This window comes from Dromiciops gliroides, chromosome 2, assembly GCF_019393635.1.
Source record: "Dromiciops gliroides isolate mDroGli1 chromosome 2, mDroGli1.pri, whole genome shotgun sequence".
Lineage (NCBI taxonomy): Eukaryota > Metazoa > Chordata > Mammalia > Microbiotheria > Microbiotheriidae > Dromiciops > Dromiciops gliroides.
The window spans coordinates 393,030,826-393,150,684 of NC_057862.1; the positions used below are offsets into that span (position 1 = coordinate 393,030,826).

The 119,859-nt window shown below is 44.5% G+C and overlaps 1 protein-coding gene across 2 annotated transcripts; it reads left to right on the forward strand.

Moving 5' to 3' along the window:
* The first annotated feature begins 7,081 nt into the window (after positions 1-7,081).
* On the forward strand, positions 7,082-118,377 carry NIBAN2 (niban apoptosis regulator 2). 2 transcript variants are annotated; one of them, XM_043989521.1, is made up of 14 exons: positions 7,082-7,358; positions 70,056-70,186; positions 79,522-79,650; positions 81,074-81,179; positions 83,397-83,567; positions 98,701-98,816; positions 101,648-101,752; positions 102,258-102,420; positions 103,687-103,874; positions 104,671-104,826; positions 106,321-106,437; positions 106,528-106,635; positions 107,769-107,880; positions 114,476-118,377. In XM_043989521.1, exons 1-14 carry the CDS (start codon positions 7,304-7,306, stop codon positions 115,150-115,152), a joined length of 2,334 nt encoding a protein of 777 aa, XP_043845456.1. In that variant the 5' UTR covers positions 7,082-7,303; the 3' UTR covers positions 115,153-118,377. The 2 variants fall into 2 exon arrangements, with proteins under 2 accessions (XP_043845456.1, XP_043845457.1); XM_043989522.1 differs by having other exon boundaries at positions 83,400-83,567.
* The last annotated feature ends 1,482 nt before the right edge of the window (positions 118,378-119,859 follow it).

Sequence of the window (119,859 nt, forward strand, 5' to 3'; positions counted from 1 at the left end):
GGAGAAAGGCATCATAATTTTAACAGTGTTTTGGACTGTCCCCTGCAATATTTTCACCTATGGCAGGACTTATTAACCTAGGGTCCATGAACTTCTTTTTTGTTTTGTATTTGCAGGGCAATGAGGGTTAAGTGACTTGCCCAGGATCCACAGTTAGTGTCAAGTGTCCTGAGGCTGGATTTGAACTCAGGTCCATCCTGAATCCAGGGCCCAGTGCTTTATCCACTGTGCCACCTAGCTGCCCCATAATGAGATTTTCACAATGATGAGCTTTGTGGGGAAGGAAGGAAGGATGGAATGGGCCAAAGAAGACCCAAAGCATTGTGAGTATTGGGAACAGGAGGTGCACTCAGTGATTTCCAAGATCCCTTCCTCTTTCAGCCTTGAGTCTTATGACCCTCCAAGGACCCCCATAACTCCAGAACAGACAGTCCATGAGCTGTCCTAGATTATTAGTCACTCAGACCCACTTTAAGGAGGAAAGAGGCCTGGACGGGGGTAATTCCCTTTGTGACTCTGAATCACCGTTCTATGAGGGCAGTGACCATAGGATGTCCCAGCAGGAACCATGTGGTTGGTCTTGAAACCAGAGGACTTGGCAGAAGACAAAAATACCCCCAATGAGCACTGAGCTAGCTCACTACTGTGAGTGAATGTGTGCACATGTGTGTATACTTGCATCAGTGAATTCAGATTAGAGAATAAGCCTGGGAATATTCAGCTTCACATTTAAGTTCAAGGCATGGTGCTTTATGCCTAGTAGACTAGCAAGTGATTTTGGTTAAAAATAAAAAGGTAGCCTGGGTTGTGTCAGGGAGAGAACACTGGGCCTGGGTACAGGAAGACCTGAGTCAAAATCCAGCCTCAGATACTTAATGGCTGTGTGACCCTAGAGCAAGTTAAGTCACTTAACCTGTTTGCCTCAGTTTCTTGATGTAAAATGGCACAATAATAGCCACCGACCTCACAGGGCTGTTGTGAGGTTGAAATGTGATATTTATAAGCTCTTTACACAGTGCCTGGCACATAGTAGGCACGTAATCAATCTTTCTTTCCTTTCCTTCCCTTTTCATTTATGTAACCTGAATTCATATTTTTCATTTCTTTCCTTTTTTTTTTCCCCTCGGGGCAATGAGGGGTTAAGCGACTTGCCCAGGGTCACACAACTAGTAAGTGTCAAGTGTCTGAAGCCTGATTTGAACTCACGTCCTCCTGAATCCAGGGCCAGTGCTTTATTTACTGCACCACCTAACTGCTCTTGAGTTCATCTTTTCTATGGAAACCTTGATTACTGTAGCCTTTAGTTCCTCATCTGAACTCCTAAAACATTTATCTGCATCACTCATTTGGCAAGTAATCGCACACCATCTTGTTGTTTCACATCTCCACATGTTTTGTCCCACCTCCCTCTGCCCCTAGAATGCAAGTTCCCTGAGGACAGGGACTTTGCTGTTCATCTCTGTATTTCTCAAAGCTGCTGGTATGAGCCTTTTGAAGAATAGCATGGTATGGTGGGGAGGGAAGGGGTCAAGAGACCTGGGCTTGGTCCCCTGATCTGTCACTCCTTGCTGAATACTTTGTGGAGGCACAAAAGCTGCTTCTTTCTGGGTCTCACCTTCCTACTCTGTAAAGGGACAAGGGTTTGAACTAGAGGGGTTCTCTAAGGTTCCTTCCAGTTCTAACACTCTATGACTCTATAATTAGTGTTTAATAATATTTGTTGAAATGAACAACTGAAAGAGTGTTAAAAATCAAGAGGCTGTGCCAGGAATGAAAGTATATCAAACTAGAGCTCCTTCAGTCATCATCATGGGGGTTGATAAATAGGCAGTGAGTTCTGGCTGTGAGCCAGATACTCTTTGAGGTCCTGGGCAAAATGTCCTGAAAACACATTTTTTCCACCCTGACTGGGTGTTGGGGAGGGGGGAACACTTTTTACCCAGCTGCCCAGCTGTTGATGACACTAGGAAGATGCCAGTCCCATGAGTGACACAAAACAGGCAGGCTAGCACAGAATCTTCTTTTTAAAAAAACTCTCACATGTTTTGCTGTTGATTCTATTTTGCTCTTTTTGACAATTTCAGGTCTGACAGGTTTGTGGGGGCTGAGAGCCAACAGGGAGGGGAATGGGGAAAGAATTGGGGGAGGGACTCCTCCCAGCTCCTGCCCCTAACCCTGTCTCCTTATTGCTGCACATTGAGCTCCCTTGTTTCAGGGTACCCCAGCTGCTTTGCTCCTGGGGGTAGGGGGTGGGGTAGAGGCTGGACTAGGCACAAGGAGGAGGAGGAAGGCTGGCAGAGGACACTTCCTGTTAGGGAAAATGAGTGACTCAGGGACGGTAGGTGGCATTTCACAGGTGGGGGGGGCGGTGAAGGAGAGGAAAAAACGAGCTCTGGTGGTCAGGCCATTCTCTCCTCTCCTTCCTGGGAGGGGGACCTTTGTTTGTCCAGACACAATCTGTAAACATATTTTCCTTCTTCCTACTTCTCTGGGCACCTTGATCACTCTACCCAAAAAAAATCCTCACTCCCCTGACATAAAGGAACAAGAGAGGAAGGGAGAGCACTGGGGGGTAAAAAGGGAGAAGCTACTTATCATAGAAACCTAGGAGCTAGGACAAATTTTTCCCCATCTCCTGGAATAGAGATCCTCTCTATGCTTCATTTCCTGAGTGCCTCCCATTCTAAAAGTGCTGTATGACATTTTTTTTTTAAGAGAAGAACAGTGAGAAGTGGGGTGGTTTTTTTTTGCTTGTTTTTGAGAGATTCACAACCTTCCCCATTGCCTACTGAATAGTGTCCAAACTTCTTGGCCTGGTATTCAAGGCTCTTCACATACGGGCCTTTTTCAATCTTCCCTCTCAGCAATTCTGACACTGGGGTCAAACTGATTTGTTTACTCATCATCCCTGACTTGAAAATGCCCTTTTCTTGCTCCTTTCACCATCTCTTCCACCTACAATCCCCCCCCCTTTATTTCTGCCCTCCATTTACCTCTCCCCCTCCTCGAAAGCTTCCTCCCAACCAACTACCACCTGCCTTCAGTGGTCTCCTCTCCCCTACAGCAGGGTAGTAAAGTGGAAAGCATGCTGGATCTGAGGAGACTGAAGCTTGAAGGTTAGTTATAATACTTACTTGCTATGTGACAAGAGGCAAATCATATCCTCTTTCTGAGCCTCACTTTCCCTATCTACAAAAAGAGTATATTAATTTAATTCTATTTAATTCCTATGTGATATTTCTCAAAGGGTTGCTGTGAGAAAAGCATTTTGTAAAATGTACATCACTGGGGCAGCTAGGTGGTGCAGTGGATAGAGCACCGGCCCTGGATTCAGGAGTACTTGAGTTCAAATCCGACCTCAGACACTTAACACTTACTGTGTGACCTTGGGCAAGTCACTTAACCCCAATTGCCTCACTAAAAAAAAAATGTACATCACTGTAAAAACATGAATTGTTGTTATTCCTCCTTTCTCTGAATTCCTATAGTGTTCATATGACCTATACTCATGTGATACCCAGAATATCCTGCCTGGTGTTGGGGTGGGTCGTTGGTGTTTTTTTGGGGGGGGGGGCAACCAATTCCTATCCCTTCTACTAGCTTATAAACTTCTTGAGGGCAGAGATTGTATCTTATATCCCCAAAGTGCCTTTCTAGCACAAAGTATGCTCAATAAATATGGAATGAATGAATGAATGAATGAATTTTCAGCCTCCCTAGATATCACAGGGCTGGGGATGAAGGAGTCAGCTGCTATCTCTGATGGATGGGTAGAAATACTCCATCCCAAGGCTAACCTTGCATCTAACAGCCATTTAATGCTGGTAAAGATAACCTCATTAAAAAACAAAATAAAGGAGAATAGTATGAGCTCTTTTCCATCTTCAGTTTCCCTTGTTGATGACATTTTGTATTGAATCAGGTCAAGGTCTGGTTAGATGCATGGAAATAGAAAATTTATTTAGATTGATGGTAGCTGAACCATGGAGCCTGAGAAAGGATGAAGAGTCTCTTGGACCTCCATAGTTTGCTGTTGGGTTTTTTTGGTGAGGCAATTGGGGTTAAGCGACTTGCCCAGGGTCACACAGCTAGTAAGTGTCAAATGTCTGAGGCCGGATTTGAACTCAGGTACTCCTGACTCCAGGGCCAGTGCTCTATCCACTGTGCTACCTACCTGCCCCAGACCTCCATAGTTAATAATAAAATATTCCATCTTTTACATATAAAGATAACAATAACCCTTCCTTTGTACAGCATGTATATCCAATTATTGTTCTATTGTTTTTCAGTTGTTTCTGATTCTTCATGACCCCATTGGAGGTTTTCTTGTCAAAGATACTAGAGTGGTTTGCCATTTCCTTCTCCAGCTCATTTTATAGATGAGGAAACTGAGACAAACAGGGTTAAGTGACTTGTCCAGGTCACCCAGTTAGGAAGTGTCTGAGGCCAGATTTGAACTTGGGAAGATGAACCTTCCTGACTCCAGGTCCAGTGCTCTATCCACATTGTCACCCAGCTGCCCCAACTCTAACTTACAAGAGAGGGAAACTGGGAGTAACAAAGGTTATGACTTGTTTAACATTATGCTAGGAATAACTAGCAAAGCCAGAACTTAACCCCAGGTCTGGTGACTCTCCAGAGTCCAGAGCTCATTCCACCATAGCTCTATTCCCTACATCTAACTCTGCAGGCTCCCATCCCTTTTGTGTATATGTGTGTGTATTTTTTTTTCTGGGGCAATGGGGGTTAAGTGACTTGCCCAGAGTCACACAGCTAGTGTCAAGTGTCTGAGGCCGGACTTGAACTCAGGTCCTCCTGAATCCAGGGACAGTGCTTTATCCACTGTGCCACCTAGCTGCTCTACTCCCATCACTTTTGACCAGTAGCCTGGTCTACCTGGTGCAAATTCATTTTCTTGCAGGGCCAACCCAGAACTGCCACACCTGAGAACCACTATTGTAAATTTTATAAAGAATGCTTCCTTCCTTCTTAGAAACCCTGTGCCAAGTTAGTTAGCCCTCTGACTAGACTTGCTGGGGAAAGGATGAATATTTATGAAACTAACACTCAGGGCTAGGAGCTTTATAATTATGGGGAAAGATTTATTATTCTAAGTCCTCAATTTTAAATTTTTAATTCCGGGGCAGCTATGTGGCGCAGTTGATAGAGCACCGGCCCTGGATTCAGGAGGACCTGAGTTCAAATCTGACCTCAGACACTTGACAATTACTAGCTGTGTGACCCTGGGCAAGTCACTTAACCCCAATTGCCTCATCAAATAAATAAATAAATAGTCAATGAAGTTTGGTTCTGAAACTAAACTCACAAAACAGATAAATTGGGGCACTCACTAAAATTTAAATTCCCTAAGCCCCCCAAGTAGGGGAACTTAGTTCTGGAGAGAAGAGGGGCAGACAGAGAAGGTAAAGCTCTGAAATACCCTGGCCTGAGGAGGGCCAAGCTTCTTTAAAGGTGATCTTATGAGAACAATATTGGACTAGGATTTGAAAGGCCTGGGTTTGAATCCTACCTCTGCCAAGAAAACTTCTAAACAATTTGAGATGTTCCAAAGTATAGTGGGTTCTCTGGGAGACAGTAGGTTCCCTGTCCCTGACCTGGGCTGGATGGTCAGATGTTATCAATGCTTCAGATGCTTGTTAGAGTGGATGACCTTGAGGGCCTTTCCCATTCTATGGCTTGTGACCTTGGGCAAGTTATTTTTCTCTTCCTGAGCCTCAGTTTCCTCATTTGTAAAATAATAGCACCGTCAACCCTTCCTACTTCACCAAGCTGGGTGAGATTCAAGTAAGATAATGTATGTGAAGGTACTTTGAAGACCGGAAATCAGTATACACACCTACCTGGAAACATTAGATTATTCCAATAGCTTAATGATCTCATCAAGGTGTGTACTCTCCCCAGGAAAAGGTCACAATCCATCCACCCCTCCTTATATTGGAAGAAGAAAAGTACTCTGAGCCAGGACCCACCAGGTTACCCCTCTTTTCCCTAATAAACTGCCATTTCAAACTGAATCTTCATTGTCATTTCTTTGTTTCTTTGTTTCTTCTTTTTTTAAAAATTATTATTTATTTTGTTAATTATTTCCCAGTTACATGCAAGAAAAATTTAACAACCTTTTTTTAAAAAATGTGATTTCCAAGTTCTCTCTCCCTCTCTTCCCTTCCCCCTCCCTGAGAAGGCAAATTGATTTCAATTATACATGTGAAGTCATCTTCATGGCCATTTCACCTCTATTCCAGATCCTCCCTCCCACACGAACTACCCAAATCAGCCCCGTAAGAGATGGTTTACCTTGAGCCCAGACAAAGGTGGCAGCTTGGTGCCAGATTTCTACAACCTGCTGGGTGTTCTGGCCACACCTTCCTTCTGGGCGTTCCCCATTCTCTCTGATACCCCCTGGAGAGTTTTGTAAGACAGACACACCTTGGGAATCTGGGAGGATAAAGGCCGAGGTGCTTCTGAACAGTGGGTGAGGCACAGGCAGGCTCAGAGGGAGGATGTCGTATGTTCAGGTGAAGAGAAGGCTATACAACATTTTTAAAATAAATTTGACAAATCTGCTTCTCCCCCTCCTCAACCCTGACTCTGTTGGGGATGGGAAAATCTCACCCAACGGAGTGACTTTGACAGGCCGGGTGGGCAGATGTCCTCCCAGAATCCTCGCTGTTAGGGTTGGCAGTTCTCTCGGTCCCCCATCCCTCCACCCCAATCTGACAATAACCAGGGTGATATCCGTGTCAGCTGGTGGTGTTGGTATTGTTAAGGATAAACAATACTGCGGGGATATGGAGTTGGGGCCCAGGCCCGCCCCCTACCCCGAGGACTTGAATATCCTTCACCCTCCAGCACCACCGCCCCGCTTTCCACAACTTGGGGAATGCGGGAAATACCAGACTGTGGGGTGGAGGAATTGGCCTTGCTCAGTAGCTCTCGCCCTCTCTTCTCCCCTCCTTCCCAACCCAGTCTGTCTCAAAGAAAAAGGCAAGGCCCCGCCCCCGGGGCGCAAGGGGTGGGCCGGCCCGGCCGAGGGCGTGTCGGCTGCGGGGCGGGGTCCGACCCGAGCGAGCTTCTTTCGGCCGAGGCGCCTCCGGCTTCCCTGGGTTAGCAGGAGGCGGCGGAGGCGGACGCTGGACACTGGACACTGCCCAGTCTATGGAGAGAGCCAGAGGACTCTGAGACCGCGGCGCGCAGGAGGCGAGTTCGGCCCCGGGCTTGGTTGGCTGGGGTCAGCGTCCGGGGGCTGCACCAGGAGGCTGCGCGAGTCCCCTCCGTCTCCGCCATGGGGGACGTGCTGTCCACACACCTGGACGACAGCCGGCGCCAATACATCGCAGGTGAGCGCCCTGCGCGGTCAGCCTGGGCTTCCATCGGGGGCGGGGGGTCCCCGGGACTGCAGAGTGGCCGGATTCCCCTCCTGCGTTCTCGCTTCCCCGCCCGAGGGGGCCCGCAGCCCTAACCGGGTTTCCGCTCCGCGTCCCTTCCCGTCCTCCCCTCCCCACTCTCCCGCCCTGTGGCTCCCCCCCGCCCCCCGGCCCCCCGCCCCCTGCCTCCGCTCGGCTCCCGGGCTCGGGAAAGGAGGGGAGGCTTGCTTCGGGAGCGGGGAGCAGGGCGCTACCTCTGGCATGAGCGCCGAGCCCCGAGTGGGGCAGAGGAGAGGCTAGCCCCATCCCACGGGTGCCCAGTGCTGCTATTTGATCTCCGGGTGTGTGCCTTCTGGGCCGGTGGCTGGGATTCAGGCCCAGCTTCGACTCCAGCTCTTCCCTTCTTGGAGGCTCCAGAAGCTTGCTGGGTCGTGGGAGGAGATTGGTGATCCCTACCAGCCTTTACTCGCCCTGTCTGAGTGCCACCTCCTCCCTCCTGCAGCGTTCCTCTCTTGCCCAGTTACTCTTAGAGAATGCCTTCTGCTCTTTGCCCCGTGTCTTTGAAGCTGCCGGGGATTTGGGAACCTCTCTGGCAAACTTTTTGCAGTCACGCACTATGGAAGGGTCCCAGAGCAGCGCTGTTGAGGTTTAGAGTAACATACTTTTTAAATAACGGTCAGGAGGGCTGGACAGTCATCCTGGTCTCACAGTTCCATTTAATTCTGCCATGCTTCTTAGCGGCAAGTCCCGTCTCCTTCCTTGACCACTTCCAGCCCTCAATCCTGGGAGCTATCGTCTTATAAATCTGTGTCCCTTTCAGTGCCTAGCACCGTACAGGACATTTATCCTAGATAGATGCTCAGTAAATGTTGGTACAGTGAGCTTACGGGTCACACCTCTTAGACGGGTGCTGGGCTTCACAAATACTCCTGACTTCCCCAGCTAAGTCTCCTAGAAGACGAGGGTGGGGAAATACTGTAAATGAATGTTAGCTGCTGTGTCTTTGTTCCCAAAAATTAGTTTTCTCCAACCCCAGAAGCATTAAAGAGGAATGGGGGTGTGGTGACGCATAGGGCAGGGTGCTTTGGGGTGCCACTGTGGGGTGGAAGCTGGTTTGGGGCTTTTGGAGGACCCTGCTAGCATTCCAGTCCCCAGCTTTTCTGAGAGTCTAGAACACAGACTCAGGGGACAGGAATGTGGGACAGACACCATCCAAGCAGAACCCCGAAGAAATTCCAGTGTAGGTGCTTTTTGCTAATCTCCAGGAGATACTTTTTGCTAATTTAATATAGATACTTTTCCTGGTACCCTGGCCCATAATATTTAACATTTTTTCAGTAAATATATACAAAATGCCTACCATGTATTCGTACAGTGCTAAGATCTCACAAGGTATGATACCAGTCAGAAAAAAAAGGAGGTATGAACAAGTCTCTAGGAACCAGAAAACAGAGGTGTCATTCCCAAGGCACTACTTCTGTCCAGGCTGAAGGGACTTTTGTTGAGGTCCAGCTCTATTGAGATCTGTTTATGCAGAGCCTGCCCTGGGGAGGTGTAGAGGGAAGAGAGGGTTGATCTCAAGTTCTTACTCTCTATCCTTCTACCCCGGGGTCTTAACCTCCCCCCTGTTCCCCTTCCACCCCATGACACCAGTTGAATATGCTTTGCTGAAACCAGCGTGGAGTGTAGGGAGACCTTCTCCAAGGATCTGCTTTTCTTCAGCACTGTTAATAACCCCCCTTCAAATGCCTTAAATTCCTGGTCCAGCCCCACCTGGGGCCTAAGTCCGAAAGGGGATAGGGGAATGTAGGACCTAATGCCTTACCTCCCACTGACTTGAGCAAGCTTGGAAATGCTGCTTTCCCAGACAAGGGATCATTTCATCCCCTTAGGGTCCCATAGGCTGTGCCTCTCTCCTTACTTCTCCTTTGGGGACACTTTCATTTCAACTATGAAATTTCCAGGGCCCCCTGTAGGGCCGCCTTTTCCAGTCCCTTTAAAAAGTCACCTTTAGGAGCATCCCTTCCCACAGGTGCCAGGACAATATTTGTTATCCTGAAGTTTGGTTTCCTAGGGTAGGTTTTCCCCCACCATAAACCCCAGAGCAGGTGAAAGCTGGGCTGCAAGTCCTGGCAAAGGTCAGGAGCTTTCAAACTGTTGATAATGTTTTGTTTATTCAGTCCCTTTCATCCAAGGATTTCAAAGCTTTTTGCAAGCATCAACTTGCTTACCCATCAGTATCCATGTGGGGTAAATGGCAGACCTGATCCCTCTTTAAGTAAGGATCCTGGACCCAGGCAATGAGGACACTCCTTCTCCAAAGTATGGGTGTCCCAAGCTCCCTCTAGCTCTCCAGCCTCTCCCTTCCCCTTAAAAACGCTGACTTTCCAGCTTCCATAGCAACATGAGACTCTGGATGTCTGGATTCTCAACACTTTTCTACAGGGACAGCAGCCCAGCTTTTAACTTGTATTATGCTATAGAATCTGAGAATGGCCACTTGTCTGTATTGACTTGGACAGTCCAGCATAGGGAGTCTGTAGCTGATACCAAAATAATAATCATAATCATAATCTTCATCATCATCTCAGGACAAGTTTATAAAGTGGGGGCTTTATACTCCAGTAACTTCTAGACCAAGCAAGCTGTCTACATATTGGTGTTAGCGAGGACTGCTACTCAAGGCAGTCTTCTATAAAAGAAAATAGACTTATTCTGTGTAGCATTAGAAGACAGAACTAGTGCCAATGAATGAAAGGAACAGAGAAACATATTTTGGCTCAATATAAGGAAGGACTTTCTAACAGAACTATCTAAAATAGGATATGAGCCACCTTGCAAGGTAATGAGTTCCCCATTACTGGAAGATACAGCAGAAGGTTGGGCTACAGAGCTTCCATTGTACTTTCTGACTCTGAGATTGTATGATTGTACCTTAGGATGCCTTCAAGTCAATTGAGCCATAGTTACGTAGATAAGGACAGTGACGTGAATGATTTAAATAAGTGCTAGATGCTGATGCAGCTTTGCTATCTCAAAACATAAAAAGTTTTACATATATATATATATCTATATCTATATCTTTTTTTTTTTTGCGGGACAATGGGGGTTAAGTAACTTGCCCAGGGTCACACAGCCAGTATATGTCAAGTATCTGAGGTCAGATTTGAACTCAGGTACTCCTGAATCCAGGGCTGGTGCTTTATCCACTGTGCCACCTAGCTGCCCCCAATATATATATATATATCTTAGAAATAGTTTGCAGTGGAATTGTCCACAGAACTCTCATGAGATAAGGAGGGGGGGCGTGGGGGGAAGAGGCCTGTGGTTTTTAGCTTCATGTTCATACTGCCCCAGATGGATGTCTGACTATCAACTCATTTATGACCAGGAAACCACAGTGCACAGGAAGTGATACCCAGTGGACTGTTCAATGGGTGCAGTTGGGACAGAAGAATGTGGTTTGGGCATTGGAAGCATCACCATCTATCCCCAGATGTTGATACCATCTTAGTTTTCTGTGGTATTGTGTCTACCACATAGTATTGTCACATTGTACAGGTGGGTTTGATTGGTAATCTGGGCATGGGTATAGGCTAGTATAGAAAAACCTCCTATGTGCTAAGTGTTGGGGATACAAAGTACAAAAGTGAGAGAGTTCCTGCCTTCAGGGAGCTTACATTCTATTGGGAAAGTTTTGGTATTTGTTTTCCAAGTACATGGGAGCCACAAATTTCTGTACTATTTTGTATTCTATAAAAGATTGGGGGGGGGGCGGGCAGGGCAATGAGGTCTAAGTGACTTGCCCAGGGTCACACAGCTAGTGTCAAGTGTCTGAGGCTAGATTTGAACTCGGGTCCTCCTGAATATACTGGAGTATAAAGCCCCCACTTTATAAACTTGTCCTTATCCACTGCGCCACCTAGCTGCCCCTATAAAAGAGATTCTTAACCTGGGGTCCATGAACTTTAAAAAAAAATACTTTGATAACCATTCTTCAATATAACTGGTTTCATTTATAATCCTCAGTGTTTTATTTTATGTATTTAAAAACATTCTTCTGAGAAGGGATCCACTGGCTTCCCCGGATTGCTAAAGGGGTCCGTGTTTATAAAAAAGGTTTAAAACCCCTACTTTATAGAATGATAATTCCCCCCACAAAACCATGGAGTTGTAATACCTGCCTTATTGGATATGAGAGCTGGGATGTGTGTGGTTTGCCTAAGACAGAGTTAAGAACGAAAGGCTCCAAATCATCATTGAGCCTTGCACATAGTAGGTGCTCATTAAATGTGAAATTCAGTTGAAATCTACCTCTTAATAATACCTTTTTCAGAAGGAAATCTTTAATTAGTCAGATGTTTTAGGGCTATAATCGTCTTTTAATTTTTTTGTCTAGTCAATTTAATTGCCAGACACACTATCTTTCTCATTCCCACATCCCCTCCTGTACCCAAACTCAGAAAAACTTAATTCAACTTTACTTCAGCACCCTGCTCAGGGAGCAGAATTGACTTTGGAGCCAAGCCAAATGAGACTGTTGTACTGAAGGAAGAGGAGAGTATTAAGGGATTTGTCCTTGAGCAAGGAATTGCTAAAGTTGACTGACTTTGACCTCTCAAATGTGTACAGCTGCTTTTAGGAACACATTGAAGGATTTGTAATCATTCAGTCCCTCCCCTCAACAACTCTAGCCTTGACCAGCACAGAATATCTTTGGGGACCTTCATGTGATAACTCAGGGACCCTGAATATGGAGAAAGGGGCAATTTCATCTCCTAACTGATGCCTACTCTATTGGGTGCTATGCTTGGGTAGATGCCAGGCCCAAGACAGTCTGTGGAAGATAAAAAGACAGGCCTGCAGGGGCTGAGTGAGAAGGGGAGAGGGAACAGAACGTCATGTGTCAAAAGCTCTTGTATAGGTTGCACAAATACATCACTCCCCTTATTACTCATGTCTGAAACTCATGAACAATCTCCCTTTGACCAGTGCTATTCTCCTTCTGAACAGCCTCCTCCCCTTCCCCCTCCAGTGTAGCTCATGACTCATTTAACCTCGGATCTCCTCATAGCATCATCCTGTGGTTTCAGAAATGCCTGAGTAACATTTTAGATGCTCCCCCCACCCACCCCCAACTATTCCACTTCCCTGATTAGAGGAAGAAGGGTTTCTGTAGAATGGGGTGGGCACAGCTTTAGGGAAGGATTAGGGCAGATGCCAGGGGTTTAATACCATGCAGGTGTGGCCAGTCAAGTAGTAAGTACTCATGGAATCCTAGAATTAGAGCCATAGATCTTAGAGGAGGGTGGAGATAATAGAGGTAATGGAATGGTTTTGGCTCAAGACCATTGGGGAGGAAGACAAGAAACATAGGCAACACTCTGGTCAATCAATGTTACCCATAAGTGTGTATGTCTGGAAATCCCAGATGGCCTAGGGCTAGCATGCTCCATGAATGATGTTAAATCTTGGGATACTCAGAAAGAAGGGAGGAGTGATTGCTGATTAGAAAGTGTGAACCTCTTTCTTAAGCAAGTAGGCTGCTTGGAGGCCTGGTTGGAGGTGATACAGTGAATGGAAAGAATCCGTAGCTCCACAGGCAGAGGTGAGGATAGCAAAAGGGTTTTCACCTGTGATTTCACATAGGTATAGGGAACTCCTTGATGAAAGAACTTCTTCTAGCTGTGCAGGTTGGCATCTCCTCTGCAACTTAGAGTCTTAGAGAATTGTCCAAAGCAGTTTGAAGCTACATGACTTGCTCAGGGTCACAAATCCTATATGTGTCAGGACTAGAACCCACAACCTTTGGATTCTAAAGCCTCTTAGGGAATGAGTTGAAAGAGCACTGACTTCAGAGCCAAAGAACCTAGGTTCCAACCCCACCTTTGACACTATGGGACATTGGACAAGTTCCATAAACCTCCCTAGGCCTCAGTTTTCTGAAGCACTTATTGTGTGCTAAATGATTGGACTAGATAGTCCTTGGGGTCTCTTCCAACTCCTCATCTGTGAACCTGGAATCCTAACAACTCCTACGGTGGCTCAGAATTCTTGTGTTGTGGTCAATGACTGGGTATTGTCTCGAACAGGAGAACTTTTACAGGAAGGAAACATACCCAGATTTGTTCTTTGGAAGGTAAATGTATATCCTCAATCTAATTGGCTGCTGGTGATGCTTGGTGCTAGCTGGGTTAGCAGGACAAATAAGAGTTGAATGCCCAAAACATGCCCAATGTGATACAGAAAATCCAGCCTATTGTGTAATTATAATGCTCTAACTTGGCTCCCATGAAGGTATTTAGTTTTTTTCCCCCAAATTACATGTAAAAACAAATTTTGACATCAATTTTTTAAAACTTTATGTTCCAACTTCTCTTCCTCCCTCCCTCCCTAGTCCCCCCCACCAAGAACTCAAGCAATTCAATATAAATTATACATGAGCAGTCATGCAAAACATTTCCACATTAGCCAGGTTGTGAAAGAAAACAGACAAAAACAAAACTTCAGATTAAAGAACTATAAAAAAAAGTATGTTTCAGTCTGTTTTCAGATACTATCAGTTCTTTCTCTGTAGATGGATTGCAGTTTTCATAAGTCTTTCAGAGTTATCTTGGATCATTGCATTGCTGAAAATAGTATGAAGAGATTTATAAGAATGCTTCTCCCTCCCTTCTTTTCAGAGGTAGGGCGTGATGGGTTTGGAACACTGCATAAACTGTCAGACTTGAATTGTGCTTAACTGACTTCTCTTTCTCTCTCCCATTGATGGTGGGTAGAGGAAGAGGAAGGGATATATTGATAAATGAAGGTGTTGTAAACAAGAAAAGATCAATAAAGAGGACAAAAAAGAAGGCGTAGTCACTTCCACTAGCTGGCATTCTACATATAAAATACAGCCACATGTGGAATTGATCTGCTTGCCTTCAGCAGGATCTATGGATTGCCTTTTTTTTTTTTTTTTTGGTGAGGCAATTGGGGTTAAGTGACTTGCCCAGGGTCACACAGCTAGTATTAAGTGTCTGAGGCCGGACTTGAACTTGGGTCCTCCTGACTCCAGGGCCAGTGCTCTATCCACTGTGCCACCTAGCTGCCCCTGGATTGCTTTTTAAGTAAGGTTGGGGTTAGGGTTCTTCCCATTCTTTTTTCCCCCAAGATCTCGTTTTGTGTGACCTTGGGCAAGTCACTAAGTTGTATAAACTGTGAGGGAGTCTGTAGGGTAGACAGATGGCTGCACTGATCTAAAACATGTCCTCCCTCCTGTCAGGCGGGAATCTTGGGAGAAGAAGGACAAAAAGAATGCCTGACTGGAGCTCATCTGCCGGCAGTCTGCTTGGTGGGGAGGTCAGTGGGCTGAACACCTTCCTACTATGTATGAGCTAGATGGTATTAAAGAGTGAAGCAGTCTGCTCTTGTAAAAGAAGCACTAGGCAGGGAACTAGGAAGATCGAATAGCTAGTCCTGACGTTATTAACTTAGTTGTGCTCATTTATATGAGAGCTTAGGCTTTGTTTTCCTCTTCTGTAAAATGATTAGATGAAGGGGCAGCATGAAACATGTCGTTGATCTGGAGGCTGGAGAGAACAGTGAATCCCACCTCTGGTAGTTAGTCAGCAGGCATGTATTAATCCCTTCCTATGTGCCAGGCATTGTGCTAAGCCTTGGGAATACAAAGAAAGCCCCAAATAGCTCCTTTCCTCAAGGAGCTTACATTCTTTTTTTTTTTTTACATATAAGGTATTTTATTTTTTCCATTACATGTAAAGATAGTTCTCAACTTTTGTTTATACAAGCTTTACAATTTCAGATTTTTCTCCCTACCTCCCCTCCCTCCCTCCTCCCCTAGACAGCAGGTAATCTGATATAGGTTATATCTATATATCTATATACATATATATATACACACACATATATATATCCATAATAACATTAATCCTATTTCTGCATTAATCCTGTTATAAGAGAAAAAATCAGGGCAGTAATGCAAAACCTCAAAATAGAAAAAAAAAACCAACAGCACCCAAAACAAAAGAAATAGTATGGTTCAATCAGCGTCTATACTCCACAGTTATTTTTTTTTTCTTGGATTTGGAGATCCTCTTCTATCATGAGTTCCCTGGAACTCTTCTGTACCATTGCATTGGTGAGAAGAATATAGTCCATCACAGTAGGTCAACACTCAATGTTGATGATACTGTGTACAATGTTCTTCTGGTTCTGTTCATCTCACTCATCATCAGCTCACGTAAGACCCTCCAGGTTTCTCTGAACTCCTCCTGCTCATCATTTCTTACAGCACAATAGTATTCCATTGTATTCATATACCACAACTTGTCCAGCCATTCCCCAATTGATGGGCACCCCCTCAACTTCCAATAAGGAGCTTACATTCTAAGAGCAGTTACCACATGTAAATAACAAGATACACACCAGAGAGTCGAGGGAAGAATAGTTACTAACTGTGCGACCCTGGGTAACTCACTTAGCTTCTCCAAACCTCAGTTTCCTCATCTGTAAATGGGGATAATACCACTCACAAACTTATAATGAGGATCTATTTAGATAATGCCTATAGAGGCTCATAAACCTTAGAGTCATACATGAGTGTCAGCTATTATTATTAAATAGATACAGTGTCTGTAATCATGGAGCTTATAGTTGTATTGGAGAGAAAATATGTAGATTATAAAAAAGACAACTAACAATAGGAAACATTTTATGATCCATGCTCATTTGTGTATAGGGCAGCGTTCTTAAGCCTGGGAGTTTAGAGGATGATCTCCCTGTGGGCTGAGGTTGTCAGGAAAGATTTCCCTGAGGAGATGAGAATTGAGCTGGGCCTTGAAGGATGGATGACCCTCCTAGAGGTTGGAGGAAAGGACATTCCAAGTAGAGGAAACTGCTAGAGCAAAGGGAAGGGAAACAGTGTAAGAGGCATTAAGAGGGCCATGAGCAGACAGTAAGTCTGGAAAAGAAGTTTCTCATAGAGTTGCAGCAGGAGCTAAGTCTGGAAAGGTAAATTGGAGCCAGATAATGGAGGGCCTTGAATGCTAGGATAAGGAGCTGAGATTTAAGGATCAAGCAGGCAACAGAGAGCCACAGAAGGTTTTTTAGAAAGGGCCATCTCCGCCCCCTCCCCCTGCCCCCCAGGTTCTGTTCTGGGCTCTGTGGCTTGGCTATGGGTTCTTTCTTTGGAATGTCCTAGCTTGTCTTTTCCTGCCTGAACAGTCCCTGTCTGTGTCCGGCCCACTACTGGTACGGGAGATGTGTATGGAGGAGGGAGGCTGGGGGGTGGGAAGGTGGGATAATGGTGGTGGGGAGGGATCTAAACAGAGGTGTTCCTTTACCAGCACAGTCGCCTTTCCCAGATGGAACTGGTTTTAACCTGCCTGGTGCTTAGCACAGTGCCTGGCACTTTGTAAAGCGCTTAAGAAGTGCTTGTTGACTGACTTGACAGTCTTTGGGCCCTGCTCTCTCCTCTAGTACAGCAGCCACTCTGGTGCAGTGGCCCTGACATCCCCTATAATTCTCCTAGAAGCACTGACCCCATCCATTTCAGACCTTAGGCATTCTGGTGATCTCCACCCCCATCTGGGGGCTCACCCTGATTGATGCTGGGCTTAATGAAGATGCTTCATCACCTTTAGCCCTGCTGTAGCTCAGAACTTTCCAGATCAAATGATACCAGCCTCAGCCTCCCGATAACAGGAATGTCAGGGGTGTGCAGCCACACCAGGAAGGGCTTGCTTTTGGATACTTTCTTCCTTTCCTCCTTTCGTGCCCTTCCTCTACCTTCTCCTCTCCCCCTCATCCCCTTCAGCCTGCAGGCCCCTTTTACAAGACAGAAGGGAGAATGGTAGTGGGGCATGTGAGTTGTCTTCTCTACCCCTGCCATACTGACCAATTCATTGCCGCCACCAACACACTCCAGATTCCCTCCTTTAGGTTTTTGCTTTAGTCACGGGGAACCCACGCTGCTAGGTCCTTCCTCAAGGACTTATAAAATGTTAGTGTTAGAAGTGACCTCATCTAATAATAGGATCATAGATTTAGAGCTAAAAGAGACACAATTGGCCAGTGACTCCAGCCCCATGATTTTACAGATGAGGAAACTGAAGGAAGATTTGATGATGTTAGATAACTTGCTCCATCACAGCCCTGCTAAGTATGTCAGGTGAGATTTGAACTCAGATTCTTTCTGACTCCAAGACTATTGCTCTATCCAAATACCCCATTATTTTTAAAGCGAAGACACAGAATCAAAGTTTCAGGGAAAGTGGTTTTCCCAGAGTCACACAGGAAGTTAGCTGCACGATGGTGACTGGATGAGAACTTAAGGCCTTTGATTTGTGCCACTTCTTTTTTTTTCCTGTTATATTCTCCATTCCTTAAAGGTAGTTTAAAGGCACCATAAAGGTACCTTAAAGTTATCGAAAGTCCTTAACGTTATTGAACCCAGTCTTGGTAAGTCCTCTAATGTAATGTCTCTTCTAGCTCTGCCTTGTGTTCTGTGATTCTTTTGATTCTGATGTTCTATAAGTTTCTGATAAAGTTATTTAAAAGACTTGGGGAGGGGGGAGCTAAGTGGCGCAGTGGATAGAGCACCGGGTCTGGAGTCGGGAGGACCTGAGTTCAAATCCAGCCTCAGACACTTGACACTTACTAGCTGTGTGACCTTGGGCAAGTCACTTAACCCCAGTTGCCTTACCCCAAAATAAATAAATTAATTAAATTAAAAGACTTGGGGAGCCTGGCCACCCTGGGGCTGGAATGCCCCTTGTGTTCAGAGATGTGTATGTTGATACTCAGATCTCAGACATTCAGTTTATTCTAAAATTGCTGCTTAGTTTGCCGTCTTGGGAAACGGTAGAAGAACTAAAAATCAGGATGATGTGGCCAGCAAGCAGAGGGGGGGAGGGGGGAAGGGAGTGATTAGTTCTCTAGGCCCAGAGGTGGGGGCCTATGGAAGGGTATAATTAAAAACCGAATAAACATACAAAACACCCACAGAGCTAGGCTCTGTGGTTGGGCATAAAGATCAGCCCTGTGTCTGCCCCTAGAGGAACTCACAATTTTGCTGAACCAGAACCGAGAGACCTGGGCGCACTACTTATAGTAAGGCATTTTGACAAGTTAAGTATAGTAGACAGGACCTCTATGGTGAGGATGGGATTCTGTGTTCCAGTGCTTTGGGCTACTTGTAGAAGAAGCATAAGGAAAGGAAGGGAGGAGTGCGGGGAGAGGGGAAGGAGTGCTGGCTTAAAACTGGTGGCTGGGTTCTCTTTTCAGAGCTTTACTGGATAAAGAAACATTCTCTGGCTCCTGAGAAATTCACCTTGGGTTTTGCCTTCTGTTCCTGGCATTCTGTCCTGATTCAGGGTGTGATGCCTCCCTCAAGGTCCCGTCAGCCTATAAAGGTACATTCTTTTAGGCTGGGTCACTAGCAACTCAATTGCATCATCTGCTAACAGTGTGCCTTGCAGTAGATGAGTACGACTCATTCCAGAGAGATTCAAACATTCTATTTTGATCTGCCTTGTTGCCCCCCAACTTGGAACGGAGCAGCTAGCTATTCCCTGTAAAATTTCCTGGACCCTAGAGATGATTCAACAATATTCAGTAAACATTTATTGAACATTTACTATGTTCAAGGCACACATTACATCACAAATCTGGGTCCTGGTCCTGGCTGTGCCATTAGCTAACTAGATAGGTGATGTGGAACAAATTACTTAACTTCTCTGGATCTCAGAGTCCTCATCTGTAAAGCAAAGGGGTTGGCAAGATCTCTCTGAGGTCCTCTTACAGCCCCAATATTTTATAAGTCTATATATCACAGTCCAGACCTTTCTAATCAGAAACCATCTGAAAGGACCGAGATCAGAGACCCATAGAATGTTAGAGCTGGAAAGGACCTTTAGAGATCACCCAGTACAGTGATTCTCATACTTCTTTTGCTCACAGTGTTACTCTTTTACATGCTACTGGAGGGTAATGTGTAATTGAAAGTGTGAACAACATATGATGAGGCTGAAACTTGTGGGCCACTCATGTGCCTGAAGACCTTTTGAGTCATGTTAAGTCAAGCATTTATTAAGCATCTCTTATGGGCCAAGCACTGAGTTGAGTTCTGGGAATACAAAGAAAGGCCATATTCTTTTTTTTTTTTTTTTTAACGGGGCAATGGGGTTAAGTGACTTGCCCAGGGTCACACAGCTAGTAAGTGTCAAGTGTCTGAGGCTGGATTTGAACTCAGGAACTCCTGAATCCAGGGCTGGTGCTTTATCCACTGCGCCACCTAGCTGCCCCAAAAAGCCATATTCTTAAGGAGCTTATACTCTATTGGAGGAGAAAGGGGTAATTTCATCTATAAGGTGTGTTGTGGGTCGTGTATGTAACTGGGACAAAAATGGGGGAGATAATCGTGACAACCACCCATCTAGCTAGCCATCATTACAAGCACCTACTGTGTGCCCACACTGTGGGCTTACAAAGAGGTATAAAGACATGTTAGGGTTTTTTTGCCTTCCTGGAGTTGACGAGTTGGCCTTGGAGACAAACACTTATCCAGCCCAAAGCCCACCTTCTTCGAGAGGCCTTTTCTGGTCCCCTCCATTGCTAATGCTTTCTGTTTGAGATGACTTTCCATTTACACCGTATGTATCCCATGTGTGTATAATTTTGGGGGTATATTCTCCCCCCATATTGGAGGGCACAGACTGGTTTTTGCCAATGCTTGGCTCAGGGTCAGCACTTAATGATTCTGATTACCTGGTTCTTCATCTGTAAAAAAAGGGCATTGCTCTAGATGAAATCCCTTCCAGCTTTAAAGGAAGTAGAACAGAGCTGAGGTAGATCTTATTTTGGGCTCAGGGGACCCTTCTCTCCTAAACCTAGGATTCTTTTCCAGGCAGTAGGGTGAAAGGGGAGCAGAAACTTGGTCACCACTGAGCAATGGCAAGGATCTTTGAGAACACTCCTTTGGCTTCCTAGCTTTAAAAAAAAAAAAAAGCCTGCTATCTGCCATTAAGTATGTTAAGAAAAAGATTCTGATCCTGCTGACCCTGCTTGGGCTGGGAAAAGAAGAGTTTTCTATCTCTGAGTGTTTGGGGGACAGGGGACTAGCTTTCCTATATACATACCCCAAGCAGGTTGGGAAGAGGGGACCACCAGTTCTTTATTAAAATTCCTGTTAAAAGAAAAAATCTGTATTGCCGTCTAACCTTGACAATGGTGTCTTTCTCCTTCCTTGAAAATTATGCTAAGAGACCAAGTGTTACCTCCCAGAGTTTTGTAGGGAGAAATAGGCCCTTTCAACCATGTGCAGGGGATTAATGGCTGGAGGGAGAAAATTTCCTCAGTCATAAAATTCTGGGTGGGGGCCTACTAAGCAAATTCAAGGGTTCCCTGCTCTTCTTCCCTCCTTTCCTGTTTCCCTGGCAGAGTTGCAGCAGCAAAAGAAAAAAAACTTGTTCTAGTTTAGGTCTCAAAGTGGAATCTTGCTCCCCACCCCTACCCCCATTCCCTCCATCTTCCTATTCTTGCCTTTCTCTGTCCTACCCCACAGACACCCCTCTCTCTCTTCTTATTCCCTCCCTTCCCCCTCTCTTCTTTTTTTATTCCCCTCATCTTTTTCTTCTTGGCCTTCCCCCTCTCTTCTTCTCTCACCCTGTCCCCCCCACACCCAGCTCTTAAGGGTTTTCAAGTGACCCTCCTTGGCTGTACCATGAAGTCTGTCTAGACTGCCTTCTCTGCTACTCCCCAGAGAGGCAGACGAAGAAGGAGCAGACGACAGACAGAAGGCTTCTTTGGTGTGTCTGCTTTGTTTGCAAGTGCCTGTATCCACTTCAGAAGTTGGTTTTTGTACAGATGCAGTCCTGGTTCCCTAGGATGTATAAGAACTGGAAGGGACTATAGATTATCTCTCCAGTCTAACCCTTTATATTATAGGAAAACTCTGGGAAACTAGAGTCCCAGGAAGATTCTCAGGGACTGAAACCTGAATCTCTTGTCCCTGGGATGAATTACATTAGTAAGCATTTTGTGGCATGTCCCTTACATGCCCAGGTCCCCTGTTAAGTGCTGGGGTTACCAAGGCAAAAAAAACCCCCCAAAAACCTGGGAAACAGGATCAAGTGGAAATGTTTAGGTGCAGTGCGTGGGATAGACGTGAGGATTTGGATGGGTCTAATAATGATTTTTGACATCTGCTCACATCTGGAGGGTGGAACAATCCAGACTGTGTGTGGCCCATCTAGCTTGAAAAGCATTAGTGTCTTTGTCACACTCTTTTTCTCATATATGTTTGTGTGTATATGTATATATGCATGTATATATGTGTGTATATGTGTGCATATATACGTCCCCTTATATATGATTTTGCCTTAAGAGACACTGACAGTCAAGTATATGTGTGTACAGTGTGTGTGTGTGTGTGTGTGTGTGTGTGTGTGTGTGTGTGTGTGTGTGTACACAGCTAGGTGGTACAGTGGATGGAGTGAAGGGCTTGGAGTCAGGAAGGCCTGAATTCAAATATGCCCTCAGACACTTACTAGCTGTGTGACCCTGGGCAAGTCACTTAACCTTGTTTAACTCAGTTTCTCCATCTGTCAAATGAGCTGGAGAAGAAAATGGCAAACCACTCTAGTATCTTTGCCAGGAAAACCCCAGATGGGGTCACAAAGAGTCAGATACGACTGAAATGACTGAACAGCAAAATCATATATGTGTGTGTGTCTCTATATGTATATAGAGGCACACATATATGTATTTTTACACATATATATGAATATGTGTGTGTGAGATAGAAGGGGGGGGGAGAGAGAGAGAGAGAAGAGAAGAGAAGAGCCAGTGATTGCAAGCACTCTGGCACCACCAGCCCCTCCTTCCCATGGCATACCACCTCACACAATGGCTTTCCTCCCTTCCTCTGAATACTGGATAATCTCAATGTGACTGAAAGGTTTCAGGTTTAAGGGTGATAAGGATTTGTAGTCCCATGAAGTATGGGCCCTTCCTTCTCCCAGGCCTCCCTTCAAACTTGGCTTCTGAGTTGGAGCTTTTGAAATCTGTAACAAAAGGGAGCTGGTGTCCTAGCAGAAGGGGCGCTGTACTGAATGAGAGTTAGGAGATTCAGATTCTAGCTTCTCCCAGCTCTGCCATTAAATTACTGTGTGACCTTGGGTAAGGTGCTTCCTGTACCTCTGTTTCCTCACCTGCAATAGGAAATAAGAATAAAAATTCCTACCTTGCCTACCTTGAAAGGTTATCGTGAGTTTCCAGAGACAAACGAATGTGATAACACTTTGGAAACTTTCTAGCAATATGTAAGTGCAAGGTGATTTAAGTAAAATCTATGCTCTCGGTCCTAAATGTGCCTATTTCTTTACTTTAGATGGTTCGGTCAGTTGGACGATTCTGAAAGCTCACACACAGGGTTGGTTATTAACATTGTGACCCCTGGTTTTATTGTAGCCTTTGCAAAAGTTACAGTTTCTTTTTTCCTCTCCTAAACTCGGATAAGGAGACTAGACTGAGTACCAGGGTTGGCCAAGAGGAAGCTATAAACCTTTTCAATCCAATAAGCAAAGCACTGTGCTAGGACCCAGGGACAAAAATCCCACCACCCCAAGGAGGGAGTGAACACTAACTGATAATGGGACTAGGAAAAGTATCCTGTAGGAAATGGCACATTAGCTGAACCTTAAAAGGAAGGAACTAAAAGGCAGAGGGGAAGAGGGGGTACATTCCAGGCATGGGGGACAACTGCTTGTGCAAAGGCAAGACACTAGCTGCTAGATTGAATGCCAAAACAGAACTCATTATCTTTCTCCCTAAATCTCCTCCCCTCCTCCCAGTTCCTCAGGCTCCCAGTCTAGGAGTGATCCTGGATTCCTCATTATCTCTCACCCCCCACCTCCAAGCTGTCCCCAAGGCCTATCAATTTCACCTTTGCCACATCTCTCTAATATACCTCCTCCTCTCCTTCGACACTGCCTTGCTCTGGTGTGGGGCCTCATCACTTCACAGCTGGATTATTGAACTAGTCTGCTGGTGGGTTGGCCTGCCTCAAGTCTCTCCCCACTCCAGTCCCCCGTTGTTTGATGAACAAGACACTCCATCTCTTGGCTCTGGGCATTTTCTCTGTCCCCGTTCCCTGGAATGATCTCCTTGGCATCTCTGCCTACTGGCTTCCTTTAAATCCCCATCTTCTACAGGAAGCCTTTCCCAACCCCTCTTAATCCCAGTGCCTTTCCTCTGTTAATTATTTCCTATTTAGCCTGTGGATAGCTTATTTGTACATATTTGCTTTCTTCTTGTCTCCTTAATTAGATCTCTAGCTTCTTGTCTTTTGCCCTTCTTTGTACCGTCAATGCTTTGCACACAGTAGGCACTAAATAAACGTTCATTGACTGACTGACCAAGTCTAAAGGACAACGTTAAGTCAGTTTGGTTGGAATGTAGGGTGTACGCAAGGGAAAAAGGCGCGATAAATTTGAAATGGTAGAATGAAGAAGTGAGATTTTGAAGAACTTTAAATGCCTAGCTGAGGAGTTTTGTATTTTATCCTAGAGGAAACAGAAAGCCATTGAAGCTTCTTGAGTAGCAAAGTGACATAGTTAAACTAGAAGATTTTTTTTTTTTTGGCAGCCATGTGGAAGATGGATTGAAGAAGGGAGAGGCATGGAAAACATGGAACTAATTAAGAGGCTCTTTCAATAGAGTAGGTAAAAATAATGAAGGCCAGAACTAGGGGTGGGATGGAGAAAAGGGGGCAGATAAAAGACACACTGGGAAAGTGGTAGAATCAATATAACTTGGCAAGTGATTGAATAGAGTGAGGGACAGGGAAGAGTCCAGGGTTATGAACCAGGGGGATTAGAGCTAAGTGAAGGGTGGTGCCCCTCCTCAGTAGAAATGGAAAGATTTGTGAGGGGTGGATTGGAGGGAAGGAGAGAGTGAGTTTCATTTTGGACAAGCTGAGCATAAAATGCCCATGGGGTGGGGTGTGTGTGGCTAGGTGGCGCAGTGGATAAAGCACCGGCCCTGGATTCAGGAGGACCTGAGTTCAAATCCGGCCTCAGACACTTGACATTTGCAAGCTGTGTGACCCTGGGCAGGTCACTTACCCCTCATTGCCCTGCAAAACAAAAACAAACAAACAAAATTGAATGACCCTCCCTCCTCTTGTGAGAAAAGTGGTGGAATATGGATGCAGAATGAAGCATAATTGTTGGACATGGCCAGTGGGTTGCTTGTTTTGCCTAGCTACCCTTTTTTTTTTTTTTTAGTGAGGCAATTGGGGTTAAGTGACTTGCCCAGGGTCACACAGCTAATAAGTGTTAAGTGTCTGAGGCTGGATTTGAACTCAGGTCCTCCTGACTCCAGGGCTGGTGCTCTATCCACTGCACCACCTAGCTGCCCCTAGCTACCCTTTTTTAATAAGGGAGAATTCTATTGGGAATGAAGGGGTGGAAATAATTATTGGGAAGTGTCAGTGATGTTTTTTTAAAGCAACAACAAAATATTGATTTAAAGGATTCTGAAGTTCGCTGGGGCAACTCAGTACTTTCTGTGGCCTTTTACCAATCCCTGGCTTCTTGCCTCTAAACTTACCTCACCCTTCCAGTTCTTTTGCATGTCTCTGTTATTTATCTCTGAACTTGGATACCTGGTTTTGTTCCCCGGATAGATCACCAACTGACCAAACAACCTTCACGCACAAAGAGTTTCTGTGACTCTCATTCCATCATATGCAATTTAGGGATTGCAATAATGACACATGCTTTACTGGGGATAATTGTAAAGCTGGTAACCTGGCCCTGGGCAGCATCTCTGCAAGGCTAATGAGCAGCTTACACCATAGGCCCCTGAAGTCACCAGTTTGTTCATGTTGTCCAGGAAGCCACAGTAACTCCTGCCTTAGAGGCAATGGGAAGAGCTCTGGGTTTGCATTCAGACCCAAATTTGAGTCCTGCTTCTACACTTAGTAGTCATCTGACTCTGGGGCAGATCACTTAATCTCTCTGGGGTCTAGCTTCCTATTCTGGTAAAACAGAGATAATGAGACTTACCTGAACCGAGGATCAAAATGAAGTCTTTTGTAGCCATAAAATTCTATGTTGTTGTAAATTGGTGTTACCATTCAGTAAGGAAAGTTCCCTTCATTGAGTGGGGAGGCTGGAATAGATGATCTCCAAGGTCCTTTCTGGTTTTCAAAAATCGATCTTCCCAAAGCACAGGTCTGACCATGTCCCATCCCCTACCCCATTCCTTATTCAGTAGGTGCCAGTGGCTCATCACCTCCAGGATCAAATAGAAAACCCTCTGGCTATTAAAACCCTTTATGAGGGGGCAGCTGGGTGGCGCAGTGGATAAAGCACCAGCCCTGGATTCAGGAGGACCTGAGTTCAAATCCGGCCTCAGACACTTGACCCTTACTAACTGTGTGACCCTGGGCAAGTCACTTAACTCCCATTGCCCCGCAAAACAAAACAAAACAAAAACAAAAAACCTTTATGAGCAGGCCCTTCCTACCTTTCCAGCCTCCTTCTATCTTCCTGTCCTCCCTCCATGTATTCTTGCATCCAGTGACACTGGCCTTCTTGCTGCTTCTGGAACAAGACATTCCATCTCCCAACTCTGCATTTTTATTGCCTGTCCCCCATGCCTAGAATTTGCTCCTTCTTCATCTTCATCTTTTGGTTTCCCTGACTTGCATCTTATTTTTTTTTTCTTTTTTCCTTTTCCTTTTTTTTTTTGGGGGGGGTAGGGCAATGAGAGTTAAGTGACTTGCCCAGGGTCACATAGCTAGTAAGTGTCAAGTGTCTAAGGCCGGATTTGAACTCAGGTCCTCCTGAATCCAGGGCTGGTGCTTTATCCACTGTGCCACCTAGCTGCCCCAGGCTTGCATCTTCTTCAAGAAGCCTTTCCCAGTCCTCTGTAATGCTACAGTCTTCCCTCTGAGATCGTCTCCAATTTATCTTGTCTGTAGCTTCTTTGTACATAGTTGTTTGAGGGGAGGAAGTGTTTTTCACCTTTTTTGTATCCCCAGCACTTAGCATAATGCCTGGCGCATGGTGGGTGCTTAATAAATGCTTGCCGACTTGTTGCCTTGATTGACTCTGAAGTTCTGTGATTCACTGTGGCAGGTTGCCTTTGCGCAGGCTGGCCCAATATGTGAGATGCAGTCCCTCCTCATTTCTACTCCATAGAATCTGGAATCTGTACCTTTATCTTCCCTTTCTACTCCCCTTTGGTAGGTATGCATCTGTGAGTTTTCTCTGAACCAGGAAGCCTGGCTGACATTCTGATTTCATTGATAGAAGGGAGGGGTGGGGTGGGAGAACAAGATGCTTTCTTGGGTATTAGGATTTGACTGATTGAATGACATTCAGGATTTCACAACAATCCCTTACCTTTAACATCCCAAGGAAGTGCTTGACTTGAGCCGCTGCAGGACATGTCATAACTTAAAAATATTAAAAGAATGTATTATACTGGACTTAATAGTTAAGTTAAAAATAATGAGGGTGAATGTTATTCTTCTTTCTACCCTCTTCCTCTCCCCAGGTAAACATCTCTTTCCCCCTGTGTTATCATAGAATCTCAGAAATTTAGGCAGAGGTTAAGTGATTTACCCAGGCTCACACAGCTAACTGTCTGAGGCTACATTTGAGCTCTGGTCTTCCTGAATCCAGGTCCAGAGCTCTGTCCACTGGGTCACCTAGCTCATCCCCAATGTTCATCCAGTCACAGCTTGAATACCTTTTAGTGACAGAGAGGGAGGCAGATCTAGGTTTGATGTTAGGGATAAACAAACTTCTTAACAGAACTTTCTCCAAATGAAATGGTTTGCCATAGGAGCTCACTGGAGGCCTTCAAGCAGAGACAAGATCAATCTTTGGGGATGTCCTAGAAAGGATTCCTGCATTCCCTGGTGGGACTAGATGGTTCCTGGGGACCCTCCGGTCTCTTGAGATTCACCATGAAGCAGCTTTGTTGCTTTATTGGACAGCTCTAGTTCTTAGAATTCTTCCTCAGACAGAACCAAAATATGCCTTCCTGTGATTTCTGCCCATTGGTTAGTGCTGTTGTGCTCTCTGGATCTGTGCAGAACAAGTGTATTGCTTCCTCCATATAGGGGATAGGAATATGGCATAAGGGCACTGGACCAATGACAGAGAGCTCCCAAGTGAGAAAACTCCCTCTACCAATAGAGGTTTGTACCTCCTCTTTCAATTATGGTCTTAGAGAGTTGCTTAGAGCACTAAGAAAGTTAAGTGACTTGCCCAGAGTCACACAGCCAGTATATTTGAGGTGAGATTGGAATTTAGGGATATTTGAGGTGGGATGGGAATTTGTCTTATTGACTCCCAGGCCAGCTTTCTTACTCTAAGAACATGGGTCAGGGGGCAGCTAGGTGGTGCAGTGGATAGAGCACCGGCCCTGGAGTCAGGAGGACCTGAGTTCACATCCGATCTCAGACACTTAACACTTACTAGCTGTGTGACCCTGGGCAAGTCACTTAACCCCAATTGCCTCATCAAAAAAAAAAAAAAAAAAACATGGGTCAGGCTCCTTCAAATAGTCCAGGGAGGTTAACTCACCTCCTGCCAGGTGAGAGGTGAGATATGGTAACTCAAGGTATCAAGTGGCTTTGGGAAGAAAGACTAAGAGTTGATGAAGAAGTAAAAAAGCAAGAGAAGTGAGCGATATCTAGTGCTTTGGTGAGGAGGAGGGATGTAAAAGATACATTTCTCAAATGCTAGTGGGGATGGTTTCATATTTCATTTAGCCCTTCACCTGGCAGAGTGCTTTAAAATTGAATACCCCATTTGTGCTAATCTTTTGGAGGAGGATACTGAGGAATGATGGGGTTAAGTGACCACTGTGGATCAGATGACGAGGCGATGAACCTTTAGCTGCCTTAGATTCCAGGGCTCCTTATTTCTAGGTACTTGAAAAAGTTTCTCATGGACCCTCAGTGCTTTGGGAGATCTTTGTATCATTCCTGTGGGGGGGAAAAATGCCATCTTTCCTCTACATTTTTAAAACTTGCAAATGGATCAGAAGATTATCAGAGCAAGGCGCTCTGGGAGAGGGATTTTCTGAAGGCCTATGCCCAACGTTCATCCTGTCTTTTGATCTGAGCCCTACAGCAAATAAAGTATCCTGCTCCTCCACCCCGCTCCCTCTGTCAATGAGCAATGGTGCAGTAGTTCTTTTACTTGCCTGAAGGGAAAAAAATCCTCTGACCCCCCCAGACATCAGGAAAAAAGGGTCCCAGACAGCCTAAGAATGAGCTCTGGCTTTATCTTAGACCAAGGTGTCACTCTTACAGGGGAAGGAATCTGTCCCAGGAGGTAGAGGTAAGCCTTCCTCTGGATTCCCTCCATTGACTCCATCCATTCAGAACTGACCCTTAGGGCATTTTAGCGCCTCACTTGGCCCTGTACCGAGCTTGGAGTTATGGTCATTGGTCTTCACTGAAGCAGGGACCAGATAATATATAATAGGATCATAAATGACCTTAGAAACCATCTAGCCCAACCCCTTTATTTTACAAATGGGAAACTGAGGCCCAGAGAAGTAAAGTGACTTGCCCAGGGTCACACACCAAGCTGTGTGACCAAGTAAAATCAAATTATGGTTTCCATATTTTTCTGAAGAGGAAACTGAAGGGAAAACAGGTTGTGACTTATCTGTGTCACAGAAGTAGGATTCAAACCCAAGTCTCGCCTGGTTCTGAGTTCAGTAATCTTTGTACTCCACTAAAGTGATATTTCTGGTGGTCTCTGGGCCATATTAGCTTATATAACTCTAAAAACCCCCAACAAACAGCTTATAAAATAGCAGTTGTCAGAGGAAAGACAATATTGGGGCATAGGGATTTGTTTGGTAGACTTTACATAAATCTCAGCTCATTCATTAGAAGATGTGCCTCATTGAGGTGGGTACAGTAGAGTGATACCCAAGTGCCAGGGTAAGACATGACTGCCTTCTAGGAAGCCCTGGCAAAGTCTCAGCCATTTTCCTCAGCTATGAGAGTTGGAGTTCTGGTGTAGGCCAATGACTTGGGCATCGTCTGCCACAAGACTTCTCAGTACAATGACATCTTCTCTGTCACATCAAGCTGAGGTTTAACAAATGCCCTTCCTTGTGGAGGGAGAGGCATGTCCGCCAGATGGGGTGGTGGATGCAACAGGAGGGTTTGCCCAGCAAGTTCCCCATTGGACTTAGAAAGGACAGGCTACTAGCTGTGTGACCCTGGGCAAGTCATTTAACCCTCATTGCTTTGCAAAGAAGGAAGGAAGGAAGGAAGGAAGGAAGGAAGGAAGGAAGGAAGGAAGGAAGGAAGGAAGGAAGGAAAGGAGGAAGGAAGGAAGGAAGGAAAGGAGGAAGGAAGGAAGGAAGGAAAGGAGGAAGGAAGGAAGGAAGGAAGGAAAGGAGGAAGGAAGGAAGGAAGGAAAGGAGGAAGGAAGGAAGGAAGGAAGGAAAGGAGGAAGGAAGGAAGGAAGGAAAGGAGGAAGGAAGGAAAGAAGGAAAGAAAGGAGGAAGGGAGGGAGGAAGGAAGGGAGGAAGGAAAGAAGGAAGAAAAGAAAGGAGGAAGAAAAGAAAGGAGGAAGGAAGGGAGGAAGGAAGGAAGGAAGGAAGGAAGGAAGGAAGGAAGGAAGGAAGGAAGGAAGGAAGGAAGGAAGGAAGGAAAGGAGGAAGGAAGGAAGGAAGAAAGAAAGGAAGGACAGGCTGGCTTACAGTGGGAGAGAGCAGGACTCCTCAGAATCACAGACTGATCTTGACCTATGAGGAAGATCATCTAATCCAGCATACCCATTTCATGGGAGAGGAAGCAGGCTCCAAGTGAAGGGACTTGCCCAGAATCACTCATCTAAGTAGCAGTAGATCTGGAACTAAAAATCTAAGTCTTCTAACAATCAGTCCAGGGCCTCTTCAGTTCCACCACATTGCCTCTTGGTGTCTAATAGAAAGAGGTTTGGGGTTTTTTTAGTTTGTTTTTTTTAAGTTATATGAGGATTTATTATATATCCTTCCCATTGAACAATTTTTTTTTTAAGTGAGGCAATTGGGGTTAAGTGACTTGCCCAGGGTCACACAGCTAAGTAAGTGTTAAGTGTCTGAGGCCGGATTTTAACTCAGGTCCTCCTGACTCCAGGGCCGGTGCTCTATCCACTGCACCACCTGGCCGCCCTGAACAATTTTTTTTTTTTTAATTTTGTTTTGTTTTGTTTTTGTAGGGCAATGGGGGTTAAGTGACTTGCCCAGGGTCACACAGCTAGTAAGTGTCAAGTGTCTGGGGCCGGATTTGAACTCAGGTACTCCTGACTCCAGAGCCAGTGCTTTATCCACTGCACCATCTAGCCACCCCCCGAACAATTTTTTAAAAGAGAAAATTTTTTAAACTATGTAGGCCTTTATGTCGGGGGGCAGGGCAGGGAGCAGGATACAAGAAGATGGAGTCTCTGTCCTCAGTGGGGGTACAGTCTGGGCATTTCCGTTAAGCCCACACATGAAATAATGTGCTAACACTTCAGAACTAGAGAATGATACAGGACAGATTATGATTAGGAATCAACTGCATAGCATAGGCTATGTGGGAGATTGGGAAGAGGTTGGCATGGGTCCAGAATAGTCAGGGAAGGTTTCCTGAAAGTGGTGGGACTTGAAACTGAGAGGAAAAACAGGAATACCATTGAGGCACTGGTGAGACCCCACCCTGCTCTCCATCCCAAAGTGAATCATTTTTTTTTTTTTGTGGGGCAATGGGGGTTAAGTGACTTGCCCAGGGTCACACAGCTAGTAAGGGTCAAGTGTCTGAGGCCGGATTTGAACTCAGGTCCTCCTGAATCCAGGGTTGGTGCTTTATCCACTGCACCACCTAGCTGCCCTCCCAAAGTGAATCTTGATATTGCTGGGCTCTGTGCAATAAATCCAACCCAATGACTCTCAGCAAGGGGGAAGGGAGGAGGTGGGAGGCGGCCAGCAGCCAGCTTGACTGAGGGTGAGGGCCCAAGACCTCTTGCACAGCTTGGAAGGATAGGCTGGAGGGAGTTTTGTTATTTGAATAAACTTTCCTTCCCATATGCATAAAGTCACTCTGTTTGTGCCCGCATTCCAGAACTGAGGATTGGGTTTCCTGCTGGCAAAACAACCCAGAAGCTGGAGTTAGTATTCAGGCAGGCCAGGCATAGATGGAGAAGTGCAGACTTTGGGGTTTGAGGGTGGGGGAGATAACATCTGATCACAACTGCTAGGCCTTTCTTTTTTTTTCTTTCTTTTTTTTTTTTTAAAGATTATTTTTTTTTTAAGTGAGGCAATTGGGGTTAAGTAACTTGCCCAGGGTCACACAGCTAGTAAGTGTTAAGTGTCTGAGGCCAGATTTGAACTCAGGTACTCCTGACTCCAGGGCCGGTGCTCTATCCATTGCGCCACCTAGCTGCCCCTGCTAGGCCTTTCTAACCCCAAAGAGGATAGGGAGCATGGGTGCTTTCTAGCAGCCAGCGCTTGAAACTTCCATCAGGAAAAACTAGGGTACCAAGAATATTATTCAAACTCAAGGAAGAGCCAGGGTTGTGTCAGACTTTGTGGGAAAAATGGGAGAGAGAAGCTTGACCTTAAATCCTCAAGAGAGAATGTTGGGAAGAATACTGGTTCTGGGCCCAGAGAATGTGGCTGGGCCTGCTGCTTTCCTCTCAGCATGAGAGAGGCTAACCTGCCGGTGACATCAGGGATGCCCAGAGGGAGATGGATGGGACTCAGATAATGAAGCTCAGGTGGCTTGGGTAACTTTATGAGAGAGAGAGAGAGAGAGAGAGAGAGAGAGAGAGAGAGAGAGAGAGAAAGAACCATTAAAAACTCTTTAGTGGGGCAGCTGGGTGGTGCAGTGGATAGAGCACCAGCCCTGGAGTCAGGAGTACCTGAGTTCAAATCCAGCTTCAGACACTTAACATGTACTAGCTGTGTGACCCTGGGCAAGTCACTTAACCCTGTTGGCCTGTTTCCTCATCTGTGAAATGAGCTGGAGAAGGACAAGGCAAAACCACTCCAGTGTCTCTGCCAGGAAAGGGCGGGGGGCGTGTCACGAAGAGTCAGACATGACAGAAACAAACAACAAGAAAGCTAGATAGTGGCATTGAAGGGGAAGTCCCTAGTAGCTGGGGGAACCTAGAAAGGCCTCATTGTGTAGGAAGTCTTGAAAGGAGTCTTAAAGGAAGCCAGAGATTGTTAGAGATGGAGGGCAGGAGGATGAGTTTTCTAAGTATAGGAGACAGCCAGTACAAAGACACAGAGATGGGGGATGAAGTATTGTGTGTGAGGAACAGCACGTAGGCCCATGTGGATAGTGGGGAAAACTGTTCAAATCCTGAAAAGACAGTAAGAGGTCAGGTAATAAAGAGCTTTAAATAGTGAAGAGAGAAATCTATATTTGGTCCTTGAGCTAATAGAAAGCCTTTGGAGTCTGTAGTAATAGGGGGAGGGGTATTCCGTTGATTAGGGGTCCCTTGTGGCAGGACCTCACACCCAGAGCTTTCTCCAGGGTTGGGTGAATTAAGATGAGAAGTTCAGGTGCCAAACTCCAGAGAGCTTCCCCACTGCCATGGTGCCCAAACAGTACTCAAGACCATGGCAGGTAGTAGAAGAAGGAGGTGGCGCCAGCCAGCAATGTGTAAAAACCAACGGAAAAAAGGACCTGGGAGAGGCACAAATAGATTCGATCAGCACACAGAATCCCCTGTATTGGCAGCATCGTTTCCCTGGTACCAGTGCCTTCTCCCTATTTCACCCAAGGTGCCCACCCCCCACCCCTGCCTCTTTGTGGCTTTTCTCTTCAAGGCTGCCTTAGATGTGCACAATAACCTTATTTCATCTGGGTACAAATATTATTTGGTTTAGCCGCACAGCCTCCCCAAATGGCCTTGCATAAGAGGGGTGGGGGAAGGGGCTTAAAGGTCTGCCTGTCTATTTGAAATCACTGGAAACTTGGCTTCTTTTTTCCCCCTGTTCCCACAGTGTGAAGCAGCTAGGTATGAGCAGTCACCTGGTTCCTCCCTTCCCCTCCCAACCCAGGTATGGTATCCAGGTATCCACTTGTTTTTTTTTTTTTTTTTTCCCAAGCTTCCTTGCAAGAAGGGAGTGACAATGGTCTGAACCCCTGGAGGTTCCACCGGAGATTTGTCCATTTGTCTTTAGGACAGGGGTGGAGGAGGGAAAAGGTCCCATCCTACCAAGCCTCATCTCCTCCTCCTTAGTCACTGGTTCCCCTTCTCTCCCTCTCAGTTATTTTTTTTGTTTGTTTTGTTTTGTTTTGTTTTTGGGTTTTTTTTGCAGGGAAAAATGGGTCAAGTGACTTGCCCAAGCTCACACAGTTAGTAAGTGTCAAGTGTCTGAGGCCGGATTTGAGCTCAGGTTCTCTTGAATCCAGGACAGGTGCTTTATCCACTGCACCACCTAGCTGCCCTCCCTCTCAGTTGGTAATGAGAAAGAAGGAGGTGGTGGTGACTAATGGACGGGGGACCTGGCTAATCCACATGCTGGCTCATTGGCCCCTGAATAATTGAGAGGTGGCCACGTGGATAATTTTGGGAGCTTTTTTAACGTTTTGCTTGATCTCTCTCCATTTCCTCTTTCTGTTTAACCTTTGAGAAAAAGGGGAAAAGTAGTATGTGAGCACATGGGAAGGGTGCGAAAGACACCAAGCTCTCTGGTCACCAGGTGACACCTTTCATGATATATTGTGCTGGCTGAGAGTTCTTATGTCCCTCACTGAGTGACGGGAAATCTGATTCTCAAAGCTGTCTTTGTTCAGCCCCCTTTCTGGTCCGTATCTTCAGATACTAAATGCATCACCAGGAACAGCAGTGAACACCTGCACAGCACAGGGAGACACTCACCATCCGACCCCTGGGTAATGTAAAAGTCACAGGACTTATCACTAACGGCATCCCCTTATTTGTCATGGAGATTAGGTTACAGCTTGGGTGGGGATGTCCTGGGGAAAGTGTTTGGAAACTTTCTTGGACATCAAGGGGATTGTTCTATGGGAAAAGGTCCGTTGCCTGGTGTTCTTTGCTATGCCACTGGTTTCTCAGCCTCAACCCTTTTGGTCTTTCCTGAACTCTGGAGGTTGAGGGTTCAAATTCCAAATGAAGTATTGCACTTAGCATGTTGCACCTACCTCTGCCTGCAGTGCAGGTGAGTGAGCAGTGGGGGAGGGATGAGGAGGCTGTCATTGGCCCGCCCTGCTGTATAATTGTTCTGTGGAAGTTAACCAGGTAGTAATTGGAGATTCCTGTGGGAATCAACAAGAAATAAAACAAGTATTTTATTTGAGTGTCCAATCTCAGAGGCTCTGGCATTGTGTTAGGCATAATGGGGCATGCTAGACTAGTACATGATTTATAAAATACAAGAATAGCTAGCATTTGTATAGAACTTAAAGGTTTGCAAAATTATTTACAAATATTATCTTGATTGATTCTCACAACAACCCTGGGAGCTAGGTGCTGCTATTTTACAGATGAGGAAACAGGCAGGGAGTGAAGTAACTCCCCCAGGGTCACACAGCTAGCAAGAAGCCGGATCTTAACTCAGATCTTCCTGACTCCTTGTTCAGCACTCTATCCACTGAGCCATCAGGCTGCCCAAGCCTTGAAGTAATTGAGATGAAGAAACTGAGGCCCACAGAAGTTAAATGCCTTGGCCAAGGTCAGCCAGCTAACCCATGGCAGAATTGCATAGCGCCTGGCACAGAGTAGGTGCTTAATAAATGTTGGCTGATTGAAATGCATCCAGGTTTCTTGTTTTCTGGTTCATTGTCTATTCTTTCCATTATGATAGCTGGCTTTTATCTGATGCTTTAGGGTTCGTAGAACACTTTCTATCTGTTCTCATTATAGTAATGCTGCCTTCGTTGGAATCCATTCCCTCTATGATCCTAAGTTGTTGATCTAAGCTCCTAGTTGTAAGGAGGTGAGGAGAAGGCTGGACAGAGGCTCAGGCAGACCTGCGTGGCGGCGATAGGTGCACGTTCCATTGGAGAAGGCAGCCACAGCCGGGCTGAAACCAGTGGGGGTGCAGCAACATTTTGTATATTCAGGCCATTCTATTGCCTCCAAATAGGGGGGCTGCTCATAGTAGCAGAGAGACCTACTGTTTCCCAGTCACCAGGGCGCTATTTAGCTCCTCTTTTTTTCTCTCTAGTTTTCTTTTCTTTTTTTTTTTTTTCTGGGCCTGGAAGATAAGAGTTTCCACATGAAAGAATGAGACTGACCTTTTTCATGCTAACATCACCTCCACTATTCCTTTGGTTTCTAGCCCTAGATCCTCCTGGTGGGGCAGTGTCCTCTGGTCAGAATGCAGAGTTGGTGAATAGCAGGGTTGGGAGGAGGGGAAGGGAGTTTCCAGTATTGTGGCCATCCTGAGATTCCCAAACAGGTGCTCCCAGGGCCTGGCTCCTAAGAGGCTGAATGCCCCTAGGTTTGAGTCCCAGTGGCAGTGTGGGAGGTGGAGCTGCTTGGGAAATGCTGCAGAGATAGAAGCCTGTTAGGCTGGTCCATTGCCTATAGGCTCACATACTACACCATTTGCTCTATACCCTCAAGCATCTCTTAGTCTAGTTGTGAGGAGCAGAATGGATTGGGCAGGGTGGTGGTACACTAAAGACATTGATCGGCCTGGGGGTTAGCAGATCTGCATTGTAGTCCTGGCTTTTTCATTCACTTACTGTGTGACTTCAGTTAAGTATTTTTCCTTTTTTAGCATCAGGTTCTGTTCTGTTCTGTTCTCTGTTCTCTGCTCTACTCTGTTCTCTCTTTCCCCTCTCCCTCCTTTCTCTTTCTCTCCCCCTCCCCACCCTCCTTCCCTCCCTTCCTTCTGTCACCCTCCACTTTTGTGATCCCATCATATTGGTTTCAGACCTATTATGTACACACCCAATAAACTTTAGCCCTACTGCTGCTCAGAACTCCTGAACTCAAGCAATCCACCAATCTCAGCAGTGTTTAGAGACATACATCACTATACCTGGCCAGTTTCTTCATCTTTAAAATAAACTACATGATCTAAAGTTTTCCTTCCAGCACTAACATCCTATAGGTCTGTGACTGGTTAATGTCTCTGGTGAGGTGAGAGGCAAGAAGTAGCTTAGAGGGGCAGCTAGGTATCAAAGTAGATAATGCACTGGCCCTGGATTCAGGACGACCTGAGTTCAGATCTGGCCTCAGACACTTGGCACTAGCTGTGTGACCCTGGGCAAGTCACTTAACCCTCATTGCCCCACCAAAAAAAAAAAAGAAAGAAAGAAAGAAAGAAAGAAAGAGAAAAAAAAAGTAGCTTAGAGCAAAGCTTCTTAAACTGTGGGTTATGGCCCCATAGGGGTCTAGAAAAATTTGGCAACACTAAAAGGTTATTTTAAGTACCTGGAGTCCTGTAAATATTTCTCAGTGGAAAAGGGGTTGAAAGTGACAAAGTTCAAGAAGCCCCAGCTTAGAGGATCCAGGTTTGAATGCTGCCTGTTTAAATTACTTCCTGTGTGACCTTGAAAAAGGCTCCTCTCTTCTTCCTGTGAAACAGAATTATCATATGCTAGGATTCATTCATTCATTGGACTTAAGGCACAGTGTTTAGTGGTAGGGTCATGGTGTAGTGTGGGAAGGTGGAATGAGCACTGATTCTGGGGTCAAAGCACCTGGGTTCCTAACGCAGCTCTGAGTATTACCTGTGTGACCTCAGGCAGGTCACTTAACTACCCTTGGCCCCAGTTTCCTCATCTATCAAATGAGGGAGTTGAACTCGATGGCCTTTGAGGTCCCTTCCAATTCTAGAGCTGTGATCCAGAGACAAAAATGAAAAAGTCTGCCCTCAAGGAGCTTACATTCTGTTGCAATGTAATTTAGATTTTTAAGTGACCCGAGAGGTAACCTATAGCTCAACCTGTCCAAGTACTAGCCTGATTTAGAGTAAGGGAGACAGAGAAGAATAGCAGAAAGCACAAGTACGAGCTCATTTACTCCCCTGATCACAAAGAGGAATTCCTTCTAAAGCAGCAAAGACTCAAAATTCCTTCTGACCTACAAAGAGCAGGGTAGGCATCTCAGCTCTTGTGATGGGGATGGTTTGGGTAAATCCTTTAGGTGGCAGCAGGTGGTAAAGGTTCAGGCTGGGTCAGTGTGCCTGGGAGGCCTTAGCCCGAGCTGGGAGTTGACCCCCTCTTGGCCCCGGCCCATCTGGGGGTCTGCCCATCTCTTCTTCAGTGTCATGGTGCTTGTGAGTGATGGGGAGGCCACAGAGGGCAGAAAAAGATAACCCTTTGGCTCCAGAGCAGAGGCATGCTTAGCCGGGTTTCTGGGGGGAGTCGGCTGGGAACTGGGGAGGGGGCCCAGAGGAATGGACCGAAGTGGAGAGAACGAGAGAGCTTTTGTTTCACTGTTTGTTTTAAGATGGGAATCAACTTCCTCCCATTCAAGAGTCCTCAGAGGTGTAAGCTGAACGGGCAGGATGTGGGGCAGCAGCAGCCTGTCCTCTCTCAGTTTTGCCAGCCCCACTTGTTTATGCCTTTTTTGGCATTTTCCCTGGATCTTCTACTTCAGTTGCTTCCCTTCCCCTTCCCTCCTACCTCTAGGCACACTCACTTAGGGGACCTGTTGTTGCTGGGTGAGCCTTAGTTAAATATTTACCCAACAAGAATAGCAGTAACAGCTTCAAGAAATCCCTACAACTTCCACCTGTGGAGGTGGGTGGGGGTAGAATCTGAGTTTTGTCCCTCCCACCCCCCAAAAAACCCACCCTGCTTAGAGAAGGATCAGCCCCAGACATGGTTGCTCTCCTTCTCCTCTAGGCATGAGCAGACACATTGTTGACTGGGGGAGGTGACCCAGAAACATATTGGGTGGCCAACCTGGAATTTTAAATCTTACTCAGTTCATCAAGAACAGACTCTAGTTTTCCAGTTTTCATAGAATTTACATTGAAATTCCATCACATTTGCAGTGGTCTCATCCATGTTCCCCCAATGTTTCCCATCTCCCAGTTTTCCTTTCTCTGGTTTCCCCTCTCTCTGCCCAACCTCCTCCCTCCCCAACTCAGTCTAAACCAGAACCAAGAGAACCAAGGCAAAAGCAAATAACAGGGTGTAGAAAACGTCAAAAAGAAAGAGATCCAGACTGAAGGAATCTAAAGAGGCCAAACATCAAGCTGAAAGAGTGGGTCAAAGTAAGGTAAGCAGCTAGGGCAACAGCAATGGATATAGTCATTTTTTTTTTTTGGTGAGGCAATTGGGGTTAAGTGACTTGCCCAGGGTCACACAACTAGTAAGTGCCAAGTGTCTGAGGCCAGATTTGAACTCAGGTTTTCCTGACTCCAGGGCCAGTGCTCTATCCACTGCACCACCTAGCTGCCCAGCAATGGATATTATGGATCAGAAACCAGAGGCCCTTGAAGAAACTATGGCAAAGTCAGCCTCAGACAGGAAGCCTCTTGAATTCTTCCTCCTGGAACAGGAACCAACGTCCAAGGTGTGACCAGCCTAAGGCTTAGACGTTCCCATGAAAATTAAGCAGAGAGGCAGAGAAAAGATCCTAAGTTGACTTGAAGCCCTAATGTCTAATTTTCATGGCTGAATATATCTATCTCTGAAGTGTTGAGTTACTTGTTGGTAAATGCTGGAAAAGTTCCTCATGTGGAAAGCGTGGGGGAGTGGAGGGGGTGGGGGGGCTTATTCCACAACATCAGCATTGGTTATCTGAGTGTTTATTAACAATCAGCTCTTTAGTTCCACATATTTTTAGGCTTGTTACTGTGAGATTGGGTTTCTCAAGTTGGGCTCTTATAGCTTATCATAAGATACTTAAAAAACATCACCTTCAATTGCAGGGGTGTTTACTTGTCAGAGTTCCCACAGGTAAATGATCTGAAGCCCTGGCAGCTGAGCCTGAGTCAGTAAGCTTAAGAAATGTGTGTGCACAGATTACTTCCCAGGGAGCATTTTCTGCTGCTTCCCCTTAGATCCTGAGTTTGCCGGCTCCTGGAGGATTCTTGGTTCTTGCCTTGCATGTGTAGCAGAGAGCCCATTGGCCTAGGAGCTGAGGACCTGGGTTCCATTCTGGGCTCTGCCCCTAACTGGTTCTGTGACCCTTCTGAACTGTGGATTTTGGTGTCCTCATCTATAAAGCGAGAGACTGGCAGATCCCTACATTTCCGTTCAGCTCTGAAGTCTTTGTTCTTAGCTCCTGCCTGGTGCTATTATTATTTTCTTAGCTCCTGTATTGTTTGACTGGAGGGCTCAGTTCTGCTTTGAAGGAAGTCTGCTTTGACAAGTCCCCTCTCTCCAATTTCTCCCTGCCCCTTTGCACTCCCAGGAAGAAAAGTCCTTCATAGACTGAAACCTACAATGCTGCATGGGGATTAGCAGAAGAGTCATGTCAGGCCTCCCACTTGTTTATCTCTTGAATGCTCACACCTGGGTATGAGTGAGATAAAGCCCAGGCTGCCCTTTCAGGAAGCTCTGAGGAGCCATTCTAGACCTTGTGAACAGAGAAGTCCATGAATGCTGATATTTATACACGGGGTGTACTGAAGCTAACTCATATGGTCTCTGGGGAACCCATTGTTAAATTTTCAGTGTGAGCATTTACCATTTGGAAATTGGCAAAGGATACAGGGGCTTGATCTATTGTTTTGCTGATTGTCTAGACTTGAGAAAGTGGTAGAAAAAATGTTAATAATGCAAATTAAATTTATTTAATTAAAAATTTTTTTTTTTGTAGTGAGGCAATGGGGGTTAAGTGACTTGCCCAGGGTCACACAGCTAGTAAGTGTTAAGGGTCTGAGGCCAGATTTGAACTCAGGTACTCCTGACTCCAAGGGCCGGTGCTCTATCCACTGCGCCACCTAGCTGCCCCACAAATTAAATTTAAAAGTGAGATGGTTGTTAAATATTTACCAGGATACCATAAGCCTGTGGTTCTCAAACTTTTGGCAAGGGAAGAGAATACTTCTGCACATAGTGAACCAGGGAAGGCTGCTTCACTGAGATAGCATTTGAACTGATCCTTAAAGAATAGGTAGGTTTTCAGCAGACAGACTTTGGGGCGGGGGAGGATGGGGAATGGAGGAAGGGAAGGCATTTCCACTAGAGCCAGAGGCAGGAGCCCAAGAAAAGGCCCAGAGGGAGGAGAATGCTGGGAAAAGTTCTGATGAGAGGGAATAATTTAGTTTGGTTAGGTTTTTTAAATTGTATTTTATTTTTCTCAATTACATTTAAAATGTTTTTTATATATTTTTTAAAAATTTGAGTTCCACATTATTTCCCTCTACTCCCCTCCCCCACCTTGAGAAGGCAAGCAATTCTATATAGGTTATAAGCGGGAAGTCATACAAAATGTATTGCCATATTAGCCATGTTACAAAAGAAATACAAACAAAACAAGAAAAATAAAGAAAGTTTAAAAGTATGCTTTCATCTGCATTCAGACTCCATCAGTTATTTTTTCATGGAGGTAGATAGCATATTTCATCATAAATCTTTCAGAATTGTCTTGGATTATTGTTTTGCTCAAAATAGCTGTCATTTGCAGTTGATCATTGACAATATTGCTGTTACTATGTACAATGTTCTCCTGGTTCTGCTTCACTTTGCATCAGTCCATATAAATCTTCCCAGGTTTTTCTGAAACCTTCTTGATTGTCATTTCTTATAGCACGATAGTATTTCATCACAAACATATACTATAACTTGTTCAGCCATTCCCCAATTAATGAGCATCCTCCCAATTTCTAGTTCTTTGCCACTACAAAAAGAACTGCTATAAATATTTTTGTTACACATAGATCCTTTTCCTTTGATCTCTTTGGGATACAGAACTAGTAGTGGTATTACTGGGTCAAAGGATATGTACAGATGCCTTTTGGGCATAGTTCCAAATTGCTTTCCAGAATGGGTTGAATCAGTTCACAATTCCACCAATGGTGCCATTAGTGTCCCAGTTTTCCCATATCTCTTCCGACATTTATCATTTTCCATTTTTGTCATATTAGTCAACCTAATAAGTATGAAGTGGTAATTCAGAGTTGTTTTAATTGGCATTTCTATAGTGATTTAGAGCATTTTTTCATATGACTATAGATAGCTTTGATTTCTTCGTCTGAAAATTGACTGTTCTTATCCTTTGACCATTTATCATTTGGGGAATGATTTGTGTTCTTGTAAATTTAACTCAGTTCTCTATATGTGTGAGAAATGAGGCTTTTATCAGAGATACTTGCTATAAAATTTTATCTAACTTTCTGCTTTCCTTCTAATCTTGGCTGCCTTTTTGTTTTGTTTTGCTTGCCTTTTTAATTTAATATAATCAAAAGCATTCATTTCACATCTTGTAATGCTCTCTATCTCTTATTTGGCCATAAATTCTTCCCTTACCCACAGATCTGACAGGCAAATTATTCCATGCTTTCCCAATTTGTATATGGCATCACCCTTTATGTCTAAATCATATACCCATTTTGACTTTATCTTGGTGTATGGTGTGAAATGTTGGTTTTTACCTAGTTTCTGTCAAACCGTTTTCCAATTTTCCTAATAGTTTTTGTCAAATAGTGTTTTTGTCCCAAAAGCTTTGATCTTTGGGTTTATTAAACACTAGATTACTATGGTCATTTGCTACTGTGTATTGTGTACCTAATCTATTCCACTGATCCACTACTCCATTTCTTAGCCAGTTATAAGATTGTTTTGATGATTACTGCTTTATAATACAGTTTGAGATCTGGTGTGGATAGGTCACCTTCCTTCACATTTGTTTTTCATTAGTTCCCTTGATATTCTTGACCTTTTGTTCTTCCAGATGAATTTTGTCATTTTTTCTAGCTTTATAAAATATTTTTTGGTAGTCTGATTTGTATGGCAGTGAATAAGTAAATTAATTTAGGTAGAATTGTCATTTTTATTACATTGGCTTGACCTTCACATGAGTGATTAATAGTCTTCCAATTGTTCAGATCTGACTTGATTTGTATGAAAAATGTTTTATAATTGTGTTCATATAATCCCTGAATTTGTCTTGGTAGGTAGACTTCCAAGTATTTTATATTGTCTACAGCTATTTTAAGTGGAAGTTCTCTTAATGTCTCTTGTGGCTGAAATTTGTTGGCAATATATAGGAGCTAATGATGTATGTGGGTTTATTTAATATCCTACAACTTTGCTGAAGTTGTTAATTATTTCAACCAGTTTTTTTTAGTTGATTCTCTAAGTATACTATAATGTCTGTGAAGAGTGATAGTTCTATCTCCTCATTGCATATATAATTCCTTCAATTTCTTTTCTTCTCTTATTGCTATAGCTAAAATTTCTAGTACAATATTGAATTAAAATGATGATAATGGATATCCTTGCCTCACCCCAATCTTATTGGGAAGACTTTTAGTTTATCCCTGTTTTAGATAATGCTTGCTGATGGTTTTAGATGGTACTACTTATCATTTTGAGGAAAACTCCATTTATTTCTATGCTTTCTAGTGTTTTTAAGAAGAAGGAATGTTGTATTTTGTCAAAAATCTTTTCTGCAGTTTTTGAGATAATCACATGATTTTTTTAGTTTTGTTCTTGATATGGTCAATCATGATAACAGTTTTACTAATATTAACCAGTACTGTATTCCTGATGTAAATCCCACCTGGTCATAAAGTATGACCTTTATGATGTTGCTGTAATCCCTTTTCTGGTATTTTATTTAAAATTTTTACATCAATATTCATTAGGGAAATTGGTCTATAGCTTTTTTTTCTTTATGTTTTTGCTCTCCCTAATTTAGGTATCAGCTCCATATTTGTGTCATAAAAGGAATTTTGCAGAACTCCTTTGCTTATTTTTCCAAGTTATAATATTGGAATTAATTGTCCTTTAAATGTTTGGTAGGATTCACTTTTTTGGGTTTTTTTGGTAGGATTCACTTGTGAATCTATCTGGTCCTGAGGAGTTTTTTATTAGGGAGTTCATTGATGGTTTGTTCAATTGCTTTTTCTAAGATTAGGTTATTTAAGTATTCTATTTCCTCTTCTTCCGTTAGTGTGGGCAATTTATATTTTTATAAATAGTCATCCATTTAACTTACCTTGTCAGATTTACTGGCATATACTTGGGCAAAATACCTCCTAATAATTGCTTTAATTTCATCTTCATTGGTGGTGAATATACCCTTTTCATTTTTGATACTGGTAATTTGATTTTTCTTCTTCTTCTTCTTCTTTTTTTTTAGTGAGGCAATTGGGGTTAAGTGACTTGCCCAGGGTCACACAGCTAGTAAGTGTTAAGTGTCTGAGGCTGGATTTGAACTCAGGTACTCCTGACTCCAGGGCCAGTGCTCTATCCACTGTGCCACCTAGCTGCCCCTTGGTTTTCTTCTTTTAATCAAATTAACCAAGGGTTTATCTGTTTCATTGTTGTTGTTGTTTTTTTTTTCATAAAACCACATCATGGTTTTATCTATTCAATGGTTTTTTATTTTCAATTTTATTAGTTTCCTCTTTGACTTTGCAGGATTTCCAATTTGGTTTTTAATTAGGGATTTTTAATTTGTTCTCGTTCTCGTTTTTTTTTTTTTAGTTGTACACCTAATTCATTGATTTGCTCTTTCTCTATGTTATTGATATAAGTTTTTAGGGGCATAAAATTTCCCCTATGTACTGGTTTTGGCTGCATCCCATAAATTCTGGTATGTTGTCTCATTCTTAATGAAATTATTGATTTTCTGTGATTTGTTCTTTGACCCATTTACTCTTTTTTTCTTTTTTCTTTCTTTTTTTTGGGGGGGGGTGAGGCAATTGGGGTTAAGTGACTTGCCCAGGGTCACACAGCTAGTAAGTGTCAAGTGTCTGAGGTTGGATTTGAACTCAGGTCCTCCTGAATCCAGGGCCAGTTCTCTATCCGCTGCGCCACCTAGCTGCCCCTCCAATTAATTTTTAATCTACGTTTCCATGATCCTTTATTGAATGTAATTTTATTGCATTATGATCTGAAAAAGATGCATTTCATATTTCTGCTTTTCTGCATTTGGTTGTCAAGTTTTCCTCACTGCCCTGGGCTTGTTCCCTGTGCTTGCTCCAGGTGCTGGGATGGCCAGGCCCAGTTGCGCCTGTACAGTGGGTGACTGGCAACCTGCCTTCAGCTGGTGCTAGTGGATCTCACAACTGGCCCGCTGTGCCACCAGCTTGCTGAGCCAGGATCAAGGGGCCTCAGTTGCTCTGCTGTGGCTAAGAGCTTCCTGTTGGCTTGCCTAGACCCTCTCCATGCTGTGCTACTCTGTACTGAACTGCACTGTGCTCCCCTTTTGCCTGAGTGAAACCGACCTTTCCTGAAGTCTTCTAAATTATCTCAAGTTGGAAGATTGTGTCTCTCTATCTTTTTGTAGGTTCTGTAGTTTCAGGATCCATTTAGAGGCTTGATTTAATGTTCTTTTAGAGGGAACCACAGGAGAGCTCAGGCAATTTGTTGGCTTATCTCCGCCATCTTGGCTCTGCCCCTTGGTTGTGAGGTTTTTATGCCTTAATGGTTAGTTTTTGTGTAGGTGCCATGTACAGCTGAGAAAAAGGAATACTCCTTTCCATTCCTATTCAGTTTTCTCCAGAGGTCTATCATATCTAACCTTTCTAAAATTTTATTCATCTCCTTAACTTCTTCCTTGTTTATTTTATGATTAGATTTATCTAGATCTGAAAAGGGAAAGATGAAATCTCTCACAGGTTTACTATGCATTTCCTCCTGTAACTCATTTCTTTTCCTCTAAGAATTTGGCTACTGTGCTATTGTGTATGCGCATGTGCATGCACACACACATATATGTGTTTAATGATACTACTTCATTGTCTGTGGTACCTTTTAGCAAAATGTAGTTTCCCTGCTTTTTAAATTAAATCTACTTTTTCTTTTGTTTTGTCTAAGATCATGATTGCTACCCCTGCTTTTTTTTTTAAACCTCAGCTGAAGCATAATAGATTTTGTTCCAACCCCTTATTTTTTACTCTGTGTGTGTGTGTGTGTGTGTGTGTGTGTGTGTATGTTTCAAGTGTGTTTCTTGTAAACAACATATTATTGAATTTTGGTTTCTAATCCAATCTGTTAGTTGCTTTTAATGGGTGCATTCATCCCATTCACATTCATAGTTATGATTACTAACTTTCTCTCTCTCTCTCTTTCTCTCTCCTGTCCATGCTCAAAAGTGTTTTCCTTCTGACCACTGTTTCTCTTTATCTGTCCTCCTATCTGCCCCACCCCCTTCTCTTATCTCCTTCCCCTCCTACTTCCCTGGACAGTAAAATAGATTTCTATATCCAACTGAATGTGTATGTTATTCCCTTTTTGAACCAGTTCCCATGAGAGTAAAGTTCAAGCATTGGCCGCTAACTCCCCCACCCCCAATTTTCCCCTCCACTGTAAAAGCTCTTCCCTTTGTGCCTCTTTTATGTGAGATAATTTTCCCCATTCTTTCTCTCCCTTTCTCCTTCTCCTAGTGTATCCCTCTTTCTCACCCTTTAAATTTTTTTATATTATCGCATTACAGGCATCTCACACCCATATCCTCTGTCTATGTATACTTCTTCTAACTGCCCTTATAATGATAAAGTTCTTAGAAGTTACGAGTATAATCTTCCCATATAGGAATGTAAACAGTTTAACCTTATTGAATCTCTTATTTCTTTTCCATGTTTACTTTTTTATGCTTCTTTTGAGTCTTGTATTTGAAAGGCAAATTTTCTATTAACCTTTGGTTTTTTCATCAGCAATGCTTGAAAGTTCTCTGTTTCATTAAATATCTATTTTTCTCCTTGAAGGATTATGCAATTTTTCTGGGAAGTTTATTTTTAGTTGTAATCCTAGCTCCTTTGCCTCCTGGAATATCATATTCCAAGTCCTCTGATTTTTTAAAGTAGAATCTACTAGATCTTTTGTTATCCTGACTGTGGCGCCACAATATTTGAATTGTTTCTTTCTGCCTGCTTGTAAAATTTACTCCTTAACCTGAGAGCTCTGGAGTTTGGCTATAATATTCCTGGGATATTTCATTTTGGGATCTCTTTCAGGATGTGATTAGTGCATTCTTTTGAGGTCTATTTTACCCTCTGATTCTAGGATATTAGGGCACTTTCCATGATAATTTCTTGAAATATGATGTCTTGGGGGCCAGCTAGGTGGTGCAGTAGATAGAGCACTGGCCCTGGAGTCTGGAGAACCTGAGTTCAAATCCAGCCTCAGACACTTGAAACTTACTAGCTGTGTGACCCTGGGCAAGTCACTTAACCCTCATTGCCCTGCTGAAAAAAAGAAAGAAAGGAAGGAAGGAAGAAAGATGATATCTTCTCTTTTTTTTTTATCATGGCTTTTAAGTAGTCCAATAACTTTTTTTTGGTTTGTGTTTTGGGGGCTTTGGGGAGGCAATTGGAGTAAAGTGACTTGCCTAGTAGGGTCACATAGCTAGTAAGTGTCTGTGACTGAATTTGAACTCGGTCATCCCGACTCTGGGACTGATGCTTTATCCACTGTACCACCTAGCTACCCCCATATAATAACTCTTAAATTATCACTATCTATCTATTTCCAGGTGAGTTGTTTTTATAATATTTCACATTTTCTTCTATTTTTTTTCATTCTTTTGATTTTGTTTGATTGTTTCTCGATGTCTCATGGAGTCATTAGTTTCCACTTGCCCAATTCTAATTTTTAAGGAATTATTTTCTTCAGTGAGCTTTTGTACCTCTTTTCCCATTTGTCCAATTCTACTTTTTAAGGAGTTCTTTTCTTCAGTGAATTTTTTTTCTTTTCTTTTTTTTTTTTTTTGAGGGGCAATGAGGGCTAAGTGACTTGCCCAGGGTCACACAGCTAGTAAGTGTCAAGTGTCTGAAGCTGGATTTGAACTCAGGTACTCCTGAATCCAAGGTCAGTGCTTTATCCACTGCGCCACCTAGCTGCCCCCTTCAGTGAATTTTTGTGTCTTTTTTACAATTTGGTCAATTCTGCTTTTTAAGGTATTATCTCCTTTATTGTGTGTGTGTGTGTGTGTGTGTGTGTGCTTCTTTTACCAAACTTTTTCATAATTTTCTTGCATCACTCTCATTTCTTTTCCCAATTTTTCTTCTGCCTCTCTTATTTGAGTTTGAAAATCTTTTTTGAGCTCTTCTAAAAATTCTTGTTGCACTTTTGTCCAATTCACTCTTTTTCTTTGAGGCTTTAATTGTAGCTATTTTGACATTATTGTCTTCTTCAGAGTTTGTCTTGATCTTCCCTGTCACCATAGTAACTTGTTAGGGTTGGGTTCCTTTTTTTATTGTTTGCTCATTTTCCAGCCTATTTCTTGACCTTTAACTATATGTTAAAGTTGGATCCTGTTCCCTGGGTGGAATGGACCTGTCCCAAGCTTTAGATTTGGAGTGTGGCTGTTTTCAAAGCTAGTTCTGGGGGGTCTGTAAGCTTTCAGTGCTTCCAAGGTGGTAAAATCTAAGGAAAGGTGTGTTCACTGCTTTCTTGGCCTGTGTTCTTGTCTTTACCTAGGTCTTTACCCTGTAACCACAGGTACTTGCACTCCTCTTGGCCCTGAAACTATGACCAGGGTCCTGGCACCCTTGTAGCTCTAAGTGTTAATGTTTCTTTTTGTCTTGGTACTGAACCAGGGTCCCTATTCCCCTGTGCCTGAGCACAAGCACTCTTCTCCACCTTGGAACTGTGACCAGGGTCCCTGTACCCCTGCATCCGACAGTATTAATGCTCTTCTTTACCCTGAACTGGGGCCCACAACTGTGTATGGACAATGCAACAGCATCCTGAACCCAGTGGCAGCAAGGAGTCTCCTGTAATCTCTTTCTGAGCAGTTCTCCAACCCCCTTACCATCTGTTGGCTGAGAACTCCCAAGCCTGCTGTTGCCATTGATGCATACCTCCAAGGCCTGCTGTTGGCATTTCAGCAGCTGAGCTCAGTGCTCCAGGCCTGACCTCCATCCTGGTAAGATAGACCTTTCCTCCTGACTTTCTGACTTATGTTGCGCTAGAAAATTGTTTCACCTTGACCTTTTATTGGCTTTGCTGCTCCAGAATTTGATTTGAGGCATTATTTTAAAGTTACTTGGAGGGTAATTTGGTTTATTTTGTTTTTTGTTTTTTGGGGGCAGTGGGGGTTAAGTGACTTGCCCAAGATCACACAGCTACTAAGTATCAAGTGTCTGAGGCTGGATTTGAACTCAGGTATTCCTGAATCTAGGGCTGGTGCTTTATCCACTGCACCGCCTAGCTACCCCATTGGAGGGTAATTTGGGAAAGTTCAGGTGAGTTCTTGTTTCTGTTCCACCATCTTGGCTCTACTTTGGTTAGAACTTTTGAACTTGATAGTAGTGGAGGACGTGGGGTAGCTGGAGAGGAAGGATAACTGATGCTTGTGGAATAGGAGGCCATGCTGCAAGAGGGCATGGTCATGGGAGTATATGTATCTTCCGTGTGAGATGACTCATGATTTGTTTTCCTTAATCCAAGACCAAAATGAGATCTTTGTGGGTTGTCCATAAGTATACCTTTCTGTTGTGAGAGTCCACTGAGGTTTGTGTCTCACGGATTATAGACCTTTTAGGAGTATGTTCAAATCAGCACCAGTGAGCCTCCTCCCGGGATTGGAACACTTTGGGGCCAAACTTGTGGGTACCATTTATCAAGATGGTGAATGTTCCCCTATTTAACTTCAGCTCCCCAAAGCATTTGAAAAGGTGAAGCAAAGTCTTGCCATTGAAAAGCATGTCAGGGAAAATGGCTGAGGCCCCTCCTCCTTGGTGTCTGCAGTGCATGCAGGTCAGAACTGTATACAGTACAGGGGTCAGGTACAAAGTAGAGACCACAGAGCATAGAGACCAGGATCTGAGAAGAGACAAGGGAAAAGGGAGAGAACAGCAAATGAGGTAGGCTAGACCAAGGAGCAGCCTGGAGAAGAGCCTAAGTTCCTGGGCATCTTGTTAGTTAATGAACTAGAACTCAGGACTCAGACCCTAGTACGATGGTGTTTCTACAGTGCTGCTTCCTACACTGAGTTCTCTTTTTTCTTTCTAAATTAGGTGGTTCAGTACTTGCAGTGCTGGATTTGGAGTCAGGAAGACCTGAGTTCCATTTCTTCCTCAGACCCTTACTAGCTATATGACCATGGGCAAGTCATTTAACCATTTCTTAGCCTCAGTTTCTTCATTTGTAAAATGAGGGTAATAGGGGGTGGCTAGGTGGTGCAGTGGATAAAGCGCCGGCCCTGGATTCAGGAGTACCTGAGTTCAAATCCAGCCTCAGACACTTGATACTTACCAGCTGTGTGACCCTGGGCAAGTCATTTAACCCCCATTGCCCTGAAAAAAAAAATGAGGGTAATAACAGCACCTGCTTCCCAGGGTCGTTGTGAGATTTAAATGAGCTAACATATGGAATAGGCTAGCTATCATCATCCTTATAACCAGGACATCCTGGGTGCTCATTCAATTTAGCCCTTTTCCTCTCTAGCTCAAGAGGGTGGGACTCTGATCACACTCATTGTTCCTGTTCCTAGAACCTCCTTGTGCCTCAGGAACCCCATACTTGAGGTATCCTTGGGCACTGCCCCACCTAATACCTTTTTGGTTATAAAAAATGCCAGCCAAACTCAGTCTCTCTTCAGGCTCCTTCTCCCAACCCACCTAGATAACTCAGCTTGTTAGGACACACACAAGTCCTTGCTTCTCCAGAATAAAAATCCTGAATGAAAATCATCTTGACCAGATTGAGGAGGACCCCACAAGAGACAAGAACCACTAGGTGCTACAGGGCTGTGGGGTGGAGATTGTCAAATCAAATAACAGCAATAACAACAACAATAATTTCTAGCATTTGTAAGGTTTGCACACTACTTTATGTTCTCATTTGATCCTCATAACAGTCCTGGTGAGAGAGGGTAATCATTGTGGTCTCCCTTTGACTGTTGGGGAAACTGAGGCATACAGAGATTATGTACAGCTAGTGCCTGAGACAGGATTTGGACTCAGGTCTTTATAACTTCCAGGCCCAGCACTTTGACACCAAACATAATACAGCATAATGTAACACCAATATAACAATAATTATAGTTGAAATTTTTATGGCCCTTTAAGTTTTACAGAGTAATTTCCATACATTAGTGGTCAAGTGATCACGGAGACGAGGGGCCTTTTCTTCTGCTGTTCTGCTTGTTGAGACCCTGATTCTTTGGGGCCAACCTCGTGTAGTCAAGGTCAGAGTTGCTTTGTTCCTGGAGGCAGGAAGGAAAGGCAGCTGAGTGTTGTCCAGTGGAGAGAGGTGGAAGACCTACTTTGGGATCTCACCTCTGCAATTTAGTATTTTTGGGGGGCATGTGGCTTCACCTCTCTGAGCCTCGGTATCTACATCTGAAAAAATGTGATTGGACTAGAGGACTTCCAGGGTCCCTTCCAGCTCTCAGTCAATGACCCCTTGGGTTTAAGGGCCTCTGTTGTCCTTCACTCTGGAGGACCATGACTGTCACTAGAATTGATGCAAGGGTTGGAGTTTGAGGCTCAAGGAGAAGGCTAATGCCCGGTTCAGCCACACCCTGGAAGAGTGAAGAGTAGGGGTGGAAAGCAAGAGATCCTCCGTGACAGAGGGAAGCTATTTTGAAATGAGTAATCCATAAGTCATACTGTAGCAGAAAGAACTCTGTCACCAACTCTGCATGACCTCAGGCAGATTGCTTAACTTCCTTGGGCCTCAGTTTCCATATCTGTCCAATTTAGGGTATTGATCTCTAAGGTCCCTTCTCACTGAAGTCTTTGACTGTATGGGGAATAGAAAGCCAATTGTTCTCACGCCCTAACCGAGCAAGTTGAGTGTGAGTCCCAAGAAGGTAATTCATTTTCTTCCCTGGCTCTGGGTTGCCCGCTCCTTGTACCACGGGAGAGAATGGTCTGGGCTTCTCTCTTCTCTGTGTAATAGTGAACAGCTCTCCTGGGCTCTGAGCAGACCCTGGCTCTCTGCCTTCCATTTTCTGGGGGTCAGGTTCGGTCTGTTCCCAAAGAACTCTTAAAACCAGCTAGTCCAGTTGCTGGGGCAGCCACTCCCCTGGGGTGTGCCCACCTGGTTTCAGTCAGCAAACCTCTTAGGCCTGAAACTGGTCCCAAAGGACTGGGTGAGGGCCTCTTGGGGTTGTCTTTGTTTGGTTAGGTGTGTTTAGGGAGTATAGGAATGGGAGGATGGGGCATAACTGTGGCTCTGGGCTCTGGCTGAACCGGGTCCATAAACCTGTCTCTCCAACCACTCCTATAAAAAGAAGGCAAATTGCTTCCCAGGCTCACTCTTCCAGCTTGTCTAAATTATTCCAGGAGCTTGTCAATAATCCCAACCTACTGTATAATAACGGGGTATTTGTTCTCAGCTCAATCTCAATTGTACATTCTACAGTTAGGAATGGTGCAAAAGAAGTGCCTGACCAAGGGAATTTGGAAGAGAGTTTAAAAGTCTGTCTGTCTGCCTCTCCTCCCTCTCCCTCTCCCTCTCCCTCTCTCTCTCCCCCTTCCCCTTCCCCTCCCTCCCCTCTGTCTTTGTCTGCCTCTATCTCTCTTCCCTTCCCCCCAATCCCTCCTATTGGCTTCTGAAGAACTCTAGCTTAACTCTCTTTTCTCAGAACATGAGCTACCAGGAGGAAGTAGCATGATCTTCCATTTTGTCAGTTTGGAGAATCAGAGATTACTGTTTTTTCCGTTGGTTAACTTGGCCCCTGATCTGGGAGCCTCCTTCTGCCTAAGAAGGGGTGGAGGGGGTCTTAGATTTGCAAATTTAAATAGTCTCTCCCCATCTTCTTTAAAAGAATGTTAGCTTCTTCCAATGATTAAGCGAACTACCCACTTTCTGAGAGAGAGGTGATAGACATAGAATACGACATATTTTTTGGACATGGCCAGGGCAGGAATTTTTTTGTTTGACTATGCATATTTGTTACAAGGGTTTTGTTTTTCTTTTTTCACTGGGGGAAGGGAGAGAGAGAAAATGTTTGTTCATTAAAAAAAATAAATTTAAAAAATGTTTAACTTTTGCCTTTGTTTCTCCAGGGCTTAGTACAGTATTAACACATAGTAGGTGCATGGGGCAGCTCGGTGGCTCAGTGGATAGAGCACCGACCCTGGATTCAGGAGGACCTGAGTTCAAATCCAGCCTCAGACATTTGACACTAGCTGTGTGACCCTGGGCAAGTCACTTAACCCTAATTGCCTCACCAAAAAAAAAAAATAGAATAAGAATATGACACATAGTAGGTACTTAATATATGCTTGTAAATGGATTTTTAAAAATAGTAATGTAGTATGGTAAGAAGAACACCAGATTAGGACTCAAAAAATTTAGACTCTGGTCCCAGTTTGCTATTAATTGTACCCTGGGTTAGACACTTCATCTGGGTGGAGCTCAATCAGGGAGATGGGGCAGGAGATGAGAAACACTGAGTTGGAGGGTTCTTTCCAGCCTTGAATATATCTGTAATTATTGTTCATCCCCATGATGGACAAGACAGACTCCTGCTGTCCTTTCAGTCCTCCCTCACGCTGCTCTCTCTTGTCTCCTTTTGGATATGGCCTCCTTGGTGTGGAACTATCATTCAGACCCTGCTTCAGAATGGGCTCCAGGTTGTTATGGGGTTGGAACACAGCAAGGAATTTGGGACTATTAAAGTTTAAACTGGCCAGATAAACTGAAGGACAGACACACCTTGAGAAACAAGAGAGATAAGCCCATTGGGTGTGGCTGCTGTCTGAGTGGTGCCAAGGGGACAGGTAACTCCAGAAGTCAGGACCACCTCCCCTCGTTACAGCTTCTCCCACCCTCAAAGGGAACTTTCCACAGTCAGATGGTCAACCAATCTGTCTACCCCATCTACCATGTATAAAATCTTTGGCCTTTCTTCTGTTTGAGGAGAAATGTGTTTCTGAGAATCACGTGATCTCTAAGCCATTTTCCCCCCTCAAGAGTCTATCTCTCTTGGTCTCCTTTTTCCAGTGCCTAAATAAAAGATTATTTGACTCTAATTGGATTTGTGTGTGAGAGGGTATAATTCTTTAAAGAGGCATACCTAAGGACCCCCACCACCAATTTCCCCCATGACAAGGTGATGGGGCATGCCCAGAAGGGAAGGGAATGAGGCCTGAGGTTAGGAAAGGGCAAAGTCTTTGCTCCCGAAGCATGTACAGGAGTCATATTTGAGGGGGTTGACTAAGCTATAAAGTGGAGATGATGAGGGTTATCTTGTCAGGTAGCCCTGGAAGCCCTAGGGTGCAGCTAGGATCCAAAGTTACTGTCACAAATGAGTGCTTTTGTAGGAATGCCTCATGGGCTCTAGCCAGGCTAGCTTTGTCTTGGGGAGCCCTGGGGCAATGGGTGTGGAAACCTCTCTTACACTGACCTTTAATTCCTTGACACTTCATCCTACATTTACCAGCACTTCCACCACCTCTTTGTGCCTGAATGGACCAACAGCACCTCAAAAACCAAACAAGATTCCTCCCTCCCCAAACCAGTTCCTCAACTGTCTTCCCCTGTTTCTGTTAATGGTACCACCATCCTTCCTCAAAATCAGAATTATCTGTGACTCTAACGCTTATCTCCTTCCATCTACCTAGCTCTTACTGACTTCTTTCATTGTTGTTCCCATCCCTTCTTCCTTTCTGTTTCCTCTACTCCCTCCCTTCCTCTGTCCAGTTCAGGCCCCTTACTGCATCTCACCTGGACTATTGTATTAGCTTTCTAACTGATCTCCTTACCTGCATTCTCTCCTTGCTTTGAATCTATCCCATACCTCATTGCCCAACCAATTCACCTTAAACACGCAGTGTTCTTGTTGCTTCTCCACCAAGCTTACTTACACTGGTGTGTGCCCTACTTTGTGCACTAGTACATTCCTTGAATGTATTGACTGCTTACTTACCTTCATCTTGGAATGCCCCTTGATACCTCTATTTCTACCTTTCCAAATCTTACTTTTCCTGCAAGGTCCAGCTCACATTCTGCCCTCCAGCTGGAAAACTGCTGTAAGCCCCACCAACCAAAATGGGTTTCTGGGCAGCTTTTGATGCTTATCCTACTTCCTGAATATTCTGCCCTTCCTTGGCTTCACTCAGAAAGACCATTCTTGCTCTTTCCTGGTTGTCCTCTTACCTGTCAGACAATATCTTCTCTGTCTCCTTTGCTGGATCATCACCCATCACCTGCATCTTTGTGTGGGTGTCCCCCCAGGGATAAGAACTGGACTCATGGGTTTGGTTTTTTTTGACACTCTCCTTTGATGATCTCATCAACGCCATGGGTTCAATTATCTTTATATGAGGGACTCCCAAATACCTGTATCCATCTATTTGTATCTTATCTGTATCTATCTATATGTAAACATATACATGCACACATATCTTCCTGACACAAAGAAAACTACAGTCCCATGTTGTCAGCTACCTACTGGACACCTCAGCCCTTGTGTCACTTAATATGCCTCATAGAAAACTCATTATCTTCCTCCCCTTGATCTGCCTCTTTTCAAAGCTTTGGCATTCCTAGTGAGGGTACAGCCAGACAAGTCACCCACGTTTGTGACTTTGAAGTCAGCTGTGATTGCCTAGCTTGCCCTTCCCCCACCCCCATCCAACTAGTTATCCACTCCCCCTCCACCACAGCTTTCTCACTTCCATCCTCTTCTTTCCTCTCAGCCACTATTTTAGTTCAGATTCTCCTACTTCCACCTCCCTCTTAATTACCACCTAATTGGCCTTCCTACTTCTAGTAATTTAGCAATCCAGTAAAAAAAGTATCATTTCCCTAACGTGTAGAAAGCATTCTGCTAGACCCCTGATTTGACAGACAAGCACAAAGGAGTCCCTGCCTTCAGGAACCTTAAATTATAGGTAGGGTGGGAAGAGGATATATAAAAGTACACTGATAAGTAAATATGAGATAATCTGAAGAGGGACACTAAGAACTGAACAGGTCAAGGAAGGTTTCAAGGAGAGATAGCAACTAAACTAAGCCTTTTTTCAAGGTAAGGATTCTGACAATTGAAAATAAAGGAGGCGGCTAGGTGGTGCAGTGGGGTGGCTAGGTGGCTCAGTGGATAAAGCACAGGCCCTGGATTCAGGAGTTCCTGAGTTCAAATCCGGCCTCAGACACTTGACACTTACTAGCTGTGTGACCCTGGGCAAGTCACTTAACCCCATTGCCCTGTAAAAAAAAAAAAAAAGAAAAGAAAGAGGTGGGGCAGCTAGATGGCGTAGTGGATGGAGCACCAGCCCTGGATTCAGGAGTATCTGAGTTCAAATCCGGCCTCAGACACTTAACAATTACTAGCTGTGTGACCCTGGGCAAGTCGCTTAACCCCAATTGCCTCACTAAAAAAAAAAAAAGAAAAGAAAGAGGGAGTATGTTTCAGGCTGCTGGGCAAATTCCAGAGGTAGGAGATACAACATCCAGTTTGGGTGGAATGAAGTGGTGGTAAGGGGGCGGGGGGGGGGGGGGAGGGAGAGAGTGAGTGAGTGAGAGAGAGAGAGAGAGAGAGAGAGAGAGAGAGAAAGAGTAATGTGAAATAAAGGTGGAAAGGGCCTTAAATGCCAGTCCATTAAAATAATTTTCCTAAGGCATAGGTCTGACCACATCATTCTGGTCAAGAATCTTCAGTGGCTCCCCATTACCTTCAGGATAAAATACAAATTCCTCAACCTGCCATCTAAATCAGGGCTTCTTAAACTTTTTCTACTTTGCACATTCAGTTATGAGACCCCTATAGGGTTGCCAGCTACCGTTTAAGAAGTTTTTATCTAAATAAGCTCTTTGAGGACAGTTGCTATTTTATTTTCACCTTTGTGTTCCCAGTGCCTTTGCACAGTGCTTTCCACAACATAGGTGCCCAGTAAATGTTGACTTGAATTCCTCTTTCTGAACCTCCTTTTAGGATATTTATCTACCTTTGTATTATAGCTATTTGTGAGATTGTGTTGTCTACCCTATTAGATTAAAAACCCCTTGAGATCAGGGATTATCTTGTTAATTTTTTTTTAAAAGAATCCTTATAAGATCTAGCAGAAAGCTAGCATTTTAGAAATTAACTAGTCCAGTTCTTTATGGATGAGGAAACCCAGAGAGGTTAAGTGCTTTGCCCAGGATCACATAGTTAGTAAGTGACAGAGCCAGGATTTGAACCCAGTTCCTGTGCCTCAGCATATGGTGTTCTTTCTACTCCACCACAATGCTCAATAAGTGTTTTTGAAGGAATGAATTACAAATTCTCTGGGCAAGACATTGTGAACTATACAGAAAAGTATAAGACACAGTCCCTGGTATCACATGATTTATAAATTTGCAGGGGGAGAGTTATATGTTTAAACACCTGACCAAACACTTTCTGATGTAGGTGAACATGGCTGTCTGGGTGCTACATGGGCTGTTCCACCAGAATGTGGGTCAGACTTTTTGTTTATTTTAAGATGCTCCCGGCATTTTAGCAGAACCGGATCAATCCACCTTATGTCCCCTGAAATAGCTTCTGATGTTTATTTGCTAGTGTGCTGTTGTGAAATATGTTTTTCATATTTGACCATAATATTGCCACACTTTTTGCCGTAAGGGCAATCATTTTCCACCTTGCCTTTAATCTTCACATGCTCCCTGTCTGCTGACTGCTTCCTTACGGCTTAGGAACATGCTTATGCCTCCCCCTTCCTTACCCGTCCATCCCTGCTAGCCATTGTCTTCTCTCTCTCCTCCCTTTTGTGCAAAACTCCTTGAGAGGGACATTTAGAATTGGCTTTCCTCTCACTCTTTTTCTTAACCCTCGGCTCCTGTGGATTCAGTTATCATCTCTACATAGATGATTCTCAGTTCTGGTTGTCTAGCCTTAACATCCTCCAGTCTGAAATCTTAAACCAAATACATCCAAAACTGAACTTGTTGTCTTCCCCTCCTCGTCCCTTCCCTCTTTCTAATTTCTGTTACTGCCAGGGTGCTGGAAGCTTAGGTATCTTCTTTGACTCCTCTAATTCTTTCACACCTGACACCCCTACACATCCAATCATTTACCAACTCCTGTGGTCTCCACATCTGTAACCTCTCTTGTACACACTTCCTTCTCTCCTGGCCCTCATGACCTCACCCCTGGTCTATTGCAGTAGCCTGCTCCTTGGCCTCCCTCCTGTGTCTCTCTGCATTCCACTCTGTCTTCCTCTCAGTTATTGAATTGATGTTTCTTTTGAATATTCATAATCATTCACAATCTAGTACCTCTGTCCATTTCTTTCTTGGGGGGGGGGGACAGTGAGTGTTAAGTGACTTGCCCAGAGTAATATAACTAGTAAGTGTCAAGTGTTTGAGGCCAAATTTGAACTCAGGTCCTCCTGACTCCAGGGCTAGTGCTCTAACCACTGCACCACCTAGCCAAATTAATCTTTCTTTCTTTGTTTCTTTCTTTGTTTCTTTCTTTCTTTCTTTCTTTCTTTCTTTCTTTCTTTCTTTCTTTCTTGGCAATGAGGGTTAAGTGACTTGCCCAGGGTCACACAGCTAGTGATTAAGTGTCTGAGGTCAGATTTGCACTCAGGTCCTCCTGAATGCAGGGCCAGTGCTCTATCCACTGCGCCACCTAGCTGCTCCCGAATTGATGTTTCTTAAAGGCAAGGGCTGACCATGTCATTGCCCTATTCAATAAACTCTGATAGCTTCCTATTATTTCTAGAATCAAATATGAAATTTGATGGCTTTTAAAACACTCCATTTCCTGATTCCTAGAATTTTCACTGGTTGTCTGTCCCCTGTGCCTGTAATTTTCTTCTTCCTTGGTTCTACTTCCTAGTTTGCCTGGTTTCCTTAATGTTTCAGCTAAAGTTCTACCTTCTGCAAGAAGCCTTTCCCAGTCCTTAAATTTAGCACCTTTATTCTGAGGCTACCCCCAATTTATTATACACACACACATATTTGTTGTTCAGTCCTTTCAGTCCTGTCTGATGCTTTGTGACCCCATTTGGGGTTTTCTTGGCAAAGATACTGGAGTGGTTTGCTGTTTCCTTCTCCAGCTCATTTTATAGATGGGGAAACTGAGACAAACAGGGTTAAGTGACTTGCACAGGGTCACACAGCTAGTGTCTGAGGTTGGATTTGAACTCAGAAAGTCGAGTCTTCGTGACTTCAAGCCTAGTGCTCTATCTACCGTGTCACCTAGCTGCTCACACATACACGTATATGATGTCTGTTAGGCATGTCTATTATGTATGTGTGTGTGTGTGTGTGTGTGTACATCTTGTACCTAGTTTTGTGCATGTCATCTCCCCCCATCAACCTGCAAGCTCCTTGAGAACAGGCTGGTTTTTGGCTCCTGTTGTGTATCCCCAGGACTTAGCACAGGCTCTCACACATAGGAGGTGCTTGATAAATGCTAGTTGACTGACTAACCATAAAGCTAGAACTAGCTTGGAGAACCTGGGCTTTGCCCTTGGGCACAAATTTTGGGGACAGACACTTCCCATGGCAGTTATAATGTGGGCAGAACCAGGGGAAGAAGAGCCATGACCTCTAGGGCTGTTTTGACATACACCTCCTTTCCCAGACCTGACTTCTCCTTCCCAGGCCCATAGTGCCCAGACCACCCCCTCTTCTGTTAAGAGTGCACCTGTATAGGGGGCAGCTAGGTGGTGCAGTGGATAGAGCACCGGCCCTGGATTCAGAAGGACCCGAGTTCAAATGCGGCCTCAGATACTTGACACTTACTAGCTGTGTGACCCTGGGCAAGTCACTTAACCCCAATTGCCTCACCAAAAAAAAAAAAAAGTGTGCACCTGTGACATCCCCATCCTCCCCCAACTGTTTTTGCCTCATGACAGTATTGAGGTACAGCTCTAAAGTTGAGGTACAATGGAGGAGTTAGGGAGAAATGGTTCCTCATGGGGCAGACAAGCCCTCCCACAGAGAGCTTGGGAATGGTGGCATAGACTAGTCGGTTCATAAAAATCTCAAAAATTACAAGGAACTGAGGTAGCTAGGTGGCTCAGTGCTCATAAAGCACCAGCCCTGGCCTCAGGAGGACCTGAGTTCAAATCTGGTCTCAGACACTTGACACTTACTGTGTGACCCTGGGCAAGTCACTTAATCCTCATTGCCCGCCAAAAAAGAAAAAAATAATTACAAGGAATTTAGCTTAAGCCTTCTCATTTAACTAGTGCAAAAAAGGAGCACCTGAGGAGCACAACTGATTTGCCTAAGGTCACCCAGTGAATCAGGTCCAGACAGAGCTGTGACCATAACCCTCATCTCTGAATTCAGTCTCGTATGATTTCTAGGCATTTTTTTTTTTTTTTGGTGAGGCAATTGGGGTTAAGTGACTTGCCCAGGGTCACACAGCTACTAAGTATCAAGTGTCTGAGGCTGGATTTGAACTCAGGTCCTCCTGACTTCAGGGCCAATGCTCTATCCACTGTGCCACCTAGCTGCCCCTAGGCATTCTAATAATATTGATTAATTAGGACCTATTGGCTCCTGGCCTCCCGCCACTGACTCTTGGGTGACCTTTGGACAAGTCACTAAGCTCCTCTGGCCCTCTCTTGGTTCACCCATAAACTGGAGCCAATTAGTTGCCTTCTCGGTGCAATCTGGGTCAGGTTTGTGGATGAACAACTGCTGCTTAAGGATGTGGGGCTGAATTGTTCTTGCAGCTGTAGCTGTGGATGCTGGAGCAAGAGGGCTTCGGGAACGGAGTGACCCTTACTGTGATGGGGGAATGGAAAGTGATCTGGGGGCTCATTCCTCCCCATCAGTCTCAGAGAGAGCAACCTGAGTATGCTCAAATGGCATCAGCATGATTTATGCAGGGAGCAAGAGGAGGTGCTCAGATGACCTCATGCAGTGACTTCAGATGACCCAGCAAAGACTGGGGATAATTCTCTCTCACTGAACCTTCTACTTTGATCATATTATAGGACAATCCCTCCTTTCCCCGAACATATCTCATGCTCTTCTGCCCCTGGCCTGAAATATTCCTTCCTCCCATCTCCACAGATTGGAACCTATCCATTCTTCAAGACCCAATTCTGAGGCTACCTCTTCCTTTGATCTCCATTTCCCACATCCCAAACCAAAAAGTGAATTGTACTTTGTAAGGCTACTTGATTCCGGCTTGTGCAGCAGTTTTATCCATATTCTTTACCCCTTGTTAAGTCCTTAAGGCCAGGGATCATGTCTTTCTCATCCCTGTATCTTGAACGGTGCCCCTAGCACAGGGTAGATGCTCAGCAAATGTATGTTGGATAAATTCATGCTAGGGCCATTAAGAAATAAAAGGTTTGTGAAGCCCAGCTGGTGGATGGAGCACTGGACCTGGAGTGAGGAAGACTGGAGTTCAAATCCAACCTCAGATAATTTCTAGCTGTATGACCCTAGGCAAGTCACTTAACCCTCATTGCCTGCCAAAAAAAAAAAGATAAAAATAGTATTGTTGTGAGGATCAAATGAGGCAATATTTGTAAAGCACTTAGCACAGTGCCTGGCACATAGTAGGCTCTATATAAATGCTAACTGTTATTATCAACCCCTTCTCTTGTCTCCTACACCATCCCATAGAGGTGTTTTGGTTTTTGTTTGTTTTTTTAGTGAGGCAATGGGGGGTTAAGTGACTTGCCCAGGGTCACACAGCTAGTAAGTGTCAAGTGTCTGAGGCCGGATTTGAACTCAGGTACTTCTGAATCCAGGGCCGGTGCTTTATCCACTGTGCCACCTAGTCGCCCCCCATCCCATAGAGTTTTAAACTCATATTGATTTGATACCAATTTTCTTATGTCTCCGACTTAATCTTTCCATCCCACTCCTTGCCCCTTGATATTTGTCAGACCATTTTGTTTTGATTCTTCTGTGCTCTTAATAATTTTACAATTTAGATTACAATTTATGTATGTGTCTCATTTCCCCTACTGTTTTGTAAGCTTCTTGAGTTGAAGGATTTATTGAGGACCCCCAAAAGCTAATATAGAACCCTGCTTGTAGAAGGCACTTGATAAATGTTTTGGAGTTGAATTAAGAACTGTAGTCTAAATGTTTGGGATTGCTTTCCAGAAACGGGCTTAATACTCTAGAAGAGGAAAGAAATGGGAAGAAAAGATCCGATCTTCTCTGATTCTGTTGTGGAAGTAATTTTCTGGACAAAAATCATGTTGCAAAAAAAAAAAAAATCCTGTTGCAGGGTAGAAAGAAGACTGGCCTTGAGAGTAAAAAACCTTTTTATTCTCTTCCAGCCCTGCCATGAACTAAGTGACCTTCAGCAAATCGCTTTAAAACTCTAGGCCTCAGTTTCCCCACTGGTAAAAGAAGAGGGCTGGACTAGATGATATCAGAGGTACCCTCCAGCTCCTAAGACTCTATGAAAACCTTTGGTGTTTTATTTTTTCCAAGGTCATTGGAGTGGAATGAGAAGTTGCAAGGTGTCTGGGTGAGAAAGACCAAGGGAGAAGGCTGATAGCTGAATTATTTAGAGGAAGACATAATAAGAATCAGATTTCTGAAAGAGCTTAGCAAATGCTCACATGGGGACCATGTGGTAGGAATTCGAGTAATAAAATCATTAGAGTTGGTTGTCTCTAAGAGATATATTAACTGTGGTTCAAATCCGAGAGGTGAAAGAATTGTGAAGGGAGTTTTGAGTTGTTCTCTAGGTCAGCATACCATGTTGGGGAGGCGGGAGTGAAAGGGCAGAGGAAGAAAAAGGACAGAGATTGTACAAGCTTTCCATACAGCTGAAGGAAGTTGGGGATATGTGCTGGGCCCTTGGAACAGTGGGCGAGGTGGATGCTGGTTTGTAAGGTCAGTGGCCTCGTGTTAAAGCAGACACTGGTCAAGCAGAGGGGAGGAAGGAAAGTAGAAACTGTCAAGCATTTGGACCAACTGAGACTAGCTAAATGCACACTTCTTAGCCTAGAATTCAAAGCCCTCTACGCTCTAGCTTCAACCTACCTCACCCACCTTCTGTCCCAGGGCTCTCCCTGAGCATTCCACTCCTGCCAACCACTCCATGCACGTTCCTGCATTTAGCCTCTGCCCGTGCTGCCTGCCCTGCTTAGCATGCTCTTACCCCACCTCCATCTATCTAAATCCCTCTAGGCTCACCTTCAGTTCTACCTCCTACATGAAGCCTTCAGGAAACATGCTAGCCCACAGTGGACTCCAGTTGCACTTACTGTATGTATCATTCATTTGGCAGACAATGTCAGGCTTTTTCCATGTTTCCTACAAACAAAACCTTCCTTCTGCCCATTATGCCCTCAAGCTATCATCCTTTCCCTCCTTCCTTTTACTGCTAAATATCCCCCAAGAGTTGTCTATCCTCATTTTCTCTAATTCCTCACTACCCACTCATTCCTCAAAGCCTTGTGATGTGGCTCCTCTATGGAAACTGCTATCTCAGAGGTCACCAGTGACCTCTTAATCACCAAAGTCACTGTCTTCTTTTCAACCCGCATATTCTTTGACTTCTTTGTAGCATTTAACATTTCGACCATGTCCTTTCTAGTTGAAATTCTTCCTTGGGTCCCATGATACAGCAACGCTTTCCTGGTTTTCCTCCCACTTCTCTAAGACATCATTTTTCTGTCCCCTTTGCCAGTTCTTTGTGCTCATCCTCGTGCCGTGCCCCCCCCCCCCAGTTCAGGCACTCCTCAAGGAGTAGTGCCTTTATCTCTATACCTTCTCTCTCGGTGGCCTTAGTTGTTCCTATAGTTTTAACTCTATTCTTTCTGAAGACTCTTTAAAAAAAATTTTTAGGGGGCAGCTAGGTGGCACAGTGGATAGAGCACTGGCCCTGGATTCAGAAGGACCTGAGTTAAAATTCGACCTCAGACACTTAACAATTACTAGCTGTGTGACCCTTGGCAAGTCACTTAACCCCAATTGCCTCACCCCCCTAAAAAAAATCTGTATTCAGTCAATATCAGTTCTTTCTCTGGAGGCAGACAGTATGTGCTTCATCATTAGTCCTTTGGGATTGTCTTGGATCATTGTATTGCTAAAATTAGCTAAGTCATTCACAATTCTCCATTTAACAGTAATGCTGTTACTGTGTACAATGTTCTTCTGATTCTGTTCACTTCACTATTCATCAGTTCAAGTAAGTCTTCCCAGGTTTTCCTGAAGTTATCCTACCTGTCATTTCTTATAGCATAATAATATTCCATCACAATCATATACCACAGGTTGTTTAGCCATTCCCCAATTGATGGGTATCTCTGCAGACTTCAGAGCTACCATCTCCAGCCTGACATCTCTCCTGAGCTATTGATCTGCATTTCCAGTTGCTCATTGGTGACTCTGAGCTCCAATCTGATACTGCCTGACCCCCTCCTTCATACCAGCTCTGACTTTCCTATTTTTGTTATCACCTTTCTCTAGCGTTACAATTCTCTCACTTATCCAGCCTCAAATCCCAGAGTCATGTTTTACTCCTTCTTTCCCTTCAGTGCATGTTCCCAATTCTATCTAGCAACCTTACTCCTAGGACATAGGCCATTGACTCTTTCAGGACACCCATGTTGGGGTAGGTATGGTGGGAGGGGGAATAGAACTCTGCCTGAGTGGACAGTTGAGGTTGTTCACGGTACTTTAATGAGTAAACAATCACAGAAACCAAAATCCTTCAAGGGCAGGGACTGTGTCAACTTTCATCTCTGGATCACCTCACACGATGGCTTGCACATAGAAGTCACAACAAATATGAACTTATTTGAATTGTAGAATTTGGGGCCTTCCCTTTGCCTCTAATGGCATTGTCTTCATATTCATGCCACAAGCCTTTTCGTGGCTGGATCAACAAAGGGAAAATAAAAGCGCCTCTAAAGCGAGTGTCGTATGTACCTTCTGTCTGGAACAGTTCCGGGGTTTAACAACCTAAGGACTTGGGGACTAATCTGGGACAAAACTGGAGGCTGACATTGCTGTGGTTGAAGGCCTTGTCACTGGACTTGGATTGAATGGGAACAGGGATAAAAATGATTCATAAGAGGGGGCAGCTAGGTGGTGCAGTGGATAAAGTACTGGCCTTGGATTCAGGAGTACCTGAGTTCAAATCCAGCCTCAGACACTTGACACTTAACTAGCTATGTGACCCTGGGCAAGTCACTTAACCCTCTCATTGCCCTGCAAAAAATTTTAAAAATTAAAAAACAAAAAACAAAATGATTCATAAGATCTTAGGATAATTACTCTAGAGTTAGAGGGGACCTCAGAGACCATCTATTCCAACTCCCTCATTTTATAGATGAAGAAACTGAGGTCCAGGGAAGTTATGTGGCCTTCCCGAGGCCATATAGGTTTGTAGTTTTTGTTGTTCCATCTTTTCAGTCATGTCTTGCTCTTTGTGACCCCATTTGGGGATTTCTTTGCAAAGATACTTGAATGGTTTGCCATTTCCTTGTTCAGCTCCTTTTACAGATGACGAAACTGAAGCCAACATGTTAAGTGACTTGCTGCCCGGGATTGTGCAACTAGTAAATTTCTGAGGCTGGCTTTGAATTCAGATCTTTCTGACTCTAGTCCCAGTGCTCTATCCACCTAGCTGTTCCCACCCATATGACCACACATATACTTAGTGTCAAAGGCAGGGTTTGAACCCTGATCCTCCAACTCCCAGAATCAGTGGTCTTTTCATTTTATATGTGTGTGTGTGTGTATCACTTATATTTGTTAAGGGCTAAAATTCTAGCTAAACTGTCTAAAATATCTAATGAGTGGTCGCCAATAAATTATAAGCTTTAGCAAGAGTTAGACTTTTAAGCATTTATTAAGGAGAATAAGAATTTTCGTAAAGAGAGAGAAAGGCCTAGATTCCTATCTATTAAAGGGAGAGCACATTTCTAGCTCCGCTCTCCACCAGAGTCCAAAGGCAAGAGCGTGAGACCGAGCGCCAGTCTCTTCCTTCCTCCTCCCACTAGCCCACGTCACTTCCTGATGCCAAAGAAAAAACTCCTGGTCTTGCCCTCAAAAACCTTCGCTTCACGGGCAGAACTCTTCTACAGTAAGTATCCAGCAGGTGGCGTTATTCCAATCGTTACATATTGTATGACCTTGCACCAACCACTCTACCCTTTCTGAGTGTCCCTATCATTGCCATTTTCTCCCACCCCCAACCTGTCTCAAAGGAGTGTGAGGAAGATAAAGACTCAAAAGTGTTTTTCATAAGATTTGCCAGATTGGAAGGAACACTGGACATAGTGAAAATAGTGGTGGTGTCAGTAGTCTCAGCAAATCTGATCAGACACATTCCCTCATTGCTAGTCAGTCCCCTCATTGAGCAGATTGTCCAGGCCGCTTCTGTTCTCTGCCCTTTTGAGAAAATACAGTTTTTCCCCAAATCCTTCCCTACCTTATCCAAAGGGCTTTCTGGGAGGGGCATTGAAGGTGAAGATGTTAAGGGGATGACATAGGGGCCAATTATCTGGTTTTGTTGTTGTTTTTTTCATTTGCTACCTTTTACTTGAAACCCTTTTTTCCCCTCTTGAAAGAGGTGTCGCTGCTACTTCTGTTGGATCAATGATGATTTCTCTTAAAGCACTAAGGTAGCTGAGTTTAGGTTTGGGGAAGTTTGGAAGGCCAGAGGACCCCTTTGGCAAGAGCTTCTGGCTTTTTGCCCAGCCCACATGCTGACTCCTGTAGGAAGAGCGACTGATTTCCCTCTTGGCCTGAACCTTTGAAAGTCAGGACTTTACAGGTCTGCAAAGTCTCCCAAGGCCATCCCAGCCAGGAAGAAATAGCGCACACAATCTACTCACCCATCTGAGGTGCCAAGTTGAGAGCTGGAGTGTGGTAGTGTGAGGATGATAACTGGGATGGGTGAGAATTCAGCTGCTGGTAAGAATGAGAGCCAGCTGACATCTGGTTAGCCCCGTCCTGTTCCCCCTCTCCCTTCTAACCTAGCAATTAGTATATATATATATAATGAGTGCCTACTCACAACCCAGAGCTCTTTCCACTGGATCCCAGCACATCCCTGTAATCAAGTCAACAAATATTTGAGCGCCTACTGTGTGTCCTGCAAGTCCCAACTAAAATTCCACCTTCTACAGGATTCTTTCCAAATCCTCTTAGTTCTAGTACCTTTCTCTTTGTTGGTTCTTTCCAATTCATCCTGTCTATATAGCTTGTTTCTATATACTGTTTGGCATGTTATTTCTCCTATTAGATTGTGAGCTCTTTAAGGGCAAGGATTGTATTTTACTTTTCTTTGTATCCCTAGTGCTTACCACAGCGCCTGGGACATAGCAGGGACTTAATGTTTATTTACTGTCAGGAAATGGGCAGCATACTTCATACTTTGTTCTGGTTTTGCTCATTTCACTCTGCATCTGTTCATATAAGTCTTCCTCCCAGATTCTCTGAAGCTACCCTTTCCAGGCTGTCCTATATATATCCATCCCTGTGCCAAGCTGCACTACTTACAGAGGAGACACAGTTTTTGCCTTCCTGGGGTTCACAGTCTAACTAAGGAGACAAAATAGTGAATGTTAAGTAATGCTACAACATTGAGGGTCCCTTAGTAACACAGAGACAAAAGCTAATGGGACGGTGGATTAGCAGAATTACAGGCTTAGAGCTGGAAGGCACTTCCAAGGTCATTTTATACAACCTTGTATTACCAAGAAACTGAGGCCCAAGAAGGTTAAGTTTGAGGAAATTTCATGGAAGAAAAGGACCTTGAGTAATACCATTGAAGAGTGTGTAGGTGTTGGCTACTTGTGCAGAGTTCAGAGAGAAATTTGAGTAGAGACTATTACATTTTGGGTCTTCTGTGGCTGCTGAATGGATCCCAGGTGTTTGCCCTATATTGGCATCCAGTCTGGGAGAAGAATGTTGTCTTGCCCCCAGATTTTCCAGTTTCCTAAACACAGCTGTTTCTGCCCCAGTGCAGAAGCTGCCTATGAGTATGTGTTCTCCTAAGGAATGCTAACTGTGCGTCTGTCATCTCTCTGCTGACCATCTGGCCACCTGGCCTTGGCCAGGACCAATCATTCCTGGGCTTTTCTTTTGGCACTGACCACTTGGCACTCCATGGTTGTTGGTTGGCTTGTGTGCTGATGACTTGACAACATTTGTGCTCAATGTAGGATAATGTACAGTCTCCTTATCTTGCTAGCCCCTGGCAGAAGAGTGATTTGGGGAAGGAGTTAATAATCAGATAAATCTTTCAAATCAGCCTAATTTGTGCATGAGAGAAGTGGGGAGGAAGTGGGTTATCTTGGTCCGGTTTATCAGATGGCTTCAAAATGGATGCCACTCTAAGGAAAGTCCCCACAGTGTTGAACTATTAGTCAGGGGCTCTCAGGTCACTGAGAATTCCCTACTCACTGAGACAATTACCATACTCCTACACATGACATATTTGTCCCTGTCTCCAAACCTTCACTTACAACAGTTCCTCCGTCCTGGAGTTCCCTTCCTCCTTCAAGGCCCAGCTCCCCCAGGAAGATTTTACTGATTACTCCACCCCACAATGACCTTTCCTTCTCCAAACTCCTCTAGCCCTTATTGTCTACATGACTTAATAACTACATGATTTAGAATATGATTAACTACAGTATTCTCTTGTCTTGTTCTTTAACTATTTCATGGGGGTAGGGCTCATCTCTCCAACTAGACTGCTATTAACTTCTTGAGGATGGTGATCACATCTTACATGTTTTTGTCTCCCCCCACAAAGCATAATCCTATACTGAACACAAAGTTGGTGCTCAGTGGAGACTGGAAGGTTGGTTTATGAAATGCAGGTGTTCCTCTCTCTCTCTCTCTCTCCCCCTCTCTCTCCTACTATATCTATATCTATATCTACATATATGTGTGTGTGTGTGTGTGTGTGTATATACACACACATATACATATACATATTCTTGGAAGCAGCTCTCTCACATCTATTCTTTGAGTAAGATAGATACTACATGCAAGATCATCAAATTCCACTCTGTCCTTTGTCACTTATTAACTATATAACCTCAATTATATAAATAAAAATCATCAATAAAATGGAGATCATAGGGTTTAGAACTGGAAGGGAGCTTAGACATCATCTAGTTCATCCTCCCCCTCTCCCCATTTTGTAGATGAGTAAACTGATGTTGAATGAGATTAAATAACTTTCCCAAGGTCACACATGTTGCTTTTTTTTGTTTGTTTTTTTTTGTTTTTTTGCAGGGCAGTGAGGGTTAAGTGACTTGCCCAGGGTCACACAGCTAGTAAGTGTCAAGTGTCTGAGGCTGGATTTGAACTCAGGTACTCCTGAATCCAGGGCCGGTGCTTTACCACTGTGCCATCTAGCTGCCCCAGGTCACACATGTTGCAAGTTTAAAAGTAGGTATTTGAACCCAGGTTCTGTGACGTCATATTCAAAACTCGCTAGCCCAAACTAAATAACACCTTATTTGCTTGAAGGCAGGGAGCTTGTGTTAAATAACCTCTTGAAGTTTCTTCCAGTGTTTGTAAGTCTCAGGAAAACGGTTGGCACCTGGCTTCACTTTTCCTTGAGAATGGGAATTCCTTGGTTCAGAGCCCCGGTTCTACTCTGTCTTTGCAGAGCCCTTCTCTAGTTAATGATTGGCTTTTCACACTTCTGGGATTTGGAATAATTCCTCCCCCTTTGCACACCCACCTCCCTTTCCTCCCTTCCTCAGCAGTTCCATAAACCTCGCCTTTCTTTTCTTAGAACTGTGACTAATCGGGACTGAGTTTCCTTCTGTGAAAGAAGTACCCTCTTGAAGACCCACAGTAGCTTGTGTAGATTGGGCCCTCCTTTATCTGTGGTGCAAGAAGAGTTGTCCTTCAGGACTGCTAAGGCAGGATTGTCAAATAGAGAGAGAACTCTGGGCCAGTAGCTCCAGTCTAGTTCATTCTCCACATGGCTGCCAAAGTGATTTTCTTGTAAACTCATATCTCACCTTGCCATCACCCCACTCAGTAAGTTCCAGTTGCCTTTAGGATAAAATAGAAGTCCTGACTGTGAAAGTCCTCCATGACCTAGCTCCAGCGGACTGATTAAACATCATTGCCCTTCCCACATGGTACATTCCTGCCCAGTTGGGCTCTCTGTACTTCATGCATGGCATTCCATCTTCTGTCTCCATGTCTTTGCTTGTACCCCCAATTATCTGTGTCTGTGTCTTCTCTACCTTTTGTTTAACTTTTTTTGGTTGTTTTAGTTACATCTGACTTTTTACAACCCCATTTGGAATTTTCTTGGCAGAGATACTGGAATGGTTTGCCATTTCCTTCTCTGGCTCATTTTACAATGAGGAAACTGAGGCAAGCAGGGTTAAGTGAATTGCCCAGGGTCACACAGCTAGGAAGTGTCTGAAGGCAGATTTGAACTCATAAAGATGAATCTTTCTGACACTAAGCCCAGTATTCTTATCTACTTCACTACCTCACTGTCCAAGGCACTTAATAAATCCTTGTTGATTAGCTGGTAAATAAGTCAGCATCCCCTGCCCATTGTCCCTGAGAGGACTCATTCCTGAGAAGACTTCAGAGCTGTACCCATTTCATAGACTGAAAGGTAGATGGCCCCCATCTTATTTTAGCCACTCCAGGATACCGTTTCTCCAAGGCAGCGACTAAATACAATTCCTCTTATTTGTTATTTTTCCCTGTAGAGAAAACTGGGAAGATCCTGAAAGATTTCTTCCAGTTCTATGAAGACCAATATGGAGTTGCTCTCTTCAACAGCATGCGTTATGAGATTGAAGGCACTGGGGGGCCCCAGGCCCAGCTGCTCTGGCGAAAGGTAAGAGGGTACATGGCGTATCTATTATCACTGCCCATAGCCAGGGCATAAGTGCTGTAGGCTTGACTCTGACATTTTGTACTTTTAACTTCACACGCAACCCCTCTAAGGAGTTATTCTCTCTTTCAGTCTTTGTTTTTAAAATACTGCCAAAGTCCCCTCCTCTTTTTATTTACATCACTGTCATATCTCACTATTCCCTAATTCTCCCTAAGGACAAATAAGTATAAACAAAACAAAGGAACATATTGGCCATGTCTTGGAAGTGTATGCCTTATTTGGCACCTGTAGTCCACCACCTTTCTACTGAGAAATTATTCCTTGTAACTTGCAAGACTGATCTTGATGGAGTGTTGCTTCATGGTTCCACACTTTTGGAGTCTCACAGCTCCCAAAAGTGTACCAAAGAAGCTGAGTACCCAAGACTTGGTGTCGTGGAATCAGCTGAACCATCCCATAAACCTTGATTGAATTAATACCTATTCTGTAGAAGTTCATCAAGCAAGCATTGAGTCCTTACTATATGCAAGGCCTCCCTCTTAGGCATCATGGAGGACCAGGCATAATTCCCACCCTGAATGGGGGCTTATGGTTTAGTAGGGAATACAGCATCGACTAACCTCTATTGCTAGTTATCTTTCTGTATCTGTGCAGTGTGTATGCTAACAGCTGCAGGAGATTGGGAGCCGGAGGGATGACTGTACAGTTTAAGTCACTTGGTATCAATTTTGTATCTCTCTTAATTTTTTTTTTACAGGGCAATAAGGGTTAAGTGACTTGCCCAGGGTCACACAGCTAGTGTCAAGTGTCTGAGGCCAGATTTGAACTCAGGTACTCCTGAATCCAAGGCCAGTGCTTTATCCACTGAGCCACCTAGCTGCCCCTTGTATCTCTTTTAAATTTAACTTTCTGAGTACAAGTTGTCTCCTTCAATAGAATGTAAACTCCTTGTGGGCAGGGATGGTTTTATTTTTATATATGTATCCCTAGCACCCAGCCAAGTGTCTGACACTTAGCAAATCAAAGGACCAGGGAGCTCAGGAAAGGATTCCTGGAAGAGGTGAGGCTTAAGTTGGGCCTTGAAGAGGTAGGCGTAAAGGTTTGTGGGGGCAGGGCACAGACTCCACCACCAGGTACAGCTGATTCTTTGGCCTGCCAGGTTGTGTGTGTGTACCTTTGCCGTCCCTCTGGAAAATCTGATGTGTTCATACTAGACAACAGAAAGGTGGAGGAAATCCAGGGACGTCCATTGAGGCCAAAAACATGAGGAATTTAGGGGGGAGTTGTTTACTCCTCACTATTCAAGGGCTAGAGAGCCATGTCTCAGCCTTTGTTCCTCCTCTTTCATCCTGTTCCCTCTGCTTGGCCTGTTCTGAGTTTACTGGAACCAGGAGGAAGCTGGAAAATTTGAACCAGGCAAGCAATGCTGATCCCTGGGGTTTATGCTGGTAAAAAACTGTGTCCCTTTGCAGTATCTTTTTCGCTGTAACCTGTTACCTTTTCAAAATGTATGTTTTCCACCCTTCTGCACTTACGGTCCTAACTTTGGCTCATTGGCATTAAGAGAATGACATAACAACCTGCAAATACTCCCTAAACACTTCCTCATTTCTCTGTTAGGCTTTGTGGCGAAAGGAGGGGAATAGGAGGAAGATAAGTAGCTATACAGGGTAGACTATAAACTGATGAGTAGTGAGATGGATGTTACAGCAATATTGAGGACTTAGGTGGTTAGTGAGAAGCTGGGTTTGAAGGATGAATAGGATTCAGATTGTCAAAGAGTTACCAAGAAGCCATTTCATGGAAGGGATGAGAAATGGGAAGGAGATTATTTGAGAGATAGATGAGGAGAGGCTGGGAGAGCAGAGGTTTTCTGCAAAGGAATCATAGAGATAAAAGGTCTAGAAAGATCATGTGGGCTCAAATTGTTGAAGGCCTTGAATGCTAGGTTGGGCTCAGGAATTTGGACTTGATCTGGATGTAGCCATGCAATGTTTTAGGGCAAGGGAACGACCGAAAGGAGGGTATTATTATCAAGAAGTGGTGACTTTGGGGCAACTACGTGGCACAATGGATAAAACACTGGCCTTGGATTCAAGAGGACCTGAGTTCAAATCTGGCCTCAGACACTTGACACTTACTTACTAGCTGTGACTCTGGTCAAGTCACTTAACCCTAATTGCCTCAGGGAAAAAAAAAAAAGAAGTGGTGACTCACAGAGTCTTCTAATGACATAAGGAAAACCTGTGCTACTATTACTTCTGTAAAATCTCCTTCTCTGTGTAACAGGACAGCCAAAAAGGCAGTACTTTCTTAGGCCGTAATGAAAGACATGGTGTCCTGAATAAGGGAGGTGATAGTTCCACTGTATTTTGCTTTGGTCAGACAACATCTGGCATACTGTGTGGAATTCTGGGTATCATAGTTTAGGAAGAATGAACTGGAACCTGTCCCAAGAAAGAGAACCAGGGTGGTGAAGGGAATTAAAGGCCATACTAAAGATGATCATTTATTTGCTTAGAGAAGAGAAGACACATTGGGGACATGATAGGTTGAGCCAAGTAATTGAAGAGCTATCTTTTGTGTGTGTGTGTGTGGGGGCAATTGGGGTTAAGTGACTTGCCCAGGGTCACACAGCTAGTAAGTGTCAAGTGTCTGAGGTCAGATTTGAACTCAGGTCCTCCTGAATCCAGGGCCAGTGCTCTATCCACTGCACCACCTAGCTGCCCCGAAGAACTGTCTTAAAGAAGAGAAATTATATTTAGCTTCTGCTTGGCCCCAGATGTCAAAACTAGGACCAATTGGGTAGAAGTTGCAGAGAGGTGGGTCTTTAGGCCCCATTTAAGGGGGTGAGGGGGACCCCCAACCATTTCAGTTGTCCAAAAGGTGGCTATTATTGAGTTACCTCAAGATGTAGTGGGCTCCTGCACTGTGGAGATCTTCAGGCAGAGTCTAGATATTCATTTGTTGGAGTTGTTGTAAAGAAAATTCCTGTTCAGGTGCCCTCTGTTGTCCTATACAACTTTTAGATTCTTCCATTTTGCATCAGTAAGATCTGTAGGGAGAATGCCAGTGGTACAAAAGGACAATGAAAATATAGACCTGGAGTCAAAACTAGACATGGGAGTCACTGGCTTTGGGGAGCAGCTGGGCCTCTGGTTTGTCCCCTCTGGGAGAAGGGAAGAGGAAGCTGCTGCTGTTGAGCAGAACATACGGTGGCTCTTGTTTGCTGGCCTCTGCTTGTCTGCTTCATGCACACATTGGTTGTGCACACTCCTTCCCCAGAGGGATGCAGAGGAAAATGGCAGTTATGAATATGACTAATCTCATCCAGTGCTTGTGCAGCACATTCTCCTAAGAAGTCCATTATGTAGCCCTCGTTTAATCTTCACACCTTATCAGTAAGGGAGAGAAAGAGAGAAGGGAAAGCAATCATTATCCCTATTTTATAGATGAAACGATTGAAGCAGATTACAGTGTGGAGAGCTCGAGCAATTGTGTCTAGCTGATGGAAAATTCTGGAATTCCAAACCTGCCCTTTGTTGTCATAGACATACCATCTCAGAGTTGGAAGAGACCAACTTGCTATCCATTCCTAGAGTCCTGCCTGCAACATCCCTGATAGATGGATAATCATCCAGCTTCCACTTGGACATTTCAGTGCTTTAAAAAAAAATGGCAATTCTTTTCATTGTTCAAAAGCCTTAACTCACGCACGTATGCACACATTCTTACACTGAGTGAAAGAAAAACAAAGAGCAGGTAGGAGTGAGTCCTGAGTTTGGAAGCAAGTTCTGATCTAGATTCTGCCATGTGTATGGTGTGTATGGGCAAGGCATTTAACCTCTCTGGACCTTTGTAAAATGAAAGGGATTAGATAACTTTTAAGGGCCTTTCTAGCTCTAAATCTCCAATCCTGTGATTCTGTGAAAAGGGAAGGAGAGGCAGGACAGACGATGGTTAAATTGACAAGTGAGGACTGTAGCCTTCTACATCCAGGTTATGTTCCAGGCCCAGAAAATGGTGACTTGAGACCTACGAAAGAATGAAGGCTGAGCACCGGGACCTGTGTGCTGTAGAATGGTGACCATCATCTCTTTGGCATTTATATAGTACCTGGCCCCTCACTAACTCCCCAACCTAATCTTTCCCTACCACCTATGTATAAGATGGCAGATCTAAATCCAGAAAAGACAGAGTTGGCCACCTCCCTCATTTTAGAAATGAGATTGCTGCAGCCCAGGGAGGTTAAGTGCCTTATCCAACTTAATTACAAGTGGTAAGCAGCAAAGGCATGATTTGAACCCAAGGTCCTCAGAATCCAAAGCCTGTGCCTCCCTAATTGGAGAAATGAGGACTGCCCCAGGATCTTATTGCCACCCTCGATCCTTTTCACTTTCTCTTTACCCAGTTCTGAGGTTTATCAGAGGATGGTATACAGGGAGTCCAAGAAAAATGTGTGTTTCTTACAGGTATTTGCATGGAAGTCTCTCTTCTATTTCCCGTAGATTCAAGGGGTGATGTCAGGACGTGTGTCTTTTCTTGAAACCCTACCAAAATAGTGTGTCTGTGTCTGTCTGTCTGTTGGTCTGTCTCTCTGTCTCTCTCTGTTCAGAAAGGGTTTAAGAATAATTTTGTCCCCTTAGTGATACATAAATTTCCTGGGCCTTCCATTGTGAATCCTGGAAGCGATGGGGATGCGTTTTCTTAGCTGGACTGTGTTTTTGCATCTTTCTGTTGTAACAACCAGAGGAGAGAGGATGCTGAGAGCCCTGCTCAGGCAGTGTCCCTGGGTTGGAAGTGATTTCCTCTGGGACCTATGATTGGCTTAACCATGTATCAACCACCTGGGACTTTGGGAGGCTCCAAAACCCTTGAAGTGATCTAATCAATATGTATTTATTGAGAGTCTGTCCTAACGTACTTATTCTACCTTGTGAGAGATTCTGTGAGAGATGCAGAAAAGAAAATCTAAGATAATGGTCCTTATTTCAGGTAGTTTATAGGAAGCAAGATATTTATGCACACAGCATCTAAATAAATGATGAAATCCAATTAAGATTTCACACTGAAATGAATGGTGTGGAAATAACAGGAGTTGAGAGAAGGAAAAGGTTAGCTCTAGCCAGAAAGGCTTCCTGGAAGAAGGAGGAATATGATCTGGGCCTTCAAGCACTGGATGAGGGGAATACATTCTAGGCTGTAAGAAAAGTGACTCAATATAATCTTGCGGGCCCAATAAAGAGACCACTCATGGTTAAAAGACACTTGCTGGTGTCTCCATCTCCTGAGACTAGCCCCATAGTAGAACTCCATCAGATCCAAAACTCAGATGAGATGGGTTGTGTGGTGGGGTGATGGTGAGTATCCTAGAGCTGGTGTTTGAATTCTGGCCCTAGCTCTGCCACCAACAACAGTTATTACTTTGAATCACTATATCCCTGTGGTCTTCAGTCTCCTCATCTGTGATATGGACTTATATGTTTGAAGGTCCTGTCCCCCTGCCATGAAATTCTTATTCCATGATTTTGTGAGTCTATGACTCAATCTCTTTTCCCACTGCACAGTTGAGAGAGGTTAGGGGAGAAGTCAAGGGTGAATGACTCCATTGCTTGGGAATCCCCAGTAGGAATACCTGCATCTTACAATGGAAGGATTGATTCAACAAGATTCTTTATTCCTTTTCCTGTCTTCTTCAACTTCTGAAGCCAACAGGGCTTCTTAACCAATTCCTATCCTTCTCCTTCTTTCCAGAGTCTTCTGTCTTAATGATTCTTCTTGATTGTAGTATCTAAGAGTCTGAGACTGAACTGGATCCTCAAGATCATTTAGACCAATCCTTGTGTTACAATGACTTACCCAAGGTCACACTTTTAAGTAGCTGGAAGTAGAATCCAAGTCTCTTGATTCCTAGTCTCATGTTCTTTTTACTTGATTATATTGCCTTGCAGGAGAATCTGTCTTCTCTTCCATCCTTTAACTTGGTCCATTTTGCTTTCTCTTTTTCAGAGTTTGAGTTCCCTTCTCCTTTATAGCTTTGAACATTTGTGTGGAGGGGAAATGATCCTTCTGGTTTTCTCTCGCTTTAACGGTCTATGATTCTGTGTGGCTTTATGTCAAAGAGTTTTGCTTCTTCTAAGATAAACTCAGCCTAGAAATTCAATTTTCTTTTCCTCTTGGGCTTCTAGTAGATCTGTCGTTCAGTTATTTGACAATTTTGTAAATAATTCCCAAACCAGCAAACCTCCCAGCACACACCTATTATAAGCTACATAAGGTTTAGTGGGGCAGAACCAGAGGGAGGAAGACTGAGCCTAGATCTTTCTGGAAAAGTCAGCCCTTGAAAGTATATTGTCATGGTTGAGAAGAGTACACATGGGCCCATCCTTCTGAGAAGCTGCCTGACCAAGTCTGGAGAGGGGAAGGAAGACCAGCTGAAGGAGAGGAGGATGGGTGGGTCCGAACCAAGGAAAGGACCTTAGTTATGGAGGATGGGCACGCCTCAAAAGAGGCCAAGCTGAGAGGCCAGGAAAATAGATCTTTCTGTGCCTTACTAGAAATGGGGGAGAGATGTTTGCCAAATTTAGCGTCTGCTTTAGATTCTAAATATAGATCTTTAAGCTTCCAGTGCTTCACGACTTTGCAAAGACACAATTCCGAGAGGCTGCCTCCCCCTTCCCCCCCCCTTTCTTTCTTTCTTTCTTTCTTTTTTTTTTTTGGTAAATATTTTTAATCCCTGGGTAGGAAGCAGCTTAAGAGGCCCTATTGTTTGTGTACAATGGGTTTTCATTTGAAAAAAAGAAAAATTTATCTGAGCTTCCCCTTTGAAGAGCAAGAGGAAGTGATGTACAATGCTGAACAGGAGCATCAGATCACGTTCAGATTGTGCTTCTTGGGAGAGGGTCTTACGGGTGAATGATGGCCTTGGGTCAATGTCCCGGTCCATGCAGAGGCACCAAATAAAGGAAGCATTGATTCCCTTTTCTATTTTGATATTCTAGTTCAGTAGTTTCAGAATAGATCTGTTTGGTTCTAGCTCCATCTGGCTCCCAACTGGGTTGTTTTGTGAGAACTTTGGGTTCAGTTCAGGATTTGACAAAAAGAAGTTTGTAGGTTAGATTTCATGTTCTTTGAGGGCAGGGATTGCCTTTTGCCTTTTTTTGTATCCCCAGTGCTTAGCACGGTGCTTAATGAATGCTTAATGATTGACAGACCCATGTGTGCAGAATTCACGCCCACCTTTCTTCCTTCCAGACTCATCTCAGTTGTTACCTCCTCCTTGGAGCTTTTCCTGATTTTGATTCTAACCTTTGCCCAGATGAAAATGCCCTTCCCTCCTTATATTTTCCTAGAAAACTTTGTGTGGATCTCTCCTTTGCTTTTCATCACATTCTGCCCTGTATCATCTGTATATATGTCATACGCCTCCTCCATCAGAATATGAGTTCCTCAAGAGAAGCGACTGTTTCATTCACATCATTGTATTCCCAGAATTAAGTATGATGCTTGTACATCAGAGCTGCTTTAAAAAATATTTGTGGTATGAATGAATGGTCCATTTCTGCTTTGCATTCATAGTTTAATGGTCTCATCAGGGACCAATCATGAGGGGCTATTCTTTGGATTTAATTATCCTAAGGAGTTAGATCTTATTCCATCCTGATTCCAGGCATTAAACAAAGTTCTTTTTTCCCAGTATCTTATTGATGCCTTTTTCCTTTCTTAACATCACCATTCCATTCCCAAAATAGAAGCCTCTCATCACAAATAAGTAGAATTAAGGAAATTAAGTCATTATGTTGGCCAAAAAGAATTGGAAACCAAGGGAATGTCCATCAGTTGGGGAATGGCTGTATAAGTATTAGTGTGATATAATACTATTGTGCTGTAAGAAATAATGAAAGGGGGGCAGCTAGGTGGTGCAGTGGATAAAGCACTGGCCCTGGATTCGGGAGTACCTGAGTTCAAATCCGGCCTCAAACATTTGACACTAGCTATGTGACACTGGGCAAGTCACTTAACCCCATTGCCCTGAAGAAAAAAAAAAAAAAAGAGAAATAATGAAAGGGACTATTTCAGAGAAACCTGAGAAGACTTATATGAACTGATACAAAATGAGGTAAGAAGAACCAAGAGAACCGTTTATATAGTAACAATAATATTGTAAGGACAAGCAACTTTGAAAGAACTAGGAAGTCTGATCAATACAGTGACCAACTACAAATCCAGAGGACTCATGATGAAACATGCTACCCCCTTCTTGATATAAAGATGGTGAACCCAGAGTACAGACTGAGACTTGTTTTTAACATGGCCAACGTATGAATTTGGTTTGCTTGACTATATATGTTTGTAACCAAGATTCTGTTTTTCTTGCTTTCTAAGTGTGTGTGTGTGTGTGTGTGTGTGTAGGAAGAGAGATGAAAGAGAAAAGGCAGATCTTTGTTTGAAAATAAAATTTTATTAAAAAACATTGACCAGGGGCAGCTAGGTGGTGCAGTGGATAGAGCACTGGCCCTGAAATGTGGAGTACCTGAGTTCCAATCCGGCCTCAGACACTTAACACGTACTAGCTGTGTGACCCTGGGCAAGTCACTTAACCCCAATTGCCTCACTAAAAACAAAACAAAAAAAAACAAAAAAAAAACCATTGACCAAGTTGGAAAATACATGCCTCATTTCACATAATTTGAAATCTGTTTGCTTATATGTGAGAGGCATGTATCACAGTCATACTTTTGACATGAAGGTTGCTCGCTGTATTGACTGGAGTTCTGAACGTATAGAAGAATTCAAGGGAAGCCTAGAGAACAGATTTTGATCAAATCAAAGCATCCAAGAAGATGTTCCATGATGGCAATTCCGAGGGCCCTTCTTCTTGTAGCCCTGGTAAAATGGAATTGGAGAATAAGAAAAATTTAAAGTGAGAAGTGACCTTTGGACATAGAATTTTAGAGCTACAACCATCCAGTCTAGCCCCTCTCTGAGACTCAGACAGGAGATGTGACTTACCAAAGGTCACACAGCAAATCCGTGTCAGAGCTAGAACTAGAACCCAGGTATGACTACCAGTGTACTGCTTTTTCCATTAAACCACGCTTCATTTTGCAAGTTTCTTCCAGTTGGTGGATGTGGAACAGATTTCTTTGTTGCAAGTTTCCCGTGTCTCGATTGAACTTGTAACTCATACCTCTTTGTTAGCACCGTGGGGTAACTAGGAAGGAAACAGGCCAGATCCTGGATGCCCCTGAGTGCATTAGCGTCAGGCCTACCATTCACTTCATGGAGTCTGCTGAAGTACTGGCTCTCAACCTCTTCTGTGCTCCCTTTCACAGGTGCCATTGGATGAACGGGTCATCTTCTCTGGGAACCTGTTTCAGTACCTAGAAGACAACAAGAAGTGGAGGAATCGCTTTAGCCTCGTGCCACACAACTATGGGCTTGTGCTCTATGAAAACAAAGCTGTAAGTGTTGTTGGAGCAGGGGACTGACCGGGAATGGGTGCATAACAACTGGGGGGTCTAGGCCCAGCCCTTTCGGCCTCACAGAATCAGGGAAGGAAGGCCTTGGACTTGACCCCACTTTCTTTCCTTGGCGTGAGACCTCCCCCAACTCTGAGTCCTTCACTGTAATAGAAAGTAGCAGCTTTGCCTTTGTCTTCTCGGTTGTGTTGTCGTTGATTCCTGGATCTGAGTTGTCAGGGAAGCCTTGTTCAGCCTGCTGCCCATCCCAGTTCCCTGCCCAACACCCAGCCTAGGCCTTCCCCTTTTTCTCCCCATGCCTGCCCCAATATAAACTCCTACCCCAAGTGGGCAGATGTAGCACCTAGTGTCCCTAGTGTTACTATATGCCTGGTACATGGGCAAGAAGAGGATAGGCACCGAATTCACTGGTATAGAGAGCTCTTTGGTGAGGAAACTCTCCACCAGTGCAGATTGGTACCTTCTCTGAAACTTAGGGTCTTAGAGATTTGCCCAGAACACCAGGTTTAGCGACTTTACCAGGGCCACTCAGCCAGTCTGTGTTAGGGGCAGGACCCAAACCCAGTTCTTCATGACTTTGAGTTCAGTCCTCATATACCACACTGACTCTTGGCACATAGTAAGCATTTAATAAGTGCTCATTGACTGACTGATTTGAGTACTATTCTAGGAGAGTGGCAGAAAGGAAGGAACAGCTAGGGTTGCTATAAAAAAAAAAAAAGCAGACTCCCTTCTCTTTATCTTCATCTCTTGGGTAGGGAAGGGGTGGTATGGACAATCAGAATAGACAGATAAGACCTGAATTGATTGTTGCCCTTGGTTACTACTTCCTCTCCCACCAAAACCTTCCTCCCACCAAGCTCCATGCAGTTAAACTGAATTTCATCTTCTGGGTAGTGTCATGTCCCTTGCTTAAGTAAAAGTGATACATAACATTGATAAAAGTCAGGCTTTGGTTCATTTTATGTAATTTGAAGCTTTAAAAAGGCATTTTAAGGATGAAATACTTCACATGTTGGGTGGTGGCGCCTGCTGGTAGAGGGCAAAATGCCAGGCTAGCTCTGTTAACAAGGCCTCAGCCTTGGAAGGGATTGTGGAAGCCCTCTGGTACATAAATTCTTCCTACAACATCTTAGACAAGTGCTTTGTCTAGCATCTGTATGGACACATTATTAAGTGACTTCTGTTTGTTTGGTGCTTTGTAGGGAGTCATTACTCTCCTGTCCTCCCTCAACTCTTTATCTCGAATAATCAGGAAAAGGACTGTTGGGTTGGGTTATGGTGTTGGGAAGGGTTACTACTACTTTAAACAGCCAAATTGCATTATGGGGGCTAGGAATTGGGATATAGTTTGGGATTTAGCCATGCCCCCTTCCTAGGTTGATTTTCTTCTCAATCTCTCCAGGCCTACGAGAGACAGATCCCACCCCGCGCCATCATCAACAGTGCAGGCTATAAAATACTTACCTCAGTGGATCACTACCTGGAACTCGTCGGTAACTCTTTACCAGGTAACATGCTGCCCTGGGTGGAAGGAGATGACTCCAGAGTTAAAATGCCTTTCTTCCAGTGCAATGGATTTGCACAGAGCTAAGCGCCCCCAGTGACCAGTGGTATACATTCGAGGAAGAGCTGACTGGGCTTCAGGTTACAGGTTGGATGTGTAACAGAGTATGAGGTCATTGGCTTTGGTGAGGTTTGACCCCCCCCCCCCCAAGCTCTGACCAACTGAACTGCATAGCCAAAATGACACACAGCCATGATGCAAGCTTTAGCTCCATCCCGGCAAATTGAAGCAAGGAAGACGAGGGGCCAGAATTCAAAGGGATAGCAAGAAAAGGAAGTGGACCAATGTAGATGCCAGTTCTTTTGTACAGAATCCATAGTGCAGTCTTAGGACCTAAGATAGTCACCATTTTCTTTTTATCATCTTTGTTATTATCTAATTGTTTTTCGGTCGTGACCCCATTTAGGGTTTTCTTAACAAAAGATACCAGAGTGGTTTGCCATTTCCTTCTCCAGTTCATTTGACAAATAATAAAACTGAGGCAAACAGAGCTTAGTGACTTGCCTAAGGTCACATAACTATTAAGTGTCTGAGGCCAGATTTGAATTGAGGAAGGCAAATCTTCCTAACTCCAGGCTGGTGCTCTATCCAGTGTACCTCCTAGCTCCCCTTGAATCATCTTATAGAATGTTAGAACTGGAAGGAATCTTCAAAATCATCTACTTCAACATTTTTATTAAAGCTGAGGAAATCAGGGCAGCTAGGTGGCGCAGTGGATAAAGCACCGGCCCTGGATTCAGGAGGTCCTGAGTTCAAATCCAGCCTCAGACACTTGACACTTACTAGCTGTGTGACCTTGGGCAAGTCACTTAACCCTCATTGCCTCGCAAAAACAAAAACAAAAATCTGAGGAAATGGGGACTTAAAGAGGTGAAGAATTGCTGCTAGTTAGTCTCAAAGCTAGGATTAGAACCCAGGAGTCCTGTCTCCCAGCCAGTACCCACAGGCTGGCTCTCCCTTATCTTCTTGTTTTCTTCTTTTATTACCCCTTCCTGTCCCTGACCCCAACTCATCCTTATCTACCCCCTTTACCCTATTCCCTTAAAAAAAACACCCCCCTCAAAAAAGATAGTGTACCACTTAAAGGATCATTCTCCCCCTCTCCCTGGGAAATAAGAGGGGGCCACTGTGATCTGTTCTCAGGAGCAAAGTCTCTGGTCTCTTAGGTATAATACCTCCCTCCAGAAGGGACAGCTGCAGTGTGTCTGTGATCAGCCTGAAGTCTGTGTAATCTGCCCCAGGTCTGTTGTGTCTAAACAAACACCAGAGGATTCAAAGGTCCCCCCTCTGCTGGCCTTCTGAGGGAGAGGAATGCTATTTCCATGGGAGTCTGAGGGGATGAAAAGGTCTTAGTCTAGCATGTGGCAGCCTATGAAGACCTGGCTTTTAGGGGACTCAGCCCTCAGGAGTGGAAAGAGAGCTGGATCAGGAGGCACAGGACCTGGTTTTGAATCCCACCTTCCCCACTTACTGTTGGTAAGCTGAGAATGATAGGTGAATCCAGATGAATCTCATTGGCACTGGGAGGATGGGTGCACCTGACCTGCCAGGACCTTGAAGGAAAATCAAAAACCTGGTGCCCCTGGAGTGGAGAAAAATGCGTTGGTTTTCTAGTCCCACCTTGACCAAGTGGCAATGATCTTAGACCTAAAGTACAGTGGAAAGAGGGCTGATCTTAGAGTCCCAGGCGCTGAATCAGAATCCTGGATGTACCCCTTACTGTCTTTGTGAGCTTGGGCAAGTCACAGCCTCTGGTCCATTTCCTCATCTGCAAAATGAGAAGGTTAGAAGAGGCAGCTAGGTGGCACAGTGGATAAAGCACTGGTCCTGGATTCAGGAGAACCTGATTTCAAATCCGTTCTCAGACACTTGACACTTACTAGCTGTGTGACCCTGGGCAAGTCACTTAACCCCCATTGCCTCACCCCCCAAAAAAAGAGAGAGAGAAGGTTAGAAGAGACAAGCTCCAAAGTCTCTTCTTGCTCCAGATCTGTGATTAAGTACCAGTGACTTGCTCCAGGTTTCTCCTCTATTGAAGGGGGAGAATAATATTTGCCTTCCTTTGTACCTCAAACGGTTGTTAAGATAAAATATGATGTGATAGAGATAGAATCCCTACAGGAATGTAACGTGATACTATCATGATTTTGTTTCTCATCAGCAGGACCGGCCCCCAAATCTGGTGCTGCTCCAATTCTGAAGTGCCCTACCCAGTACCCCCTGATCCTCTGGCATCCATATTCTCGACACTATTACTTTTGTGTGATGACTGAGCCTGAGCAGGAGAAGTGGCTGGCCGTGTTCCAGGACTGTGTCCGGCACTGCAACAATGGTGAGTGTGGGCTGCCCGAGGAGGAGCCAGGGTCCCAGCAGGAGGAAGGGTCCCAGAGAAGTACTCTAGAAGGGGGAAATGGAAGGAAATGAGACCTTTGTGGGATGGAGTAGAAAGCTTCTTTTCCTCTTAGAATACGATTCCATGAAATTCCTCAGATTTGGAAAAGTAAATGCATATTATCCCCTAGACTGTTGGTCCTGAGTCAAGCACCTTCAGAGGGCATAGGGATACTGGGGCCACAAGGAGCCAGAAGACTAGGATTCAGGGTGACCCATCCCTGTCACTGAAAATCTGTGTAATCTGAAATTATTTCACTTTTCTGGTCCTCAGTTTAAGATAGTATGATGTATCAGGAAGTCAAGGGATCCAAGGAACCCAAGCTCTACTCCCAACTCTGTTCTAAACTTATTGTATGACCTTAGATGAGTCACCTTACCCTTCTTGGTCTCTATTTTATCAGATGTGAAATGACAGATGGTTTGTGAGCTCCCTTCTGGTGCCAGTATTCTGTGATTCTAGTCATATTCCCAGTAACCTATAGGATCACAGCCTCCTTCCTGGTGCAGAGAGCCCAATAGTGGCCTGAGCTCTGGGACCTTCTACCTGGTGGCCTAGTGTCCTGGATAAATTGTCCTTGGGTTCTGGGAGGGTCTTCCTGGGGTAAACTTAAATCTGAAAACCTGGGAGAAGGCTCGGTCTTCAATCCATTGGCTTAGGGGAGGCTGAGAGTTAGAGATGAGCTCATATCTCTGTTGCTTCAGAGGCACAGTGATGATCTCCCTGCTTTCCCTTCCCCTTCCCCCTCCTGTCATGGCATGCCCCGGCACCGGTTATACCTTGCATGTCTCTGCAGGTTGGGAACAGAGACCTAACAGGGTTGGGTCCTGGCACAAGGCCCTGGACTCTGGGCATTTACATATCACCCCACCCCATCCTCCCTAATCTTTCGGCCAGTTCAAAAGCTACTTCTTGAGTGCAGGCTGGGCTGGAATTTGGGAGCAGGGGGGTGGTGGGAGGATTTAAAGGGCTCCTTGGTGAGAAGCAGGTCATCAATCACATCTGAATTGCTTCTGCCACCTTGAGCTGGGCACATTGCCCACCTCACAAAAGGCAGCCTGTTCAGCTGTTCCCCTGGGGGCTAGTGGAGCATGGGAGGAGAAGGAAGAGGGGCTGGGGCCGGGAGTGCCACGTTTCAGATGCCACTCTCCAGTGGCCTCCTGGGGCTCTGGCTGCCTCATGTTAGGTGTATACCCCATACTCTTTCCCTCTTTCTCTAGCTCTGAACTGAGTTAAAGGTTTCAGGGCCTTGAGAAGAACAGTTGTAGAACAGCACTGAGGCCAAGCAGGCTGGAGATGAGCTGTTCTCAAGGCCACTGCTCTCTAGGCCGTGTGATAGTAGGTAAAGAGGGTAACCTTTCTGTGCTTCACCATCATCATCTGTACAACAGGAGTTATCAGAGTCTTAGGAGATGTTTCAAACCACTGAAAGCAGCTGTGCCCTCAAATCCAGAGAGCTATGGGGAAAAACAGACCCGGCAGACAGAGAACCTCCAGCCCTTTACTAGTGGTCTGGGTACCACAGAGCCTAGCATTGAATAATGAGGATGTTGGGAAAGGTAGGGCCTAGCGAGGATGGACAACCTACTGTATTAAAGGTTGGGTCTGAGGCTCCCATAATCTGTGAGGACAAGTTCAGGAGGCTGGGGCCAAGATCTGAACTGTGACGCAGGTGGAATTGTTGTACCTTCTCTCCCTTCCCACATATGCATGGGTCCCCATCGATCTGCTATGTTTTTATGCTGGGGAATTTAGGAAGCAATTATCCAGGTTCCCAAATGGGGTGAAAGTTAGAGATGGAACTGTAATTAACTAAAAATTTGGAAAATCTGGAAAATCTGTGCAGAGATACCTTCGAGGCCGTTCCCAGTTCAGGAGCTTGACCTAAGACTGGGAACCAAGGCAGGGCTGCTGACTCACTGTTCTGACACAGATTTGCTCAGAGGTATAGTGTAGAGTAGTAGATTTGGATCATATTATCTCGATTTCACTTGCCTACTTTCCACTGCTTGAAGCTTCCTCTCTTTTTGTTTTTGGTTTTGGGTTTTTTGGTTTGTTTGTTTTTTTTGGCGGGGCAATGGAGGTTAAATGACTTTCTCAGGGTCACACAGCTAGTAGGTGTCAAGTGTTTGAGGCCGAGTGAACCCAAGTCCTCCTGACTCCAAGGCCAGTGCTCTATCCACTACACCACCTAGCTGCCCCCGAAGCTTCCTCTCTTGAAACCTCAGTTTCTCCTTCTAGAAATTGATAGACCCAAAACATCCCAAAAAAGAGAAACAGACCTATTTGTACAAAAATATTTTATAGTAGCTCTTTTTTTTGGTGGCTGAGAATTGAAAATCAAAGGAATGAGGGGCAGCTAGGTGGCGCAGTGGATAAAGCACTGGCCCTGGATTCAGGAGTACCTGAGTTCAAATCCGGTCTCAGACACTTGACACTTACTAGCTGTGTGACCCTGGGCAGGTCACTTAACCCCCCATTGCCCTGCAAAAAAAAAAAAATCAAAGGAATGCCCATCAATTGGGGAATGGCTAAACAAGCTGTAGTATATGATGGTGATGGAATATTATTGTGCTATAAGAAATGATGAACCATATGATTTCAGAAAGGCCTGGAAAGACATAAATGGACAGATGTATAGTGAAGTAAACAGAACCAGGAGAACTATAAATTTATACCCTGTCTGCCCTCAGTTGTGGTAATATGGGCATGAGAATAGAATCGTCCCACTGAACTGGTGAAGGCTCCTGGGACTATTTGTCACCCAAGTAAAATAGTATCAGGAGTTCTATAGTCAACATTCAGGAAGAATTTCCTGTTCAAAACATGTCTAGAGCAGATTTCTCATCCTGGGTTGGTTTCTTTCCTGCCCTTCAACAGGTATCTGGTATATTTTACCTTTCTTCCGGACTCTCAAGGAATGCAAACATGTTAATGGTAACCTATAATGATGACAGTGATCTCATGTTCGTATAGCACTTACATCTACAACTCTGGCTATATGATTGGGATAGTGGAAGAATGGTTGTTTTCCACAAACTTTGGCAACCCAAAAACCTCAGAAAAATAAATTATGCTAAAGTTGAAGCCTCAAGATAAGAGACAGAAATATCTCACAAGGTAAAGCAAAAACAAAACACAAAAAACCTCATGAAATAAGAACATCCCACTCCAGCCCCAAGCCACTCTACATGGTAGACATAGGCAGTACAAGGAACCTCATCTCCTCCTGCTTCAGGATGTAGCTTTTCAGAACCTGTGCAACTGTGGAAGGTGGAAGACCAAAAAATAAGGAGTGAAACAGGATACAATGACTTGTTTTTTGGACTTTGAATCTTTCAGGCCAAGTAAAAACCTAGCTTAAAAGTAGATAAGCCGGAGCGGCTAGGTGGCACAGTGGATAGAGCACTGGACCTGGAGTCAGGAGGACCTGAGTTCAAATCCGGCCTCAGGCACTAAATACTTACTAACTGTGTGACCCTGGGCAAGTTACTTAACCCCAGTTGCCTCACCAAAAAAAAAAGTAGATAAGCCAACTGGAAAGGCTCATGAACACAGGAAGAAGAATGAGTAAAACTCTGGCCAGAACACTAACAACTATTATACTATGAAGGAAAATGGACCAAAATTCCCTGATCAAAAAGATTTCTGCAGACTCTCCAAAGATTATAAAAAACCAAGAAACTTCAGAATGGATCAAAAGAAAAATAAAATTGTTAGAAGATACTAGAAATGAAATTAGGTCAGAAATTAGAGTTCTGCAGAACTTAGAAGACTTGACAGATTTTCTTTCCAAGGAAATAGAAACTCTGAAGGAGAAAGTGACAGATTTAGAGCACAGAAACAGAGAAGCAGAAGAGAAGCAAAAGACAATCATGTTGAACAAATAAACACATGCATTCTATACAAGCCAAAGTTATTGAGCTTGAAGACAGGATATATACAATGATAACATGAGGACCATATCTTTCCCAGAAGAACATGACAGATTAAAAACCCTGAATATCATACTGCAAGAAATAATATAAGAGGGGACAGCTAGGTGGCACAGTGGATAGAGCACCAGCCCTGGGGTCAGGAGGACCTGAGTTCAAATCCAGCCTCAGACACTTGACACTTACTAGCTATGTGACCTTGGGCAAGTCACTTAACCCTCATTGCCCAACCAAAAATTAAATTAAATTAAAATTAAAATAAGAAATAATATAAGAAAACTGTCCAGAACTGTTGACTGTTGACAACAAAGCACTGATAAATAGAATTCTTAGATGGCTACCAGGACAAAAAGCAACTATGCTTGAAACTCTAAGATATGTGGACTTCACATTTTCAATAACAACAAATTGTAAAGACATTCAGGAAAAAAAGACTTTTAAATATGAAGGGTTGCCCGTTAAAATATCCCGAGGTTACTCCTCAGTCACAAGAAATCAAAGGAAGAAATGGAGTACGGTATTCCAAATAGCAAATGAACTCAAGATGCAACCCAAAAAGAGGTATCCTAGTCATCAGTGATATGGATCTTTAATGCAAGAGCTATTTAATACATTCCTGCTACAAAGGTCCAATGATGAAAAATGCTATTCACCTCCAGAGAGAGAATCGATGAGTTCTGAGTGCATATTGAAGCCTAACTTTTCCCACTTAATTTATTTTTCTTGCATTTTGGGGCAACTTGATTATTATGGCAATGCTTTGCATGACTTCACGTGTATAATTGGTATCATGTTGCTTACTTTCTCCATGGATGGGGAAGGGGTTGGAAGGAGGGAGAGAATTTGGGACTGAAAAATTTTAAATGAATATTAAAAAAGACAACTATGGGCATTCAGATAAAGGCTGAATGACTACATGTTAGGACTATAATAGTGAGGATTTTTGAAAGCATGGATGGTCCAGATAGCTGCCAAGGTTCTTTCAAATTCTATTACTCCAAACCTACCCAAAGAAAGGAGATGTAGGAGTGAGCCTTGAGTGGTAGCCAATACCTAGGGTAAGGTGGCAGTTTGGAGGGAGGTATGGTCATACCTCCAGAAATAGGACAACCTGGCCTTTAGAACTGGGCATGATCACAGTAAGGGCAAGAGGTAGTACTAGGTCTTGGGACACAGAGTGACTTCCACATGACTCTGCTTCCATTTAACATTGCTTTCTTCGTGAATTGATATTTCTTAGAGTGGGGCACACCAGAAATTATGAAGTAAAGGAGATCTATAAATACAGTAACTTAGAAGTGTGATAAAGAAGTTAAAATCTTAAACTTCAGAAGCCTTAACCTCATTGAGGGCCCCAAGGAATAAAGAAGGAACAAGTAAAGGAAGAGGCTGTAAAGCAGAAAATCGAATTCATAGTAGACTAGAAGAGAAGTAATGAAAGGGGACAGAGCAAAGAAAAAGTTCTTTGAAAAGGGTTCAGCAAAAGAATGCTATTTATGATGAACCATAAGAGGAGAGGAAAAATTTTTGGACCCCACACTTGCTTGAGTGAGGAAAGAAGAAAGAAGAGGGAAGAAGTAAGGGAAATTGAGAGAAGGAAGGAAGGAAGAGATAAAGGAGAGGAGACAGCCTCTAGAAGTAGACTAGGGTCAAAGAAACATAAGCAAAACTAATCACAAGGACAAATTTCTAATTTAAAAAAAAAAAAAGAGCAAGGGAATAAAAATGAAAACAGAGGGGCAGCTAGGTGGCGCAGAGGATAGAGCACCGGCCCTGGAGTCAGGAGTACCTGAGTTCAAATCTGGCCTCAGACACTTAACACTTACTAGCTGTGTGACCCTGGGCAAGTCACTTAACCCCAATTGCCTCATCCAAAAAAAACAGAAAACAAAAAAACCCACAAACCTGACCATCATAACCTTAAACATGAATGGATTAAACCATCCAATAAAGTAAAAGAGTGGGAGAATGAATGAATAAAAAAAAAAAAAGAATTAGCTGTGTACCAGAAACATATCTAAAAGATAGACAGGATAAGCTAGAACAAATTTTACTTTGCATTAAGTGATCCCCCCAAAAGCAGGAATCAAAATCATGCTACCAGACAAAACAAGAATTAAAATTCACATTGTCAAAAGAGAGAAACAGGAAAACTATGTTATGAACTATTGACAATGAAACTATATCGATGCTTCAAAGTCTACAAAATGCTTTCCTCACAACAACCTTGTGAGGTGAGCATTATAAAACATTGCATTACGCCCATTTTACAGATATGACTGTGAGAGGTTAAGTGATTTGTCTAATATCATGTAACTAAGAAGTTTTGGAGCTGGAATTTGAACTCAGGTCTCTCACTCTAGGTCTCTTCATTATACTATTCTGCTTTCTCACTTAGGCAAAACCTAAATGGGAAAATAAATCTACTGAGAAGAAATCAGAATTTACCCCCAAACTCAATAGAAATAATTTTGGATTATCTTCACTTATAGACAAATGATGCCATTATTCCCTCTTCATCAGAAGAGCTCATTGAGTTGATTGTGATATCAATGATACCAAGAAAACCCAAGCTGACCAGTGAACTTTCTCTCTTTCTACAAAGCAACTTGTATTTGTATGACAAAGGCTGCTGGGGAAAGAGCCCTAGGCCAGGCGTTAGAAAACCAGAGTTCTGGCCCTACTTCTTCCATTTACTATCTGTGTGACGTTGGACAAGTCATTTGACAGACCTTTAAATTTCTTCATCTGTAAACCTACATCATAGTACAGGATGATTGTGAGAGTCAGGTGGGATAATGTATGTGAAATGCATTTTGTTACATTGTAAATTGCAGGGGCAGCTAGGTGGTGCAGTGGATAAAGCACTGGCCCTGGATTCAGGAGGACCTGAATTCAAATTTGACCTCAGACACTTGATACTAGCTGTGTGACCCTGGGCAAGTCACTTAACCCTCATTGCCCCACACAAAAAAATAAATAAACATTGTAAATCACTATACATATAGAAGGTATTGTGTTGGGGGATTTTCTCCCAGGGCTGAGAGCATAGTAGGTATTCAGTAAATAATTTTTTATTATTTTCACTTACCTGTTTAAATCTCTCAGATGCCCAGTGAAAGTTTCTGCTAAAATTGATGCCCTATCTTTCCTCCAATTTGAAGACTGTGAGAAGTTCTCTTTTGGGGATGTTCTTGGGAGTCTCAGACAGATGCTGTGTTGTTCTAGAACCTTTAATTTGCTCTCATTGGAGTCTACCAGTTCCAAGCAGAGAGGCGAGAGCTCAGAGACCCAGCTTAGCAGGCCCCGGTGGCAGCAGCAGCAGCCTTTCCCTGTGCAAGCTGTCTAAACAGCTGTCCTGGGGGTTTGGGCCATGGGCACTCTAGCAGCCAAAGGCAAGAAAGGTAGCGAAAGCAGGGAAAGCCCAGGTATGAGGAAAAGGATTGTTTCTGCTTTAGGCCAAGGGATAACGCTAAAACAGCATGGCCCAGGAGTCATAGCATCAGAAATCTCGAGCTGGAAGGGACTGGTCTAGAGAGGACAGAGAACAAATAGTATTGGGGAAAGCTGGGTTATTTTCCCACTCTACCACTTACTAGAAGAGTACCATTTCTTTTTCCCAAATTCTTTTTAAAAATTTTTATAAGGGGCAGCTAGGCAGCGCAGTGGATAGAGCACCAGCCCTGGATTCAAGAGGACCTGAGTTCAAATACGGCCTCAGACACTTAACACTTACTAGCTGTGTGACTCTGGACAAGTCACTTAACCCCAGTTGCCTCACCAAAAAAAAAAAAAATTATATATTTATGTATTTTATTCTGAACTTGAGATAAAACAAGCATTTCCATAGCAAAGTGGGATAGAAAAAGAGGATTGCAAATTCACTATGTACAACTTGCTATTCCTTTCGAATATATCAGCCAGTTATAATGCAATTTTTTTTCCCATACTCTCCTCCCCGCAACTTTGCGATGGCTACCATTAGACGTAAATCTGTATGTGTGTGTATACAGTGTACATATATGTATGTATATGTATATGTGTGTGTGTGTCAGTTCTTTTTTCTGTATTCAAGAAACTTATTCTTCATAGGATCTTTGTGGTAAATTTGGGTATTTAGAATAGTCAGAATGACTTGGTGGCTCCAAGTTCTTAAAACAATACTGCTATGCAGCTAGGTGGCGCAGTGGATAAGGCACAAGCCTTGGATTCAGGAGGACCTGAGTTCAAACCCAGCCTCAGACACTTACTAGCTGTGTGGCCCTGGACAAGTCACTTAACCCCCTTTGCCCTGGGCAGGGGTAGGGGGGAACAATACTGCTGTTATGGTTTTGCTCATTTCGATCTTCATTATTCCTTGGAGGTTTCTCCATGCTTTTTTTTTTTTTAATTGTGAGGCAATTGGGGTTAAGTGACTTGCCCAGGGTCACACAGCTAGTAAGTGTCAAGTGTCTGAGGTCAGATTTGAACTCAGGTTCTCCTGAATCCTGGGCCGGTGCTCTATCCACTGTGCCATCTAGCTGCCCCTCCGTGCTTTTCTAAAATCATTGAACTCATCATTTCTTAGAGCAGAGTAATATTCCATCATGAACATCTTATGACCTCTACTGTCCTCATCCATAATTTTTTTTCCCCAAGGGAAGGAAGGGGACCTTGGGAATGAGGGCAAGATCTGAAGCTATGATTTTACTGACACAGTGAACTCCTAGTGTGGAATACTCCAGCTATCAATGCAGTTTGGCAACTTCTCTGACACTTAGTGACTCAGGAGAATCTTTACAACTCTGAGAGGTTAAATGACTCGCTTACTGTCTATACTTACTCTAGCTAGTATGTAGTATGTGGCAGAGCTGGTAGATGAACCCAGGTCTTCCTGACTCCAAGGTTAATTCTGTAGCCACTATGTTCTCTTACCTCCCTTTCATCTATAATATAGGGATGATAGATTCTCCCACTACCAGCCTCATGGGGTTATTGTAGGGAAATAGCCAACATAAATGACTATTTTATTATTATTAATACTAGTCCTGGTTCTCATTAACCGGGTGACCTCAGAGAAGCAAGCTTTGCTGTTTTGGCCCGTGGTTTCCTCTTCTATTAGATGACAGGGTAAAACGAATCAGTGTTTCTGAAACCAACTTGGACATAGAACATTCTGAGCTTGAGGTAATATTAATGAGGCTGTATTGACAGAACCCATAGCTTCAACTCTTGACGGTGGCAGGAGGTTCTAGAGCAGGGGTTCTTTTTTTGTGTCATGAAGCCCTTTGACTCCTTGGAGTCATGTTTTTAAATGCATAAAATAAAACAAATAGGATTGCAAAGGAAATGAATCTTATCTAAATAAAGGATAAGATTTTTCCCATCCAAGTTCACAGACCTTCCCCTACCCTGAAATCGATCCATGGATCCCTTGTAGGAGGGCTTCTTTGAGATCCCCAGGTTAAGAACCCCTGGTCTGGAAGTGTGGGCTATCCCTAAAAGGAAAGGAATGGGGAAATAGTTGAGTAAAAGAGAAGCTATCAGGCCGGTTTGCATTCCACTTCAGATACACGTGTGTACACACACACACACACACACACACACACACACACCTATGTATTCTCTCTGTTTCTCTTTCTCTCTTAATCTCAAGTCTCTCTCATGCTCTCATTCTCACTCTCTTTGTTCTCTTTAGCTCTGAGCTCCCAGCTAGAGAGAATACACCAACAACATAACTCAGCATTAAATCTCTCTCTCCATCTTCTCTTCCCTTCAATTCCTTTATTCCCTTGCAACCCTGTTAGATATGAACATTTCCTCAATTGATTTTTCTTTTTTTTTGTTGTTTTTGGGTTTTTTTGTTTTTGTTTTCGTTTTCGTTTTTGCGGGGCAATGGGGGTTAAGTGACTTGCCCAGAGTCACACAGCTAGCTAGTAAGTGTCAAGTGTCTGAGGCTGGATTAGAACTCAGGTACTCCTGAATCCAGGGCCAGTGCTTTATCCACTGTGCCATCTAACTGCCCCTTAACTTTTTCTTTGTTACAAGTGCAGTTCAATGACTAACATGAAATATGTTTTACATTGACTGCACATGTATAACCTTTATCAAATTACTTACCTTCTCAATGAGGAGAGGAGGGGAGGAAAGAAGAGAGAATTTGGAACTCAAAATTTTAAAAAAACAAATGTTAGTTGTTTTTACAAGTAATTGGGGAAAATAGAATATTAAAGGGAAAAAACAGATGTGGTTTAGTGGGGGTTTGTGTAGAACAGTCTATGTTGGGAAATGTATATGATATAAAAAACAAAGGACATTAATAAAACTTAAAATATAAATAAGATGGAGAGGGTCATTCACTCTACTTCTCACATAAGGGAAACAGAGGCCTGAACAGAGGCTCAGAAGAGGAATGTAGTATAGTTGTGGAGCCATAAAGAAGGATGATGTGTGTGTTTTCTCTTCCTTCTGCCAGCGGGACAGGAATGAGACAAATCTGGGAAGGGTAAGGAGGACAACCCCCTGGCTGTCCCTAGGGGCACAAGGGAGGTAAGAACCAAGCAGCCGCAAAACCACCACCTTATTTCTTTATAAGCTCCAGGGAAACTGGGGAGGCTACGTGGTGCCCTTGACATCCCTTGTCCCCAGGACTCTTCTTCATTTGGGGAGCAGCCTAGGAGCCCCTTCCTTCACTGGCTCCAGGTATTGAATGCACCGATGCATGTTTTACTCTGATTTGTTTGTTTTTATCCTATTTGGAGCCTGAGCTTTTTAAGCACAGAATTTAAATGTATGGATTTGAATGGCATGCCAATGAGAAGCTGCATGACTTCTAGGGGACAGGAAGCTTGCCCAAGAGTCAGGAAGACCTGGGTTTATTTCCTGCCTCTTTCACATGCTGAGATTGGTTGTGTGACGCTGGGCAAGTCATTTAACCTCTTGGTGCCCAGGTAACTCTAGGACGATTAAGTTACAGAATAGTTGCAGATCTGCATTGATAGAGGGAATACCTTCACAGGACTTCTCCACACTGATAAAATCGCAGGTTCACATGGAAAATAACACCCCCAAAGTATGCAGGCCGCATTTCATTGTACTAGTTAAAATCTGATGGGCTTTAACTGAGTGCCCGTCCTTTCCACCCTCAGACTTAGGGCTTTGATTTTTTTTTAATTTAATTTAATTACTTGATTTATTTATTTTAGTGAGACAATTGGGGTTAAGTGACTTGCCCAGGGTCACACAGTAGTAAGTGTTAAGTGTCTGAGGCTGGATTTGAACTCAGATACTCCTGATTCTAGGGCCGGTGCTCTATCCACTGTGCCACCTAGCTGCCCCTGGGGCTTTGATTTTTACCCACACTAAGTTATGGCCTTTAGGGGAGTCTCAGCCCACAGGTTCTGTGCTACTTCAGCCTTAGGAAAAGTGGGGGGGGGCGTAGGACATGGTATGTTAAAGGTGGAAGGGTTCTTAGGGATCGCTTAGTCCAGCTCCTTTGCTTTTATACATGGAAAAACTGAGGCTCAGGAGTCTTGTCCAAGGCCACAAAACCAGTTAATGGTGGAGCCAGGACCCCAATCTTTTGACTGCATTGATTCAATATTGTGTATCCCCTACCTTGCTGCTTTCCTTAATGCAGTTGCATTGACTGGGAACTGAGCCCAGATCTCCTCGGTAGGAGACAAGCGTTCTGCCTGCTGTTCAGCCAGATTCTGAGAGGCTGGGGCTGTGCTGAGAACTGCTTCCCTCGCTCCTTCCCAGTGATCAGAGGCAGGTTATCCTTGGAGAAGAGAAAGGGGAAGACACCTAGCACCCTGACTGAACCTGAAGCAAACTTTGGGGAGAAGGGGGATGGGATGGGGTCTCCCCCACACCTCTGTTTATCTAGAATCTGGTGAACCAAGAACCCCAGGTCTGTCTGTCAAACTAGATAGTGCGTGCACATCATTTTGCTTATTGCTGCTAGTATGATTGTTATTGTTGTTTTTATCACACCACCCAGCTCACTTGCTTCTCTCCCTTCCACCAGCAGGAGTCATAGGGCAGAATAATAAGGTAGGGACAGGGGGCCTTTCCAGCACCCCCCTCCCTCCCACCCCCATCAGTGGCTTCTCCCATCCCTGCCCTGCACCCCTCTGCTGTGCCTGGCCAAGGGCCTGGGGCATCTGGGACTCTGCTGCCTGTCCGGGGATGCCAGCTCGCCCACTCTTGAACCTTCTCTAGCTGATGGTTCCCACAGTTCCCTGCCAGCACAGCTGGGCTCAGTCAGGCAGCCTCCTGCTGCTGTTCTGTTTCCATGGGGGATGGGAAGGTCGGGGGAGGAACAGATAGAGAGGACCCTTTGGGGAGTGGAGGTGGTGGGAGCAGGGAATGGAAGCCTGCAGAGCTCAGGGGTCTTTTTGAGCAGGGGGGTGGTAGTGGGGGTGGGAGGGTGTTGAATCACTTGGCAGTAATCACAGTTGAGGTTTCTGTAACACAATGCATGTTTCCCCTTTTGCATGTGGCTTTCTAGACCATGTGTTGGTGATGACTCAGCCACAGCCTTATTTGGTTTTTCTCTTTAACCACTCTCTCCCCTCGGTTGGGTTTGGCAACTTCCTGCCTTTCCTGTACTCTTGGGTTTCCTAGACTTCAGCCCAGAGATCCCGTTCATGGTGGGAAAGGGAAGGTTGTTAAACAGGACAACCCTGTTGGGCAATAGGCTCACCACTGGCGGCTCCACATTCTCTTTGTGGACAGGGAAGGAGAGAGGATGTCTTCACCACTCGATGCCATGTGGGTTCTGTAGGGAGCCCCCAATGAACAACATGAGGTCCCTCCCCTGCCCTTGGCATTTTCACAGTTATCACTGTACAGTTCATCAGGCATTTATTAGGTACCTACTATGTGTCTTGCACTTCCCTAGTTCTGCTAAGGGTACCGTGCTGCTCCCAGGCACTCAGGCTGAGAACCTCACACTGTGTTGCACTCCTCCTCCCTCTTCTTCCTGTCATATCCAGTTAGTCACCAAGAATATCAGTTCTTTTGCAATCTTTCATGTCTGTCTCCTCTTTTCCATGACTACTTCCAATACCCCTGTGCAAGCTCTGCACCGTACTAGGCACCAGGGAGATAAAAGCTTTAGAGAAGAATAGCTAGCATTCAGATAGCATCCCAAGCTTTGCAAAGCACTTTACAAATATGTCTTCACTTTATCCTCACAACAATGCTATTGTTACGTCCATTTTACAGATGAGGGAACTGCGGCAGATAGAGGTTAAGTGGTATGGCCAGGGTCACATAGCTAGTTAAGTGTCAGAGGCTAGATTTGAACTCAGGTTTTCCTGACTCCAGGTCCATCATTTGATCTGCTGGGGCACATATGTAAGACATCGTCCCTACCCTCATGGAGTTTCCAATTTTTGGGGGGATATGACATGTGCAAGATAACTATAATACCAGTGTATACACTAATAACAACCACCCAAAAACCACCTGTAATACAGTATAGCATAGTGGATAAGGAGCCAGTATTCAAACCAGGACTACCTGGGTTCAAGTCCCACTTGTGACACATACAAGCTGTGTGACCCCAGGCAACTTCCTAAAACTGTAAGCTACAGATTTGTCTTGGTAGAAAGGGGGCTTCTTTACCAGGAGCTCCCTACACTGATGGAATCATAGGTACGGACAAAATAATATCATATTAATTTTGTAAATAGTATTTTTTTCAATTTCACATAAAGACAATTTTTAACGTTCATTTTTACAAATTGAGTGCCAAACTTCCCTCCCTCCCTAAAAAGGTATGAATTTAAATAGGCTATATATGTGCAATCACGTCAAACCTATTTCCGTATTAGTCAATAGCGTATTAATGTTGGAGCAGAATGAGCAAGGTGCTATCTGAGCCCTAAGGAAGGAAAGATCATGACTCACTTGGTGGAATTTGTTGAGATCAGGGAAGACTGCCTGGGGAACCTGGCTCTTGAATTGGTCTTTAAAGCACAGAATTCAAAAGGCAGAGCTGGAGAAGGGGAGGGCAAGCTGGGCATGAAGGACAGTGACGTGCAGATGAGAATCCAGGTCGAGCCTCAAAGACCACCCCTCTCCCTCTGCATCTTCCCTGCTCCTTTGGCATATGGGGTGTCCCACAGTACCTGGGACAGTGCCTGGTACTAAGCAGGCCCTTGATAAATGCTCATCGATTCATTGGTACAAGCAACAGACACATGAGACGATTAACGTTCTAGCTCGAGGTGAAAGGAGAAGGAGGCTCAGCATGAGCTAGTCAGAGAGGAGATCAAGGAGTCTTCATGTAAGGATGGCTAGGATTTCATGAAGAAAAGATGCGGGGTCTGGGAAACATCTGAAGTAGGGGGAGATGGCATGAACCAAGGGGCCTTTTGAAGCTGGCACATTCTGGAGTGGAAGGTTGGATGGCAAGTAGAAAGTTTGGGGAAAGTAAGTCAGAACCAGTTTGTAGAGGGCCTTGAATGCAAGTTAGCATTCAGATTTTTCCCCATAGACAGTGGGGAGCCCCTGAAGATGTTAGAGCAGGGGAGGTGCATGACCCAATTGATATTTGAAGAAGATACACTTGGCAGGATGGGCTGGAGGCAGGAGAAACCTGAGGTAGAGATGCCAGTTAGGAGGCTATTTTAGTGAAAGCTAATGAGGTGTAGGACCAGGGTGGAAAGTAGAAAACAGACATGAGAGACTGGGGAACTGATAGGACCGGGTGACTAACTGGATGTGGTGGGACAGAGAGAAGGGGAGGAATTCAAGACAACTTGAGGCTCTATGGCCAGTGGCTGGAGTAGGGTGGACACCATTAACAGAACTAGGGAAATAAGAAGTGGCGCTACAAGACAGGACTCCTGACCCTAGGCTCGTTCTTCCACTGACTCAGACCAGAATCCAGGATGAGCCTAGACCAACTCTCTCAATCTCCCTGTGTCTTCTAAGACCTCTCAGCCTATATAGAGTGGACCCTGAGAAATGCTTCTCTGCTATTCTGAGTTAATTTCTCTCTCTCTCTCTCTCTCTCTCTCTCTCTCTCTCTCTCTCTTTCTTTCTTTCTCTCTCTCTCCCCCCCTCCCCCTCTCTTCCTCCCTCCTTCTCCTTCTCCCTCTCCCTCTCCCTCTCTCTTTCCCTCTTTTTCTCTCTCTTTTGGACAGGCATTCCTGAAGATTCCAAGGTAGAGGGCCCAGCATTCACTGATGCCATCCGCATGTACCGTCAGTCAAAGGAGCAGTATGGTACTTGGGAGATGCTCTGTGGAAATGAGGTGCAGGTAAGGCCCAAGAGAGACATTGGGGGTAGGTGGGACTTGAGGCTATTTTTGGATTTGCATCAGCTAGGAAGAGATGTAGTGTGGATTTCAAAGTAGGAGAAATGGGAGGAGCAAAAAATAATCATATGGCTTGCTATCAGCATGACGGGTCTCCAGTGGAGTGAACCAGGGATTTGTGCTTGTGCTGTCTAATCTTGTTATTAAGGCATAGAGGGCACGGTTATCAGCTTTGCAGATGACACCAAGCTAGACGGGATGACAGTGAGGATTCAAAAAGACCTTAGTAAGGGGGAACATTGGGCTGAATCAAATAAGAATTGTGATAAGGAGAAATATAAAGTCTTGAGTTCAGAGTATTAACTTCACAAGCACAAGGGCAGGGAGGAAGGTTTAGGGAGCAGCTTGTCTAAAAGCCGGGGCCTGCATGGTCCACCGGTGTTTGTGTGTGGTCCTGGAATGCATCAAGGTAAGCCCAAGAGGTGGTAGTCACACCCTGCTCTGCCCTGCTCAGACCACATCCGGACTCTTCTGTGCAGTTATTGGGGAACTGAGGTTAGGAAGGGCATCTCTAGGCCAGAAAGCACTGAGAGGCAGGCCGCCGGGATGGTGAATGGCCTGGTGCTCAGGCAACATGAGGACGGGGGATGTGGAGCCTGGCAAGGACCCAGAGAGGACCAGATCGCTGGCTTCAAGCATTTAAAAGGCTGTTGCCAAGGGGCGGCTAGGTGGCGCAGTGGATAAAGCACTGGCCCTGGATTCAGGAGTACCTGAGTTCAAATCTGGCCTCAGACACTTGACACTTACTAGCTGTGTGACCCTGGGCAAGTCACTTAACCCCCATTGCCCTGCAAAAAAAAAAAAAAAAAAAAAAGGCTGTTGCCAAGAAGTAGATTTAGGCTGAATGTCAGGAGACGCTTCCTAATGACTGGAGCTGTCTGGGGTCGATGGGCTGCCTTAAGAGGTGGAGGGGGGTGAGGCTACTCCTCCTCTGGGCTGGTCTCCAGGCAGAGGCTGGGTGACCACTGATTGCATATGTTGTAGCAGAGATTTTTTTTTCAGGTACACAATGGGAATAGAGAGCTATTGAGCTCCATTCCAAACCTAAAATTCTGTGATTGTATGATACATAAAGGGGATCATGTGAGATGAGGCTAAAAAAGTAGCTTGGGGCAAGTCAGAAGTTAGCAGGAAGGGGCAGCTAGGTGGCACAGTCGATAAAGCACTGGCCTTGGATTCAGGAGGACCTGAGTTCAAATCCAACCTCAAACACTTGACACGTACCAGCTGTGTGACCTTGGGGAAGTCACTTAACCCTCATCGCCCCCACAAAAATTAAAAAAAACCACCAGAAGTTAGCGGAAAGCCGCTGGAAATTTCTAAGGAGACTTACATCTTTATATTATTAGAATTAGGGCAGCTAGATGGCACAGTGGATAGAGCACTTGACCTGGATTTAGCAAGACTCATCTTCCTGAGTTCAAATCTGGCCTCAGACACTTAGCTGTGTGACCCTGGGCGAGTCACTTCACCCTGTTTGCCTCAGTTTCCTCTTCTGTAAAATGAGCTGGGGAAGGAAATGGCAAAACACTCCAGTATCTTTACCAAGAAAATCCCAAGTCGGGGGGGGGGGGGGCAACTAGGTAGTGCTGTGGATAAAGCACCGGCCCTGGATTCAGGAGGACCCAAGTTCAGATCCAGCCTTAGACACTTGACACTTACTAGCTGTGTGACCCTGAGCAAGTCATTTAACTCCAATTGCCTCACCAAAAACAAAACAAAACAAAAAAACCCAAGTGGGGTCACAAAGAGTGGGACAAAACTGAAAAACCACTGAATCAAATCAAATGCATGGTAACGGGTACAAGGCCTATTATATTTCCAGCTCAGCAGCTGCGTTTCAGTCATAAAACACACATTTATTAAATACCTAATATGTACCAGGCACTGTGCTAAGTACTGGAGACACAAAGAAAGGCCAGAATGAATGGATGAATGGATGAATGAATGAATGGATGGATGAATAAATGAATGAATGAACAAATGAATGAATGAACAGATGAATAGATGAAGGAAAGAAGAAATGAAATGAAATAATGAAATAAAACGAAAAATAAAAAATAAACTGGTCCCTGCCCTCAAGGAACATTCTAATAGGGAGACAGCATGCAAATAACAAATAAAGTACATACAAGTATCTACAAAGTTGTTCAGTTGTTTACTCAGCTGTGTATGACTCTTTGTGACCCCATTTGGAGTTTTTTTTGCAGAGATACAGGAGTGGTTTGCCATTTCCTTCCCCAGCCCATTCTACAGATGAGGAGACCAAGGCAAACAGGGTTAAGTGACTTACCCAGGGTCACACAGCTACTAGTAAGCATCTGAGGTCAGATTTGGCTATAGCAAGAGGAATCTTCCTGACTCTAAGCCCAGCACTCTATCCACTGAGCTGCCTATCTGCCCAAATCTACAAAGCAGAAGGAAGGTTATCTCAGAGGGAAGCCCCTAGGAGTGAAGGAGACCCAAAAAGCCCTCCTGCAGAAGGTGGGGTTTGTGTTGAGTCTTAAGGGAAGCAGGGAACCCAGTAGGCAAAGGTATAGAAGGAGAGTATTCCAGGCCTGGGGTCACCAGGGCACAGGTATGCAGTCAGAAGATAGAGTCATGTGTGAGGAATGGCCAAGGAGGTGGGTGTTGCTGGATTATATGGGACATGGGAGAGAGTAAGGCGTAAGAAGATTTGAAAGCTCGGAAGGAGCGTCTTGAGAAAGTGCTGACATCCTCTGACCATCTTTCTCTTTGTCCGTCTGTCTGGGGCTTTGCCTCTCTCCATCCAGATCTTGAGCAACCTGGTGATGGAGGAGCTGGGACCTGAACTGAAGAGTGTGATAAGCCCCCGAATGAAAGGCAAACCCCAGGAGAGGCAGAGGCAGTGGATACAGGTGGGCACAAAGCGGGTCATAGCCTTTGAGTGGCGGTGGAGTCTTGCCTCTCTGAACATGACTCCCAAGGGGCTCGTTAAAGGCCTCTCTCACCTTCAAATGGTGAAAACCTGACATTCCTCTTATTCCCCTAAACCCTTCTTGTCCTGGTGGAGCTTTCTCCTGACTGTTGCTTTTCCTCCAGCTTGGGAGCCTGTTGCTACATTGCCTGGGGAATGGAAGCTTGGCCTACTCAGATAATGAACCCCTAGAGGGCAAGGCCCAAGTCTTTGTTGTGCCCCTTCACCCTAGAGTGCCTAGGATTGCGTGGGCATATTGTAGAATGGAGATATGGAGGATGTAGAGCAGGGCTCTGTGGGCTCCATTGGGAACAAGATGCCGTGAGCCCAAGAGGGATTCTGTGTATAAACCAGAGACCACCTTCACCTCTGTGCAAAAGGAGAAAAAGGAACCTCCCCAAGGCAGTCCTCAGAGAGGAGAAGTGACTGTTGTTTTGTTCCCACAGATCTCAGATGCTGTGTACAGGATGGTCTACGAGCAGACCCAAGCCCACTTTGAGGCCGTGGCCGCCAAGTGTGAGATGGCCCGGCCAGCCATGGAGAGCGTCATCCGCACAGATATGGACCAGATCATCACCTCCAAAGAGCACTTGGCCAGCAAAATCCGAGGTACAGCAGGTTGTGAGGACAGGAGCCCCATGGCTACACACAGCCCCCACCTTAACTCCATCCCTGCCGCTCCCCAAGTCCGGAAACTCAGAGGGCTTCACTCTATCCCATTGCCAAAACTCTGGCAATGGGATGGAGGCTTTACTTGAAATCCTAAAGGCCCCAGAAACCACTGAGTTCTTGTTTTTGAAAAGCTGATCATTTTCATAGGTCTATTTGATAACCTGATACTTTGCTATGTAGTTCCCAATTCTACTGAAAATTCTATTTTGAGTAGATCTGCAGGATCTAGGGGCCCCTAGTCAGAGGACCAGGAATCTCGAGCTGCCAGGGCTCTCCAGCTTCTTGAACATCCTCATTTTATTATTTTTTTTTTTTGGTTTGTTTTGGGGGGGGGTTTGCGGGGCAGTGGGGGTTAAATGACTTGCCCGGGGTCACACAGCTAGTAAGTGTCAAGTGTCTGAAGCCGGATTTGAACTCAGGTCCTCCTGAATCCAGGGTCAGTGCTTAACCACTGCGCCACCTAGCTGCCCCAGAACATCCTCATTTTAAAGATGAGGAATGGGAGGCCCAGGAAGTGGAGTGATTTGTCCATAGTCACAAAAGTTGTAAGTATCAGGGCTGGAATTTGAACCCAGGTCCCATGACTCTGAGATCAGGCCTAACCTTACTACTCTTTGGGACTTTTTTGTGCAAAGAAAGACAATGGGTGCTTGTAGTTTCAAGGAAGATTTCCTGGAGAGAGGGTGGATTCTAAGAAAGTTCTTGATGGAAGAGTAGGGAGAAAGCATTCCAAGTGGGTAGAATCACTTCATTTTCTTAAGTTAGTCCGTATCCAGGATCTGCCAATGAAGAAAGAAAGGCAGGGCATATCTATGTCACCACTGCGCAGGGCTGTTCTTTCACAGCTGTTCCCCAGTCAGACCTCCAGCCCCCAGGAGTTCTTAACCAGTTTGGGATCGTAGACTTCTCTGGCAGCAAGAAGTCCATGGGAATCTTCTCAGAATCTCTTTAAATGCATAAAATAAAATACAAAGGATTACAAAGGAAATCAGTTATTTGAAATACAGTTATCAAAATTAAAAAAAAAAAAAGTTCCTGAATCCCCGGTTAAGAACTGCTGCTCTCACCTAATGTGGTTCTGGGAGAAGGAGTGATGGGTAAACTGGGACTTGGGTGGGGAGGACAAAGGCTGAGGAGGAGTTAGGTGTCATTCTGTTCTAACCCTGACATCTGACTGAATTTCATCCCACCTTCTTGGCCTAGCGTTCATCCTCCCCAAAGCTGAGGTCTGTGTCCGAAACCACGTACAGCCTTACATCCCCTCCATTCTGGAAGCCTTGATGATCCCCACCAGCCAAGGCTTCACGGAAGTTCGGGATGTCTTCTTCAAGGAGGTCACAGACATGAACCTGAACGTCATCAACGAGGGAGGGATTGACAAGCTCGGAGAGGTGAGAGCCCGTGAAACCCAAACAACTGGCAAATGATTCAGTAGGGCTACATCTCTGATAGAGTCACAGAGACAAAGAATTTCAGAACTGGAACAGGCCTTAGAATGCAGTTCCCGAGGAGGAAAGAAGTAGAGAACATAATGTGGGAATGAGGGTATGATGTTTTTTTTGCACAGGGTATGGGAAAATTGTGCTGTGGTGAGAAAAGCATTAGAATAAGAGTTGTGAGACCTAGTTTCTAAATCTGGCCCAGCCACTAACTTGCCAAGTGACCTTGGACAAGTCATTTCATTGGGTCATATTTCTATCTATAAAATGAAGGAGTTGGAATAGATGGTATCTAAGCTATAATAGCCATAGTCTAGCTATCACAGCTAGAATTTACTTAGTGTTTTAAGGTTTGCAGAGCACTTTATAAATATTATCTCATTTGAGCCTCAACAACCCTGGCAGTAGGTGCTATTATTATCCTCATTTTATAGATGAGGAAACTGAGGCAAGAACAAGTTATGACTGGCTCAGGATCATACGCTTAGTAAGTACCTGAGGCAGGATTTGAAGTCAGGTCTTCCTGACTTCTTAGGTCTAGCATTCAATCCAGAATGCCACCTTATTGCCTTTTCCACTGACATTCTGGGGTTCAGGTTCATCATGTGTGAGACCCTGGTGCTTTGTGTCTATCACATTTTGAAACTAAGCAGTGACCACAGATGCCTCAGCCAGAATGGTGGGGGGTGTCAGATACTGCCTCGGGGAAGACAAATGCATCCCACTCAGAGCACCTTTGCCTTCCCAGTACATGGAGAAGCTTTCCCAGCTGGCTTACCACCCGGTCAAGATGCAAAGCTGTTATGAGAAGATGGACCAGCTGAAGCTCGAGGGACTACAGCAGCGATTCGATGTCTCCAGTGCATCTGTATTCAAACAGAGAGCCCAGATCCACATGCGGGAGGTAGAGGCCTTGGAGACCCCCCAAATTCTCCCTCCCTGTCCTTGGAGCCTTTGAGAACAGGGGACATAGCAGAGGCCAGAGCAGCATGGAACTTCAGATACTGCCCCAGGGGAATGGGGATGTGGGGCTAATTACTCCAGGCCCTGTGATGCTACAGGTCTCCATTGGTTAGGTCTGCCTGGTAACTCTGCCCTGGACAAGAGGAAGAGAAATAGATCTCCACATCAGCGGGTGAAAAGAAAACATATATACAAGTAACTAAACTCTAATCATGTGTCCACCTCCCAAATAAAAAGTCACACTCTTACTATCACCAAGGCAGAGCGGGAAAAGCTTGTTGGGTTTCTTGCAATAATCCCTGTCCCTTATCCAAAACACATACACACACACACACACACATGTGAGTGCCTCCTCCCCACCAAAAAAAAATTACCAAGTATTTTTTTTTTATGTATTCATTGTCTCCCCTGATAAAAATGTAAGCTCCTTTGGTTTTGTGTCCCTAGCACTTAGTGTGTCCAGCGCATAGTAGATGCTCAATAAATGCTGGTTGCTTGATAAAGAGAGATGCCCTGCCTGTATCAAGGCTTCTTTGCCTTTTTAGTGTCATGAATCTCTTTGGCAATCTGGTGAAGCCTATGGAACTCTCCTCAGAAAAAAATAAGCTTTTCAACATATAAAATACATAGCATTACAAATTCTATAACAATGCTTATTAAAATATATATTTTTTAAAGTTCACAAAATTCAGGTTAAAAACCTTTGTTCTATATGTTCATCTAAGACATTTTTCCCATGTCAAGGAATGCTTTGGGTGGAGATGGGGGCCAGAATTTAAGGAAACTTCATCCTTTCCCTTGGGCCTTGTTTCCCTTAAGAACATCTCTCTTTCCTCTCTCATACTCCCTCTATTTTCTCCTCCTTTTCTTTACATAGCCAAGCCTGACTCTCCAGCCCTCTATATAAGCATAACACTCCTTATTAGAACATCACCATTAATGTCTTCCACCTGGAGGTGATGCTCTTCTCTCCCCACTTCCCCCCAGCAGCATTTCTTCTTGTGTGGTCTCTTTACCCCTACCTATCTCTCATGAAGGTCTTGAGTGAGAGGTAGGAGGTGGTATGTGAAGAAGGCTTTGAATACTGGAAAGGCTCAGAAACTTGGATGCTTTAGTCAGTCAACAAGCATTTCTTAAGTACTTCCTATGTAGCCAGTCGCTATGCTAAGCACTGAAGATACAGAGGGAAGCAAAAAACCCAAAAAACCCCAACCCAGTCCCTGCCTCCAGGAGCTAACATTCTGGTGGGGGAGACAACATGTAAATAACCAGGTACATGAAAGATATAGACAGTAGATGGGAGGACATCAGTTGGCAGAGGACATCAGTTGGCAGGGAGTTTAAGGGTTACAGAGAACCACTTCCTCAACAAGGAGAGATTGTCTGGTGACTTCAAATAACAATTCCTCTGTGGGCTCTTTGGTTCCCTCCTTAGCAAATGGACAACGCCGTCTACACCTTCGAGACACTCCTGCACCAGGAGCTAGGGAAGGGACCCACCAAAGAGGACCTGTGTAAATCCATCCAGCGCATCCTGGAGCGCGTGTTGAAGGTAAGATGGGGCTTCCACTCGGGCCCTGGTGGAAGGTCCTCCCACATCCCTTTACCCTTGGCCCTAACCAGTGCTCTTGCTCTCTGGCAGAAATATGACTATGATAGCAGTACAGTGCGGAAGAAATTCTTCCGGGAAGCCTTGCTGCAGATCACCATCCCCTTCCTGCTGAAGAAACTGGCCCCTACCTGCAAGTCGGTGAGGCCCTGAGCCAGGGACCCTTGGTGGGGGTGCTGGGGTCTGAATTGGGAGGGAGACTAGTCCTCTGGTATTTCAAGCTAGAAAAGCACCTTTGCAATCATCTTGTTCAACTCCATTTAAAAGATGAATTAAACACACTCAGAGAAGGGAGGTTACTTATCCAAGGTCACACAGGTACGGTGTAATAGAATTATCAGTCTAACTCTTTATTCCCGTTCCCCTAAACAGTGGCATTGAACTTGCTAATGTCTGAAATTATAAAATCGTGGAATCTTAGATTATTTGCTACAATTGAAGGATGGCATCTTAGAATGTTAGTGGGAAGGGACTTTAAAGATGTTGAAACTCAGCACCATTATTTTATAGATGAAAAAATTAGTGCTTGTACAAATGAAGCCTCTTGCCCAAAGTCACAGAGCAAACTGGTCATAAAGGAAATACTAGAACCCCGCTGTCCTAACTCCCCAGTCCTAACTCTCCTAGTCCACAGAACCATGCTGCCCCAACCTTGCTTCCTCTGTGCCTCGTCAGTGGCAGGTTCTGCCCAACAGAACCACAGAACTTGTAGGGAGCGAAGAGAAGAACAAATACTTAGGCAAGTCTGTGCTGCTGCCCCAAGGCAGGGGGCTCTTGGCTCTGCTGAGCCAAGCCACCAGGCTGGGCCTGTGCAGCCCTGGCCTCATGTCTGCCTTTTTCAGTGTTTAATGATGCTCTCTTCTTATATCACTATCACTTCCCAATAACTCTACCTGCCATAGAACCCTTCCCTTGTAGCATAAATACATTCGAGCAAAGTTAATCAGCACATTGGCCACTTAAGAAAATGTCTGCCTCAGTCTATCCACCTAATCCCCCTCCCCAAGTCTTCCAAAGGGCAGGAGGCACGCAGCGTCATCAGACCTCGGAAGTCCTGTCTGATAACTGCACTGACCTGAGGCCCCTCATGTCTTTCAGTGTTGACTGACTTTGTTTCCATATAAGTCGTTCTATCGGCTCAGATTCCTTCACTGCATATTGATTCATCAAAGTCTTCCCGAGTTCCCCTGAATTCTTCATATTCTTTAAGGTGCCACAAAATGCCAATAAGTTCACCCACCACAATTTGGACTCTCTCCTTTCCATTCTTCCAGGAGCTCCCCAGGTTCCAGGAATTGATCTTTGAAGACTTTGCCAGGTTCATCCTGGTGGAGAACACATATGAAGAGGTCGTGCTACAGACGGTCATGAAGGACATTATGCAGGGTAAGGGCCTCTGCTGGCCAGGGACCATCAGCAGGGCAGCTTTCAATGGATTGGCCCAATGGTTTCTCTCTCTCCTCCCTTCTCTCTCCTCCCTTCTTCCTCCTCTCCTCTCTCTCTTCTCTCTTCTCTCCCCTCTCTCCTCCTTCTCCCTCCTCTTTCTATATCTCTGTCTGTCCATCTCATCTCTATCTCTGACTCTTTCTCTCTCTGCCTCTCTGTCTCTCTCTCTCTCTCTCTTTCTCCCTCTCTCTCTCTCTCTCTCTCTCACACACACACACACACACACACATTGAAGGAGTAGACATGAACAAAGGTGATATAAGGGCGGAATCTACAAGAAGGGAAAGCCAGAAGAATTTTGCTGGAGCTTGAATTGAATGTACAGTATTCATAGTTCTGGACTCCCTTTCTAGGGAGACTAAAGGGGATTGGTGGTTGGGAAGGAGCTTATGGGATACCTCTCCACCCAAGGTTTTCAAGGACAATGACGCAGTCCTTCGAAACGTGGAAGGTTTCAATGTGAAAAACCAAGAGAAAAAAAAGATCTGACATTTCAGAGAGGAAACTGGAGCTGTTCCCAGGGGTTGGAAGATAGAAGTCTCTCACCCAGAGGAGGAAGGGAGGAAGGACTACCAAGCCCATGGAGCTAAGAATCAAATTTGAGGCTCTTTCCAAAGAAAGATGTGTCCTCTAGAGATTCATAAAGTGGCAGCATGAGTGCTGTTAGATTGGACATAATCCAGTGTCAGAGGAAAAAGAGATGAGCTGGTGACTTCCTGCTGAAGGGAACTGAGGTAGATACTTGTTGACCTGATAACTATGATAGAAAGGAGTGTTGTCTTCCTGGATAATGTGAAGGCAAGGAGGTAGAGTAGTGAATGGGATTCAAACTGGAAGATGTGAGTTCAACTATTGCCTCAGACACTTGGCAGCTGTGTGACCCCAGGCAAGTCACTTAACTTCTGTCTGCCCTCCATTTCCTCATCTGTAAAATCAGAGTAATAGCAGCACCTTCTTCACAGGGCTGTTCTGAAGGCTAAATAAGATAATATACTTAAAGTGGCTTGCAAAATTTAAAGCCTTATAGAAATGCTAGCTATTATTTTTATAGAAAACCTCTCGGGATTTGTCAATAAGTGATTACTACCCACTTCTGGAAGTATTGCCAGTGACTATGAAGTCTTGGGCAAGAAACTGAAGAACATAGGAATCTTGATAGTATTCTCATCGCTCATACCCTTTCAAGGCCAGGGATTTAGAAGAGGAAAAGCCGATTGGATAGGAGAACAGCTGGTTAAGAAGATGAAGTCTAAGAATGGGATTAGGGTTTCTGGACCACATCTTAAAATATGACAGGCTTCTTGTCCTAGGGCTTCTTGGAATTTTCCTAGTCTCTGACAAAACTAACCGCACGAGGTTTTGACCGAAAAGGAGAGGGGAAGAGAAAAATTGACTGCATCTATCTGTCAAACTAGAGACAATAGAGAAAAGCAACAGTGCAAGAAGAACAGCTTTTGAGACACTTATAAACTCATAGGAGACATTAATGAAAGTCATGGTCTCAAATGTCTGTATACAAATACACAACATTTGGGCAATAAACAAGATAAATGAGAGGTCCTGATGCAAGAAGATTTTGCTCCATAGGCATAACCAAGACTTGGGGAGATGAGACCAGTGACTGGTATACTTTATTCAGAAGGAACAAGATCAGTAAAAGGATGGCTTGGAGGCATTGAATACTAAGAAGAAATACTTGTATGAGGGGCAGCTAGGTGGCACAGTGGATAAAGCACCAGCCTTGGATTCAGGAGGACCTGAGTTCAAATCCAGCCTCAAACACTTGACACTTACTAGCTGTGTGACCCTGGGCAAGTCGCTTAACCCTCATTGCCCTGCAAAAAAAAAGAAAAGAAAAGAAAAAGAAATACTTGTATGAGAACATCCAGGATGGGTGTGGGTATGGTGTGACGTATAATGATAGCATTTGAGTGAATAAGTCAACAACAAGCATTTATTAAATATCAACTATGTGTCAGGCACTGTGCTAAAGCAAAAGCCAGTCCCCTGCTCCCCTAGGCCTCACAGCCTAATCGGGGGACACCATACAAACAACTGTGTAAAACAAGGCAGATACAGTTAGATGCATGGTAATCTCAAAGGGGAGCCCTGATGGGGTGAGGAAAGGCTCCTTCACAAGGTAGACTTTGAACTGAGTCTTGAAGGAAGATAAGGGAGGTGAGAGGCAGAGATAAGGACACCAAGTATTCTAGGCATAGTCTCTGTGGAATTGGGCCATGGAGTGTTGTGTGTGAGAAACAGCAGACAGGATGGTGTCACTGGGTCATGTGTAGGATACATGGTTGCAGTAAAAATGCCCGGGGCCTGGCAGGGAAGTGATCTTTAAATTTATGGTAGAGAAGAGGAAAGTCAGTCACACAATTTGCCCTGCAACCTACACTTTGAGGGCAGATTTCAAAGGGTTCAAAGCAATTATGGGTTCCCATGAACTAAAATGCTACAGGAGAAGCCAGCTGAGTAGGGATGGAAACTCAAGAACGAAATTTCAGTGATATAATGGGAGACAGTCCCAAGGAGGAAGATGTGAGTTTTCTGAAGAGACTGATGTAGTTGCACAGAGAGCTCACTTACCAATATAAATATTTAAAAGAAGTTATGAACCAAAGGTATGTGTGATGACCCTGATTCCAGAGGACCAGTGAGAAAGCATGTCCATGCCTTCTGAAGGAGATGCAATGGACTCATGGGGCAGAATGAGTTGTACATTTTTTGGATATGGCCAATGAAGGAATTTGTTTTGCTTGGCTCTATATATTTGTTACAAGACCACCCTTGTCTGCTCTCAGTGAGTTTATACTCTCATGGAAGGGCTCTCATTCACAGAGGCAAATATGAGCTTTATACACAGTAATTGGATAGGAGGACTTATATCCAAGGGAATCGGAACAAGATTCTTGGAGAAGGTGCCACTTAGGCTAAGCCTTGAAGGGTTCTGGGCATTAGGGGTTACAAGAGGCAGAGAGGAGAAAGGGAGTACATTCTAGATATGGAGGGGATGGAAAAGTAGAGGGATAGGCTGTGTACAGGCATGGGGAGGTGGAATGTCACGGATAGGGAACATTCTATGGCCGAGTAGAGAGTAATGTGTAATTATACTAATATTAATAGACAGCTAGGTGGCACAGTGAATAGAGTTCATCGAACCTGGAATCAGGAAGACACGAGTTCAAATTTGGCTTCATGTGATTCCTTAACTATATATGACTGGGAAAATCACTTAACTTCTGTCAGACTCAGTTTGCTCATCTGTACATAGTCATAGCACCTATCTCCCAGGGTTGTTGTGATGATCAAATGATATGATAATTGTGAAATGTTTTACAAACCTTAAAATGCTAGTTGTTGTTCTTGTTGTTGTTAATCAACCTAAAAAGAGACTAGAGACAGACTATAAAGAACTTTAAATGCCAGAGGAGGTTGTATTTTATCCTAAAATAGGAGCCTCTAGACCTTCTCCAGCAGGGTAATGATGTGATCAGACCTGGTCTTTAGTAACATCAATTTAGCAGCTTTCTGGAAGATATTTTAGAAGGGGGATAGACTGGACGTAGAGAGCCCATTTTGAAGACTGTTGCAATAGTCATGAAAGCCTAAGGTGGCTGCAGTGTGAGTGAGAGGAAGGAATGGCTAGGAGAAATGCTGAGGTGGTGGAATCAGCAAGGTTCTGCAGCTAATTAGGTAGGGGGAGGGGATGAGTAAAGAGATGGTAAGAAAGCATTTAGCTGCCCTTGATTAATTCAAATCACTTGGCCCAGATGAATTCTATCCTCGGGGACTGAAAAGAAGAACTAGTGGATGTGATTGTTGAATCACTGTCAATGATATTTGGATAATTATGGGAAAGAGAAGACATGCCATAGTCCCAGAGAAGGGGGAAATGTCCCCATTTGGAGAGAGAGACAGGGAGAATGAGAATCCAGCAAATTATAAACCAGTGAGTTTGACTTCGATTCCTGGGAAAAGTTTTATGTATATTATCAAAGTTCCTGAACTTCTAGAAAAGAACAGAAAATGGTGACCACAAAGAACTAGCTTGACTTTATCCAGAACAAGTCATATCATCATTTGGGAAATGACTGGACAAATTGTGCTTCAAGGATATAATGGGAATATAACTGTGCCGTAAGGCAATAAGAGAAGTACATGCAGTGATTCATTGTGAAATAAGCAGAACCAAGAAAACAGTATAGTGTGCACAATGACAGCAACCACATCAATCTGTAATTATAATGACCAGACTTGGCCCCAGAAAATACACCTCCCAACTTTCACTGGGGAGGTGGGAGGCTCTAGGTGTGGAATATTGCATATGTCATTAGGTACGGTCAGTTGGTTTTTGGTGGATTGTTTTTTTCTTTCTTCCTTAATTATCTGTTACAAGGGAAGGCTTGCTGAGTAGGAGAGAGTGTGATGGATATATATATATAAAAATCTGTATGCAGAAAGGAAAGTGATGGAAAAACAAAAGGCATCAATAAAATAAAACAAAGAACATAGTAATGCCAGAGTAACTATTTTCTTTATTGTCAGACTTAGCTGGGTCAGGGGAATGCTACTGTAGATGTAGCTTACAAGGATTTTTTTTTAAAGTATCTCTCTCTCTTTTTTTTTTTTTTTTTAGTGAGGCAATTGGGGTTAAATGACTTGCCCAGGGTCACACAGCTAGTAAGTGTTAAGTGTCTGAGGCCGTATTTGAACTCAGGTCTTCCTGACTCCAGGGCCAGTGCTCTATCCACTGTGCCACCTAGCTGCCCCAAAGTATCTCATTTTTTAACAAAAAAAACAAAAACAAAATATCTCATTTTTCAGTCTCTTTTTAAGTATCTCATGCTATCGTTATGGAAAATAACAGAGCAGTATTGACTTAGTTCAGAAGCATCAAACTTGAGACCTGCAGAATTCTGGAATATGTAGGAACCAGATTAAAATATAATTGGAAAATGTTTAACAAAATAAAGAAAAATACATACAACATAGATAATGTTAATTTGTGGTTTTCTAGGTCAATATGCTCACACATAAACCCTCACACCCTCAGTTTCTATTTGAGTTTGATACCACTGGATTGTTGTTGAGTTGTTTCAATGTTCAACTCTCTGTGACCCCATTTGGGGGTTTTCTTGGCAAAGATACTGGAGTAGTTTGCCATTTCCTTCTCCAGCTCATTTGACAGATGAGGAAACTGAGGCAAACAGGGTGAAGTGACTTGCCCAGGGTCACACAGCTAATAAGTATGTGAGAAGGGGCGGCTAGGTGGCGCAGTGGATAAAGCACCGGCCCTGGATTCAGGAGTTCCTGAGTTCAAATTTGGCCTCAGACACTTGACACTTACTAGCTGTGTGACCTTGGGCAAGTCACTTAAGCCCCATTGCCATGCAAAAAAAAAAAAATCCATTTTGGGGCAGCTAGATGGCGCAGTGGTTAAAGCACCGGCCCTGGATTCAGGAGTACCTGAGTTCAAATCCGGCCTCAGACACTTGACACTTACTAGCTGTGTGACCCTGGGCAAGTCACTTAACCCCCATTGCCTAAAAAAAAAAAAAAAAAAGTATGTGAGACTGGCTTTGAACCTGGATCCTCCAGACTCCAAGGCCCTCAGTGCTCTATCTGCTGTGCTACTTAGCTTAGATAGTACAGTAAGATGCATTCAGAACTGGCTGAATGGTTGTACTTAAAGAGTGGTCATGGGTCACCTTCAGCTGCTGTTGTCTTCTTCCTCTTTTTCTTTTTTTTCTTTTTTGGGGCAATGAAGGTTAAGTGACTTGCCCAGGCTCACACAGCTAGTAAGTGTCAAGTTTCTAAGGCCGGATTTGAACTCAGGTACTCCTGAATCCAGGGCTGGTGCTTTATCCACTGCACCACCTAGCTGCCCAGCTGCTGTTGTTCTAGGGAGATGAGGGAGCTGTGCTAGGCTGGCCCTCTGCTATTTAAAATCTACATCAGATCACCTCTGTAGTACCATCGTGTTTAGTTCTGGGCACCACCATGTAGGAAGGCTGTGGGGGGTTTGGCTAAAGGCACTGGGAATGTTGAGACCAGAGCGGGACATGATTCTGGTCTTCAAATACTTGAAAGGCCATCCAAGGAAGAAGGCCTGGACTTAGTCTGACCTCAAAAGGAAGAACCAGGAGCAATAGGCGCAAGCTGTACAGCCCTGCAGTTAGGAAGAATTGCTAGCAGCGAAAGTTCACCAGAGAGGGAATGGTCTCTCTCCAGAAACAGTAGATTCTCCATCACTGGAGGTCTTCAGGTAGAGGCTGGAGGACTTGTTGGGTGTGACAGGGGGCATTCTTTTCTTTCAGGAGTGTGGCCAGCAAGGTCCCTTCCTGTTCTAAAGTTCTTCATTTGTGTTTCTTACCTTGTTCTTCTTTTTAGCCTTCACCTCACGCATGACAGGGTTGTTCAGTACATGTCTGTTAAGTGTCCATGGGGTAGGTCTGGCTAGAGGAGTCAGGAACAGTGGGAAGATGTGGAATGACTGTTGAATAAATAATCATCCATTTTTGTGTTCTAGCTGTGAAGGATGCAGCCATACAGCGGAAGCACAACCTTTACAGGGACAGCATGGTGATGCACAACAGTGACCCCAACCTCCACCTGCTGGCGGAGGGTGTCCCCATTGACTGGGGGGAGGAATACAGCAGTGGCAGCCCAGGGGAGGCAGACCTGTCCGCTGAAAAACGGCGACGGGCCAAGCAAGTCGTCTCAGTGATCCATGACGATGAGGCTGGGCTGCCCTACGAGCCGTGCCCAGAAATGCTGTCCCCTGGAGTGCCTGAGAAGGAGCCGATCCCCTACTCTGCTTCCCCAGACAGTGTCAAGGAGCTACGGGGCCTGCTGGCGAAGGATCTACAGGTGGAGAGCCCCCAATCTGCTACTGAGCCGCTCGCTAATGGCACGTCCCCTAGAGAGAGCCCCCAGCCCCCAGAGCCCGAGAGGGAGAAAAGTTCTGGCCAACAGGCGTCTCCCCTCAACCACACCCCACATGAGCCAGCACCCACTGTCGCAGGTGAGGAGGCCATCTCGGCTCCTGCTACTCCCATCCAGCGTCTCCCCTCTGAGGAAGAAGCAGACACTGATCGCCCCAAGCCCAGTGACAAGGAGACCGGGGAAGAGGTATCTGGCCAAGGAAGTCACCCCTATGTCCAAACCACCACAGAAGACAGCACGGGTGTGCAGACTGAGTTTTAGGCCAGAGCTTCTCCACTCCCCACCCATGGATTCTGGATTCTGGTCTGGTGTGTGTGCCATGTGAAGCCCTAACTACCCCACAGCCCCCACGTCCACCCCCACCCCACCCCCCAGCAGCAGAAACTTAATACTCCTGATCTATTTAGAATTTGACTGACTGTGGAATGGAAGCAAGCCAGCCTGGATAGGGGTAGGACTTGTTCACTCAATATCTATTGTAAACATGTCTTCTTCAGGAGTAAGGAGGGGCTGGAGGGTAAAGGGGAAAATGGGACCCGTGCTGTTGAGGGGCCCCCTGGTCAGTCCAGATGCCAGCACCATGATCCCCTGAGCCCTGGTTCCTTCAGGACTCCCCTGGGGTTCATCCTTTCTCTCTGCCATTACATGAAAATATATGTTGATATGTCAGAGCACACGTGTGAGAGTGCATGCTCCAGTCAGTCACTTTATCAGGTTAGGAGGTGGCCAGTAAGTTAAATATGAGCCTGGCTCACCTCTCAACCCCTTCACTGTCCTCTCTGTCCCTTTTTCTGTTTGGGATTGAGAAGAAGGAAGACGGAAGACTCCGCCTGACCAGCTCTAGACTTACTGTCAGGATTTTCCCTTGTCAGAGAAGGGTGTGAGGGAGAGTCAGTGCCCATCCCCAGCTCCTTCCCTGGGCAGTGCTCAGATGAGTCTGCCCCCTCTTGACATTAGGCTATCAGTTCCATTCTAAAGATTGCAGCTTAGGGGGAGCTGCCTTTTCTGGCCCATTCCTTTGGGCCTTTCTCCTACTTCCTTTCTCCCCAAGAGGAGTAGAAGACAAGCAAGAAAAAGAAGCCGAAGCATTCTAGAATCCATCCGCGACTAAGTGGTTCTTCAGAATGGAGGAGGAACAGTGACCCGGCTTCCCTGAGCACTGAGCTGCCCTCTCTCACTCTCCGCTATCCTGGAGTTCTTTTTTCTAGGCCCCTGAAGCCTGTGGCTCTCAACTATTTCCAGCTGGAGGGACCGGCCATGAGTGATGTCGTCTGTGTCCACTGGCCACCTATGCCAACAAGTTACCTTTCTTCCAAAGGGCAGTGGGATGATAGCCATGGCCAACAGCTGCCGAACCAGCTTCTGGCCTGAAAGCTCCCTGTCTCCTAAGAGCTAGTCCTGCCAGGAATCATTGATCTGTCTGAGAGAGAGAAACATGCTAAATGACAGAAGTGCATACATAGGGGAGAAGGAGGGATGGGGATGGAGCCCCATATTCTAGTGCTGGGGGGTAGGGTTTTGCATCCAGTTTGAGGTGGGAAGGAGAAAGATTATTCTGTTCTTCCATTCTAATGGCTCTTAAGGAAACGATTCCCCAATCAGAGTGTTATCAGAAGACTTTAGGCCTAGGGTTGGGAAAGAGAAAGATTGTTGAGTGCAGGAGTTCTAAAGGAAGGCATGTTTTAGATGCTAGGTCTCATCCCAAGACAAAGATCAGTTGTCTTGAAGTTGAGTTTGTAGTTGAAGTGTTGAGTTAGGTCTTAACGTATGACTTGGGAGGTTGAAGGTGGCAGAGCTAAAGTGTTAGGTGGGAGAAAGGGATTTGGCCAGGGATGGAGTGGGGGGGGAAGGGGGAGGGGGGCTCATTTCTAGAAGGGCTAGGCTAGGAGAAGTTAGTTTGTGACAGGAATGAAGCCAGGAAGGCATGTAAGGGTGTGAACCAGGAATAAAGCTGGGAGAGCCTGCAGAGCGTGTATGACTTGTCCATCCCAAGGCCACATGGGATCTCAGGAAAGGAGGAAACCTCAGGTACAGGGAGTAGCTCTACTGGAAGAATGGCAAAGGGGTGTCTAGCCAGGAGTGGGGAGAATTCCAGCCATCTTGGATTAGGGACGTAGAGGCAGGTGCTATCTATGAGGACAGAGCTGTATCCGTGTCACTGGTAGAGTTATGTATAGAGGAAATTGTGCAGAATCACTTGTCCCACCTACTTCTCTTGGCCACCGAGCCAGCCTCAGTACCATCCCCATCCCATTTTTGGAACTGGAGAGGTTTGGTTTGGTTTGGTCTTGCATTCGATCTGTTCTTTGGGGTTGTCTCTACCTTTCTTTCCTTTTGCCATGAATTTTCATATCTTATGGGGCAAGAGGCCATGGTCTCTTGCCTTTAAAAAAAAAACCAACAACAATTGGCCACGGTCAATTGCCTTTTTAAAAGAGAGGAAAGACCAAAGAGTTAAATCTGCTTGGGCAAGGGGAGCTTTTCTTTATTTCACCCCCAGCTAATCTAAGAGAATAATGCTTCATGCCTTCCCGGTACCCAAATCTCACATGTCCACACAAATAAAATTGACTTTTGGGGAACTATAGATTTACTGACCACTACAGGGGCCTATGAAATACTTATGGTGGGAGCTTCCCAAACTCCTGCTGAGATGTTTGCATCCCCGGCATGTGACTCAGAGGATTTCACTATCAGCTTTGGGTCTGGCACACACAATACATAGTCCACTCACCCGGTGATCTCAGTCACCACGTCCGCTCAGTCCAAGGCTGCCTGGCTTTTTATACATCATCATGTGTTAACTCCTGGCACTGCAATTGACTTCCATTTTTATTGGACCCTTATTCCTGAAAAGTTATTCTGGATATGGGAAGGGTGAGATCATGGTGAGTCCTCTGTGAGCTATGCTAGAATCCATCTGCCCTTGCAGACACCCCCTGACCAGTGGGCAGTGACTCCATCACATTCCCCTTCTAATAGAGAAAAAAAAATCAAGAAAAAGGCTGGCTTCTTCAGGATGTGGCTTGGGTGCAGGCCAGGGAAGGAAATTCTCCTCTTTCCCCCTTAGTCCCTCCCTTCCCTCCACCCCCTCCCCCAGACCCATCACATCCTGTGTTGGAGCAAACCAGCTTCCTGAGGCTGGGGGCAAGTAAGGGGCCGGTTCACATTTCCATCCTGGGCAAGTCTTGGGAACATGGGGAGGAGCCAGAGGATCCCTTCAAGGGCAATGCAAAGCCATGTGGCCAATCCTGGAATTAACTCCCTGAAATGGACAGCTGATTCTTCTAAGCACACTATGAATCTAACCTGATTCTTCTACAAACACATTCCGTTTTTTTAAATGCCTTGTAAACTGTTTTCCTTTCTCTTACTGGGGGCCCAGCCTGAACCACTCAGGACCCCCTTACAAGTGCCTTCCCTTGGGTTATTTCCAATCTGCCTCTTTCAAGATATTGTATTGAAAATATTATACAAAATGTTTATGCCTGTACTAATTAATAAATGCTTTATTTAAAGCCAGCCCCATTGTCTGCTGCTTCAGAGGAGGGGAGGAGGGATGAGACATGCTCAGACTGGTAAACTGCCCTTGTGGGAAGGGTCAGATGTGTGGGGAAGACGTGCACAACATCCTCTCCTCCCCTCAGTTTCTTCTGCATGATAATTTACTTATATTACCCTTGGCCCCCAGGCCTGGGTCACAGATTGTTCTAGTTCTTGGATCTAACCTACGTTTAGAACAGAACCTGGAACTCTGTAGGTGGGAGGGAGGCCTTTGGTGAACAAGGCATGAATGAAGACTGTGCACCTCCCCAGGGGAGCTTAACCCCAACCTTGCTTCAGGGAGAGGATGGGGCAAAATGAACGTCATGAATGGACTTCTAAGGGAGCAGTGTTTATCAACCAGCAGTGAGATCGTTCCCTTGGGAAGAGAAGTCCATCTGCTTATTTTTTTAAAAATGTTTTTATTGATGTTTACTGTTTCCTTAAATCATCATAGTTATCCCCACTATCCTTCCCTCCACCTCTCCCAGAGACCTATCCCATATAACAAATAGTATAGTTTAAAGAGGGGGAGAAAGAAAAGGAAAAAAAATCAGCACAACTGATCTATGCATTGAAAAATTCCCAAAACGTGCACTGTATACCACCTGTGGGCCTCCCAGCTCCACCAAGGGGATTGGTTGGAGGCATCCTCTCAAATCTCTTCATTCAGGGCCATCATTTTTTTTTAACTTCTTTTTTTCACAGCAGGTTTTATTTTATTGAGCGCATATCAATATAGTTATTTCCACCTTAGAGTGCTAAGTGAAATAAAAGAAGTAGGAAGGGGGAAAACACTACACATTTTTTTTTTACTATTTATGTATTTCAAAAACTTAATATGGCATTTTAATGATTGCCTCTTTGTCTTGAAAGACATCCTCAGTTTTATTCAAAATTAATGATAATAATAATTAAGACTGTTGTTTCTATGCTTCCTCAGAATTAGCCAACCTCTCTCTATTCTGCCCCTGTCCGTGCCTCAGCCTTGCAATTGCAAAGTGACAGGGTTAAATGAAATTACCTCAGACATCTCTTCTAGATATAAACTTCTATGATTCTCCTTATTAACTTCCTTGACTCTTCATTCTTTCTGTGTGTTTGTTCTTTCCATTTGCACTGTTGTGGTTATTGGGGATATTATTTCCAGACCAGATAGATAGGTGAGGACAAATACTAATCTGTCGGGAAGGGTGACAGTGGAGGCAGGGGTTGGCCTCCTTCCAGGATGCTAGGTAACCTCTGTCGTGTGGCTCCTCCTCTTCGTGGGTAAAGAGGTACAGAGCTCTTTCTTTCTGCAGGGAACAGCTATGTGGACCCTTGCGCAGTGCGTGCTGGCCTCCAGCACTGCAGTTGTAGGCGGGGCTGACAGATACCTGGAGGCCAGTTCCTCACATAACCTGAGAGCCTGGCACCCCCTGGTGG

Coding starts and splice junctions, on each gene's coding strand:
- NIBAN2 (XM_043989521.1), top strand. CDS start 7,304: ATGGGGGACGTGCTGTCCACACACCTGGACGACAGCCGGCGCCAATAC. Junction 70,187..79,521: donor CCCAGCTGCTCTGGCGAAAG/GTAAGAGGGTAC, acceptor TCCCTTTCACAG/GTGCCATTGGATGAACGGGT. Junction 104,827..106,320: donor CCCAGATCCACATGCGGGAG/GTAGAGGCCTTG, acceptor TTCCCTCCTTAG/CAAATGGACAACGCCGTCTA.